The 144,179-nt window shown below is 40.5% G+C and overlaps 5 protein-coding genes across 10 annotated transcripts; 3 read left to right on the top strand and 2 right to left on the bottom strand.

Moving 5' to 3' along the window:
* Window positions 1-76,784: 76,784 nt before the first annotated feature.
* slc7a11 (solute carrier family 7 member 11) lies at window positions 76,785-103,544 on the bottom strand. 3 transcript variants are annotated; one of them, XM_054792694.1, is made up of 12 exons: window positions 103,066-103,532; window positions 99,428-99,554; window positions 98,061-98,176; window positions 95,843-95,968; window positions 95,384-95,483; window positions 94,186-94,230; window positions 90,681-90,804; window positions 87,452-87,555; window positions 85,414-85,510; window positions 85,032-85,181; window positions 81,187-81,364; window positions 76,785-78,590 (listed from the first exon to the last, which is right to left on the bottom strand). In XM_054792694.1, the coding sequence occupies exons 1-12, from the start codon at window positions 103,316-103,318 to the stop codon at window positions 78,535-78,537; spliced, it is 1,476 nt and encodes a 491-aa protein (XP_054648669.1). In that variant the 5' UTR covers window positions 103,319-103,532; the 3' UTR covers window positions 76,785-78,534. The 3 variants fall into 3 exon arrangements, with proteins under 3 accessions (XP_054648669.1, XP_054648671.1, XP_054648670.1); XM_054792696.1 differs by lacking the exon at window positions 95,843-95,968 and having other exon boundaries at window positions 103,066-103,535; XM_054792695.1 differs by lacking the exons at window positions 76,785-78,590; window positions 81,187-81,364 and adding an exon at window positions 84,593-84,961 and having other exon boundaries at window positions 103,066-103,544.
* An 8,576-nt stretch (window positions 103,545-112,120) lies between these two features.
* On the top strand, window positions 112,121-116,807 carry setd7 (SET domain containing 7, histone lysine methyltransferase). 2 transcript variants are annotated; one of them, XM_054792549.1, is made up of 8 exons: window positions 112,121-112,436; window positions 113,060-113,189; window positions 114,477-114,678; window positions 114,774-114,963; window positions 115,315-115,396; window positions 115,465-115,582; window positions 115,664-115,821; window positions 115,892-116,807. In XM_054792549.1, exons 1-8 carry the CDS (start codon window positions 112,397-112,399, stop codon window positions 116,094-116,096), a joined length of 1,125 nt encoding a protein of 374 aa, XP_054648524.1. In that variant the 5' UTR covers window positions 112,121-112,396; the 3' UTR covers window positions 116,097-116,807. The 2 variants fall into 2 exon arrangements, 1 of the variants encoding a protein (XP_054648524.1); XR_008572938.1 differs by lacking the exon at window positions 115,892-116,807 and having other exon boundaries at window positions 115,445-115,582; window positions 115,664-115,703.
* Window positions 116,808-117,299: 492 nt separating this feature from the next.
* On the top strand, window positions 117,300-123,960 carry zgc:113425 (uncharacterized protein LOC541425 homolog). 2 transcript variants are annotated; one of them, XM_054792552.1, is made up of 6 exons: window positions 117,300-117,767; window positions 119,545-119,604; window positions 123,207-123,338; window positions 123,404-123,550; window positions 123,661-123,718; window positions 123,790-123,960. In XM_054792552.1, the coding sequence occupies exons 1-6, from the start codon at window positions 117,603-117,605 to the stop codon at window positions 123,900-123,902; spliced, it is 675 nt and encodes a 224-aa protein (XP_054648527.1). In that variant the 5' UTR covers window positions 117,300-117,602; the 3' UTR covers window positions 123,903-123,960. The 2 variants fall into 2 exon arrangements, with proteins under 2 accessions (XP_054648527.1, XP_054648528.1); XM_054792553.1 differs by lacking the exon at window positions 123,207-123,338 and having other exon boundaries at window positions 117,319-117,767.
* Window positions 123,961-126,028: 2,068 nt separating this feature from the next.
* On the bottom strand, window positions 126,029-128,550 carry rab33ba (RAB33B, member RAS oncogene family a). 2 transcript variants are annotated; one of them, XM_054792551.1, is made up of 2 exons: window positions 128,053-128,550; window positions 126,029-126,951 (listed from the first exon to the last, which is right to left on the bottom strand). In XM_054792551.1, exons 1-2 carry the CDS (start codon window positions 128,281-128,283, stop codon window positions 126,463-126,465), a joined length of 720 nt encoding a protein of 239 aa, XP_054648526.1. In that variant the 5' UTR covers window positions 128,284-128,550; the 3' UTR covers window positions 126,029-126,462. The 2 variants fall into 2 exon arrangements, with proteins under 2 accessions (XP_054648526.1, XP_054648525.1); XM_054792550.1 differs by having other exon boundaries at window positions 126,029-126,957; window positions 128,053-128,549.
* A 473-nt stretch (window positions 128,551-129,023) lies between these two features.
* hspa9 (heat shock protein 9) lies at window positions 129,024-143,554 on the top strand. The gene is made up of 16 exons (XM_054791329.1): window positions 129,024-129,329; window positions 129,997-130,055; window positions 131,039-131,126; window positions 131,254-131,435; window positions 131,509-131,633; window positions 131,706-131,779; window positions 133,505-133,611; window positions 135,922-136,084; window positions 136,168-136,260; window positions 136,458-136,667; window positions 137,921-138,148; window positions 138,231-138,453; window positions 138,637-138,731; window positions 139,919-140,011; window positions 140,174-140,314; window positions 141,464-143,554. Exons 1-16 carry the CDS (start codon window positions 129,249-129,251, stop codon window positions 141,536-141,538), a joined length of 2,037 nt encoding a protein of 678 aa, XP_054647304.1. The 5' UTR covers window positions 129,024-129,248; the 3' UTR covers window positions 141,539-143,554.
* The last annotated feature ends 625 nt before the right edge of the window (window positions 143,555-144,179 follow it).

Raw genomic sequence — 144,179 nt, 5'->3', positions numbered from 1 at the left:
TTCTCTTCATTTTTTCTGTATTGTGTTTGTTTTTTCAAATTTGCCGTTGTTTTTCCCCTCCCCTTCTCTCTTCACTTGCCATTGCTCACTCTCGACACGATCCAGGTATAAACCCTAAATATGCTTCACACACTTATTAAACACTTTTAAAGTATTAAATGTATGGCTACTGACGACTAATGAATGGCACTGGAAGACGATCACGATAGACTCACTCATATTTTAACATTCACTTTAAGAAAACTACAAAGACAAAATATGAAACACTTCCCGTTCTTCACTTTTAATGCACGCCCCTGCTTACTAAATAGTCAACACAGATCTCTTAAACAGATGCAGTGCGTTATGAACCGGTGATCGCCGGTAGCCTATTTTTGGAGAAAACAGTTTTCTAAGAAAGTGATGACATTTTTTTTTTACATTAGGGCACTCTGCTGCATGTAACGTAACCCCTGAGTAGTTGGGTGGCTTTTTTTAATTAGTGTTGCCAAAAAGCCAAAGAAAAAACGAAATATGCACAGAGTTAATCTCCTGCTTGCAAAGTCGAAGTCTTGTAAAATTGGGAATGTCATGCACAATGGCCAAGTTCTGCCAAGTTCTTGCGACTTTACTGGGCACATTTTTCCTCGAAAAACCGGACGAAGTGTCTTGGTTTTTGCCGATCAAAATATGGTCACCCTCATGCAGGCAAACTTGCCGGCTCGTTAGCTTAATGTTCCCTCTCTGTACATAGTATTCCTTCACCAGGGAGTATGGTGGTCTTTCAACGACAAGGGGAATTTTCGCAAAGGACACTGTAAAAGTTGCATGAGTGCATTAGCGAGAGCTCCGAAATAAGATGTGTTTACCCTGTCTCATTGCACGGTGCATACACGGTGAAGGTCCTTCCGTGCCATTAAATGATCAGCCTTCACATTTCTGCGCTGCCAGTTTCAATCACAGTCATTTTATGCTACTCATGTTTGATGTGTTCAACTGCTGGCATTCGTGCGGTGACCCAATTTAGTCACAGGTTAAACATTTGATGGCCAGATATGATGTGAGTGCTGATTGAAAAAAAAAACTGAGACCTGGTGTACTTTTCCAAATACTAAATCTCAAAAAGAGATGGAAAACACTAATACTGTTTCCCGAAAGCTAGTGAACATAGTTCTTTAGGGCAGCCTTCCTTACACAAACCTAAAATAGGTCCCAAGTCCGTTATTATTTGGCCGGCAATTGTCAGAAATATATAATGTATATATATATATATAATGTATATATATATATACACACACACATTCACACCTACGACCCTTCTTTCTTTTGAAAACCACTGCTATCCACAGTAAGATTGAATGCCAAGCATTGCCTTGGCAAAGTACTTTCTGGTTCATGTTTCTTGTAATCAATTGATGTCTGTTGCGTTCATTCATTTATACAGTATGTGCAGTACAGGTTGTCTTCGTTTTACCACGTTCTGCGTTCCGACATTTTGTGGTTATGAACGCACTCCCATAACTTATTAACACTGTACAAAAAGAAAAAGAGACCTAGTTACGCGCATGCGAGGATAATACAACACTCGTGCGTCTGGTTACATGAACATGTGTGTGTAGTAATCCCTTGTTTATCGTGGTTAATTGGTTCCAGACTTGAACCTGATAAATAGGATTCCTTATTTCTACATGGAATATTTTTGCAGTTAGAGCATAGCAAAGCTGTTTATGACCTTCTTAATACAGTTTTTAACATTATTAGAGCCCTCTAGACATGTTATTATTATTACTTTTCCTTTTCCACAAATGAGTTATGGAGTTTTGGGAAATTGTGATTCACTGTAAGTAATACACACATTGTTTTCATAATACTACTATTACTAATAATAACAATAATATTAAAGATAATAATATAAATAATCATTCTAATTTCTAAAAAATTAATCCATTAATACTGTATGATATCGTGTACAGTGTTCCCTCGTTTATCGCGGGGGACAGGTTCCCAAAATAGCCACGAAGTAGCTAACTATATTTTTGTACAATTATTGCCTTTCAACCGCATTCACACTATAATGATATATGTTTTAAGGCTGTAAAACCCCTCACCACACGCGTCATACACTTTTCTCAGAAAGGCATGAGCATTTTAGCACATCTCACTCTTGGTTAAACACTCTCAAAGCTCAAATTTCGTTTGAATTTTAATGATCTACTTACAAGATTGGCCACAAAAAATTAAGTGACTCACTCCTCTGATCATGGCTTGTCCTGGCGCCGTTAGGCTGTAGTGTTTTTGTATCCTTGTTGAAACATATTCGTCCTCCTCCTCGTCCCCCATGAACCGAAGACTCATTTACAGTATTCCAGGCACCCTACAGCCACGTAACTTCTGCCTTCTTTCAGCATGTATGATCACTAGCAGCTAACGATCATACAACAGTAAACAGGCAGTCCTTTGCGAAGGATTGATTGACAATCAAAAACAGCCAATCACAACACAGATCACAATGGGCGGGTTCTCCATTAGCCAATCAGGACTGTTGTGGCTCTATACATAAATTGATGAAGTGGACATGTCTAGACATATCGTCAACTCTCACATGAGTATACAACACCCTCTACCGGTAGCATTAGTAAATACAATAACAGACACATGCAACAGAGCACCGACAGATGATTCTAATACACCACGACAATGCAGAACACAATGCATGTTCACACGCTGTAAAAAAAAAAGTGCAAAATTGCACTTTTAAAAAATCAGCGAAAGAGTGAATCTGCAAAAGGTGAACCGCGATGTAGCTAGGGAACACTGTAATATAAAATGTAATTTTGGGACTAGTACCAAAGGTACCGAAGGCCTATGTGCATAATTATGAACCATGGCACTGCCGGAGGACCAAGCCAAGGGCTGAATACGCCTCAAGAGACGCTTTCGAGACCATGTAGACCTCTTGGCCCACGATGATCACTGGCTAATGATTCAGATTCCCACGGGCTATCATCTTGGAAATGTGTGCCGAGTTCGGTCCGGCCTTAGAAAGCCCAACGCACCGGAACCACGCTTGCCCGGTCCACATACAAGTGTTAACAACACTGGGGTTGCTGGCTACGGGACCCTACCAGCGAAAGATGGCTGACAGGTGAGCGTTAATCTCTCGACTTCAAGCTAATTGAGTACTTGCATTCCTAATGTGTGTAAAAACATTTTTTGTAGAGTAAGAATTGCGCAACAATCACGGAGTGCCATATTTCCTGCTGTCCTAGAGGCTATAATAAAAATGGGTAGTCGTTATATCAGGTTTCCGTACACTGTTAATGGACAGGCCGACATTAAAAGGCAATTTGCAGCAATGTCCGATTTTCCTAACGTAATCACCACTATTGACTGCACCCATGTTGCAATAAGGGCACCACATCACAATGAATATGTGTATGTGAATCGCAAACAAGTGCATAGCGTAAATGTGCAAGTAATTTGCAATGCACAAATGATGTGGACAAATGGTGTAGCACGCCGGCCTGGCTGCACACACGATTCTTTTATTCTGATGCACTGCAGTGTAGGGAGAAGACTGCAGGCAAGTCCAGTGCATGATGGATGGCTTGTAGGTAAGTAAAACATGTCATTTAGTACATCCCAACGTACAAATTGTAGCTAATAACTTATGTTTCTCAGGTGACAGCGGCTACCCGCTGCGGCGCTGGCTCCTCACTCCTTTCCTTAACCCAAACACAACCCCCAGAGGAACAGCGCTTCAATGAGGTCCATGCCCATGTCCGCTCTGTGGTGGAGCACGACATAAGACTGTTGAACTGCCGGTGGCACGCTTTGGATGCACCTGGGGGTACACTTTTGTACAGGCCAGAGAAGGTGTGCAAAATTATTCGAGCATGTCCTGTTTTGCACAATGTGACCATACACCGTCAAATCCCCCTGCCAACTGACCTCCCCCCTCATGTAGCTATGGACCCTGAGAGACCCCCCCCCCCGGCACGGCACGAAAGCCACTAAGAAGGCTTAAGAGTTTGTGAGCATGTGAAGGGAATGTTCATTGCTTTACAAAGTAATTTAATATTTCCGCCATTTTAGCCAACACGTGATGTCTCTTAACTGTGCAACGATGTCATTGATTGCCTGTATTGTGTCTCTTTGCAGCTGCACAACAGTCTCTGTGACCACCCGACCACTCGCAGGTGTTCCACGGGGTGAAGGCACACTTGGGGGAGGCAAATCTGGCACAGTGGATTTCCCTGACCGGGATCATCCTCTGCTTCCGGACTCTCGACTTGCATGGTTGCTGACCCTGTGGAAGATTTTTTTTTTCTGCCATATATTTTTGTTATGTTTGTCTGTTAAATTACACTTTTCACTCACCTCTGTCCTCGGTGTTGTCTGTGTCTCCATCTGCTTCCGACACAATACCACACACGCTGGCTTTTCCAACAATGGAGGCTATTTTGGCGTCACTGGGCATAAGGTAACACGCACAGGGCCTGTTTCTGCTACGCTCTGACAGTGGAAGAACAGCCGCCTCGTGGCATCCACCTTTTCAGTTAAACTTGTTTTACTACGCCGTTTTAAATCTGAAATGTGGCATCAATTACATAATAAAAACATGCTTGCTATAAATGAAAATATGTACCTTTATATCCGACCACTTTTTGTGTTCGGCCATGGTGGTCCCTTTTCCACTGATGCTGTTGACAGCAGATGCTACTTGCTGCCAATCACTCATCTTCCTCTTGTTTGTAATGCCACTCCTGTGTCCTATATAAAAATATGCTCTCCAACTACAATTTCCACCTCAGTCTCAGTGAAGTGCCACTTCGTCTTCGGCTTCTCGGCAACCATGATTCAGAATAACCGAGCAAAATGCAATAAAGGGTTGTTTTTTTTCCTTGCTGTTGACTGGAAAGAACATACATGGCAAGAGCTCTGCTGACGATACTAGAAGTTGGAACTATTTTTGGTGCTTTGCTGACTACACGTCATGAACACAAGATCAGAACTGCTTGCTGACTCCTTCAACTTTAACTCGGATAGTTTATTGAAATAAAGTAGTTACAAGTGCTGATAGCTGATAGCAAGTCAAGCCAGCTGGCTAACTGCTGAAGTTCAAAGCGGTTACCTAGCAACAGTGCCAAACACAAAGCGAAATGATATTGTCCCTGGAAATACAGATTCAAAATCAGATATAGAGCCAGTCTGACTGTCGGATGAGGAGGACAACGCCTCGAACGAAAAAGAGTTTCAGAATTTGGAAATAATCTGGAGAGCAAAAATTGTATATTATTACACGCTTTGAAGGAGATGAATGAGACACAAAAGAGTACTGCAACACAAACAGAGCAGGAATTTAGGTGTCTGCAATCGCAAACAGAGCAAGATTTTTTCCAAAACAAAGCATGTTATATGTCTGCAATCACAGATTCAGTGTGTAAAATGGCAGAACAACTGCCTCATCGATATGATCACGGGGGTCCATGGTGATGTCACAAATCTTATGGACACCAAGGCACTAAGAGAAGAAATCGAGGAGTTGCAAGATGAAAACGCCGCCTTGTGTGATGCTCTTAAGGAGATTAAAAACCCTATGGAAGAAAATACAGCATTATGTAATGATAAAGGTTCTGCAGGACGATAAAGGCATTATTGGAAGACAATGGTGCCTTGCGCACTGCTCTTAAGGAAGGTAACAACCCTACAAAGGAAAATAGAGCATGATGCAAGGATGTTAGGGCTCTGCAGGATGAGATCAAGACATTATTGGAAGATAATGCTGCCTTGCGCGCTGTTCTTAAGGAGGCTAAAAACCCTATCCAAGAAAATAGAGCATTGTGCAATGATTAAGTTCTGCAGGACGATATCAAGGCATTATTGGAAGACAATGCTGTCTTGCACGCTGCTGTTAAGGAGGCTATAAATCCTATCAAAGAAAAAAAAGAGTATTATGCAATGATATCAACATTTTACAGGATGATATCAAGGCAGGTGCGACTCTAAATTGTCCATAGGTATGAATGTGAGTGTGAATGGTTGTTTGTCTATATGTGCCCTGCGATTGGCTGGCGACCAGTCCAGGGTGTACCCCGCCTCTCGCCCGAAGTCAGCTGGGATAGGCTCCAGCATGCCCCCGCGACCCTAGAGGATAAGCAGCACAGAAAATGGATGGATGGATGGATGGATGGATATCAAGGCACTATGGGAGGATAATGCTGCCTTGCACACCACTCTTGAGGAAGGAGAAAAATCTCTGAAGAAAATAGAGAGTTTAATTCTAATTGATACCACATTCGACCAATCCAGGGTGTACACCGCCTCTCACCCAAAGTCAGCTGGTATAGGCTCCAGCATACCCCCGCGACCCTCATGAGGATAAGCGGCATAGAAAAAGGATGTATGGATGGATGGATGGATATCAAGGCACTATGGGAGGATAATGCTGCCTTGCACACCACTCTTGAGGAAGAGAAAGAAGCAAGGCAAATATCACTGAGGAAATGAAAAATATAATTGATGAGATGGATTAGAATGCACAAATGAATGAAGTGATCCTCACAGGGCTCCGAATTACACCCAGGTCAAAAGATTGGACAATGAAATGAAATGGATGTTCCTTCAACAAAGCAGCAGATTGCCAACTTCCTTCAATCAAAGGAGGTTGATGTAGATAACATCATCAACACTTGCATCCCACTCACTATATGGGAAAAACAACACCACACTTGTCACCATTGTTAAGTTCACCAACAGGGAATTCAAAACTGCACTGCTGAAACAGGGAAAGAAGCTGAAAGGCACATCAGGGGTCTTCAATTAAAATTGAGTAATATCTGTTCATGCTATTTTTTTCACAGCGAAGGTCCAAACCTTATTTTGCCTTAAATTGCATCAGACTAGCTTATATGAATATTGAAATGTAATGAAACCCTGCACATCACCCTGTTGTTTCAGTACAACACAATTATCTGAAAAACATGGCCAAATTACAAAGAAATAATAAAAGGTTTCACTGTACAAACAATGAATAAACACAAGAGGCTTACTTTTAAGTTAAATAAAATTGCACCAGTTTCTCTGAAAAAATATTAAATAATTTCTTAAGTGTCTCTTTAACAAAAAAAAAAGCTGCAACTACATCCTCTTAAAGAGATTTGAGATTTTCTTGTTATTATTGCTGACGTTGAGATTTACCTGAATTAGTCACACAGTTCCTCTTTTTGTTTACCTTTGAATAAGGTCTCTGCAGCAGAAGCACTCTTTCACAACTCTCCTGTCAGTGAAAGATTTTTTGTTTTGCTCCAATATTCATACAATCCTTAGCGAACACTCATTTGCACGTTGCTGTCCTGTAAATGAATGTGTTACGACTCTCGTAGATTTTTCATACTAGGCTCGATGCGACGTTACTTTCCGCGCTCTCACATCAGACTTCGGTGCATAGTTACCCTCGAAACGATGTGTGTTTTATCAGGTAATGTCGTGTCACATTTGCACTTTTGAGCAGCACTACAGTTGAGAACCATATGAGACACAGCGGTTTTTCACTGGATTATGGAAGAATTTAATATAATTGGTCCGTCCATTGACCTTTAAATATTCGCCAGCAGCCTTCAGTAATGGGTGCTGTGCTTGTAAAGTATACTGCTCAAAAAAATTAGAGGAACACTTCGAAAACACAGCAGATCTAAACTGGGGGAAAAATGATCTTGAATATCTTTCCTGATAATAAGTGGGTGATGTATTAGTAACAAAATGATGCCACATAATTTGATAGAAATGAAAATGATCACCCTATAGAGGGGGGAAATTAAAGACACCCCAAAAATGAAAGTGAAAAAATGATGCAGCAGACTGGTCCATTTTGCCAAAATGTCATTGTAGCAACTCAAAATGATTCTCAGTAGTTTGTGTGGCCCCCACGTGCTTGTACGCATGCCTGACAACGTCGGGGCATGTTCCTAATGAGACTACGGATGGTGTCCTGGGGGATCTCCTCCCAGATCTGGACCAGGGCATCCATGAGCTCCTGGACAGTCTGAGGAGCAACCTGGCAGTGCCGGATGGACCTAAACATAATGTCCCAGAGGTGCTCTATTGGGTTTAGGTCAGGTGAACGTGGGGGCCAGTCAATGGTATCAATTCCTTCATCCTCCAGGAACTACCTGCATACACTAGCCACATGAGGTCGGGCATTGTCATGGACCAGGAGGAACCCAGGTCCCACTGCACCAACGTAGGTTCTGACAATGTGTCCAAGGATTTCATCCCGATACCTAATAGCAGTCAGGGTGCCATTATCTAACCTGTAGAGGTCTGTGCGTCCTTCCAGGGATAGGCCTCCCCAGACCATCACTGACCCACCACCAAACCGGTCATGCTGAATGATGTTGCAGGCAGCATAACGTTCTCCACGGCATCTCCAGACCCTTTCACGTCTGTCGCATGTGCTCAGGTTGAACTTGCTCTCATCAGGGAAGAGCACAGGGCACCAGTGGTGTAGTTGCCAATTCTGGTGGTCTATGGCAAATGCCAATCGAGCTCTACGGTGCCGGGCAGTGAGCACAGGGCCCACTACAGGACGTCGGGCCCTCAGGCCGCCCTCATGGAGCCTGTTTCTGATTGTTTGGTCAGAAACATTCACACCACTGGCCTGCTGGCGGTCATTTTGTAGGGCTCTGGCAGTGCTCATCCTGTCCCTCCTTGCACAAAGGAGCAGATACCGATCCTGCTGAGGGTTGAAGGACCTTCTATGGCCCTGTCCAGCTCTCCTGGAGTAACTACCTGTCTGCTGGAATCTCCTCCATGCGTCCAGGTACCGCGGTGATGCCCTGGTCCAGATCTGGGAGGAGATCCCCCAGGACACCATCCGTGGTCTCATTAGGAGCATGCCCCGACGTTGTCAGGCATGCATACAAGCACGCGGGGGCCACACAAACTACTGAGAATACTACTCTAATTTTTTTGAGCAGTGGATTTAAAAATATTTTTAAAAGCATTTTTACCTTTTATCTAAATTCGGTGTTGAATTGAAAATGTTTGTGTGGAAGGAGATGGATCATACCACACACAATGATTTTTAATGAATGGAATGCATTTCTTCTATCTCAGTGCAAGTCAAACATCTGAGTCACTGGTTCACATTCCTGATGCACAGTCGAAGTGCATTTTTAGGCTCAGCTACTGCTTCTTAAATGTAATGGACAGATCCACCAACAGGCAGTTTTTGGGAGTCTCACAGTACAGCCAATATTTTGGTCCAATAAATCAACTTGTCCTTCAACAGCGATGTGTGCCAAAACAGGCAGGCCTCTCCGCTCAGAGTGCTCAGAGTGTTATTGAGTGTGTGTGCACGCCGCAACCCTGATGGGACTCAATTGCCAGCAGCTGTTCCACTGAGACGGAGCTGGAACGAGGCCAGAATGGTACATTACATTAGCCTGACATAAGGAGAGAGACATTTTTAGAGACATGAGTGGGAGGGGAGTGGAAGATAAAAGTATGCAAGGCTCATGCAGGAGTTGGTGTTTGATGTTGGGAGGAAAGGGAACAAGCACTGCTCATTGTTTCTCTGCAGACTTTGGTGATTTAACTTTGCACAAAACTTGGACTGGAAGTGACTGACAGCTTCCTAATATAATATGACCGTCATCTTCAGGGGTCTTATTGTAAAAAATAATCATCCATAGAATTTGAATATTGTCCTCGCCTTTAGTCTACAGCAGTGGACCTCAATAGGCGGCGATTGGGACACAGTTTTTTGAATGTTAATACAGGTTGCTCATAAATAACGAAAGAAGAGAATAATTCACTTTCGTTAAAAAAATGTTTTCAATTTATAAAGTTCTTTATTAACTGAAAAACATTGGTGGTCTTACTTTTTATCTGTATAGGAAGTACATGCACCCTGTCCTCCTTGTGAGTTTGGGTGTGTAATCCTCCATCTTGGCACTCAAATTCATTCATTCATTCATTCAGCACCACATAAATATATCTTTAATGCATTTGACTTGCTGCTCTCCAGCTGGTGCTGCTGTTGTCAAGGATGACATAGAAGGACGGCAGTGACAAACACCTTCCAACTCAAGCACACCCCGCCCCCTCAGGATGAGAAGAGTACTGCGTATTTTATTGTCTATCGGTGGCATGCTGACAAACAAACTGGCAGGTTGATCCAACTCAGTATTTGATCAGGAAATGTGCAAAATTTATAAATTTTTACTTGAAGTGTTAAAAGCAATTCTCCTCTCCTCTCTGAGCTACAACTTCATTGCGGTAGTCTGCGTGTCTTGATGATCCTAGGAGCTAAGTTGTCGAGGACTGGTAGGGTCACCCATGATAAACAAGGCCTAGGGGAGGGACCAGCCAAAGAGTGGCTCAACAGAACCCTATGAAGAGAAAAAACATTGGACTGAGTTTTCCCTCACCTGGACGCAGGTCACCGAAGTCAGGCCTGGAGGTGGTGCATGATGGCAAGCACATGGGGACCAGCCAGGTACAACGCGAAGAGACAACATGGGTCCCCCCTCCAGTGAGCTCATCACTCATGGGAGGGGTCACCTCTCTGGTGGGGAAGGAACCTAAGCTGGTGTCCGAGGTGGAGTTCCAGCTAGATATAGTCGGACTCAGTTTGACGCACAGCAAGGGCTCTGGAAACAGTCTGGACTTTGTTCCACTCTGGCGTTGCCGGCAGTGACAGGCGACGAGCAGGCAATTCTTGTTGTGCCCCGCTCCTGGCCTGTACATTAGAGTTGAACCCGGTGAACGAGAGGGTAGTTTCCCTCCGTCTTCGGGTGGGGGGACGGGTGCACAAAACAGCAATTCCAAATACCCGCCCTTTCAAAGCAGTGCCTGGTGACTCCATGGTGGGCTCGCCTATCTGGGGCTGAGTTTGCCGTGGTGGTCAAAAAGCTCTTCGGTGGCGGGAGCCCTGAGTTCCTTAAGGCCATGGATGCTGCGGGGGTTTCTTGGTTGACACGACTTTGCAGCGTCACGTGGACATCAGTGGCAATGACTCTGCTATCATGGGATCACACTCCTCAGCCTTCCTGGTAAGGTCTATTCAGGCGTCTTTCACGAGTGAGGGAAGGATGGAACGCGAGATCGACAGGCGAATTGGTGCGGCATCCGCAGTGCTGCAGACTCGAGGGAGCTGAGCATAAAGGAAAAGCTCTCAATTTACCGGTCGAGGTACGATCCTACCCTCATCTATGATCATGAGCTTTGGGTAATGACCAAAAGGATAAGATCGTGGGTACAAGTGGACGACATGAGTTTTCTCCATAGGGTGGCTAGGCTCTGCCTTAGACATAAGGTGAAAAGCACTGTCATCCGGGAGAAACTCAGAGTAGAATCGCTGCTCCTCCGCATCGAGAGAGCCACATGAGGTGGCTCGGGCATCTGATAAGGATGCCTCCCGGACACCTCCCTGGGGAGGTGTTCAGGGTACGTCGTGGAGGCTTCGGGGAAGACCCAGTACACGTTGGAGAGACTATGTCTTTCAACTGGCCTGGGAACGCCTGGGGATCCGCCGGGAGAAGCTGGACGAAGTGGCCGGGGAGAGGGATGTCTGGCCTTCACTGCTTAAGGTGCTGCCCCCATGACTCGACTTCTGATAACCGGTAAAATCTTGAGGGAATTCACGCTGTGTCAACAGCCACATTAATGTGGTTGAAATTATGAACTGCAATTGCAATTACAATTGTAATTTCATAGTAACGATGTTTAAACTGCATTCTATGACTATGTTAAAATGATACTGGTCATGGCAATATCCCTTTTCTTCATCAGGCATGTTTTGTAGACTGTTGCTGGGGGACAAACGCTATGCCTATGAGCCTTTTTTGATGACACTGCATCCTGATCCTGATGTTGGGCCACACAGCAGTTTTAATGTGGCCCTAGCCAAAACCAGTGTCAGGGCCAGACTTTCTTGTTTGCATGGTTTAAGGGTGTCCTCAGAGAAAGCAAGCAAGCATTTTTAACTGTCACGTCGCCCTGCAGCCACCAAACATCGAGGACCCAATTACGTTGGATCACCCCTCTGGTCGTGCTGTCAGACAACAGACAACAGCACCATTTTTTTCTTAAAAAGAACAGACCTTTTTATTTTCCAAGCTGTTCCTGCGGGAAAAACAGTGACATTAAGCTCAGTTTAACCAGCGACTTTCATATTCAATTTTTTCTACTTCAAGTCTCGCCTTTTTTACAATGGCCAGAGTTTTTAATTGGATGTCCAGCTTTTTATGCAGAACCCTCACGTTGTCTTCCCTTAACCTGAAACAAAGAATAAAATAAAATTGTATTTTACTCTTTAGGCATTGTATAAAGGCAGGTACAATTGTAACAGTGACAGTTTACGGTGACTCAATTACCAGTGACCTCCTCGACCGAGATCAGTGGTCGGCAACCTGCGGCTCCAGAGCTGCATGTGGCCATTCAGCCTCTTTGTAGCGGCTTCCTTTGCCGAGCTCAGTGGGGTTTTTTTTACACTGAAGTGGAGGATATATGCATTTTTTTAAAGAGTTTGAAAATTCAGATTCACCGCAAGTCTTTGAATGCATCCAGACTGCATTCTGACTGCTGATTGGATGAGCAAGCGAAGAGGGGGGGGACCAGTGTGTGCAGTGAGACAGGAAAAAGCTGTCTTGCTGAGTGTGCTACCCCTCTGTCCATAAGCTGTCCATAATCATGGAATACGTCCCAAAAAGAAAAATCTCTGAAGAAAATAGAGAGTTTAATTCTAATTGATACCACATTCGACCAATCCAGGGTGTACACCGCCTCTCAGTCAGCTGGGATAGGCTCCAGCATACCTAGTGAGGAAAAGCAGCATAGAAAATGGATGGATGGATGATACCACATTTTAGATGAATATAAGCTTAGCAAAATCTGTTTCATTCAAAGGTGGCCGCAAAGACTCAAAACAGGGATGAAGTTATGTCGAAAATGAATTGCTGTAGTTCCAGATGGATATATTTTTAACATAATGACATTAACACCATCAAAATATTAGGTGTGTTATAATTATTTTATGAGGAACTAAAGTTGCGTGTTAGTGCAAAGCGCAACAAAAGAAAACCCCATCATTTGTGGAGAAGGAAAGAGTATAAGCACACGGCCCTGACACTATCACACAAATAAAGGTAAATCAATTTTAATAATGTTAATAATGGTAAATAAATGTTGCTATTGATGACATACTTGACATATGCAATATTCAATGTCTTATTTTTTGATAAATTGTCCAAAGAAAAGGGAGAAAAGGAGCACTGAGGACATGTTAGCTTTGCGTCTTGTAAACGTAAATCCTATAGAATTATTTAATTGACAACTTGATGTTTGTTATAATAAATATTAATCGAACACATAATATTTTCATGATGATAAAATAAAATGATGAAATATTCAAGCACTGTGTTGTGTTTTTCATGCATCTTTTAGTCCGGATATTACACTGGTATGTATTGGTGTTTATGATAAATGACAAATGATATCCATCACTGTCATGCAAAATAACAACACTTTCCACAAATGTTTTTAAGATGATGTTTTCATGGAATGATGGCAAAATCTTTGTTGGCTTCCGTTGCATGTTTATTTCTAACATATGATTTCACTTCACCACAATGTGCGTTACCCTTTTGCCATGTCTCCAAAAAGTGCACTCACCAGCTGCAAAGGTGCCATAATAGTGTATTTTGAGAGATTGCATACTTTGCGTGGAAAATGGCGTGCACAACTTTTTGGCCCTGTTTTGTGCGTACGCAAGCCTTATAGATGAAACCCCTGCTCACAAGGCGTCAGTAATGTTACATTGATGAGACATGATGTTAGATTACATTACCTTCACACTGCATGTAGTCAGCCATGGCATGACGAGTGAAAAAAAGGTTCTCATTCCATGTGGAAGTGGTCTTTTTGTCACGATACGTTGAAGCTGTCGGCAGGTTGACCCCCAGGGTGCAGAGAGAAGGCGGAAACGTGCAAAAATAAAAGTCATTTTATTGCACAGGACAGGAACAAACTAAAAGTGACAGAGGAAAAACTCTGTGGGAAAAATAATACCAACTATACACAGGTAGGTGACAGCACGGAAAAATCAACGATGGAAATGACAACAACAATGAACCAGCGCGGCGCATACGACGGCGCTGGTCTTTTAACTGTCAGTGATTAGAATTGACCGCAGCTGTGCGGCCACCAGGCGTGGAGTGGCAGTTCCTTCCACCACCCCGGAAGCATCGCTTGCCAGAATAATGGCGCAGGACAGGAAGTACACGCTCCTGTCCTGCGAAGCGTGACACTTTTTTGGCTTCTTACATTGTTATTCTTCCACACATCGTTTGAAACACTTTAAGTTTAGAATAAGTAAATTGGAGAGGCTAACTAGTTAGCGCAGTAGCTTGCTATGCTCGTGGCAGCTGTCTCTTATGTCCCTGCAGTGATCCTATAGCCTGTGCAATGCGGTGTAAACAAAGAATAATAGGAGTGTAAAGATGACTATGGGGTGTTCTTTCATGTCTGCAGGGCACTAATAATGTTAAAAAACGTATGTAGAATGTCATAAACACATTCTATATTCTAACTACAAAAATGTTCCCTTTATTAAGATTGTATCTTTGCGAAAATTTGCTTCTGGAAACCAATTAACCATGATAAATGAGGACCGACTGTTTTCCTTTGCCTTCACTGCCAATGACGTTGGCTTACCCATGTGCTTGATAAGTGGCAAGAAATGATCAAACAACAAAAAATATAACGTTGAAAGGCGTTTTCAAAACAAGCACTCAGCTTGAAGCAGATGGGCGTTGGAGAGCGATTTCAGAACGCTTATGGAAGGTTGAGCAGAGCAAACATATTTTCAAGAAGTGGATGAATGCTCCAAACTCAACTACAGCTGCTAGTGTTGTGGCTGTACATGTGATCATAAGGAGGGAGAAGCCGTTCACAGATGGGGAACACATGAAGGAATCATTCATATTCATAGTCATATTCTCCAAATTCAAAAATAAACTGTAAATTATTCAGAAAATTAAAGAAATACTCTGCCTCTCTCTGCAAAGACAGTCAAGGACAGGCCCGATAGAATGGCAACAAACATCACTAATGGGCAAATTGGTGACATTAATTCAGCGCAAGCATAATCGGTTGCCTGTGATGAGCCAAGTGATGTAAATGACGTTGAGCAGACAGCAACGATATACAGATGCGTCTTGTGTTCATTTTACACAAATACGGGAATGACTCAAAAAGCCTCCATTGTTCACTGTTTAAATTATTTCAAAGTAGGCCTACACATGCACTCTGCACTTCTGTTAGTTGAATTCTATTGTTGTAACAGGTACAATTAAAAAAAGATTAAAACTAAACGCTTATAAGCTGTGACACGTGTTGGGGCTCCCGACTATTTTTCTTTACTCGAAGAGGAGGCAAAATGGCTCTTTTGATGGTAAAGGTTGCTGACCCCTCACCTAGATGTAGACGCCCCAGGTTCAGGGAGAGGAACAAAGTAAGAACTAATGGAGAAAAGTGATGCTTTTTATGAGTGAGTGTGACTGTTGCGTGAATTAACTGCTGAGTCTTTTATTTTCTTTGTAGTCGAAGATCATCTTCAATATTAGTCCAGTTCCTTGAGGTCTTTCTTTGTGCAGTGGAACCTTGGTTAGCATCATGAATTCCTTCCGGAAGGTCAGACTCTAACCGAAACGGATGCTAAAACAATCAAATTTTCCCATAAGAAATATCGTAAATCCAATTCATCCATTCCAAACATCCCAAAATGTTAACAAGCATGTTTTTATAGTTTTACAATCATAGTTTTACATGCAGAAAAAAATGCATATAAAACTATAATTGCATTAAATACATATAAATGATGAATGAAAGGGATACGTGAACATTTGAGGTTACTTTTACCTTCATTGAAGGTGTGATTGTAGACAAAGACACGATGTGGCAGCAAGATCAACACCAACACCACCTTTGTGTTTTGCTACGAGCTATTTCTTGAATTCCTATCGAAGTGAGATTCAGAATCTGAATTCAATAGTATTTCTCACCTTCTTTATCGAAGTGCTGGCATTTGGCTCCACTGTGGGTTATTTGGGGGTCCGAATAAACCACGTCAATCGTACCTGTCGGACGTACCTGAGTTTCTGCTTCGGGCAGAGCCGTCGCTTCCCAGGAAACGTAGAGGCTGGGGGCACGAGGTGGAAGACTGGTGAAGCTCAAAGCTTGGCTTGCACTTTCTCCCGAGGCGATAAGTTTCCACGTAATGTTCCGAGGGACTTTGAGGACTACTTTCGCCGCTTCATCTCTCTGCGTTTTCCCAACTCTGTTGGGGCCTGGCTGGTGCCCGTCGTTGGGCGGCACGACGAACGTTGTGTGCTGCGCCCTCGCCGCCCTCCTGTAGCTTCTGGCGGTGTCAACCCCGGCAACTTCCGGCCGCTGAACCGGGCAGCTCCGGCGGCTCTTAAGGTTTCAACAAAGTGTGCACTGGTGAATGCGAGGTCAGTTTCAAATAAGACTTTTATCCTCCAGGACCTTTTTAAAGCGCATTCTTTGGATTTATTATTCGTCACTGAGACCTGGATTAATGCCGGTGAGTCCGCTTCCTTCTCTGAACTGTTGCCTCCCGATTGTACCTTCATTAACACGCCAAAAACTACTGGCCGTGGAGGAGGCATCGCTACTATTTTAAAAACGTCCTTACACCATAAGCCATTGTCCATGGTGTCTTTCTCCTCATTTGAGCTGAGCTGCTTCGAACTGCGACAAATTGAGCCGCTGTTGTGCGAGTTCATTTTCAGACCACCCAAATACAACAATGATTTTATTCGGGATTTCTCTGACTTTATCGCTGCATTGTTGGTAAAGTTTGACAGAATGTTAATTGTGGGTGATTTTAATATTCATGTCTGCTGCCCTTCTACGCCTGTGGCGAAAGAATTCCTAGAGTTGGTGGAGGCTTTTAATTTAGTACAAAATATTTCAGGAGCTACACAAATATAGGGACACACTTTAGACCTTGTATTGTCCCATGGACTGGCTGTTGATAATGTCTTTGTAGGGGATGCAGTGTTCTCTGACCACAGTCCGGTCATGTTTGACTTTGATTGGCACTGCAGTGCCAGCCTGCCTGCTCCTGCTCGCCTTGGCCGTTTCATCAAGCCTGACACGGCCTCTGCCTTCGCCTCTCTGTTCGCCAATGCATCTCGGGTTGCAATGGCTCCAGACGCTGCTCTTTACGCTGAGCAGCTGATGGACCGCTTTATTTCTACTTGTACTGATGTACTGGACAGTCTAGCCCCGCGTAAAGCCATGCGCCCTAAAACCAAGCAGGAAGTGTGGCTCAACGATGTCACACGTGAAGCACGCCGCGAATGCCGAAAAGCCGAGCAGAAAGATTAAGGAAGAAAGGAAGAAAGATGGTTTGCAAGGTTCCTTCGAAACCCTCAGCCTCTTGGAGGCGTTATCAAAACGTAGTGAAGGCTGAAAAAACAAAATACCTCTCAGATGTGATATCAAAAAATATGAACAACCCATGTGTTCTTTTTAAAACTATTGATTCTGTTTTAAACCCCAGCCCATCCACGACACTGGAAGCTTCTGCTGACACTTGTGAACATTTCCTGCACTTTTTTAATACTAAGGTTGCGTCTATACGAGCCAATATTTCACCCCCCTCTTTTAATTTGTCTACAGTAACACAGTGCTCTAAAGTTTTTAATCAGTTTGAACCTGTGTCGCTGGCTTTTATTACCAAGGTAGTTGATGGTCTTAAGCCTTCTTCCTCTCCCATTGATCCTGTTGAGGTGTGGGCAACTATTGGCCCCTATGTTTGTGATATCATCAACAGCAGCCTGTCCTCTGGTATTGTCCCTTCCTTTTGTAAAAAGGCTGCTGTTGAACCTTTGCTTAAAAAAACAGGTCTGGATCCTTCAATTTTATCAAATTATCGGCCCATTTCTAAACTACCTTTTATCTCAAAGATTTTAGAAAGAAGTGTTCTTGTACAGATGCAGCCTTTTTTAGATGAAAATGGGATTTTAGACACCTTCCAGTCAGGTTACAGGGCCTTTCAGAGCACCGAGTCTGCACTTTTAAAGGTTTTTAATGACCTGTTTTTAATGACTGATACTGGTGATTCAGCCATTTTAGTGCTTTTAGACCTGACTGCTGCCTTCGACACAGTGGACCATACTATTCTTTTATCTCGCTTGGAAAACTGTGTGGGTGTCAGGGGGGCTGCCCTTGAGTGGTTCAGGTCTTATTTGTCAGGGAGATGCCTCACTGTGGGACTTGGTGACTCCACCTCGTCAACCGCCCCCGTGGACTGTGGAGTCCCCCAGGGATCAATCCTGGGGCCCATCCTATTTGTTCTCTACCTTAGCCCACTTAGTACAATTTTTAGAAAGCATGGCATCTCCTATCACTTTTATGCAGATGACTGCCAGATCTATCTACTAATTACAAGAAATGACCATGCCCCCCTGACACCCCTTCTTGAGTGCTTAAGCGACGTCAAGGTCTGGTTGGCTCAAAATTTTTTAAAGCTTAATGAGGGGAAAATGGAAGTCATCGTCCTTAATAATAATGCCCCCCTCTTGGACTTGGGCCACGTCAAGAATCAAGTCAGTTCCACAGCCACCAGCCTTGGCGTCATAATCGACAGTGATTTTAAACTTAACAAATCAACGCCGTTGTAAAATCTTGTTTTCAACCTGTGGGTACCCGCGGTGGGCTTTTAACAAATGTCAAAAGAAGAGAGTAGGGAAAGAAACCCAAAAGCCCACAGAAGCAAAAAGGAGAGGAGTGGTAGTCCCTTATGTAGCGGGGGTCTCCTAAAAACTCCAGAGGATCTTATGGCAACACAAAATTCCTACTTATTTCAAACCAGGAAATACCCTGAGACAAAAATTAGTGCATCCTAAAGACAAGGCTCCAAACCAAAAACAGAGCAATGTGGTCTATTCCATCCACTGTAAAGATGAGGAATGCAAAGAGCACTACATTGGGGAAACTAAGCAAATGCTCCAAAAAAGGCTTTATCAACACCGCAGGGACAATTTTAGTGGTCCTCAATCAGCATCATCTACACCTTAAAGCAACCAATCACTCTTTTGAGGACAGCGAGGTAAAGATTTTGGCCAAAGAAAACAGATGGTTTGAAAGAGGAGTAAAGGAAGCTAATTTTGTCAAACAACAGAACCCATCATTGAATCGGAATGGTGGTTTGAGGTTTAATTTGGACCCTGTGTTCAGCAGGTTACTGAGACCAAAACCCACAGCTCTTAGTCTTGCAAATGAGGTGGAGCCAGGGCCGAGCCAGAACAATAGATGCTAACGAGCCAGTATCAGAGTCGTTCATACCCAACTCAGGGAGCGACACTTCCCTTTTATTGGAGGTGCTAATGGCAGGAGAGGATTAGACCACTACTCTGCCCAGGCTTAGTGTAAGGAACCAATAGAAGGAGGGTGTTGGCACACCAATTCCGCCCACTCTTACTGTATTTAAGGCCTAGGCTACCAGCACTTATTAGTTCGCTGACGAAGCTCTTCGGATGAGGAGCGAAACATCCGACACCTTCTTCACAGAAGTACAGATGACGTCTCAAGAAGCCTTTCCCTCGATGGACAACTCCTGTACGACTGAGAGCCTACACAGTTGTTTTCATCATCTTAGGCTTCTATCTAAAGTCAAATCATTTTTATCATCGCAACATTTTGAACAAGCCATGCACGCTTTTATTTCGTCACGTCTGGACGACTGTAATTGCCCTTTACTCTGGAGTAAGTCATAAATTACCCTCTCGCTTACAGTTAGTCCAGAACTCTGCCGCACGGCTTTTAACAGGAACCAAAAAGAGGGAGCATATTACCCCAACTTTAGCCTCCCTGCACTGGTTGCCTGTGCGTTTTAGGATTGATTTTAAGATTTTATTGTTTGTTTTTAAGGCTTTGAATGGGCTGGCCCCTCAGTACATCTCAGACCTCATCCAAATCTACACTCCAGCGCGCACATTGAGGTACGAAGGCCAGCTCCAACTGATGGTGCCTAAGACCAGACTTAAGACCAGGGGAGACCAGGCCTTTTCTGTAGTTGGTCCAAAGCTGTGGAAAACTCTCCCCCCTTGTGTAAAAACAGCCCCCACAATTGAAAGCTTTGAGTCTCGTCTTTAAACCCACTTTTATTCTCTGGCTTTTAACTCGGCGTGAGTTGTGTGGTCCTCTGTGTCTTTTATTATTTATTTTAGTTTTAATTGTTTTATTTATTTTAGTTTTTAAATATAATTTACTTATTTATTTTTTACCTACTTGTTGAAATTTTTTGCTTTTATTGTTTCTACTTCCTGTTTAAATATTTTACTGTTGTACGTTTCTTTGTTTTTATTTATTGAATTTTTTAGTTTTTACTGTAGTGATTTTTATTTATTATTTACATTGACATTTACATTCCCTTATTTACTTATTATTTGTGGTTTTGCTAGTCTGTGCAGCACTTTGGAAAGAGTGTTTATAAAATGTGCTTTATAAATAAAATGGATTGGATTGGATTGGATTTTGAAGCTGTGATCCAAAGAAAAAGAGAGACCTGTGGCGCAATTGTGTTGGTTCCCTCGCTTGGAATATATACAGCGTATGAAATGGGACGTTATGTTGCGGGTCCATAAGATGGATTGTCCCATGCAGGGTGGACCCAACAGCCAGCGGGTTTACTGATGATTTTTTATTTTTGTTTTGCTGCACTTGTTAGCCCTTTTTTTGGTACTTTTGTACTCCTGTGCCTTCCTTATGGGCAATAAAGTGTTCTGGACTTTCACACACGATTTGTCCATTTTGTTTTTTTCTTTAATAATTACTGTATTACACACCCCATCATTCATCATCTGGCTTGTTTTTTTTTTCTTTTCTCTCTCTTTGCCCTCTTCTGTTTTTCTTTTTCCATCTATCCTATTTTCCATTTCACTTTCATCATTTGTCAATTTCAGTTAATGGTACAAAGCAGAATGTGGGGCTTATTTACATAATTGAATATTTGGAACTGCATAATTGATTTGGGGTTTCTGGTTTGCCAGAGTGATTCTGCCAGAATGAGATAATGTGATTATTTGAAGAAAGAAATGACATTAAGTAAACCCGTATGTCATGTTCATGGATTCATTCCTCAACAGGTCTACTTCAAAGTATGGGATGGGAGATATTGAAATGTAAGCTTTACAGTATATTTTAAATAGAGTTTAAGATCATGGTTTAATGCCACGCTTTTGAATTGAAATAGCCAAATATGCATATAATACTGTATTTCCTTGTTCACTGAGAGGCAGTCTTATGTCATGAGTTACAGGAGAACTGGAATCGTGAAAGGCAAGCATTTTTCATCCATTTTGGACGTCGTCAGCCAAGCATCCGAATGACCTATGACTCAACACAGAGTCATGTGACACACACACATGACAACGACCAAGGCTGCATCACACCAAGTTCAAATGTAGGACGATTGAAGATACTATTTAACATAAATATCACATTTCCTTCTTGAGATTAGTAATGTAACCTAATTTAAAATACTGACAGCGTGGTGTTATGATACACATTTTTGGTCACTAGCACAGGGGCAGAGTAACAACCGGTTTCCTGTCATCGTTGGTGGCATTCAATGAAGATGACAAATCTTGTCAGTGTGCCGTCGTGTTTCACGCTTGCTGTATGCATTGCGCTCCGTTCCTGTTGGTCTCGTTACTCCACAGCATTACCGTCGCTGATCCTGGGCCAAGTTATAATAATAACTAGCAGAATTTCAGTAGAAATCTTGACTGAGCCTGCCTTGCAGTTACTCCTGGTATGGCGTTGTATCCTTGCTTGTATCCCGCTCGTTATAATTGGCTGGGCGCATTTTCCAAGCACCGGCGATCACTGCTTCTTAAAACACACCTCATACGTAGAAGAGATCCGTGTTGACAATTTAGCAACATGGTCGATATATTGAGCGAGCAGGGGTGCGCATTAAAAGTGAATGTCAGGAAGTGTTTCTTGCTTGAAGCACCTCCGATTGTACATAAATATCGCCGTGCAATGCTGGTCTGATGGCTGAAAGCTGCATAAACCCCTCCATAATGCTGTTCAATAGAGCCAAGAAGACAGAGCTAGGACACACTCCTTTGTCGCCTGGCAACACTTCCAAGACAGCCTGGCTCACCGAATACGCATGGGTGGCCAAAGTGTGGCGCAGGGGCCATCTATGGAACATAGCTCATTGCAGAAATAAAATAAAAACCCAGCAAAAGTGGAAAAATAGAGCAAAAAGCCATGATGTAACTAGAAAAAGCTCAAACGTTGATCCAAGTAACTAATATGACAGACTGTGAGAAAATACATGTCAAAAACGCCAATTTTACAGAGTGAAAGACATTGAAGGAAATAGTCCATTATTATGATATATTATTATGGTATGATTATTATATATTATAACGGTTTATTTGGTCTAGAACAATGGCAATAATATCATTTAGCGGCACTTTGTGGGACAATATACATTTAAAAACACACCTGCATTGTTTTGTGACTTGGTTCAATAAAAAAGGTTTTGTCTAGTCATATTTTTTCATTGTACTTTTCTTAAAATTGATGTTAAAATTTCATCTCGTCTCGTTCTCGTGAACCCAGTCTTGTGAATCTTCTCGTCTTGTGATTTGGGTGTATCGTGACACCGCTAATTATAAAACATTTGAGTATAATGAATTCAATATAAGATTACAGATGAACTAAAAATAAGTATTGTGACAACGTGATATTAAGAAACTCGTGACATTAATTTTAGGTTGGTTCAAATCAAAAGTCAGTCACTTTGCTTGCTGTAAAATGTATTTGAGCTAACAACAACAACAACAACAACAATCTAACAACAACAAAGGGTCCAAGATATGTACGAACATAATACTGGCTTTGTTAATTCAACTCAAAAAGATCCATGCAAAGGCTTACCGTCATTATATTATTTTGAGCCAGTGACATTTTTTTGGAGTGTGCTAGTATTTTCAATAATACAGCTATTTCACTAAGCTACTGCCCTATATTATCATCAACTGTTGAGGGTCCCCAAACCGTTTTCACCCCCGCCTCCCTGAAGTGCTTACACAGCTTCCCAGACTTGGCAACATAAGATACAATCTCAGCCAACTGCCTTAGCTGTGCCACAACACATTTTAAAGACATCTGGAACTGAACACATTTGGATTTACCCTACGACCACTACAATTTAAAATAACGGGGTCTCGCTGGTTCGAACATCATGAAGAGGGCAGATAAGCAAGATCCCCCCCCCCACCAACGGTGACAGTGCAACCATAGCTAATGGGATTCCCTGCTGTGACTCACAGACGAGGTATATAAATACCAGCATAGGCCCTGTCACTGGCACGCTAACACTTTCCGGCTTTGTATAAACCCATGAGACTGAGAGAGGCAGAAGTTCACCATTCCCCTTGAACTATGAACTTTTTTTATCCTTGAACGTAAATAGCATTCCATAAAAATAAAAAAGCGTTTGAGATGGATACGAAGCTGTGCAGAGAGACAGAAATGTAGACGCTTAATGATGCCAGATTCCTTCGTATAGTCCTCAAGGTTTTCATAGTGAGTCCACACCTGCAGCTGTTACTGCTTTGGGCGTCCTGTTGCAGGAAATAGTGGCTAATGTTAAGCTCGTGTTACCCATCCTGGCAGCTGCCATGCAAAAAAAATCCTAGGGTATACAGTATTGAAAAAGCTTTTGGATGTAAATTAGGATTGGAGGCTGGCACTCCTGCTGTTTTATGTTGTTTTTTTGTGTTAGTTTATTTTAATAACTGCATTAGTGCAGTTCGGCCGCCTCGCATTCCGCCCTGGGCTCAAACCAAGTTCCGCGGAATGAGAGCCGAGAGCCCTAGCCGTCAAGCTAAGAACCCAAATTTGCAAGTTGATTCTTAACTCGACAGTAATATAAGACTGGTGGCTCTGATACTCATAACGTGTAAGATTCTGATTTCACTCTGTCACTGTTGGGGAACCAAGGTGGGATCAGAAGTTGCTCACAAGATGAGGCACAGGCTTCTACTGCCTGCCATCGTGCTGTCAAATGTCAGACGACTGAACAATAAACTGACACATCTCTCTGCGCTCATCTGAAATGACTTGGTTTACCGACAAACTACAGTAGTTTCTTCCACTTTACAGAGTTAATATTATACACCATGATCAGGATAAAGTGGCAGCACGGAAGTCAATTGCCTTTTAGACGGCATTAATTGCCACGGAAAATCTCGCAAATAACAGTGATATTGGCATACAATATGTCCCTGATTACAAGCTGGCAGCAGATCATAATGCGAGTCCTATCACAGACCGGTGAACAGCCTTTGTTTGTTAGTAGACTTCAGTCGATATGTTACCACAGTGTCGCCAAATCTGGACCTGTACGTGAAAACCCCAGGACACTAGATCTATGTATGCTATGGAATACAAGGGACATACATTTCTCAGGTCTTCCTTCTTCAGACCACAATAGCAGCTTTCAAATATCCTGCCAGAATAACACCAGAAGCCCGAAGGTGAAACTTGCTGAGGGTCATTCAACCAAATATTAGTGGTGGTACCTGTATATACAGTAATCCCTCGTTTATCACAGTTAATTGGTTCCAGACCCGACTGTGATAAGTCAGTTTCCGCAAAGTAGGATTTATAGATGAATATTTTTGTAGTTAGAGCATAGAAAATCTGTTTGTAACCTTCTAAATAAGGTTTTTAACATTAGAGCCCTCTCGACATCCTATACATCTTGCAATCCTATAGTCACCTTTACACTCGTACTACCCAATATAGTAGACATAAGAGAAAATGAGACATATAAAACGTAAATAAGACTCAGTCCCAACAGTAGCCGTGTTGGGGATTATTGTGCCTGTTGTGAGATCATTCAAACCTGCCTGTTGTTGCGCAATCGAGTATGGTAATTTTGTCTCACCAAACATTACTGACACCTAGTGACCAGTGTAGAGTACTACATATCACCCCAACATCTTAAGTCTTCTTTAGTTCATTTATACATTTTTATGATTGAAAATGCTTAATTTAGGCAAAAATGCGCTTTGAAAATGTGCTTAAGTAGGCATTTTGATAACAATCTCCTTCTCAATACAGATAAGACTAAAGAGATGATCATCGACCCAAGAACAAGGGAAAAGGAGCCGCATAGACCCCTGTTTATTGATGACACTGAGGTGGAGAGGGTGAAAACCTTCAAGTTCCTTGGCACACACATCAGCGAGGACCTCACCTGGTCTCACAACACCCAACAAATTCTGAAGAAGTCCCAAAGGAGACTGTACTTCCTGAGAAGACTGAGAAAATTTGGCATGTCCACCACAATCCTGAGTTGCTTCTACAGATGCACTATGGAAAGTGTCCTTACCGCCTCCATCACTGTTTGGTACGGTAACTGTACAACACGTGATAGGAAGGCACTCCAGCGGGTGATCAAGATCTCACAGAACATTGTTGGGGCAGCCCTCCCCTCACTGCAAGACATTTATAAATCTTGAGTCCTACGCAGAACACACAACCTCATCAAGGACAGCACACATCCACAACACTCATTATTCACACTCCTACCGTCAGGCAGACGCTACAGGAGTTTGAAGTCCAGGACCACAAGGCTGGCAAACAGCTTTTACCCACAGGCCATCAGGCTTCTCAACGAAGCACTCACACACGCCACACGCAACACACGCACACACTCATAGCACTTTTATTTATTTATTTGTATTATTTACTTGTATTAATGTCTCTTCTGTTGTTGTTGCTTAATTTATTGGTATATATGTTTATGTGTTTATGTTTCTTATGTTCTTATTCTTTCTTGTGTTTTCTTTCTTTTCTTGGGAGAATGAACAGAATAAGATTTTCATTGCATGGTATAACTGCTGTTTTACTATGCACATGACAATAAAACTCTCTTGAATCTTGAATCTTGAATTTTTAAAAACAAATAAGCCGTCCAGGAAATAGCATGATTTATTAATTCATCTATTTTTGAAAAAACGTGATAAAATGAAGTCACAAAATTTGAAGCACAAAGTGGCGAGGGATTACTGTACTGCATTTTAGCCTGTATGTATAATTTTACTGTGATTGGCTGGCGACCAGTCCAGGGTCTACCCTTCCCCTCACCCAAAGTCAGCTGGGATAGGCTCCAGCATACACCCGCGACCCTAGTGAGGACAAGCGCCATAGAAAATGAATGGACGAATTGACGTATAATTTTAACCCCGCATAATTATGGATCAAATCTGCAATGCAGTTTTTATTATTTTGCTCCAAAAGGCTAGACAAAAAAACTGTTAAGATTTGGCGGGCAGCCAGTGGTTGGACCCCAAAGCAGAGACGACAATGGTGGTATAGAGGAAAATGGTCTAATAATAAAAAGCGCACTCAAACCGAGTGTAAAAGTACAAAAACAGAAAAAATGCTAAGCGGAACTCGCAAAGGTACTCACAAAAATGCAACAGGTAGTAAATGGCCAAAGAGCAAGAAGCGTGCAGGGTAGCACAACACGAGGAGATGGTTGGGCAGGAAGTGAACGTAGACGTGGCAACAATTTGGCAGCATGTCAGTGTCCAAGCATGGCTTATGAAGGGCCTGATTACAATTGCTCCCAGGTGTGCGCAGGTGGCTCCGCCCCGGCAGGACACAGAGCAGACAGGCGGCAGCTGAGCAGCTCCAGCAGAACATGACATATAGAACGTAATAATAGTTTTGCATGCTGAAAACAATACAAATTCAAAATAATTATAAATGATGAATCAAATGGACAAATGAACATTTAACATAACTTTCATATTTATTGAAGACTCTTGTTGGTGGAGATCGGCCTTTGCAATGGTTTCTTTCTTGAAGTCAATAGTTTTTCTAACCTTCCTTATCAAATTGCTGACTGATTGCTTGACGTAATCACACTCTAGTCTTCCGTCTTATCCAAAACAGCAGTGTTCAGGGGTACATTTTAATGGCATTTTTGAAGAGTCATCTGTCTGGAAGCATGTCTATGAACGTCGAGTGCCCTGCGCTGATCGTTCTCACATTTAACTTTTGGATTTGCAAGGTCAAAACTGGCGGAATAGTGTTTGTACACACTCTCCCTTGCTGGATTAACTCTGGTTTGATACACTGCTCTTTTAGGTTTCCAAGAGATTAGGGATAATTCTTACCAGGGGACCAACACAGTTAGCAGGAATTATTATACTAAGCTGTGGATGTGAGCAATATTTACCTCCCCCGATCTGTTAGTAGTTATTTGAAATGTATTTAAATGGAAAACACCTATTATATATAAACATTATCAGAAAATACACAGCCAAAATAGAAATGATTAAATTATTCTGTACATACTTTAAGTGTCATATAAAATTCGACACCATTTTTCATTTATTTACTCCTCAACTTCATCTTATTCCATCTCATTTTTTGTCCGCTAACTACTCCCACATTTCTCAACCGATTCAAACCGACGCAGCATCAAAATGTTCAGCTCATTCAGGACATGTTGCCTATTTACCATATTTTTTTTCAAAAATTCCCACATTTACTGTAACGTCGTATTTTCTGTGACAATTTTCCCATTGAAAATGAATGGGTGACGTGGCGCAGGTGGTAGATTGGTCGTCTCCCAATCCGACGGTTGCTGGTTTGATCTTCAGTCCTCGTGTAATAGTTCAGCATATTCATATATTTCAACAGTCATTCTCCATTTTTACATTGCGCCGTTTTTTTGTTTGTCAACTACTTCCCACATTTCCCAATCGCCTCAAACCATTTCACCATCAAAATGTTCAGCTCATCCGTTCTAGGCTATCTTTTCTAAAGATTTGCACATTTTCAATAATTCAAAATTATGTGTGACATTTTTCCCGTTGAAAATAAATGGACAGATTCCACGTCACACCCTATTGGTGGCAATTAATTTTACATTTAAAGGGACGGTTCCGATTTTTCTACATTAAGTTTAATGACATCCCCATCAGGATCGTAGTCCCCTAACAGACACTTTCTGTGCTTCTCGAAACAATATGCGCTCAAAAGATTAATACATTTGCGTCATAAAAATACCTTCTCAAAAAAATCAGACGTCACAAAACGCTCAGCGTTATATTTGCCTCCCGTCGTATTCCTGCTCACTGTTGCCTGTGCATTCTTGTGTATGTGACAAAGACGCTTGCATCTACGTCCGCGACGGACATCTTGTTTAAGTATGTTTGTTATCCTATTTTTTCTATTTATTTATTTTTTACAACTTTATTTGTTTTGTTTGTTACTTTCCTTCATCATATTACAACGTAAGCCAGCCCGGCGTTCAACGCTGGGCTCAAACCAAAGTATGCCGAATGAAAGTCGACTGCGCTAGCTCTTGACCTAAAAGGTTTTAGTCTTTTTCAGTTTTGATGTTACTATTTCAAAAGGTTGTAGCTTGAAAATGGTTAGCGACAACGGCATACGGTCAGGCATCATCAGTATGACCCAAAGTTTGTGATGGGAGTAAATTTACTCATCTAATGTGCATATTAGGATGTCACCAGGCTCAGAATTTGTCAGCTCCCTGTCTCCACAATACCGGCTCATCAACAGGCTCATCAAAATGTCTGATTCCCTTTGTGATACTCTTCTTCATCTCTCAAGCAATCCCAGCCATCATCATTGTCGTTCACAGCGGGCTCTTGAACACCACTGCTGCCTGCACTGCCATTATTACTGCTATTGTTACATAGGTAGATATAAAGTATCTAGTTATCTGTGAATAGTCTCATTCATCCAGGTCATTGTATTCTCAGGACATATCAATTTATTACCAGTGTATTTTTTGCTGAGGAGTCTCCCGCGTATGCCACTATTTCCACGTTTTTTTACATTCCCGCTACCCCACACACCATTAGTGGTGTTCTGACAACCCACCACGTCCCCTCCTGCTACCTCGAACATGGTTTAGCAAAGCATCGGCTCAAGTATGCTGCGTGTGGACTCTCATGGCGAGCGGATGCTCTGCGGCACGCACAAGGGGCTTCAAAGTCTATAAACTTACAAACTTTGCATAGAAACACCCACAAATGTTGTTCAGATTGAAGTTACAGATGTCAGCCATTTCCTGGTGTAAAGTATTAACTACACGAGGCACCATATTGTTAAAGTCAGCAATGTTGCTTGTCGCAATTTTGTGACTTTGGCGCTTTAAGGGCTATGGTTCAGGGAGTGAGCACACTGGCTGGCATGGGTTACATAATCATATGAACATCAATCCCATTCAATGATTCAAGGCACATAATTGTAGGCGAGTTAAGTCGATGCCAAAGTGCTCCATTTTGGTCTAATGTGACCAATATTAAATTCTCACTCACTCACATGCTCATTGTCTGTCTGGTTCCCTGGAGGTTCTCACACCTTGCCAATGCACAAGACGCTCCTCATTCTATTAGGAACCTGCAGTATGACTAGATGCCCCATCCATCCATCTACAGTACGTGACGTTTTGCTCCAGTACATTCAAATACTACTAGTGAGTAATGCTACAGGGACAGCACACAGTAGATCAAGGAGTATTTAGGGCTGCCTGCCTGTTTTTGCTTGTCAGTCTCTCGTACCCACTCTCAGATCATAAACTCATGAATATTCAAGCTTGCAGTCATCATAGCAGCTCTAATCCAGGAAGTGAGTGGGATGATAAAAATCCCCCTACCCCTTGAGCCAAACGTCACGTGCTCAAGCACTTCGCCTCCAATGTTGAAATGAAAAAATAATAAAAGAATGTGAAATAATGTGTATATGCTAGAGATATTTGTACTCTTTACTGACAATACCGCAAGCCAAAGAGGAAAGGTGTTTGAAAGAGCAGGGAAATGAATATGACCCTCTTGACAAGGAGTAGCAGAAGAGCTTCTTTCTTGTAATTGCATCATCATGCTTGGTTAACACTAATGTCACGAAACAGCGGCCGATGAAAGCCATGCAGCCACAGCTCTATGTATGCTCTCCGCTTTCCTCGTAAAGGTGAGTTCTCTGCAGACCACAGCACTGTATCCCTGGGGACATCTCACGGAACAAGATGTTAATTAATGAAAACCTCTTGGCGACTTCTTTTCCTGCAAACACAATTCTGCCTTTCTGCAAAAATATGCTTTTGGTGACAGAGAAATGTGGCATTTTAATTAATTTCATCTAGTAAAAAAATACACAGCGGATCCCCATGCATTCGCAAATCAGCGTCCTCAGCCTGGCAAATTTGCAGATTTTTGGTAGAAAAACATTTTTTTGTTTTTATTTCATATTTATCTAAATATACATATTTATTTAAAATAGGCAATTTTTTTCTGCAGAAAAGACATATAATTTTAAAAAGCATACAGTTTTTACATTTTTGCTAATTCCAGCCGTTCATCGATCATCTTACATTATCATTCATTAGTGGTGAGTACCTATACATTTTTTTGGGAGAGTCACAATACACAATACTGGGTTCACGAGAACACGACGAGACAATACAAAATATAGGACTGGACAAACATCTTCTATTCCACTTTTGATTACATTACATTATGCCTTTCTGCCCTATTTTTCCACTTTTGATAGGTTTTTGTTTATTTTATTTCTGCAATGAGCCACGTTCCACAGATGGTCCTTGCTCCACACTTTGGACATGCATGTTTTGCCAGGAAGGCAAGGGCTGGGTTGCATTATGGAGGGTTTTTTACCGCTTTCAGACGTGCATTGCATGGCGGTACGGAGATCACTCATGGAGTTCAATCCCACTCGCCTGCTTGGTGCCTTGTATTTAATTGAACACTTAAATTTGCACCTTTTCACAAAACGTATATGTATAAGGCGTGTTATGAAACGGAACCGTGATCGCGGGTGCTTGAAAGTTGCCGCTCAGCTGAATGCAATGAGCGTCAATAGAACCGCTCGGTGATTAAAGGTGCAGACAATACCGAACATCTACGTGGGTTGATCTGACAAATCTTAAGTAAAATTTGATCAAATGTACAATTACTACAGCTTCTGCTTGAACATCAAAAGTAGCAAGCAGCTGTTTAAAACTCTGATGGAAACATCCACACATCACTCGCTGACGCTGGGAACTCCAAGGCAGGTTGAATTGCAAGGTGTGCCTAAAGCACTTTCCAAAAATGCCTTGCACACTGCCTCTTCTATATTACTGTATTATCATTCAGAGTAGTGATGCCATAGTTCACAGTCCTGATTTGCTTCTGGCTGCCCTGTTCTCTCAATACAACTTTTCTTCAAATGAGAAATCGTGTCATGTTGAAACACACACCGCATTACACACACCACACCCTTAGCTACTACTAATCATTATGTTGATGTGTAGTTATGTAAACACACATGTAAAATCGATTGAAGATGCCTGGTTTTCTGTTTAAGCATCATGGGAATTGTAGTTCTTTTAGCATAAAGTACCAGGAAGTAGTGCAATTAGCTTGTATCATGTTTTGATAGAAGTCTTATGCAGTGATCGGATTTTGATCTGACAAATCTTGAGTAACTTCAATCAAATGTACAATTACTACAGCTTCTGCTTGGATATTAACCTCAGCAGCTGTTGAACTCCGATGGACAAAACAGACACGCGTTGCGAGTGAGTGACCCTGGGAACATAGAGGTACTGTAGGTGGGCCTGCAAGGTTTCCAATCCTGCCTCGCACACTGTCACTTCTATATTTCATGTATTGTCATTCACAATAGCGATGCCATAGTTCACAGTCTGACAGACTTCTGGCTGCCCCGTTTCCACAATACAGCTTTTTTCTAAACAAGAATTATTGTCATGTGACTCCCCTACATTTTATACTTTGTTTTTTACACGTTTGTGAGGCATATCAAAGAGCTGAATCAAAGCTAATATAGTGGACCTTTGGCCAGTGTACGCCCCAGTTAGCATGTTTTTTGGTTAACGTCCTTTGTTTGCGTACATTTTCAGGTTAGTGTACAATGTGCTTGTGTTCAAAATAACTTGAAAAGTTTTGAATGGATGTTGGAAATAGAATATGGAATTTTGGTGATGGTCCGAATTACCGTCTGAATCCAGGAATTTCTTAAGGGATTCTTTAACATTGCGAGATAGGACCATTTTTGGCAGTTGTGCATATAATTCCACAAAAAATGGTTAGAGCACTTGGAAAGTGCATGAGTGCTTCTCTAGTTAATACACTGTGTATTAATAATTGGATAATCGATTCATTGATTAACTTGTGCAGCTGTGGTGGATATTGTATGGTGCAAAATTCTGCTAAACTCTTCCCATTTTCATTCATGACAATGCAACCTGCCCTGTCAAAACCATCAAGGAGAACAAAGAAATATCGGATGACTGGTCAGAAGGAATTATCAAAATACCAAATATGGACAACTTCAGAGATTGTAACAACTGGTGCGGAGTCACACTCCTATCGATACCAAGCGAAATCATGGAAAAAATTAGTGTGCAGCGTCTTACAGAGGCAGTAGATGAGAAAGTCAGGAATGAACAAGCAGGATTCCGAAAAGGGAGGGGGTCCATTCACCAGATATTCACACTACATAATATTACAGAACAATGCAAAGAATGGATGCATGGAATTCCATGATGCGCCATACAACAGAAGACAAAATAAGAGGTATAAGATGGGCCCTCCTCTCAGCAATTTTAAGATTTTGATTTTGCTGATGACCTAGCTTTGGTCTCACACACTCACCAAAACATGCAAGAGAAAACATCCCGTCTCAGAAATACATTCAGAATGACAAACAACATAGGGAAGTTTCAGCAATATAGAACCAAGACAAAACTCAAATTATATCGAGCTGCGTTCTATCCATCCTCCTGTATGGCGCAGAATGCTGGAGAATGACAGCAAGTGACATATGTCAACTGTCAGATTTCCACACAAAGTATCTCAGAAGAATCTGACAGATATTTTGGCCTTAAAAAATTTCAAATAAAGATCTGTTGGCAAGATGTCAGCAGAACTGGGCATGTTTTGAGAAGAGGGCAAGACATCATCCTAAGAGTAGCCCTTCACTGGACACCTGAGGGTAAAAGAAAGAGAGAATGACACAAGAACACCTGGCATCACACAGAAGAGGAAGAAATGAAATCTATGAACCTGACGTGGGAAGGTGTCCAGAAAATAGCCTAGAATTGAGTGGATAACCTTCGTTGTTGCCCTATTTACCAGGAGGCAAAATGGGCAGTAAGTAAGTCTATTAATGCTTACTTTCTTCAAATATAATTTAATAAGCTCGGTGCTCTTTATTTGTGTTTGTAATGACTCAGTCTGCTGAGATGGAGTTTATTTCCTGCCATTAGAGTTTTCACCACATATTCATTAAGACAATTCAATTCTGCGACTGCAAGGCCTTCAATTGTTGTTTAACCCGGTGTCACCCACATCTTCGTGGAAAACACTACACTTGCATACAGCATACATGCAGTTCACCTTTCCCGAAATCGCCGTTTTGCTGATTTTTTAAAGTGCAATTTTGCATGCTTTGTGTTCTGCCTCCGTGTGGTGTATTAGCGCGATCTATACAGATGCTCTGTTGTATGTGTCTGTTATTGTATTTACTACTGCTACCAGTAAAGGGTGTTGTAAGCACATTTGAGAGTTGAAGACGTGTGCAGCTCCACCCTGTCTCAGTATGTGTTTATGTGCCTGTACGAGCAAAGTAGGAACCCACAGTAGACAATAGTCGGCTAAATATAGAGCTACAACAGTCCTTATTGGCTAAAGGAGAACCAGTCCATTGTGTTTTGCGTCCTGACTGGCTGTAGACCAGGGGTCTCAAACTCAATTTCACTGGGGGCCAGTGGAGGTAGAGTCTGGGTGAGGCTGGGCCGCATCAAGTATTGGGAGTAGGGCTGGGAATCTCAGGGTACCTCACGATACGATACAATTTACAATACGTCCATGTGATAACACCACTGTTAGTTCAGTGTGGGTGTTTACTTGTCCCTGTAAGTATGTAAGTAACACTGAGCTTGCCCGGATGTTGCGGGCTGCAGTTACACTACTCTTTCATGTCCAGTCGCGGGCCGCGAGATACGATTTGGTGGGCCGCAAATGGCCACTGCTGTAGACCATGGTCAATCAATCTCCTTCATGCGATTTCCTGTTGTGATGAATGGTGGCTAGAAACTAGCTAACTGTGTGAGCTGCTGGCTAACCGCCAATAAACAATTGAAGAAGAAGAAGCTAACCCCGTACGGAATAAATTAATCTTCGGTTCAAGGAATAGGATGAGGAGGATGAAAATACAATGGCAGCAGCAATATGTTTGAACAAAGATACAAAAACCCTACAGCCCAACGGCGCCAGGACGAGGCACGGTTGAGAAGTGAATACACGTGTGTCACTTTCTTACGTTTGGCCAATGCCAAAAATACTGGATCCCAATTTCAGACGCGAGACAGTCTGTGTAACAAAAGTTATTAATAAAAAGTGTCCACAAGGTAGAAAAAGACAAGAAACAGAACACAACCCGGACCTACTCTCGGGGAAGGAAAAACTATAACGAAAAGCGCTACTTTGCACGGGTGAACTAGCAGGTACAAAACTGATGAACCAAAAGAGCTGGGGGTAGCCTGGAAGGGAGACAACAGGTACCTGAAAAAAAAGCAGGAAAAATTGACCAGAAGGTAGCAAAACACAGAGGACTACATTGCTGGGAGGAGCAGGTCGCAGGTGAAGAGCTGGGAACAATCTGGCACTGATGCGTCCACAGTACAGCTTAAGAAGGCTAGATAAATAATTGCAATCAGGTGTGTCAGGTGGCTCCTCCCAAGTGGCTCAGCAGTGTGCTGCAACAGACAGCAGATCGGCGGCAGGAGACAGCACACAGGTCATGACACACTTAATCATTTATTGTGTCCAACCTAGTAGATTGATCATTAAAATTCAAACGAACTTTGAACTTTGAGAGTGTTTAAACAAGAGAGAAATGTGAGAAAATGTAAATGCTGGGGGTGAGCCGTAACAGATATTGCATTTTTGCCGAAATAAATCCATACAAAGGGAATCAAACTAGAGTAAGCATTTTCGCACATCTTTATATAAGTCTACAAGTCTCCTACAACCCCGTGTGTGTGCATCGCTGTGGAAGCCTGCATCCAGGCTTTGTGTATAGCGGGGGTCATTTAGTGATAGTGCTACGAAAACACAGCATGGACACACTCATTTTTTAACGCTCCCCCCACCATGTGGAATATGTAAACCAGGGATGTCCAAATTGCGGCCCACGGGCCATTTGTGGTCCACATTTATTTATAGGCCTGTGAATGGCACATTGTAGAAACAAAATATAAAATAAAACTGGAAAAAAATAAAACAAAAACCGCATAAAGCAACTAAGAAAAAACTGAAAGTTGTACAAGAGTTGATACTAAAAGCTAATAAGTCTTACAGTCACTTACACACATACACAGTACACATATAGCTGAACAATAAACAATAAATATACAAACTTCTGGTTAATCCATGTCAATTTCAGACTTAAAATAATGTACCGATTGAAGCCCCACCCATTTCCGATTAAACCACGCCCATTCTGAGTACAGCTACACAGCTAATTTCGATGGGTGAACAGATACCGATACAGAGAGTGGTGTGCTTGCTCATCCTTAGTTATTGCCTGTCTCAGAAAAGCGTATAAAGTGTATCGTGAGGAGTTTTACATCCTTAAAACATACAGTATATAATAATTGTAAACAAATAAAGTTGGCTACTTCATGGATTTCGCTTATCGTGGGTTATTTTGGGAACCTGTCCCTGCGATAAACGAGGGAACACTGTACTATTTTCTACTAATATATAACACACATACTTCCCCATCACTAAGTTACCGCACATTGTATATTATTGATATTCTTGAATCATTTGAATCCTAGATCAACGTGCAGGGCATGGCTGACTACACTCACCAGGGACACTCATTGACTCATGGTCATGTTTCAGCGGGAAATAAACGAGGGTAGCAGAGACAAAAGGACAGGACAGTCGCCTGCACATTTGACCTAATTAGAATGCAAACATATGAAGACGAGTATGGTGGTATGGTCAGAGGCTGTTTGTGATTCAAGACAGGAAAAGAGACGACTCGAATGGTCCTCCTGCTCCTCATTCAATGTCTGTTCACTGCTGCTGTCTTTTGTGTGCAGAAGGATGCCAATCCTTTGACCTAAATTTGCTCCCAGACATCTTTGTTTTGGACGGGTGGAGGACAAGAACAGTTGGGTTGGGCCAGCATCACTTTCTTTCTTCATGACAACAGTTGGCAAAAGACCTTTCTGTGGTTGTTTGGATTTAGTACATTGTCTTAGACAATGATGCATTGAACTCAATGCTCAGATGATCCCCAGACTCTTAAAAACAATGAACAGAATATCTCATTTTACTTGTAGGAGACAGACAAAGCTGCAGCAATGATGATGTAAATCTGGGAACAAAAGGTTTGGCATTTGGTAAGAAAGGTACACGGAGCCCCCCCATTGTTTTATCACGTTGCACACCCCAGACACTTCTCTCATCTCCTCTGCCTTGTATCATGAAGACATCTCAGCTAATTGTCTGTGATGATTACACTCTCAAGGATTAGACACGAGTAGGAGTGAGGCTGCAGATGAAGGTCAGACAGGACAGCGGCATGGCAGAGGAGTTGAAGTAAAATGTGAGTGAGAAAAGGGCAACTGGAATGTGAATAGTGTGCTGGTGGAGACAAAAGCTGAAGAGTCAAATAATCTTAGAATAAAATAAAAACCCTGTGACATACTTCACTCCTAACCAGTGACGTGCTGTCAGGGGAGGCAGGTCATCATGACAAAAAAAAAAAAAATCATGATAACGTCAAATAAATCAAAATAATTGTCCCTTGAACTGTATTATAAATATATATGATATATATAAATAGTTGTAGTTGTAGTGTTTTTGCCCATGACTGTCTCCGGGTAATTTTCTCTTATACTTTCCTTGGTTGTACTTTTGGCTCCCTTGTTTTCATTTTTGCATTTTTGTATAATAAAACTTGTTTTACCATCCAGCGGCTCTCGCATCTTGGGCTTCTATTTCCGGCCCTGGGCCAACACCTGACATTGATGTCAATAAAAACCTAAACAGCAGTACGAAAGAAACCTTTTTCTTCTTTATTTTACTTTTTCCTTCCTTAATGTGTTACCACAAGCAACATCCAATATAAATACAAATAAATAAATGCATTTGTAAATTATAAATTATTAACATTTTCTTACGTGCATCTGCTGCATGATGGAAAAATAACAAAGCTGTTTTTTTGAGCCATCTATTCGAGCAGTTGATCGCTGAGCAGTGTGTCGAGGACATCTTTCTGGATTCTGCTTACTAACATGGCAGCCAAAACTTCCCATGCTGTACTACCGAAATGGTAGTCAAGTAATCAGCAGCACCAGCTGGAGAGCAGCAAGTTAAATGCATTAAAGATCATTATGCTCTGCTGAATGAATTTGACTGCCAAGATGGAGGATTATATATCCAGGCTCACCAGAAGGTGATCAGATTTTTACAACAAAGTATCAGAACTTTGTGGCGTTGCCACAACAAACAGAAGTGTGGTTGTCGCACTAGCCTGACAACCAAGCTAAAGCCTTGAATGCCTTAAATGTGTTTAATTAATGTGTGAGGCATATTCAGAGCTTAAACCTGGATTCTACTTCTGTGCATTTAGCAAGTGGACAATAGCAATTGTAGAGAAACGGGGAGGGTTATAGGATCTGAAGCTAATCAAATAATGCTCGATGCTCAATCTGTGCCATAATTTTATTCCACATACGAAGATGGGAAACATTTTTAATGTCGTGGGAGCGAATTTTTCCAGCGGACATACTGTATCTCTCCTAAAAACAAAACCATACCATGACAACGCTGTAGAAAAAACAGTTAAAGGAAAACAAAATAAAATCATTGCAGTAATACCGTTTCAGTACCACAGTTACAGGAAAATAGATATAGAATAGAATAGGTGTGGTTTTGGTAGTGACACACCCCAGCGGGGCTGCTCTGAATTGAGTTTTGTCCCAGAGGCGCAAATCAAGTCAGTCTGTTCCCCAAACCGAAGACGTAGGGAAAACTCCAATGTGTAGGCACCGAGCCCGGGGACTATCCATAAGAACACACTTGTTTGATGGTTTTCCCCAGCAGCATCTCTTTCCTACAATAAAGTCCCCCCCTCATGACGAGTCTGGTTCCGGAACCTAAACTGCGGGTCGGGGTGAGTGGGAAGATTGAATTGAAGCAACTGGTCTCTTCTTGTTTGTTGAAGATGTTTCACCTTTAACCCGAAAGGCTTCCCCAGCTGTAAATTTCAGGTGTGGAGTCTCCCTATTTATGTCTCTGGTGGGTGTGCCTCCTGGGCGTGGCCACTCTTCTTGTTGAATGAGACAATCTTTACAAACACATGACAAAAAACTGTGCTGGCGGCATGCTCAGGGGTCCAGCTATGGGTCCAGCTATGTCCTTCTTCTTCTTGAGTGTGAGACAGCTAAGCGATCTGCTCTCGATGTTGCACCCAGCTCACTATGTCAGGATTAGGGAAGGCCAGGTCAAGGACAATAAGGGGCACTCACGCAACACATGTTGTGCAATCTGGTCAGTCAGGCCTCAGCGCTTCATGTTGTGTTCCAAACATCAGTTCTGATCCAGTTCAGGGTGACCCAAGCCCTGCATGGAAGATCCCCTCCTGGTGGTGGCATGGTGTTCAGGTGGACTGGGGTGATGTCCTGCCAGTAGATTCTCCAGGAGTTTCAAGTGTTGTAATTGGAGTCACGTGATTAGCTGCATGACGTGAGAAGGGACGAAGGGCATTGATGGGTGAGCCTCGAGTTTTGGACAATATTGTGAAGAGTGGGTGTGGAAGAGAGTGTCTGACAGGGCGTTGTTTACAAGTTTGGAGGTATGGTGCTCTCTCAGAAGGGCTTCAGGTGCGATCCAAAGCAGAAAGTCAGTGGGGTTTGGACGCAGGCATGCCGTGATGAGTCTTAGGGTGTCATTTAGTGCTACATTTCGCCTTTCCAAGTTGTCGCCCTCCCCATGGTGAGACCTGGAAACTGATAACTGACTCGACAGACATCAAATCAACCAACTTCAGTTATGTTTTAAGGTAAAATGAATAGATTTGCAGCTCTTACAGTGAGGGTGTACGTAAATCGAGCCTGGAGTGAGGAGAAAATGCCCTAAAATACGTTGCATTTGTGGAACTTGTCCTGTAGATGCTCACTGAGCTGAAGTCTCATGAGATATACCGATGTCTCACATGATGTCATGCATGCATGATTTACTCAGTGATGGTGTGAGCTGGAAAAAACAAGTAACTAGAGGGAGGGGGAGCAAAAAACAAAGAAACGAGAGTAAAGACAGATTGAGAGCGTCTGCTCCGGGTGTTTCTAGTCACTCTGAATTATATATAAACGCTCTCTCTCACTTTCCGAGCCAAAACACACAGCCACAACATCATACCCATGATGCATTTCCACTGGCAGGCCACTCTGGTGTCCTACGGGTTTGCTCGTTTCTATAATCTGTCCTCTGCTCTCATTCTCCTCCAGCCATCTATCCCCATCGTTTCAATCCCCGGGGTGGAGGATTTTGCGAACTTTGCCCGCCTTTGGTCTTTCCATCATTCTGTAGCGAGTGATTGTACTGTGTCACACTTAGCTGCAATCGCTTCAAACCAGCCCAGTCCCCTTTCTCCATCTCCCACTCGCATTCTGAATAGAAATATTCCATCCACCACCTTTCAACTCTTTCAGTGCTCAGCTGCCCCACTTTCGTTTTGCATCGAGCTTTTCACACGTTGTTCTATTTCACATTATACTTGTGCTTCCGTCCTGCCTATCTGTTCCCCTCATTTGCTATTCCCTTACCAGTGACTGACCTTACATGACCGTCCAAGCTGATCAGCGTCACTTATTTTTGCGGCCGCTGATCACAAGATGCAAAAGGAATGAAGAATCTGTCCTCATCAAAAAAGCAAGCATGATGCATAAATTAATTCCGCCGAGATGCACTGTATTTGTTTGCAGTTTCACTTCCTTTCCCTCACTAAATGTATTTAGTGTGAGAACTCCGTACTGTTGTCCCTCGCCACTTTGCAGTTCAAATTCCGTAGCTTCACTCTATCAAGGTTTTTCAAAATAAATTAATTAATTTTATTTTCGGGGTTGACTACAGCCTATTATTAGTTAAAAATATGCGTATTTAAGCAAATGTTATGTATTCATGGCCTAAATTAAGCATTTTCAAGCATAAAATGGCTAAAAGAACAGAAGTACAAATGTAAGGCTTTCAGAAGACGCATTCAAAGACATGGTATGTAGTATTCTACACTGGTCACTAGGTGTCAGTAATGTTACATTGATGAGCCAATAGCCCACACAGGAAGTACGCTGTCCACAAAAAACAACATGAAACTCTCCCAATGTGAATTTGTGACTCTATGTTATGTAGGGCTGTCTTCGACTAAGGAATTTCATAATCAAATCTGATTCGTTAGATTTTGTCCATATAGTCGACTAATAGTTTTTTTTGTTTTAAAGACAAAGTAAACTCACCTTCTCTCAACACATTAAAGCAATCACTAAAACACCTTTTAACCACCTCAGAAACATTGCCCGCCTTAGCCTTCCTCTCTCTTTCCCTGCAGCTGAAACCCTCATTCATGCATTAATCACGTCACACATTGACTACTGTAACAGCATTCTTTATGGCACAGCCACCAATCTCCTTAACTAACTCCAATACATTCAAAAATTCTGCCACCCGCCTCCTCACCTGTACCCGTTCACGAGACCACATCACCCCTGTCCTTCGGAACCTCCACTGGCTCCCTATCTCTTACCGTATCCTATTCAAAATCCTCTTACTCACCCATAAAGCACTTCACAATCAGGCCCCTCTTACCTTAAGGACTTGCTCAATCCCTATACCCCTTCCCGTACCCTCCACTCCTCAGATACAAATCTCCTGACTGTCCCTAGGACCAAGCGCTGAACCTATAATAAAATGTATTATTATTATTATAAGAGCTAACGGTGATCCCGACAAATAAACAGATCTCATTTGCGGCTTTTTCCACCTGAAAATACACGCCAAAATACTCAGATCCATAAATAAGCATGGTAGTGTGCAACAACAGTGCAACTTTAATATATTAGTGACACAGAAAGCAAGACGAACTAGACCCAAACACAGTCGCTGTCGGCACACATTATCAAAGTGCACGTAGAATAGGAACAGCATGGCTTGAAAAACAACAACTTGCCAAAACTCTCAGTTCGAAGCCTCATTTCTTGCATTAAAATTCACTGTCAGGATACAAAATGAAGTTGGCGAAACAACCTCACCTGTTTTAAATGTTACGCTGTTGGTTGTTGTGGCTTGTTATGGAAGAAGCCGCTGACACAAGTTGCATTTCACTTTTTAGAGTCGTCTTTAACCTTTTCAGAATACTTCCACACTTTGGATGGTTTTTCAGGAGCCATTATGAGCCAATAAATCCTTAGATGTTGATGGTCTTGCTTTGGATTGTGCCACTTGAAGCGGGTAAGTATTGTCGTCTGTTAAACACACAGATCATTTTTAATTCTTTCTTAGCACACATTAGGCTGTTTTTGAACCAAAATAGGCTATTTATAACAAAGACATTCTTTGTAGAAATGTGTGCTCAGCAGCAGCCGTGGCAACCCTCCATGTAGGCAGTGGTACAATCTTGGTCACATGACATTTTTATATTTTTTATATGATTTGAGAGCCAGATTGATAGTCAAATTAGACTCCTCTGAATTCAATCGTTGAATAGTCGACTACACCCCCAATGTTGTCTTATTTATGTTTAATATGTCTTATTTTCTGTCATTATGTCTACTGTATTGTGTAATATGAGTGTAAAGGTGGCTATAGGGGTGTAATTTCATGTCTAAAGGGCTGTAATAATGTTAAAACCCTTATTTAGAAGGTTGTAAACAGGTTGTCTGGAACCAATTAATTGCGATAAACAAGAGATTTTGGTACACCTCTGTACCATACCAAATGTTCTGAACTAAAAAGTCTGATTATATGGTAGAATGACCCCAGTACAGTCAAACCTCGGTTTTGTACGCTCCAGTTTTTGTACGATTTGTTTTTTGTTGAAAATTTGGGCTACATTTTTGTACACCTTGTAAAAGCTATTTCTTAGCCCTTTTTCCTGGTTCTTTGGACTGAATTGCTATCAGATCACACAATTTAAAAGGTTTTCAGATTGTATTAAAAAATAAGAGTAATATATTTGGTTACAGCATTGGAATCTGCCATCAATGAGGAAGATCAAGGAAAGAGCCCAGAATGAAAGTACGCTATATATACGTCTATATATCAGTTGCTGTGCACCTCTAGAAAGTGAAAGTTAAGTTTGTGTAGAAGTGACAGTTAAATTTGTGTGAGTGAGAACAATGCATCTATAGTGCATCTTCCAGTATTTTTCAATCAGTCATGTGTACGTGTATGCAACTCAATTGTGCTACGTGAGTGTGTGCGGCACAAAGCCCTTCTATAAAAAGCTATTAGACTGAATCTAAAGGTGTAATAATAACATCTAAAACTGTTTTGTTTTTTCGTAAAATATTGCATGTAAAAAAGACTTTATTTCCCTGTGCTGTATCATTCCACGAAATCAAGTGCCCAAACAAAGCACCCTACGTGTTCCTGACTCAATGTCCGTCCATTTTCTATTGAGTGCGACTGCTAAATAACCTGCCATTGGGCCAAAGAAAGTTTCAAGTGATAGAAATTTGATAAAGAAGGTGAGAAACATTATTGAATTAAATCTCGCCAGGATGTACGGGAAGTCCCCATCAACAATAAGTTCCAGCCATTTCTCATTCATTTTTCTCATTATTTTGTATTATTTTCTTTATGTTAAAATATAATTATTCTCTGTAAAATGTATTTTTTGTGAATTGCTGGTTTGCAACCATGTGACCTAGAGGTGTTGGCGCGCACAGCCAGTATGGCCAAATACACACTCAGTATCTCTGTACAATGTTTGGCATACTAACGTGAATAACGGTGCATGTCATTGAAATGAATTGCTCCATTTGTGTGGTGTGTTGCCTATAGACATCAAGTCGTTGAAAACAAGGCAATCAAACAGCATTTATAATTATTTTTGCAGTCGTGTCTGCATGTGAAACTATAATAATTCTCTGTAAAATGTGTTTGTTGATATTTTTGGTTGTCTGGAACGGATTACAGCAATCTTTCGTTTTTTGCAGTTAATTGGTTCTAGACCCGACCGTGATAACTACATTTCCGCAAAGTAGGATTCCTTGTTTATAAATGGAATATTTTCATAGTTAGAGAACAGAAAACCCGTTTATGACCTTCCCTTCGAAATTCATTTTTTTTAACATTAGTTTTTTAGTCACTTTTTAACATTATTAGAGCCTTCTAGACATGAAATAACACCCCTATAGTCAGCTTTAAACTTGTATTACCCAATATAGTAGATATAATAAGAGAAAATAAAACATAATATAGACTCACACATGTTAGCATTGGAAGAGTTCCTCGTTTGTTGTTCTTTTTTTTTTGGTTATGGTTTCTGTACAGTACTTCCTGTGGCGGCTATTGTCTCATCAATGTAACATTACTGACATTCTGACACATTAGTGACCAGTGTAGAATACTACATATCATCACAACATCTTTGAAAGTGTCTTTTAGTTTATTTAGCCATTGTTATGTTAGTAATGGTTTAATTTATTTTCAACATGCATACAAGTTATAATTGGAATACATCACAAAACACAATTCCACATGTCCAAGAAGGAATAGGAACAAGCAAAGCTTATTTCATCCTACCCCCCATGCATTTCACATCAATTGCAATACATTTGTTCACTTTCTGTGTTTTAAATGTACTCTTTGCCAATTTTAATGACATAGGAAAATGATAAGGCTGTATAACAATGTGGGAGTCGAGGTTTGTAGTCACTGTAAATAAATGATGTAACAGTCATCATAAATAATAATAAATATATCATAATAATGACTGAAGAAAAGGTAAAGTTTAATGTTTCCCTGAGGTCATATTTTTCCTCTCTTGTTGAGAAGAATTGTACAGTATAACGTTTTTGGGTAGCAGGTTATTGTTTTCTTTAGGCAGAATTTGAGCTGTTTGAAAACTTACCGTAAAGCACCGTGTATTAACCGCACTTTTTTTCCACTGGTAAGAAGCAAAAAATCGGGGTGTGACCAAACGCAGAAATTGACGAGAAGCCCATTTTAGAATAGCCGTCTGTGGGTCAGACAGTTGCTTTGACTTTAGCGCCCTCTGCTGTACAGTTGCTGAAAATGCTTGTGTATGCAACTAACTTATCTGAAGGCTGTCTGTATTTTCACACAGTGAAACGATCCCTATATACACTGAAGCTAACCTAAGCTTCCAATGTAAAATACAATACAACGTTGGAGTTTATTCAAATTCACACTGAAGCAATGCAATAAAATAATAATAGAGAAAAAGAGAAGCAGTGAAAGATATCAAAACATCTCTGAAAATTGCAAATTTCTTTATATAAATTTTTATTATTATTACTATTATTAATCTGTACTTAGCCATAATATTAAAGATCTAGATGCCAAAGTTCAGATTTCTCCTTTATCCTTCTTTTTAAAATTGCTTAGTACCTTTACGCATGTTGATTTGAGATTAAAGAGTTGGCAAGCATTTATGAACAAAAATTTTTTTTTCCCCGCCATGAGCCTAAAAATGGGGGTGTGGTTAATACACGGTGCTTTACGGTACTAAATTGTTATGCTGGAAAATGCTTAATTTAGGGCAAAAAAGCTTAAATTTTGTACTAATAATAGGCTGTAACAGCGATGATTTATTAAGTTATATATTTTCTAAAAAGAGTGAAGTCTAAAAATTTGAAACGTGAAGTGGTGAATTATCCAAGCTGCACACTGACCACTTTATATTGTATCAAAGTGCCGTTCAAAGAAAAGATAACATCAGATATTTGCATAAATGTGAGGGGTGTACTCACTTTTGTAAGGTACTGTATGCTGGTAAACAAGAGCTAGCAGAATGTGCACTGATGCTCAACTCTAGAGTACTCCCCATGAATGTTTATTTGCGTGCACAAAAAAAAGCACATTTTGTTGACACATAAAATCCCCAATCCTCATGCAATCGATGTCTGGAGTAATGAAACATGCCTTTAGTGGTTGAAAATGGGTTGACCCTATTTAGCATGCAAACGAGTTATTTAAGTGACCAGTCAGTTAACTTTGCCAGCAGCGACCCCTCCTTTGGGGCCGAATGACTCAGATATTTCACGGCTCATCTCATCTCCCCATTTGGCCAAGTCTCTGGCCGTTTAGCTGCAAAGTTAATGAAATCAGAAGGAATAGTCTTCATGCTTGAATGAATGGAGGAAGGCAAAAGACTCATGCATATTATAAACTTCTGCAACCTTTGAGAGTGAGCCCGTACCCACTGGTCACTGTCCATACATGGTTGCCTCTCCTCGAGGCATTGACTACTGGAAATACCGCATATCATTTTTTGCAAACACACTACACAGTCTACATCGTCCACCACTCTTGTTAGCCCATAAAAGATCACATAGAAGAAATTGGTGGTGTTTTTCTGAAATAATACTGATAGCAGATAGATAGATAGATAGATAGATAGACAGACAGACAGACAGACAGACAGACAGACAGACAGACAGACAGACTGTGACAAATACCTTCCTGATCAAAATTTTAAGACCAGGTGAATGAAATGTTTATTTTGCACCGTTGTTTGTTGCAAACAACCATTGAAGTGAAATAGGTTGTTCATCAGCTGATCAAAATTGTAAGACCATAGCACGAAAAAGAACGAAACCTCCCTAAAATAGAAAGGCAAGGCAAGGCAAGCTAATTTGTAGAGCACAATTCATACTCAAGGTCATTCAAAGTGCTTTACAGAAAAGAAGAGTGCAATCACTTCATAAAATCATTCCATAAAAACATAAAATCATTCTAAAGTCATTACCTAAAGTTCCATAAATCCATCCATTTTCTATACCGCTTCTCCTCATTAGGGTCGCAGGGGCCTGCTGGAGCCTATCCCAACTGACTTCGGGCGAGAGGCGGGGTACACCCTGGACTGGTTGCCAGCCAATCGCAGGGCACATATAGACAAACAACCATTCACACTCACATTCATACCTATGGACAATTTAGAGTCGCCAATTAAAATAACATGCATGTTTTTGGACTGTGGGAGGAAAGTGGACAGGAAGTGGACCTCCAGATTTACTGAAACACTCACAAGCACCAGTCATATTTATGTCTTAAAGGGTTTATTTTCTGTAATTATATCTACTATCTTGGGTAATATGAGTGTAAAGGTGACTGTAGGGGTGTTATTGTATATCTAGAGGGCTCTAATAATATTGGAATGCAGAAGGTTGTAAACAGGTATTCTATGAACTAGCTATGAAAATATTGGATTATAAATAAGGAATCTCACTTGACAATTAATTTATCGCGGTTGGGTCTGGAACCAATTAACCGCGATAAACGAGTGATTGCTGAATCGAGAGGATTTAAGGACATTAAAAGTGTTGGCGCTTTGTGGGTTAAACACGGGAGACAAGAGGATCAAATTGCGGTTTCAGTACAAACAGCTTTTTTTGCTGTGTCCAAATATTTCTTATTGAACATCTGACAAGATTTCATCTGTTGCCAATTTTCAAAGAGGAACTATTTCTTCCATTCAGTTATCGTTCTTGCTATCCTTGCTGCAGGCTGGCTTTATAAAGTCACACACTCACCCACAACTTTCATTTCTTTCCCATTTTGCAGCAATAATAACAAGTCTGGCAGAATATACTATGGTTTTTATGAAATGATATTTACATAATGTTAAAACTGAGCTCTCCTTGCAGTGCACAGCCCCTGAGACTGTCTCGCATTTGCATTCTTGGCATTAAACGGCACTCTGGTGTTGAGGAATAATTCCAGCTTGAAGTCTTTTGCTGATATGAGTTCATCAGAGCATCTCTTCCCTCATTCTTCAGGGTGAAGTGCTCCATGAAAGACTTCATGATGAGCCATGAACCAGTTTTTATGAAGTTTTGAAGATCTTTCAGAGCATTGTATAATTTAGCAAACTGAAATGGGACACTTTGCATAATATTTTGTATTCCACCCACTAAACAGACCACAGACATTAAACCAAAAATAGGATTTTTTTGTAAATATTGTAAATATGAATAATTATTGTAGATATTTCCTAAAAATATGAAATAAAAACATCTGAGTCGTTCAATGCAGAAAGTGATAAATACAAAATGCATGCGTGTGTCACATAATGTGTTACATAATGCAAACCGATTTTAAAAAAAGGTGGAATGCTTTTTGAAAAACAAATCAAAACATGACATTAACTTTGGAAAAAAGTACTATTTCTTCTTTTCTTGTGTGATTACTAGGAGTGCAACGGTTTGGTTTGTACCTCGGCACAGTGAGGGAACAGTACAAAACATAAAAGTGCTTAGCTTTTGTGTTTAATCATTTTTAAAATGGAGAATGAAAATGCAATTGCAATCAACTGGCAGGTCATTCTCCAATAAACAAATTTCTCAAGTAAAAATATAACAAAATGCAGTTTTTTAAAGGAAACTTTTATTATTAAGGGAGAAACAAATCCAAACCTACGTGGCACTGTGTGAAAAAGTGACATAAAGCCATTTCTTAAGCTTTGGGACTCCAGCAAACCACAGTGAGAGCCATGATCCACAAATGGTGAAAACATATAACAGCGGTGAACCTTCCCAGCAGTGGCCGACCAACCGAAATTACCCTGAGAGCGCAGCGACGACTCATCCAAGAGGTCACAAAAGACCCCACAACAACATCCAAAGAACTGCAGGCCTCACTTGGCTCATTGTTCATGACTCCACCATAAGACACTGGGCAAAAACGGCCTGCATGGCAGAGTTCCAAAACGAAAACCACTGCTGAACAAAAAGAACATTAAGGCTCATCTCAGTTTTGTCAGAAAACATTTTGATGATTTTGCTTAGGCTGCTAGCCCCAAACCAGACCCTGGATAAGTGGAAGAAGATGCTCTGTAACTAGACAGTGGTTATGTTGCTGTTGTGGTTTCACGCTGTTTAGCGATAATGCTAAAGTTAACAATATTACACAGACCGATGTTTCTTTGGCTCTCACATTTCATGTCAACAAAAGCATTCGGCCGTGTATGTCAACTTAAGCGGGCACTTTTTCATAATAAGAAGAACATTGTGGACCGGGCCTTGATGAGTTTGTCGACATAGAGGGGCTGTCAACGTACGCAGGACCAACTTAAGCAGGTTCCACTGTACAGTGCAGTTTTACAACACCACAATAACAATCATATTCTTAAATAATGTTCTATTCTGACAGCATGAATCATCTCTGAGCAGAAAATATCTTTGTAAAGGCAAGTGGTCATGTTGTGGCTAGTCAGTTTACGCTGTGTATTATGTTGCCTCCATGTGCACTGTTGATTAAAACCAGAGGTAACGATGTCGGATTGCAGACGTATCATGCAGACCTCGGGTCTGAGCAGCAAACCTGAAGGGGAGATGTCAAAAAGTGTCTGCATTGATGCTGCACTGCGTGTAGACTTAGCAGTGCCTACGCTTCCATTCAAATGTCAGAGGGAGCATAAAACCCCAGGGCTACTTAAGAGAACAAACATTGTCAGAGTCAGAGAGGCATCACCTAACCTCGGAATGTGTTTGTTTCACGGTGCAAAGGATGCTGGGAGCCAGCTTGCATTAGTGTCGTCTTATCTTGGTGACAACAGCCTCAAGGCAGTGGGATGGGACATCACGCATAAAGCTTTATCACTCAAATCTGTTTGTCTATTCTTTTGCACATGTTACCATATGCTCTGAGGGCAGTATAATGTTTTCAAATAAATATTGTAAGATGGAATGCAATACTACTCTGAATTGTCTTCCACATTAGTAGTTGGCTCCATAAATATGCCTGCAGTAGAGAGAGGTTGGCAATCCCGGAGGTTATATTCAGTGGAGATTATTAGACTTTACGTGGCATGCAGGGTCTATTTGTGCCTCTCTTCAAGCATTCTCATATCCTTCTTATTTTGTCATGACTGTTATAAGAATAGAGCGCGAAAGTAAATTAGGCTGAGAAGCTGCTCTATTTTCGCTGCAGACTACTGATGTCCAAAAACTCCAAAACTAGGTGTCTTAGAAATGTGCATTTAAAAGAAAATAGACATTATAGACATTATAAAGCCATTTAAAACAATGAAACTCGTCTACGCTTTTCTTTTGATCACGGCTGCAAAAGAACTCAAAATGGAGCCAAAGAAAGCTGCAATGCAAAGGGTTAGAAACACTATTGAATTCAAGAAATAACTCACAGCAAAACACAAAGGTGGTGTCTGTGTTGATGTCGCTGCCACATCGTGTCTTTGTCAGCGATCACGTCTTCAATGAAGGCAAAACTAACCTTCAGTGTTAGTCCATCCCTTCCATTCATCATTTCCATACATTTTATATACATTTATATACGTTTTATGCAGATGAAACTATCATTGTAAAACTATAAAAACGTGTTTTGTGTTAAAGTTCTTGAGACTTGTGGCGTAACTGTGTTGGTTAAAAAACAACGGCACAGACATCATAGCAGACTTCCACTTCCTGTTTCAATGTATTAGCAAGCTAATTGGATGCTAACAAGGACGTTTTGTGATAAAAATGTCATGCTCTGTACTGCCGCTCTGCTGCCGCCTGTCTGCCACTTTGTTGCACTGCATCCCTTGCTGCACAGGCGGAGCCAGGAGTTCCACACCTGTTGCCAATTAGACTTTGGACTACTTATACTGCTGGCAAACCATACCTCGTTGCCAGATTGTCTCCCTTGCTCACCTGCTCACCGACCCCGGTTTAGCTTAGTTCCTTGTACCCTGCTTTCTGGTCTCACCTTGTAAGTACTGTAGGTTTTTCCACAGCAGTGGACACCTTTTGTTGTTGGGCTATAGTTCTACTTGCTTCCTGCCCGGTTCTCGGCAGCGCATTTACTTCTTAGTATTTTCTATTTTCCTGCTAGTTTTTCTGCAGTGTCTTTAGTTGCTTTTTTTGGCTTCTGACGTATTTTGGTTTTGGTTTCTAGTTTATCTTTTGTATCCCTTTTTCCCTCCTCTGGAGAGATTTTTTTGTAATAAATAATTTGTTGTACTTTTCCTTATGCCGTTCATGACAAAAACCTTTATTAAGAACACAGTTGGACTCACGCAGTGTATTAATAACATGGTAAGACATGCGCCACATTGTTCCCAAACCCAGGCAAATTTTTTGTGCAACTTTTCAACAATAACCAAAAAACGATAACCAGGGCGTACGCTAACTGAGGTTCCGCTTAATAAGTTTCTGCTATTAGAAATGTCTTTGAATGTGCAGTACTGACAAGATACTGCTGTTGGCCTGGAAAGCAATGTTTCATTTTAGTCACGTCATGCGTGCTCTTACGCTGAAAGCGTTTATCCGAAATTTGTTCACTTGCTAAACTGCAAAGAGCTTGCTCCGGTCAAAGTTCTCGATGGCGTGTCGCATGAGTTACCTTGGTATTGAATAGCATCACCTGATTTTTCTTTTCCTGTACGTGGACCAGAAATGCAAAGAAACACAAATTAGGGCTGTCAAAAACAGAGCATTAACAGCGGTAACTAATTTATTTCATTAATTACATCAAAAGTGTAAGCGTGTCAAGCGACTTGACACGAGACATGTAGCGTCCCCACAGAGGCACACAGAGACTGGCGTTCTTTTATAACTTAATTCTGACCTGAACACATCACCAGCAGCCCAATTCCAACACCGTATTTGTATCTCCAACTCAGAAACACATCTCTAGTCCCTTCCTTACCGGATTGTCACTGGGCTACCGCCAGATGCATTCACAGACATTCCGAACATCACAACAATGTCTCTATTATGTGTGTACATGTGGTCTAAATCAACAAAAATACAAAGAAAAACAATAAGTGGATATTCTTGTCACTCACTATGTAACTTTTAATGCGGAAGTACAATTTGTTGCATTTAAGTATGCTCTAAATTCCAGAAAATACACTCAAAACGTGAATGCAATTTAAATGACGTGTTTTTGAAGGCAACCCCTCATAATAACAAAGTGTAATTAAAGTGTGATTCAAATGTTCTGCAAACCATTCAAGAGACTATTGTTAGGAAAATACATTTTTAGGCGTGTGTCTTTTAGATTGATTTAAATTTTCAATTCATTTGGAGCTGTTAATACATACAAATATATATATATATATATATATACAGTATATATATATATATATATATATATATATATATATATATAATTATGTCTTCTCATTTATCTTTCTTTCAATAAAATACAGTAAAAATGGGCATATTTCACACAAAGTTGCAAATTGTGATTAATCATGGTTAATTTATTTGAAAACTGTGATTAATATGATTAAACTATTTAATCATTTGACAGTTCTAAAGAAAACAACAAAAAATTGTTTGTGTATAAATGTAGAATCTGAGCAAGGGTGCTGGTGGCGGTCAAAAACTTATCAGCAAAAAAAGGAAACCACGATATACAAAAATATTTGTTGTGGGTCTGTCGGTGAACAAAGCCCCATTCTTCATAATAACGGCTACACACAGTATGTGTAACCCGTCCGGTCCACTTCTGCGCACCCCCGGGGCTCGAACCGCAGTCCACCGAATGAACATTGTTTCTGTGTGAATATGACTCGTTCAGAACAGTAAAAATGACAGTTGGAACGCATCTATTATTTCCAGCTGCAATAACACTCCCCTTCTCTCTTTAACTACCATTGTTCACTCACTACCAAAGAACATAGCAAGCTAATTAGTCAACGAGAATTGCTCACAAAGTTGACATCACATCACATGCTCAACCGTGACGAAGAGCTCTAAAAGCAGGGACGTCCAAAGAACGGCCCAGGGGCCATTTGCAACCTCTTTGTTATTGGCCTGCAGCACAAAACTGCAAAAATTGGAAATATGCATGATGAAAAGGCATGATGAATAAAAAGCTGAATTGTTGATCTTAATAACCAAGTAACACAGAGGCGTACTCGTAAAATTTCTTCAAAGTTGGAAGGTCTTTACTTAATACTTAATGTTTTGTCATAGTTTTTTGTCCTTGAAAATTGAGCTTTTGGAACTCTTCAGCCAGGGTTAAGCCTTTTCCAAACTCTGGCTTCAGCATTATGCACGGATAAAACTGCGCTTCATAATAAACATTCATTTCTCCATTTCTGTACATCTCAGTGATCTTTCATCACCGCAGGAGACTCATCTGGAGGTACTGATGGTTGGAAAAAAGATTCCAAGATGTGAATTTTTCAATTAACCAACTTTTGATTGTTTTTTTTTTTTAGTTCTCTTTCTTCTGTGCGTGGGAGGAGATGAAGGTTAGCTGTTTCTTTTCCAATTTGGTGCGTAGTTATCTGGGATCATCATGCGCACACTCCCCCACACTGCGTTTGAACGGAGACAGCAGATTCTTTTCCAGCGCCAACCTGCACGGCCGATTAAGACCAAAGCAAACTCCAGGATGTTGCCTACTAATGTGTTCCCTTTCGCACGCTGTTCTCCTTCCCTGCTTTATTTCGACATGAGGCCATTCAAGGGGAGCGGATGAGTTCCGATTTGTGATTTGTTTTTTTAGAAATTGAGGCGGTGACTATTACAGTCATCAGCTTTTGCACGGCCAACTTTGTAACCCCGAAACATCGATTTGTGTTGCGTTGTCATTTGATGTGGATTATTAACCAAACTCGTCAGCTTGTAATTTACGCAAACAAGAAGACTGACTCAATGCAAAATGATTACAGTCATGCCAGTGCGATACCTCATCATCAATACCTGATTTAAAGAGATGCCATGGATATGAGTGAGATCAATACGACGTCCATTAGTCCTTCAAGCAGAAGATGGGCGTAACCAGAGCCAGCTCTTTGACCATCAGGCTTAGTAGACTAAGAATGAACAGACAATTACATAAGTTCTGATCAACTTTAGAACCATTAAGATCGACTGAGGGGAAGATGGAACAACTTTTGCCGCTCATAAAGCAGCTTTAAAATGTATTTAAAAGGATAGAAGAAATGTAGGAGTCATTCGATGCCACCCACAAATAAGACAATGTTGGGTCATACTGGATGCCTGGTAGTGTAATGGTACAGTAATGCCTCGTTTATTGTGGTTAATTGGTTCCAGACCCATGACCTGTAAAGTACATTTCTGCAAAATTGGATTCCTTTTTTATAAATAGAATATTTTCGTATTTAGAGCATAGAAAACCTGTCTACGACCTTCTAAATATAGTTTTTAACATTATTAGAGCTCTCGAGCCATAAAATAACACCCCTATAGTTACCTTAACACTCACATTTCACAATATAGTAGCTATAATAAGAGAAAATAAGACATATAAAACTTATATACATATAAAACGTGCTCATGTGTTGCTGTAAATGTGTTCTGGTGCTGGGGCAGCTGAGTCTGGAGCGGACGGGAAGTGACGTCGGGGGTTTAGAGTTGAGTGTGGGTTACAGCCGCAAAAATAACCCCTGTTTTTATAAGGGATTTTTAATAGGTGTTATTGTGTAATCTGTTGTAGATCATTCAAACTTGCAATAAAAGCCTGTTTCAGCGATCAGGCCTCGTACTTGTGTGTCTGACCTAACATTAGAGTAACATCACTGTCATCTAGTGACCAGTGTAGAATACTACATATCATCACAACCTCTTTGAATGCGTCTCCTGCCTTATACACGAGGTCCCCAACTTACGAACATCCGACTTGCGAACATTCGGAGATATGAACGCAAGCTGACTGGTCTATATTTTCATGTATTTTGCCTTGTAGTAACTCCATATTTATACTGCTACATGCTTGACCAGTAGAGGGCACTGTAACACTGCTGGGACCAACAGGTAGAGGAAGAAGGTGGGGCGAGGAGAAAGGAGAAATGCAAAGCTAAATTGTAGCTGTATGATACAACCCGGACAGAGCGTGTGATTAAAGTTTATGAAGAGTTAATAGGCCTGCTTAATTCTACACCACCCACAGAACACTACCTCTTTTAGAAGAGTCTAACAATGACGACCATTTGTCCTTTTTTTCCAATATCTCCTCCTCCTCCACCACAACGACGTATGCGTGACCACTCCTCTTCAAAGGTAAATAACATTTATCATTACGTATTATTATATCACTTTTATTATTGTTTTTTCATTAATTATCCTCGTTTAATATTACTACTACAGCCAAACTCATATTTACATACATACGCATATACTGTATACAGTATGTATACACGTACATGTAGTACCTATATCATTGGTAATATTACCTTTTGTTGGACTTACGAACAAATCGACTTGCGAAGGGTCGTCTGGAACCAATTGTGTTTGTTAGTTGGGGACCTAGTGTATTTGTATTTTACTTCATGTAGCCATTTTTATGCTTTAAAATGCTTACTTTGGGCAAAAATGTGTAATTTCTTTCAAATATGCATGTTTTTTTTAACTAATAATAGGTCACATTCAACCACAAAACATTTATGAATTGATATTTTTTTGAAAACCGTGATAGAGTGAAGCTGTAAAATTTAAAATGCAAAATGGCGGGGGATTCCTGTATACAAGTCTGCCTTTCATGGCCGACGCCATGGGTTCAATTCCCAACCAGGGTGGTGTGAGAAAAGGCATCCGGCATAAAAAGTAATCCAAACGCATTCATGCGATTGACTCGCTGTGGCAACCCCTGAGAAGCTTGTGTGCTTTCGGAGTCCAAAACGAGTCCCTGCTTGTGGTAGTAGTACTTTCTAAGTACCCAGAAACCTTTAGGCAGGATTTGCTGAGCTGAACAAATCTGATTGGACTTTGTGCATTTTATGTGACACTCTATAACAACTCAAGGAGCCAAGAATACAAAAGTAGCTTCAGGTAGTTAGTGAGGCAAAGAGAATCATCCAAATATACATTGAGCAGCCATGGAATGGGTACGTAGAAAGCATGATCCAAACACCCCAGCAAAGGAAGTGAAACCGCATAACTTAAAATTAGAGGTAATTACAAGTGGCGGGTAAATGTGGCTCATCACACCGCCCAGCACTAGAAGGGGAGGAATCTGGGTGGGAGAAAGAACAACCACTAACAGGAACTAAACGAAATAAAAGACAAACTCCAAAATAAATAAAATAACAAAACAGGATGGAATGTCACAATACTCCCTCTCAACAGCAAATGACCACTTGGCTTTGGTGAAGTTTGGGTATCTGGAATGGATTAATTGGATTTACGTTGTTTTCTATGGAAAGAATAGTTTCGGTTTTCATACGATTCGTTTTTTAATGGACCCTTTGGAACAGATTAAAGGGATAGTTCGGATTTTTTTTACATGAAGTTGTATGACATCCCCATCAGCATTGTAGTCCAATAACAGCGACTTCCCCCCCACTTGGTCTCCTAAATCCAGTTCTGGTCAGATTTCTGTGATGAAGAACGTAGTTCCGCTTAGTTGCTGGGGACAATTAAATAAAGAGTTTGGCTTCTCAAAACAATATGCCTTCAAAAGATGAACACATTTGCATCACAAAAATGCCTTCTCAAACAAATCAAACCTCACGAAACGCTTGGCGTTATATATTATGTACACAAAGATGCTCCCATCTACTTCCGCGACGGAGCTCCGCGGCCATCTTGTTTACGTATGTGCTCCACAGCGCATAAAGGTGCGAGTGTCTTCGTCACATTCACATGAACGCACGGGCGACAGTGCGCAGGGATACGGCGGGAGACAGATATAACGCTGAGAGTTTTTTGAGGTTTGAGTTTTTGAGAAGGCATTTTTGTGACGCAAATGTTTTCATCTTTTGAATTGTTTTTAGAAGCCAAACACTTTGCTTAATTGTCTCCAGCGCCTAAGCAGAACTATGTTCTTCATCACAGAAATCTGACCAGAACTGGACTTAGGAGACCAAGTGGGGGGTAAGTCTCTGTTATTGGACTACAATGCTGATGGCGATGTCATACAACTTCATGTCAAAAAACCCAAACTATCCCTTTAATAATGAAAATGATGAACCTCCAAGTTCGAGGCTGCATCACTTTTTTGTGACTTATGAAGACAGTGATCTACGATCAATCTACATTGCTCCACTAGCCTATGGTCATGAGCGTTGGGTAGTGACTGAAATGAGTTTCCTCCATAGCGTGCCTGGGCTCTCCCTTTAGACACTGGGTGAGAAGCATTTTCAACTCAGAGCCGCTGCTTTTCTGCATTGAAAAATGAAGTGGCTGGGCATCTGGTCAGGATGCCTCCCGGACGCCTCTCTGTGGAGGTGTTCATGGCACATCCGGGGTGGACTCAGGACATGCAGGAGAGACTATCTCTCCTAACTGGCCTGGGAACGCCTCAGGATCCACTAGGAGGAGCTGAACGAAGCAGCCAGGGAAAAGGAAGTCTGGCCTAGTCCCTCGCGACCCGACCTCGGGTAAGCAGAAGAAGATGGATGGATGGATGAACTGGGGTACCACAGTATAACTAATTGCTACTCATGTTACATTTTAAGTTTGTGAATAATAATAATTTTCATGTCAGCATACACCAACGCTCTGGTCCTAACCCTAACCTCTAACCATAAAATTGCGTACATTTGTAAAAGCACTTTTAGTAGCTTTAATGTTAAAAGCGTGCTGTATGGACGAAATCAGTCTTGCATTTAATGTTTTAATTGCAGGGTTTTTGCCTGTGAGACACTTTCTTTATAATCTTTAGGTTTACAATCTGTAGGTTCCTCCTACCACTCGACCTCATTCTTCCTCAGCACTCTGACCCGTCAAGAAGACTCGGTGACAGCCAATTAGGAGAGCAGGTGACACCGCTCCCCTCAGGCATAGGAAAAGTTCGTCAATATTTTCTCTGAAAGATATAAAAAGGCTCACTCACAAACACTGCATCGCGAGTGTCACACTTTCCTAATTAGTTGTCTTGTTTGACGTTGAAAAGGAAAGTTCTCCTTCGAGTGGATGAAACAAACAATAGAGCATGAATAAAAGATTCATCTCGATTTATTCATGTCAGACATAAACAAATGGCTGCCTTTTCAAAATATGTCATCTGTGTCTTCCTGCCGCCACGCCGTGTGTGGCCCAGAGAGCGCTTGAAAGGGATCACGGAGGGGAAGATGATCATTTGGGTGCTTCAGCGTTTTGTAACACATAAATGGGGCCAATGCTTTACAGAAGTGGCTTTAATCTTCTCACCGCCAGAGCCGCTATCTTGTTCACCCACCTTCGACTCCTCTCATCTTCCCTCTCCATCCTCTCAGCTCACCTTTACAGCCTTCCCGCCCTTCTCATCTTGATCCCTTCTGCCACCTCCTTTCATCTCCTCACCCATTCTCTCCTTTTTAACCGTTCTGTGACTGACAGACACGCCTTTCAACTTTTTGTCCAATATGCCCCCGGAAATGGGTTATTCAGATTAGGTTCATTTTTTTTCCACATGTGTATATTTTAAAAAATGAGGACAATGTCTAAGGCTGCGTTCGCATGAGCACTATTTTCTCTGTTTTAATTTAACTCTGTTTCCTTTTCCCCCTTGGTGCAATTTTATTTCGTCAGGTGTGAACACAGCAAACAAATCAAAGGCTGTCCAGAACCTGGGGCCCATGGACACTGGAAGGTATTATTACTACACCTTTTGATTCGGCCTATTAGCGCCATGCATTTTCAATCTAATAGCCTCTCATAGAAGGCCTTCTTTACACACCACTCACATAGTACAATCACAGTTGTGCAACACTTACGTATGATGGAAAAATACTGGAAGAGGCAGATACACAAAAGATGGATTGATCTCACTCACACAAGCTTAACTGGCGCTTCTACACAAGCTTAACTTTCACTTTCTAGAGGGCCACGGCTACTGCTATATGAGTCAGTCACCTGAAAGGGTACCAAAAGCATGACATAGCATACAAAATAGAAAGTTATTTTCCAACCAATCTGCATATAAAAATGAAGTATCACTTTAATATATATCACTATATCGTTATATCTATTAATGGTTTAAACTTACCTTAAATTGGCACAAACAAGCTCCAAAATGACGACGTATCTATCGAGGAGGTAGTGGATGGAAGCCGCTTTAAGCTCTGTGAGACTAAACACTGTTTCATCAAAGAACTGACGTTAACATTGCAGCAACACACTTGACCTTCCGCGGAAAAATGATTAAAAAACAGTTCCCCCAAAAATACATCAGTAGAAATCCTGAAAATATTCTGGACATTACGCCATATTTCTGATTTTGAGTCAGTGTCACTTTCGTTATTGTCTAAATTTTGATGAAAAAAGAACACACAAATACTCTGAAGTTCAAATTCCGTGTCAAATTCCGCGATTTAATTTGAACTATATTGTGTGTGGACTGCACTGGCTACATTTGCGTCGCATACACATCTGGCAGAGTTTGGTGAACGTACATGTTTTGGATGCAGCAAAATGCAGTTGGTGCACAATCAGGTGTTATACTTAGGAAATCACAGCAACTGAAACACAAGTTCCACTGTTTTATCATTTTATTTCATCGCCTTTGTCATACGCTGCTGCATGTCACAAAATGGCAATGCGCAAACGGGCTGAAATTGACATGAGATCATGTTTTATACACAAAGAACAGACACAAACAGACACAAAGAAAGTATTCAACACTGTTTCCCCCGTTTATTCAATGTGTTTGCATTTTTATTTGGTTATAGCTGCAAATCACTATAGTCTATGTATCATGCCCCTCAGAGTGACAGCGCCCTCGCACCCTCTGTGTACCTTCTTTGTCAAAATGCTGGCACTTGCAACTTTCTTCGGCTCTGTTATGGATTATTGAGGTGGGAAACACTATTGAATTCAAGAAATAACTCATGGCAATAACTCGGTTGTCTTAGAAAATGTTTCGCCTCTCATCACAGGCATATATTTCTAAACATTTTGAGTTTGGTGCGGGAATATGAAAGCATGACTCGGAAAGTTGCGGATTACCGAAACCATCTCAGGTTTAACCTGAGATGTAGACAAAACCGTCTCATACCCACAAGCCTACGCCTATGTTCCATCATGAAAGGCTACAGGACAGACAAAATCCTGTAAAAGGCACAAAAACAACTTTTGAATGACAGAGTAGGGGAAGTCAATTTTACCATTGAAAGCCTCAAGGTAAAATTAGAGAAAATACTCAAATTACAAACAATTTTACCTGTGGAGGTCTGTGAAAATGTGACTAATTTCACCAACGAAGACCAACTTGTTCAACACAACAAAATCAAAGCAAGACAAAAAAGAAAGTGGCAGAAATTATAGCTGAGACACAACGGTCCTGCATCACAATTGCTCACCTGGCAGCGAAAAACTGGGAATTCAACCAATGACAAACTACACAGTACATTGGTAAAGAACTTGTCAGACAGAAATCATACCCAACCAGAGAAGGAGGTTTTGGCTAAAGGGTTGAATTTTGCCATGACACCACAGCAAGTTCCAGTAGTTGATTTGATCACTGTGACAGAATGAGCTATTAGGAAAAATAACTGAAACCGAAGAGGAACAAATTAGGTTAAAAGTGTTGGCAGCTCTTTTTAATACCAAGCCTCCCCCTTCTAACCTCACCCTTGAGGAAAGAAAAGCTGTGACATCGCTGAGCAAAGTAAAACATCACAATCCTGCCAGCAGACAACGGGAGATGCACAACAATTCTTGACACAACTGACTACCATTACAAGCTACTTAGACTTCGCAATGATGCCAAGACATATGAAAGACTAAAAAGAGACACAACCTGTGGGTATAAAAGAAAATCATAGAGCATATGTAAACATTACAGAAGTCAGAAACCATTAGCCGTGCACTTTATTACAGATTATATGCACAAGAGACCATCCCTGGCATTTATGGCCTCCCAAAAATACACAAAGAAAGGGCTCCATTTTCAGCAGCATTTCAGCACTGTAATTTATAGGGATGATTCAAACGAGTATCCATATGGATAATGCATTCTTGCAGAGTACGAGCATGAAACGAGTACAGTTCTTCATTATCCGTAATTGTGATGAAGGAAAATCCTCATTGGGTAAGTACTTATGTATTCACTCTTCACGCTTTGTGATTGGCCAGTCACACGCAGCGCCCGCCCCTCCCAGGACAGACTCGCTACAGCAGGAGAGAGGAGCCACTATGGCGTCACACACACAGACACAATGCAGACAGTGACTCTCTGCTTGCTTGGCTCGACTCCAGCTCACGTTCTCTATTTTGTTGTATTTCGTTTTGTATTATATTTAAAGTTAGTTGGTAGACTTGTTTGGTTACGTACGCGGTGCATTTGACAAGACAGATTTGAAACCTGCTAGTGCCGCGTTGGTGACTGCTGGTGTTTTTTGTTTTTTTCTTTCTGCTTGCTTCTAATTTGGCTGGTGATATGGAAGACAGTTGGAAAACTTTGCTCGTTGCGGTGCTTTTGAGAAAACTACGATGAACAAGGCTGACAGGTTAGTTACCTGATTGCCATCGCTGGATGTTTGCATGAATCACCAACTTCACACAGATCATTAAAAAATCATTAAATAATCTTACAGATAAGTCTTACGAATCACTTCCACACATACACAGTACACATATAGCCGAATAATAAACAATAAATATAGCGACTTCTGATCAACCCAAGTCAATTTCAGACTTAAAATAATCTACTGATTTAAGCAGCACCCGTTTCCGGTTAAACCACGCCCACTTTGGGTGGTTGCCCCGCCCACTCTGACTACAGATACTCTGACTACAGAAATTAGGTGGGTGAACAGATACAGATACAGATATGGGTGTTTAAGTATGTGGCCAACAACTTAGCACCCCTGGTGGGCAAAACACCGCATCACGTCCAAAACTCAATGAACTTTGTCAAGAAAATCAGACACTTAAAAATGACCTGATGTATGCTGATGATCTAGTTTTTTGTCCATACAATGCTGGTCTACAGCATTTGTTACGTGTTTGCTCACAGTATGGCTTGGACTTTGATATTAAATACAATTCAAAAAAGAGCAACATCATGATTGTCGGGAGAGAAGAGGACATTAAACTAACTTTCTCTGGCTTCTCTCTGGCGGACAACATCCTCAAAGTGTGTGATGAGGTGAATTACTAAGGCTGCTACATATCCACTGACCTGTCAGATGATAGAGACATTTACAGACAGTGCTGCATGCAATATGCACAAGCTAACATGCTTGTTCGTACGTGTCTGTTAAAACCGCACATTTTAAAGCATATCGTACCCTTATGTACAGTGGTGTGTAAAAGTGTTTGCCCCCCTTCCAGGTTTATTATTTATTTTGCATGTTTGTCACACTTAAATGTTTCAAACAAATTTAAATATTAGTCAATCATAAGACAACTCAACGCAAAATGCAGTTTTAAATGACATTTCTTATTATTAAGGGAGAAAAAAATCCAAACCTACAATGGCCCTGTGTGAAAAAGTGATTGCCCACTGAACCTGTGATTCCATTCAATGACTTGCAATGAGTCTCTTACAGCGCTGTGAACTAATCTTTGCAGAATAGTTGTAATTCAGCCACATTGTAAGGGTTTTCCAGCATCAACTGCCTTTTTAATGTCATGGCACAGCATCTCAATAAAATTCAGGTCAGGACTTTGACTATGCAACTCCTTCATTTTGTTTTTCTTCAGCCATTCAGAGGTGGACTTGCTGGTGTGTTTTGGACCATTGTCCTGCTGCAGAACCCAAGTTTGTTTCAGCTTGAGGTCACGAACAGATAGCCGAACATTCTTCTTTAGGATTTTTTGGTACACAGCAGAATTCATGGTTCCATTTATCACAGCAAGTCCTGAAGTAGCAAAACAACCCCAGGCCATCACACTACCACCACCATTTTTTACTGTTGGTATGATGTTTGTTTTCTGAAATGTGGCATTACTTTTATGCGAGATGTAATGGGACACACACTTTACAAAAAGTTCAGCTTTTGTCTCGGCATGAGGATGCTGCTTAAGATGCCCTGCTGGACTACTGCCAGTCAAATCTTTGTTCAGGCTGCTGGACCAACCTGTGCTGCCGTGCTACAAAGCCTCATGTATAGATATATGTGCAGGCTAACATGCTCTGTAAATACCATCATATGTAATTGGGCATGCCCTGTACAAAGCTTAGTCAGGTTCTTTTCTAGTTTGTGGAAACACTGGCACCTTAACTTATGTAGCAAGGGATAGCCATCTTTTGCTGTGTCCTGTTGGTGATGTCTGTTTGTTTTTAATGTTCTATAGACCATGTATGTGTCTGAAATAAAGTTGATGATGATGGACAAAAATGAAACTATGGTTTCATTTGACGTCACCTTCCTGTTCACCTGTAGTCCAACCCAGGATGCAGTGGAAACTGTGAAGCAGCGTTTACACCTTGACCACCTTGATCCGCACTCAACCCAGAACAAATATGTAATTTGCTGGAACTTTTCCTCAATACCACATATTATCAATTCATGGGAACCGTTTACAGACAAAAGCAAGGTTGTGCTATGGAGTCAACAGTATCCAGTATGGAAAGGAGGACTCTGAACTCCTTTAAGGGAACAGCAACAAGTCCCTGATACAGATATGTGTGATGACACATGGGTCAACATTAGAAGCCAAGAAGTGCTAGTCTTCACCGAGCAGATTAACTGGGTGGACAAAAACACACATCGACCAATACCTACTTTTTGATTCACACCACCCACCGGAACACAAACTGGGTGTTATCAGAACCCTACAACACAGCGATGATAATGTTCCCAACAGCCCACAGGCCAAAGAGAAAAAGCATAAGTACCTGAGGGATGCCCTCAAAACCTGTGGTTACCCCAGCTGGTCATTTGTGAAAAGTGCATCTCGATCCAGAAAGAACAAAAGCAAGGCGGACGAGGAAGAAAAGAGTCGCAATGCAATAACATTGTCATCCCGTATGTCTCAGGTCTGTCTGAGAAACCCAGAAGGATTTTCAACAAACACAACATAACAGACCTCAACATAACCCCAAAGAGAAAGAGCACTCTTTTGAGGACAAAAATGTACACATTCTGGACAGAGAAGGATGACTTGAAAGGAGAGTGAGGGAAGCCATCTATGTTAAGGTTGAGAAGCCACCTCTAAACAGTCTACGACGCCTTTCTAACACATACAATGCTGTCCTTTCATCGCTTCCTAAAAGACTTTAAACAAATAAACAAGGCAAAACCATTTTGGTTTCAGATAGGTGCATGACCATCATTACATCTGAATGGGATGCTAACATAGGCGATACCACCCAAACGACCATTTTTGGCAGGCAAAGGCCCCACTCCATTGTATCCTAACGATCGTCATTTGACACCACTAAAGAGCCAACCATTCATGTCTGGACCTGCCTCCTCCTTTAGAAGATAAACAGATTGGATCTCTCAGACTAGGGCTGTCCTATCTAGTCTGACTGGTGTGTGTCCCACCTAGTCTTTGAGCTTGAACTGATTAAGCCTGCTCGGATGAGAGGTGAAATGTTTTCTAAGACAACCTGAACAGTCCAGTTGCGATCAATTGAATGCCCTGAGAATGATGGTGGTTGATCTCGCTGCCAAATCGTGTCTATGGGAACAGTCGTTCACGTCTCACGTCTTCAGTGAAGGCAAAACCTTAAATGTTCATTTATCCCTTTTAGTCATTATTTCTATGGATTTATATATATTTTCAATTGCTTTCTGGATGTAAAACTATAATTGTAAAACCATGTGTTAACATTTTTGGCTTTCTGGGCGGAGTTAATTTGATTTACATTATTTTTTATGGGAAACATTGATTTGGTTAACATCCGTTTTGATTAAAGTCTGATCTTCTGGAACTAATTAATGACGTAAACCGATGTATGCATTAAAGAGACAAACTAGACATTTTTTAATAATATTTATTCTTAAACCATCCGTTAGGGGTGCTCTGTTTTAAGCCACATCCCACCATGCGTGTTTCCAGTCCGCCTGGCCGTGAGAGGTTGCATGCATTGTACGTTGCACACGTGATAAGTGAGTTGTACGTGTTTACGACGTGCTTGCAATGTACGATCTTCGTGCAATTTCAGTGTTATTGTACAGAGGTCGTACTTACACGTGCTCCTCACGTACGGTGTCCTTACTCACTCGCATGCTGCCGACCTCCTCTTCTGTGTCCTTGGCATCCCAGAGCCGGCACTCGTCCATCAGCTTGGCCTCACTGCAGAAATCAGTGCGCACAACGAGCGTTGTAAGCGCGGAGCACTCACTCGGCGCGGTCCACACGAGCTCTGCGTGTTCATTGGACAGCCGAACTGGGGAAGTGCAGAGACGGGACCGCCACCTGCGTGCTCACACCATCTGCTGTCTGCTATTACAGTGCAGTTCACCCTATTTTCTACTCACATACAACCTGAAAAGAAGATATAGTCATGGATAATTACGCTGTGGTTTTACTCAAACTTTGTCTATGTCTTGCGTATGAGACAATACAATCTTTCTTTATAAAGCACAAATAAACATTGAAAGTTGTGTTTATGGGAATATTTCTGGTGTTGGAGATTACATTCTCCACAACCTACAAAGGACCACTTCAGAAAAGTAATTAAGCCAATTTCACCTCCCCCTTGTGTGTTCATTAATCTCCAGTTATGAGAAGGAAAGAAGACACGCACACCAGATTAAGTTGAAGAATTATATTGAGGATAAATCAGAGTAGGTTAAAAGCTCCGGAGCTCCGTTCCCCGTCTCATCCACCGGTCCCCTGGTCCTCCATGCCAGCTGAATGAGAAAGGGTCCCGAACTCTCCTCTCTTCCGCCATTTTATAATTGTTATCCTCAGAACATTGGCGCCAGTCTTTCCAAAGATAACATTGTCCCGGATTCTTTAACGAAGTTGTGTGACGCCAGCAGGTGATAGTCGCTGAGTTGTTGGCACTGATGTAGCATATAATAATATAATATAATATAACAATTATATTTTTTAGTTAGAGCACAGAAAACCTGTTTACGACCTTCTAAATACAGTTTTTAACATTATTAGAGTCCTCTAGACATGAAATAACACCCCTATAGTCACATTTACACACCCATTACCGAATATAGTAGTAGTAGTAGTAGTAGTAGTAGTATTAATTTATTACTTTATTAATCCCACAGCAGGGAAATTCACCTGTTACAGCAGCAAGCAAGATACACAAGTAAAGAATGCATAGTGACATAGTGAATACAAAATGGTTCAGGTGTAGTAGACATAATAAAAGAAAATAAGACATAAATAAGACTTGTGCTGTAAATGTGTTCCGGTGCAAGGGGAGCGGAGTGAGGGGGCCGACATCGGCGGAAGTGACATCGTAGGATCAGAGTTGAGTTGGTGTCGGTTACGACCGCAACGGTAGCCCGTGTTTGAGATTATTGTGCCTGTTGTGAGATCATTCAAACCTGCAGTAAAGTGGTCAATTCTGGTGCTAGTGTGTGTCACCGAACATTACAGTAACAGTAGACATGACTTCTCGACATGAAATAACACCCCTTTAGCCACCTTTACACTCGTATTACCCAATATCGTAGACATAATTAGAGAATATAGACACACATGTTAGTACTGGGACGGTTCCTTATTGTTCATAGTGTGAAGGAAGACGGCGTACTCCCCCCTTGCAATCATTTATAACCATTGCAAATTGCATATTTACAACCCAAAAGCAAAAATTTGAACTAATTCCAGACTGTGAACAACCTGAGCGAGCGAGCTTGTTGCTGTCTGGTGCATGATGTCATCACTTGTGCACTTGCACATTATCGGCAATAAAACCGATACCAATTTGAACCAGTATCTAATTTTTATGCCAATATCAACTGATACTGTTGGTCAGATAAGTTGCATCTCAAGATGCACTGCACGAGTCATCATGGAGCACAATGATGACAAAAGTGGGAACTTGCAGCATTTGTTTAGTAAAAAGTTGCATGTTTAGAGTTAACGTTGTTGATGTTTATTATTCCCCTTAGCTGTGGTAGTTGCCCTGTGTGTTTGTTTACCTTTTATATGTTATCAATTTTATGTTGGCACTGTGATTGTAGTAAGTGTTCTGTCTCGTGACCACCCCCTGTTTATTTCACTATATAGAAGCTCACTGACAGTTGAGACAAACAGAAGTAAGTCGCTGCCCGGTCACCGGTAAGTCCTTAACACCTGAGATTTTCTGCTCTTCAAGCTGTTCCGATGTTTCTTGCATTTCATCTGTAATATGTTCTTATTTCCTGTTTTCCCGGAACATTGGACCATGTTAACGGATTAGTCGACTTCCTCCTGGCAGTCTCCTAAAGCTTCTTTTTCCATCACCACCCCTCGTCATATTTTTTTCGCTCTCTCCTCGGGCATTTGAATTTTGTGTTGAATATTTATTGCTACAGAATTAGCATCACAAACACTCTCCCCAGGCTTTTTGTTATGCTTCAGGGGGAGGGAGAGTGAGGAAAAGTAGATTACACTGTGCATTTCTCCGAGGCACACTCAAAGAAGGCTTTCTAGGGTTCCTCGTGCCTTGGAGCAGTGCTCGGGCCTTATCCAGGCACTTTCCATCGACTTGAGGTAAAGATAACTTCAAATATTGTTATGCTGGCAAATATATAGCTTTTTTCCTCAAAAATACACTTTATAATGGAAAGAAAGTGAGCACACATTCTGAATTCAGCTACAGTGGAACCTTGGTTCGTGTCATTACTCCGTTCCAGAAGGTCTGACTTGTTACGTATGGACGTTACATACGTACTCGTATGAGAAACGTACTTGAACCAAATAAATTTTTCTCATAAGAAATGAATATGTTCCAAAAAGACAAAACTGTCAACACAAAACAAAACCTTTTTATAGTTTTATAATTATAGTTTTACATGCAGAAAACAATTCAAAATGTATATAAACGATGAATCCATCCATTTTCTATGCCGCTTCTCCTCATTAGGGTCGCGGGGGCATGCCGGAGCCTATCCCAGCTTACTTTGGGCGAGAGGCGGGGTACACCCTGGACTGGTCGCCAGCCAATCACAGGGCACATATAGACAAACAACCATTCACACTCACATTCATACCTATGGACAATTTAGTCACCAATTAACCTAACATGCATGTTTTTTGAATGTGGGAGGAAACCGGAGTACCCGGAGAAAACCCACGCACTCACGGGGAGAACATGCAGAAATCCCCAACGGAGATTCGAATCCAGGTCTTCCCGATCTCCTGACTGTGACTGTGTGGCCAACATGCTAACCACTAGACCACCGTCCGGCATAAATGATGAATGAAAGGGATCAAATAACATATAAGGTTACTTTTACCTTTGTTGAAGGTGATGTGGCAGCGAGATCAACACGGACACTACCTTCCTGTTTTGCCATGAGTTATTTTTTGAATTCATTAGTGTTACTTACGAAAAGTCTCAGCTTTTCTTTTGATCGTGGCTGCGAAATAACCTAAAATGGAGCCAATAAAGAAAGTTGCAAGCACCAGCATTTTGATGAAGAAAGTAAGAAATAAAACCTTTGTTTTTATTAGGCAAACTTGTAAATTAGACAGTTTAAATTGCAGCTGTAACTGTCTGAAGTCTCAAAAGTGCAATTTTGAAGTGACAAAGGAATTGCAAGTGAAAGCAGTGTTTCCCCACGGGATGGCCATCAATTTGTGGTGGTGGCTTGTACGATTGGCCGTGATGCATCTGCATGTAGTTTTTTAAAAAGGCAAAAAAAAGCAAAGAAAGCGTTATTCATATGAGACAGTCCACAAGTTGATGAGAGGAACAGCAACTCCACACGATGCATCACACGCAGTCAAGTGGATTATAGATCTCGTCTAATTGCAGTGAGCGTGAGTGTCGCGGGTTAATCATCTTGCAGTCCCAACAGCACTGATATATTTACCTGACAAAATAAATTCCATTTTACAAAACAAAAAGTGTTTCAGTTGATTACGATCGAATGATGTATTGTTTGACTCATGTTTTTTTTTAATTCACAACAGTTTATTTAAATGTTATTTTCACATTTCATCATTTGCTTCACATGTGTACTGACCTTCACCCAATGAAATTTGTAATCCCTTTTACAAAGCAAAATGGAGAAAAAAAACACATTTAAAACTTTTCTGACATGATGTCCCTGAATGCATCTCAAGTAGCCAACATGGCTGCGGTAATGAATGAGCCTGTCACTGTGCAATCCGTCCCGGAAATGCAATCGGTTCTACCCATGTGCAAAAGCCGTCTACATAAAGTCAGCCTATTTTTCGGCAGTCACATGGTAGTCTTGTGTAATGTACACCATCCGTCAATCTATTTTATGGCAGAAATAAACGTCAACCCCCCCACACGCACCCAAAAACGTTATTAAGATTTGCCCTATTACAACATAATCAGCCTGATATCGTATCCATGGTGCAAGTGGATAATTCTTAAGCCTTCTTTTCCTGGTTTTATATTAGGGGGTTTTTCCGCTACTGAAAAATTACACACAAAAGCATTTGCTCAGAAAATATGTTTGGATGGATGATATTTCTCCGTTTAGGAAAAAACTCTAGCTGAATCTGCTACATTAACCATCATTGCACTCTGCTTGTGGTTGTTTACATTAAAATTAATACTGAATTGTATGTCTTTTATTATGTTTATTTATGTTGTTGTTAACATGTTATGTTTATGGTTTACCTAACCGGATATGACGTTTACGTCTGCACTTCGTGCATCGCGTAACTTTTTACATAACTCCGTCTTGGTGGATGTCATCAGATGATAGAAACATAAGAATGCTAACTAACTCTTTTAATAATGATCACTAATAAAACAATCCCCCAATATATTTCATATATGAAGTATGGTTCTTGGCCATTCATGTTCATACATAAAAATAAAAAAAACTACCACAGCACGTGACGTCTGTTGTAAAAAGCTGCTAAAGGAGGAAGTGACGTAGGTCTCGTGCATGCGTAGAACCAATTGCGTTTCAGGGACGGACTGCGCAGTGACAGAGCCAGCTCGTATTAGCAGCGGAGTGTGATACCCACTGAAGTGTGATCACAATTGTGTGCAGCTTTGTAGAATGTAATCAATGTGTTTCCACCATGTTTGCATAAAGAACCGTTTTATTATGCACATAACGGTGGTAGTAACGGGCACTCGCCAGCAGAGGGCAGTGTGGCGGCTCGCCTGGCTCCAGGTGCATTGTCAATTGGTCCGCTTGGCGAACTTCCTCTTTCTGCTTAGCAAGACGATGGACAGACGTGAAGTTGGCTGTGTCTCATTAATATATCCTGTTTTCAGGTGGGTGGAACACAAATTTGAGCCGTGTGGGACTAAACTGAACTATGTAAATATGTTATGAAAGTTTGGATGCACAATGATGAGACTTTTATTAATATACAAGGAATTATATGTTTGTAAAGGGACCATTCTTCACAGAACGCGTGAATTCTTTGTCAGGGCAGTGTTTGGACATACGATAACCAACAACCATTTGGAATGTCCTGAATAAGAAGGAAACCACTCGTGTACTAAGTAATAGACGTGGAACAGGTAAACCAAGGAAAACAGTAACAGGTAATGATAGAAACATTGTGAGAGCTGTAAAGAAAGAACCTAAAACAACAGTTAGTGACATCAGCAACAACCTGCAGAGGGCAGGAGTGAAGGTATCGCTACTGTATATACTCCTCATAGAAGACTTCATGAAAAAAATACAATGGCTACCAGCACTCATTGGCAAGAAGAATAGGAAGGCCAGACTGGAATTTGCCAAAAAGTACAGAGATGAGCCAAGTGTGCTCGTGAAAATATACTCCCCAAGGAGCATGTCACAAAATGATAGTGTTTATTTCACATATGGAAAAGATAAGGACAACAAATATGGGCTTTGCCGTAAGTTGCCAGTTGAGTTAGAGCAGGGGTGTCCAAACTTTTTCCACCAAGGTCCACATAGTGAAGAATGAAAGGATTTTGATATTTTGAAAAGCAACACATGTACACAGTATGCTAAGAAGTTAAATATATTTTTAAAAAAAAGCACGTCTCAGCTTTGTGATATAGGTGAAAAAGTATATTATTAGTATAAACTTCGATCTCTGCTCTCTTTTTCAGATTTTGCTGTTTTGTTTTTAAAATTTTCCTAATGTTTAAACTTTTGTCTGAAATAATCTTTGTAAATGTTTTTCTCGCAATACTATGACTTTGTTCACATAATAATTTTTACTTTATTCGCATAATATAACTTTTTTCCCCAACCTAATTTTCCAAAATATTACATTTGTTTTTCATAATATTATGACTTGGAAACATAAGATCTTTTTTCTTTTATATTTCATGTATTTGCTACTAAAATGACATTATTTTTCCTCATATTATTTGTTTATTTTTTTTTAATTACAACTGTTTCCTCATTAGAATTTTTTCTCTTAATACTTGACTTTATTCTTGTGAAATTCCAGCTTTTTTTCCCCCAACTATTTCAACTTTCTTCTCATAAATTTTCTTGTAATTATGACTTTATGCCCATATTTTGACATTGATCTCGTAACATAACTTTTTCATTACTGCAACTTCTATTCATTGTTTTATTTCTAATAATATTACGACTTACGTAATAATAAAACATCACATTTTTTCTTTAATATTTCAACTTTATGCTACTACATTGATGTTATTTTCCTCATCATATTTCTGTTATTCTCGTAAAATTATGACTTTCTCATTAGATTGCAACTTTTTTCTCTTAATATTTTGACTTTATTCTTGTCAAATGACTAATGATTTTTCCATTTTTTTGTCCTTTTTTTTTGTTTTGTTTTCTTGTAGAATTATATATTTTTTTAAAAACAGCCGTGGGCCACAAATGGGCCCCGAGCTGCACTTGTGACACCCTTCAAGTCGAGTCTTAAGGAGAGTCTTGCATGGCTTTACTTCACAGATCCAATACCACGCTACCTGTCAACAATCGCATTTGTGATTGTGATGATCGCAAGTGTAATCAATAACAGCCTCGCCTGTTAATAATCACACCCATTACCCACAAGGACACAAACAATTGGTCACTCGCAGCATGTGTCTGTCTGCAACACAAGAAGCAGGTGTTTGGTGTCCCCGAGTCGCATGAAACATTTCCAAGCGTTTCCTCGAGTGTCAGAGAAGTCACAACATCTGTTTGAGTTGATCATAGTGTTGTTTGAGGCTCCCTTGCATGTTTTATGTTACTCAGACTGCTCAGATGGGCTCGTTTACACAAACTCTAATGAGAATATGAGATTGTGTTTACATGCAAGATCAAAAAGTTGGGCTTTTATGAGAGCTCAGCTCCCAGTGCTGCTGCTGGGATTTCAGCACACAGAAGATGAGAGGCTTGTGAGTCTTCGATCACTCAAACGTTTTGACAGCATATGTGTAGTTGGGACAAGGTCTCATTTAGCCTGGCTCTGAAAAGCCCAGATTCGATTAAACAGAACTTTATTGATCCCCTGGGCGTGTGCCATCAGGGAACTTAAGATTCCGATGGCAGCAACACTGTATGCAGCGTACAAGACCATAGTGGCAATAGCAGCACAGCACATAGGCATAATGAAATAGAATAATAAAGTATGAATACAAAGTGTCCACATTCAGTTTCAGTGTCCCTGTCCCCGCCCCCCTCCCTCCTAGTAAGGAATTATGCAGTTTGATGGTACAGGGATGAAAGGAGTTCTTAAGTCTGTTGGTTTTGCTCCCGGGGAAGAGCAGCCTGTCGCTAACAGGCTTCTCTACACGCTGACGTCGATAGGAGCGGGTGGCTGGCATCATCCAGCAGTTTATCCAGAGATCTTCGCTCTGCAAACAGGGAGTCCAGCTTCATGTTAGTCGCAGTCCTAGACCTCCTTAACTGCAAATTATTCGCCACTTGCCAAGATTTCAAATCATATTTCTAGACATTTCTAGATAATTTCCCTAGTTTTAAGTTCGATTTACTCACTGACTTTATAGTATAACCTTAATCTTAGAATGAGGGATTACTTTTTGTCTCGTTTGGTTCAGAAATGTTAAAATTGAGCAAATAACTCTCAAAATAAGTTGGTTTTCCCAACAAATAAAATCTTGTTTAAAGATTCCAAAACCTCCACATTTAACAACTGCTAAACAACAATGTTTTAACATTAAGTATATTCAACAGAAAGGTAATGACGTACCGTAAACAATTTTTGATGACCAATACAGACGAATTACAATCAAATTAGCACTTCTGGTTGTGATTTTTAATAGCATGAGTTAAGATATATATTCGTGGGACAAGTCGACTTTTTTTGTAAAGACTTTTTGGCCTACTTGTAAGATTAATTTGGGCTTAAGGCAAGATCAGCGAGTTTCAGGATGCAGTTTATTCATTTTGCACTAATTTCATTTTCACTTATTTTAATAATATTTCACTTTTTATTGGTTGTATAAAGTTTTTATTCTGAAAATAAGTATTTTCAGCTTAAAGGTCCTGTTTATTTGTAGGGACAGAAATCGGAATGAATAAAAATAACTAGCTGCATACACAGATTAGTTTGAAGTATTTTGTCCTCATATCTAGTCTGTTTATCTTACATTTGGCAAGCCTGTTTTTGCATTTAAAATGGATTTTCCAGATGTGTCAACTAGTTTCAGGATACAGCATTATCAGTCTACACTAGTATGATGTATTAGGTCGGGGCATTAAGTTGGAGGGGGGGCCATGTTGAGTTGAGCTATGGTCTCACTTTTCATCGGTTCTAATAAGGTAAAAGAAAAGAAAGAAAGTATTTAACACTAAAAATAAGTATTTCCACCTTAAAGGTACTGCTTATTTTTTCCTGCTTAATTAATGTAGGATCTCTTACCAAGTAAAATGTACTTGCTGCATGGACAGATAATTGCGTCCCCAGCAGACCACAGGGTAGAACAGCACACTGGCACCATCAGTCTGCTGGAACATCTGCAGGTGTTTCATTAGCTCACCGTGGAAGGTGAAACACACATAATGAGAGAATAAGACCTGGCAACACGAAATCAGCACCTGGAGATGCACTGGGGTGCATGTGAACACTCAGGCAACAATAAGAAAGCTGATACTGATACCGAACTGAAATGTAGAATGACTGAGGATCGAACAAGCAACCATCAGGTTCGATCACTGTGCAACTTGAATTAGCTGAACATTTTAATGTTGGAATGGTTTAAAGCGGTTGAGAAATGTGGGGGTGGTTGCCAAACAAAAAAACAACAGAATGTGAAATGTTGGAATGTAAAAATGGAGAATGATTGTTGAAATACTACACAAAGACTGAGGATCGAACCAGCAACCATCAGGTTGGTAGATGATCAATCTACCAGCTTAGCCCTGTCACCCCGTAGAATAAGTGGCATGTTACAGTAATGGAAAATGATTGGTCACCAGTAGTAGGAACCATTTAATTTGTTTATTCATTTTTAGTAGACTAAAAATGGCAAAATTTGAAATGTTGGAAAGTAAAACTGCAGACTGAATGTGTAAAATAAGTTGAATGATTACAGCGCCCTCATTTGGGCTTTTCATCTCCAACAAAACCTAAATGTATGTTGCCAAAGTCTAACTTAGGCCAAATCTAACAACACAAAATTATGTGACATAAAAAGTGAAGAAGTCGTTTTGCACGTATTTCCATTTTTTGTGAGCACGTTTCTACAGTTTGTTCCGAATTGATGCCACATTTTAGATTAATTTAATTTGAGCAAAATCTGTTTAATTTAAAGGTGGATGCAAAGAGTTAAAACAGGAATGAAGTTACCTTGAAAATTAATTGTTGTAATTAAAAATATTTAATGTAATGGTGACAGTAACAGTATCAAAATATTAGGTATATTATAATTATTTTTTTGATGTACTAATGTATTAGTTCAAAGCACAACAAAACCACATCATTTGTGGAAAAGGAAACTCATAAAAGTAAATTTACTCACACACCCTGACACTATCTACACAAATGGCTGTGGAATGGAAAAAAATATTATTATTGATGACATACTTGACATATGCAACAAAGAACTATCTCATTTTTTGATAATTGTCCAACGAAAAGCGATCAGTGGAGCACTGAGGACATATTAGCTCCGTGTCTTGTAAACTTAAACCCTAAAGAATTATTTCATTGACAACTTCATGTTTGTTAAAATTCAAGTACATAATGTTCTCATGAGTCTATCATAAAATTATGAAATATTCAAGCGCTGCATTGTGTTTTTCCTCTATCTTTTCGTCCGGATACTACACTCGGAATGCGGAATGGTGTCTATGATATTTTAGGACTCCATATGTTGACCAGCGCGTACAGTATAGGATATTACATTTGATTGACGATATCCGTCAGTGTCATGTATAAAATGATGCTCTCTACAATTTTAAATCAGTAACGGCATGATGGTGTGTAGTGACTGATAAATAATTAGGGGTTAAAACGTGACGAGAATTCTCGTTTGGAGAAAAAGCTGCATCGTGAGAACAAAGCAGCCACAACACTGTGAACCATGGCATCGATACTATGAATGATACTACAGTAATATGGAAGTGGCAGTGTGCCAGGCATTATTGGACACACGCATTAAGTACTTCAGGCACACCTTGCAATCCAACCTACCTTGGGGCTCACAGCGTCAGCATCAGCAAGTGACGTGTGGATGTTTTTTTCATCGGAGTTAAACAGCTGCTTGCTACTTGTTGATGTCCAAGCAGAAGCTATAGTAATCCTACATTTGATCAACTTTACTTCATGATTTGTCAGATCAACCCACGTAGGTGTTCGGACTTGACCGCACCCTTAATCACCGAGCAGTTCCATTGACACTCATTGCATTTGGCTAAGGGCCAGCTTTCAAGCATCCAGGATCACCGGTTCCGCTTCATAACACACCTCATACATAGTGTTGACAATTTAGCAACATGGTCGCTATACGGTCATGGAAGAAATGATTAGACCACACTGATTTCTTCATTTTATTGATCCATTTTAATGCCTGGTACGACTAAAGCTACATTTGTTTGGATAAATATAATGATGATAACAAATAAAGCTCATAAGAGTTTCATTTAAGAGCTGATATCTAGCAACTTCCATGGTTTTCTTGATGATAACCAAAAATCACTTAAGTTCTTACATGAATAGCTATAGCATTGTACTGACATTAAATGTAAGTCTTATGGGCTATTTTTGTTGTCATTGTTATATTTGTCTTAACAAAGGCACCTTTAGTTGTACCAGGCATTAAAATGAACAAGAAACTGAAGAAACAAAGATGGTCTAATCATTTTTTCCATGACTGTTTTAGCAAGTAAGTGCGCATTTAAGTGCTTCTTGCATTATGCATTTATTCAGTAATTAAATACAAGCCATCAACAAAGGTGAAGCATGTTCCGAGCATGCGGGAGTGAGCCCCACCTCCGTAACGCCGTGAAACGTCTGAAAGGTGTAAAAAAAAAAAAAAAAAAAAAAAAAAAAACCTCCAGAATGCAACCCACCCCTGACCAACATCGCCAAGAAGACAGAGCTTGGACACACTGGCAAAACACGCATGGGTGTCCAAAGTGTGGCTCAGGGGTATCTATGTAACGTAGCTCATTGTAGGAATAAAATCAACCACAACACATCAAAAGTGAAAAAATAGTGGAAAAAGTCATAATGTAACTAAAGAAAGTTAAAATTTTGACTCTGATAACTAATAAAAACACAAAGACTTGTCTTTAAATATATGTACACTTTTTATGATAAATTGTTTTTAATTATAACTATCAAAGGACAGCTGGACTACCCTGATGCGAATAGACAAAGACAAGCAGACAAGAGAAAAACTGTATTATTATTATTATTATTATATATTATTATACAGTATGTTATCATAACAGTGGTTTATCTGGTCTGAAAATTTGTTTTGACAGTAATATTTTTGAGCTTCTATTTGTGGGACAATAATTATTTCAAAACGCACCTGCATTGTTTTTTGACTCGGCATCAATAAAGTTGCAAAAAGTTTGTTTGTCCAGTCCTATTTTTGGCGGGCGGCTCTTCTCGCTGTACACTCTGGTTCTCCCGGTCACGATAGCCGTAGGTGCTGTAGGAAGCCAGTACGTCCATCCTGCAATCGAAGCGAGTGGGCGTCACGAGCCTCGTCCGACGCCCACACACACGGTACGTCCCCAGTGAGTGAAACGTACGACGGCCTTACGCGAAGCACACCTAGCACGCACGAGTCGCATGCCGCACTCACAATCTAAAAGCTACCAAGGGAGGGTAAGCGGCAAGCACGTGGGTGTCACGAATCACTTGCTCCATAAGTACGACACACTTGCAACCCCTCTGATACGCCAGGATGTAACAACAACAAATGAAACAGCAACAAATAATGTTTGAATGTTTCTTTCATGTTGATTTCCCGTGTTATGATTTTGGCTGACCTTTTTAACCAAAAAAATCCACGCGTCTAATTTTAAAAGCGTTTTAATAAGCAAACACAAGAACAAACAGTAGTAGATTAAAGTATATCATTTTTTCATAAAAACATTGTATAGGTGCAATACGTATACATGGTTCAGTAAAAGATAATGCATAATGAAGGCTGTTGCAAATAACAACATGGGATACGACTGATGCACAAAAACACACAAACTAATTGACTCGTAGTTGTACAAATCTCTCCTTTGAATCTTTTCCTTTTTACTGAATTTATATGACGATGTACGGTAGGGTCCAACTGATTAAACTGCCGCCCGATTGAATTGGGCAATCACAGCCATTAGAAAATAATCAGTAATTGACCAAAAGCAAGGACAAGCAGCATAGAAAATGAATGAATGACCAAAGCCGGCGCCAATGTTAACATTTATCTTTCACTAATAAAATGGAGGTACAGTAATCTCTCCCCGCTTCTCATCATTTTGCGGCTTCACTGTAACACCGTTTTTTTTTATATAATGAACCATTTATATTATTAGTACAAAAATATGCATATTTAACCACATTGTACACATACTTTGCCAAAATGAATGAATATCATTTTCAGTCATTAAAATGGCAAAATGAATTAAAATACAAATATAAGGCATTCAGAAGACGTATTCAGAGACGTGATATGTAGAATTCTACACTGGTCACTAGTTCTCAGTAATATTACTGTAATGTTTGGTGAGACACACAAGCACCAGACTTGATCTCCAGAACAAAAGGCTTGAATTTCTCTTGGAGATCAATAAAGTATCTAGATAGCTATCTATCTATCTCGCTATCTATCTAGCTATCTAGCTATATATCTATCTATCTGTCTATCTATCTTTTATTGCAGGTTTGAATTATCTCCCAACAGACACAATAATCCCTAACACGGGCCACTGTTGCGGTCGTAACACATGGCAAACTAAAACTCAGTTCTGAACCCCCAATATCACTTCTTGTTCGCCCTCCACTCAGCTCCCTGAGCACTGGAAAACATTTACAGAAACACACACAAGCACAAATATTTAGGTCTTAAATAGCTCAATTTCTCTTATAATGTCTACTATATTGGGTAATAGGAGTGTAATGGTCTCTATAGTGATGTTATTTTATACCTAAAGGGCTATAATAAGGTTAAAAACTATTTAGAATGTTGTAAACAGGTTTTCTATTGACTATGAAAATATTCCATTTATAAAACAGGAATCCTACTTCGCAGAAATTAAGTTATCACAGTGGGTCTGGAACCAATTAACTGCAATAAACGAGGGACTATTGTATATAGCGTTTTTCTTAGAAAGGAATAATAAGACCCACCGATTACATAATCGGTCCGCCTATTAAATCAGTTAATTTAATGGCCATTTTGGCCGAATATATCCATTATAGAATAGATATTTGCTAAATAAGTTGTACTTTTTGGCCTAGTGAGGGGCCATGTGAAAGTAAGTGGATTCTTTCATACAGCCTTTGAATGAATATTTTACGACCCTTTTACACATCATATTTTTGATTTATTATATGTCCAAATTGTTCATACGCTGCTTTTGCAACACAATTTCTGACAATAGAAGTATCTGAAAATAGTATCTATTTAAATCTTTGTAAGAAGGGTTCAAAGCCATTATTCAAGCTATTTCCTTATTTTTTTTAAATTGAAAACTGTAAAAATCGAATCGGCCGATATAACGTTTGTTGGAATTTTTTATTCCCGAATATCACATCAGCCCAAAACATCCATATCAATCGGGATCCTGATACAGTAGTTCCAGTATCTGAGTCTAAAGAGTTATTGTGGGATGGTCAAGCAGTTATTGGTCAGCAGGAACCACCTCCAGGAGAATCTGTATGGTTCTGTTGATCCAATCTACAAATGATGTAAAAAACAAAATGATGTCAATTCACAAACCTTGCAATATTCAAAGAATGGACAGACTTTGAGCTTCTATAAAGATGATCATATTGCTCATATTGATATTGAGAGAGTGACATTGCAGTGCGATTGGTTGAGCGTGTACCCCGCCCCTTGCCCAATGTCTCTTGCTAGTAAAACTAGTAAAACTGCCAATATGTCATGTTCTTTTCCTCGTCATACAACTTTAATCACCTAATCCACCAAAGATGCTGCCCGCTGATTGTGTCGGCTTCCCCCCTGACAAAGACATGAGCAGTACATCATTTTTATCGTAGGTTTATTTTCAGAGAGACAGAACATCAACAAAACAATATCAGAAAAAATACATTGAATAAAGGTTTTTTATTCATATGTATGCGAATGAGATCTCATCAAACTGCACCATACGCAACACAGCAACAAGCTTGCTGCAGCGCAGGATGTCTGCGATGTGGATTTAGTTTGGCTCCGGATTGTAAATGTGGAATTTTCAATGACTGTAAAGTGCTGGTTCTGCGAGGAAGTGTAAGGCATCTTGCCTCGATACTGCTAATCTAATATCACACCTCAGGAAGAATCACTCTGACGCATACTTCAGCATACGTATCATATCAAATACTCAAAAACGTCATCGATATTTTTTTGTTGTCTGGATTTGTTTGGTGGTACAGTGGAACCTTGGTTTTTCTTATTAATTTGTTTCAAAGTGTCCATCTAAAGCCGAATCGTACAAATCATTTTCTCCAGAGGAACCTCAGTTAGTGTACATTTTTCGAAACATTTATGACAAAGATTTATGACAAAATTTTGCCTCGGTTTGTGCATGTCTTGTCATGCTATTAATACACTGCATGAGTATAAATGTGTTCTTAATGTATTTTTATCATAAAATGTCCTTGTTAGCATCCTATTAGCTTGCTAATACATGGAGTATAAGTGAATTTCCACGAAGTAATCACAATATTAAGAAATGGAACATTTTCATAGTTCGAGCATAGAAAACCTGTTTATGACTTTCTACATACAATCTTTACCATTATTAGAGCCCTGTAGACATGAAATAACACCCCTATAGTCACCTTTGCACTTTAATTATTCTTTGTTTACACCGCATTGCTTAACTGTAATGTGCAGGCTACTGGATCACTGCAGGGACACAATAGACGGCCATGGCTTTAACCATTAGCAAGCTAGTTAGCCTCCAATTTATCGGCTGTGTTCTAAACTTAAGAAAGGGTTTAAAACGAAGTGGGGAAGAAGGACAAAGAAGCCAAAAACTTACCACTTCCACACAGAATGGTAGAAGAGCTTTTTTTTTCACCCTACCATGTCAGACATACCATGTCTGATTCCATGCAGTGTGGCGGTAATCTAATGTCATGTCTCACATGGCACATTACTGACGCCTAGTGGCCAGAATACTACATATACAGTACCTTTGTGTTTCAGTAGTTTTTAACTAATAATAAGCCCTAATCAACCACAAAACAGCAATCATTTATTAATTAATTTTTGAAAAAACACAATAGCGTGATGATCAAACGATATTGCGAGGGATGACTGTATATGCAATTCCAATTGTTTTAGGCATGTAAAACTATAATAACATACTTTGTGTTAACATTTTGGCTTTATGAAATGGATTAATTGGATTGACATTATTTCTTATGTGAAAAACTGATTTGGTTAGTGTGTGTTTCGGTCAGAGTCAGGAACAGAGTCAGGAACATCAGGTCATTCTGGAACAGATTAATGACGCTCACTAGGGTTCCACTGTAACATAAACCCAAACACTAACAAATATTAACACAAAACCAATTATATGGAGAATAGTTATAGTTTTACATGCAGAGAACAAAACATATAAATGAGGAATGAAAATGATAAATGAATATTCAACATCAATTTTACGGTTATTGAAGACTCTTGTTGGCAAAGACGCCAATGACGATCAGCAACGGAAGAGGGGTAGAGAGAGCCACATGAACACCACCTTTGTGTTTTGCCACGTATAGTAAGTACTGCCACATTTGGTGTTGGGTGTGTGATCCAAGATGGCTGAATAAACAATGCTGGGAGTATCGTCCCCATGTTTATTAATACCGCAGAATTCAACGTAGCAAAGGGTAAAATACAACAATTTGTTGTGTGCAATACTGTTCGAAAACCGAGGCAAGCATCTTTATAAATAATTCAAAAACTGGGGTGTTCGAAAACCGAGGTTCCACTGCATTCCATCTCATTCTGTTAAAAGAAACCTACCGTAAAAATACAGTATGGAGTGTTCATGTCTTTGTAAAAAAGGTAAACTGGAGATGAAATCATGTATACTATGCACCCTAACCATATATTAATATTCACTTGTTATCGGCAAGGAAGGAATGGAGGCAACTGGACTTCTTGTTCGATGAAAACTGAAGACTAAACTACAGAAGTCTTCAAGTACAAGAAGAGTCCAATCGCCTCCATTCAACCTTTGCAGATCACCATGATCTGGATGACTGACAATCTAACGATATGCCTATGAATCAAAAGATCAATGTTAAATCAATCACTCCTTCAGACTTACCTAAAGCCCTCTGCAACCACTTAGGCTTACAGTTGAAGCGAACGAATATGTAGTAGGCTGGGACCCCTGTCAGAGAAATGGCAAATCCAGTTCCAGTGTTGACTGGGTCCGAGTACAGAGAGAGGAAGACCATGAAGAAACAAGTAAGGCCAAACACCACTGGGACGAAGATCGGAACCTGGGGAGAAGTCAGGGGGAAAATAACGATGTTCAAGCTCCAACAATTGTTCACACTCACGCTACACCATCGGTTTTAGATATCCCACTTCAGTAATAAACAAACAAACAAACAAAGATGAAACTTTGTTTTTTATCACCGGCTGCAAATGGTAATTCTTGCTACCAGTCTAGAATCTGCTTGGCCTTTGTGCTGGTATCAACTTTGGGCTCATCTAAGAATGTAAAACGGTGTCCAAAGCTTCAGGGAAGGCTAGTCTGTCATTTCTTCCATACAGAGTTCTCATACCATGAACCCTTCATCCTCTGACAAACTGTTTTCCTTCAGAGAAATCACCCCTCCTCTTGTATTTTGCTTGATCATTGAATTGAAGTTCAGCAAAAACTCACATGCAAAGCTTCAAGTTTAGGACATACTGCCCTACTGATTTGTATCTCTGTATCTTGAATCACTGCTACACACAGATGATAAATCTAAACAAATTGGATCTATAACCATAATTAAGTGCCCAGCAAAAAGTAAAGAGTAATAACTTTTGAGAATGTATCCCTCCCGCTGCCCCGAACTAAGTTTCAAATATATTAGTGTATGTATTTCCCTGCTGTGGGATTAATAAAGTACTATACATGACAGGGCCACATATTGAAAAATGAAAGGATTCAAGTGCAACATTGATTTGTAAAGCAACACATATAGATATGCTAAGACGTTATAAAGTATCTGGGTCTTTCTCCTGAAAGAGGTACAAAAAGCGTGACATAGCAAGCGAAAATTAAAGTAAATGTAAAATTTTTTACATAAAAATGCTGTCATTTATTTACTTATTGATAAATGCTTGATTTGCACTTTGTATGGGTAAATAAATGAATTTTAAGTAAAAGGTTTTGGAAAAAACAATTTTTACATTGTTCATGTGCATCGCAAATTTTCAGTGTGATTAACGAATGCCTTGGTGTTTAGTTTTTCTGTGCATACACATAAATAGTAATGAAAAAATAGTCGTGCATGCTGTATATTACAATTTATGATGGTGAGGCTTTTTCTGTGAAGTTTGTTTTTCCACATCTGACCATTTTCGGTGTTGTTGGGGTAACCAGGATGTGACATAATGGCGATGTTTCTTTCACGTAACACAGAGCTGGTGGATGGAACCTGCTTCATACTCCGTGCAAAACTCAACACTGTAGTCTTCAAAGCTCAGAGGAACACTAAACCTCCCGCTGAAACATGACGTAAAACAATAGTTCCCCTAGTGTACTGATTAGAAAAAATAGATCGGTAGAAAACCGGACTGTAACGAGTATCATGGAGTCTACGCTATATTTCTGATTTCTGATCAGTGTCACTGTAGTTAGTGTCTGAATTTTGACAAAACAACTTGAGAAAAATACGCAAATACTCTGAAGCTCACATCGTGTGTCAATGCAGACGTCAGCTCATTTGCATATAGACTTCCTTGATTCACTTTAGTTACATTATGTGCGGACAATGCTCTTTACATTTAACAAGGTGTAATGTTTGTCAGAGTTTGGTCAAAGTACATGTTTTAGATGCAGCAAATTGCGTTTGGTGTTTGTGAGGGAGCAATGTTCGAACAGCGATGTAGCAGGGACGACTATTACAAATAGCGGAGGATATTTTTCCATTCTATTTTGTATATATCTGAATCCTTTTAAGAATTATTCACTTCCTCAGCCTCCACATGTGGAGGTAGTTACACTTTTCACCAGAAGGTGGTGCTAGGAAGACCAGTAATAGCTCAGTAATAAACCAGCTTGAGCACTGTCGCCAAGACAGCAGCAGTAAATTGTCATCAGCAACACAATAGCACATTTATTTTTGTCGTATCCAATGTCATTGTCCCTCATGAGTGAATCTTCGGGGCAGCTGAGGAGGAAGAGTGGATTTTCTAATAAATGGAGGGATGGCAGTTTAAACTCTCTCCCCACATTCATCCCAGTTCCTCTGCTGTACTGTCCTTGGGCAAGACACTTGAATGAGTGTTTGGTGGTCAGGGAGGCTGTCGGCAGGAATTAGAGCCGTGTTTCTGTCAGTCTACCCAAGGGTAGCCTTGGCTACAGATGTAGTTTACCACCAGCAGTGTGTGATGAAGAACAGGCTCAATGTAAAGTGCATTGGGTATCTGTCATGAAGCACCATATAAATTAAATCCATTATTATTATTATTATTATTCCGGAAGTCAGCTGGGATAGGCTCCCCGTCACCCTAGTGAGGACAACACGTCATTCCTCATTTCTCTGCCTGGTGTTTCCTCCAATCAGCTCTGTCTCCAATAATGTCCCGTTATGTCTCGTCTCATTAATCTTATATAGGCTACATACTTATACATACAGTATGTTCCTCGTGCTCTTCGTGTTTCATGGGATTTATTTATTCTAATGAGAAGACACGTTCAAACGTTGTGATGATACAGTATGTAGTATTCTACACGGGTCACTAGGTGTCAGTAATGTCACTCTAATGTTTGGTGAGGAACAACAGGCTTTTATTGCTGTTTTGAATGATCTCACAACAGGCACAATAATCCCTAACGCGGGCTACTGTTGCAGCTGTAATCCATGCAAAGGTAAAATTCAACTCTAAACCCCGAACATCACTTTCTGTCCGCCCCTCCACTCAGCTCCCCAAGCACCGGAACACATTTACAGCAACACATGAGCATGAGTGTTATTTATGTCTTAAATGTCTTATTTTCTCTTATTATGTCTACTATAATGGGTAATACGAGTGCAAAGATGACTACACGGGTGTAATTTAATGCCTACAGGGTTCTAATCATTTTAAAAACGTGTTTAGAAGGTTATAAACCAGTTTAGTTTGCTCTAACTCCGAAAATATTCTGTTTATAAATAAGGAATCCTACTTTGCGGAAATTCACTTATCATGGTCGGGTCTGGAACCAATTAACCGTGATAAACAAAGGATTACTGTATTGGATTATATTGGCCTGCATCTAAAATCTCCAATATCAGCGCTCCGAGAGAAGCACTCCTATCAAGCATCCAGAACCCAGTGCTAACACACTGCTAACAAAAGAGCAGGATGATATCAGCCGTGTGAGAGCACCCCTCCAAAGTGCGAAAAAGTCATTGCAGCCAAGTGCATGGTGGCACAGAAAGGAAGTTCAACACGACCCACCCCAATGCGTATTCAAAGCCGCACCACGTAAAATAGCAAACAAACCAGCGCCCCCCCCCACCCAATAACCAACATCTGCAAAGCGTGACGAAGTGATCTATTTGAGTCATATTATTTGATCAAGACTTTTCTAACATTCGACACTACAAAATAAGTAATAAAATTTAATAGAATGCTGCTGTTGTTGTGATGTTCGGAGTTCAGACTGTCCGTGAATGAGGAAGTGTTGTCCCAAGGATGGATGAGTCAATTCAAACACAGAGGTGTGTTTGTGAGTTGAGCCAGAAGATTGTCACATAGAGACAGACTGGGGAAAATCCGAGCTCTGTCAGCTGCTGTAAAAAGTCTTGTCCTGCAATTCTTTGTGTCCATCTGTCTCTGAATTCCTCACCAATCATGACAAGTTGCATCGTGTCCCAACATAGGGATGGCAAAAGCTGATAAAAACATTGGACAAAAGAAATTTGACTTGCTTGGCTATAAAAGAGAAAGTGAGTCAATACTGACCTTAAAGGGACGTGGGAGGTCGGGTTGGGTGTATCGAAGGTAGACTAAACCGAACACGACCACACCAATCTTTAGCCACCGCAGGAAGCTCATGAAGTTCAACAGACTGTAGATGTCTCCCACAAACAGCTGGAGGATGGTCAGTGGATACTGCACACACATTTTTTAAAAGATCTGGTTTGTTTTGAGGCCTCTAAAGTGTTATTTCAGATGTGCTGGCATTTGCTCAACCCCAAGCACACAATAACAGATGCAGTTTCTGTTGCAAAAGACTGGAAATATCGCATTCTTTTAAGCAGCTGTAGTACTTGTTGTCATTGTTATTTTGTAATCATATATCGTGGAGCCAGATACTGTATGTCCTTGAATGCCCTACACTGACCAGTATGAGGACGGCAGCTATTGGGGTGTTTCTGCGGAGGTGAATCATGGAGTAAACCTGAGGTAGTTGTCCTTCACGTGACGCAACCAAAAACGTCCTGCAAAACACACACACAAATGCAATTAAAGTACAAGTTATTTGGTTTCACATCTACAATCAACTTGCTTTCACCAGTGTGGAATTCAAATACTGCAGTTGGAACAACAATTTTCTTAACCACAAAAAGCTGTAACACAAAGTGTCTTAACACCAAACGTTGTACCACAAAACATAACACGACACCGCGTAACTGTATTTGTTACATTTGACAACTACTATCTACTATCGTTTGAGTGTATTTGCAGTTATAGCATATTATAATCCTATGATGTTACTTTCTGTGATGTAAAAAATGAGAATGTTTTAAAATATTGAATGCAAAAGTACTTGAGCATTTTGCTCAAACATTTTGACATTTTATTGTAGGATTCAGTGGTGTAGTGGTGTAGGGCAGGAATAAAGTCAGACTGTCTCTAATCATATGACACATTTTTCTTCACCCTTTCGACTTTTCTTTGTTCGCAAGTCAATGGCATGAATGGTTTTAGCTGTTTTTTACGCCAGATGCCATAACTGACACAATCCTGAAACGAATCCATGCCCTTTGCCCTGAAAGGCAGAAGCATGTACATTTTATACATTTATCAAAATATTGTATACACTCCTAATAAAAATTTTTAAGACCAGTTGAAAAATTGCAAGAATTTCTATTTCGCACTGTTGGATCTTAAGGAGGTTGTGAGTAGAGCTTCAAAATGCAAAAAGAAGAAATGGAAGTGAGACAAAAAAAATTTGCATGACAATTTATTGCAAAGAACCATTAATCTGAACCGGCTGTTCATCGGCTGATCAGAAGTTTAAGACCATTGCTAAAAAAAACCAAACCAAAATCCCTTTAAAATAGTTCTAAGATTTTCAAACAAGGACTAATGAATAGCTGAGCCATTGTTGTTAATCTATCCATCCACCAATTTTCTATGCCACTTGTCCTCACTAGGGTCGTAGGTATGCTGGAGCCTATGCTAGCTGACTTTGGGCGAGAGGCAGGGCGAGACCCGGACTGCCAATTTTTGTTAATTCCCTCAAAAATTGGTTTGGGCATGCTTGATGCCGGTGTTTCCAGGAGGCGAGCCGCAATGTTGATGCCAGTGATGAAGATGGCTTCACGGAGGGCATCCACTGTCTGGAACTAATGTCCATTACTGTGAGCTTCCCTTGCCATCCATCCTCAAATGCCCAAATGTTTTCAATTGGATTTAGATCAGGGTAACATGCAGGATGGTCCAAAACAGTGAGGTTATTCCTCTCGAAGAAGTCCTTTATCAGGCGAGCATTGTGAACTGCAACGTTGTCCTCTTGAAAAATCCAGTCACCACCGCACAGACTAGGGCCTTCAATCATGAGGAATGCCCCCCGCTGTATCTTTTAAGAAGTTTCAACTGACTGTCTTACTGCATCCAACCTCAGCAACAATAGCGCACTTCGAGAGGCCTTACTTATGCAGCTCAACAATCCGACCGCATTCAAAGAGAGAAAGCTTTTTTGCCTTTGCCATCAAGAGATCATGACAGAAAATGACATTGAATCCAGAGTTTAGCGTTTAAGGGCTGTGGTCTTAAACATTTGAACAGCCTATTTCCCTTTAATGGTTGTTTGCAGTAAATTACTTACTAATGTTTTGTCTCACTCCCTTTTATTCTTTTTGCATTTTGAAGCTCTACTTACAACCTCCTCAGGATCCAACAGTGCAAAACGGAAATTCTTGCAATTTTTCAACTGGTCTTAAAATTTTGATCAGGAGTGTACATTATATACCTGTTGTAGACCATGACTTTTACTTTTGCTATTGAACCAAATTCATTCATTCAAACACATCAAATGGGGGATGGGGACCTCTGAAAGGAATGATCTTGGTAGAGTTTTTGACACAAAACATTGCATTTGACATTTGTAAACTTTCTCTTTACAAGGCACGAAAAGAATGGCGTTGAAAGTGTACCTTGACAGGGCCAAGAGGCAACCATTCATGGATCCGTAGCATGACATGGCCACAAATACTGGCACTGCTAACGAGAAATCCCCCATCAATTTATTTGCAAACGTCTGTGAACGAGGAAATGATGTTAAGCAGAGAGAGGCACTTTGTGGGAGCAATATGTTATTTATTACTGTGGGAATCAAAACTAGTTAGTAAATTGTCAATGGAGTCCATTGGCAACAGCCTGGCAACAACTTGCTACAGGCTAAACCAATCGATGCCAGCATGTCTGATGCCAGCATGTCTGATTTATCCTGAGTTATCCTCTTAGCTTCAAGTCTTCAGACTCCAAAATGGGACTTTTTAACACAGTGACATTTAGTCTTAAAAAGAGAAGCAATGGGAATAGTTTGGGGCGGACAAGGAAGCTACAAATAACTACGGTATGTACAAAAAATGCCTGTCATTCTCAAATGTCATTCACAAATCTATCTAAATCTGTGTCAGCGAGCATTCAATATTCATGATCCATTATCTATACACCTCACAGGTGTGACCTATCATATCAAGATGCTGATGAGAAAGCATGATTATTGCAAAGGCGTGCCTTCGTTGGCCTGCATTTTCCTCAAACGCCGTATACACCAATCCAGACCATCCCAAACATGTGCAATGGGTGACATGTCGGTTGTGTATGATGGCCATGCAAGTACTGGGATGTTTTCAGCTTCCATCCTTGCAACATGGGGCCAGCATTATCATGGTGCAATGTGAAGTGATGCTTGTGGATTAATGACACAACAATGGGCCACAGGGCCCATTGTTGTGTCATAAGTTTGGAAAACATAAGTTTGGAATGTAATTGCATTTTACAAAATTGCATTGCATTTTACAATAAGAGCGCAAAACTTGACCAGCCAGACCAACAGAGGTGAGCATGGTAACTTTTTTGTTTTGTAACATGTTTATTTCGAAATGTTGCACTTTTCTTACCTACCCGCAGTGTTGAAAACACTTTGCTCAGTGTGAAATGCTGCATGCTTACTATTGTTGACATTAAATTACATTTTGAGTATGTGATTGTTTACTTTTGCAAGCTAAGACAGCATTTTCATTGCACCAATGTGATAAATAGCTCTGTTTACTTATCTGTGCTTGGACACATTTTGCCACTTTTGAAGATGTGTGTCATTTAAGGGGCTTTGCAGTATTTATTTATGTTGCATTATTGATTGGACTGAAGGTTAAGACTTCTGTTTTTTCATTGTGATATTTTATATAAATAGATAGATGGATGTTTATTGTCATTGCACGCAGTATACAACGAAATTTAGTTTGGTGGCTCCACTTCCATTTCTAGCAACATTAAGATATTTTAAAACTTAAAGGGGACCTATTATACTAATTTTCGGGCCTTTGTATTGAGTTCTGGACTCCTATAGAGCAGCTACACACGATTCCTGCCTCCTGCACAAACGGTCTGTGTAATTTATTCCACACCCAGCCCTCCTCCAGGTACGCCTCCCGCCGAGCCCACTCCGGTGTGATTGGTCACACTCCCAATCCCGAGAACTTCCGAACAGCTGCCGAACCCCTTTTGTCCGATTACTTACACAAAATAAACACAGTTAGGACACTGAGAAATTGTTACTCACAGCTTGCTGTTCTAACTCTTCAACACGACCAAGTAACGTTGGAAAGGCATTAGACTTCAGCAACAGTTTGGCGGATAGTCCAGCTTCATATTGGCCCATGTTGACAATACAGTCCCGTGTGAAATGCCGTTGACAGATGAGCATATTTTTCTCTTGCTGGCCGGGAATGAGCAACTCCAACTACTTCTGCCTGATGCTTGCCTCTAGGCACACCCGTACAAACATTTCCTGGGAGCACGGTGAACAGAGCAGAGCGAAGTAAAGCGAGGAGAGGGCAGGCCTACAGTGTTTGCCTGGGAATGCCCATATAAGGAAGCCCAGGTTGCATTGACGTCAATGGAACTCATTGTTAAAAAAAACTCTGTAAAACACAGCGTGCAGAGCTGTCAAAACTGCTCTCAGGTCTCAATTCCAAATGCGCAAACCTCATTATCTGACGCGTTGGCATCCTTTAACACGAAAATACAACATTGTCACAAGGTCAGAAAAGAGGAAAAGCATAATAGGTCCACTTTAAATGTTCCAAATGTAACAGGTATAAAAATATAGATACAAAAATAGAAGGTAAAATAATGATCCAATCAATCAAGAAGATGTTCATTCAGCAAGTCTTGTTTTGGTCTGTGTCTAAACAATAAATGTCATGATGTGCTCTTATACACATTAGAAAATAATGTAAGAATGTCCCTTCATTCAATTGGCATCTTTATTTGATAATTAAGATTAATGTCTACATCAACAAACATTAACCATGGCATCGAATCCAATCGTATTGTTTGTACACTGCATTGAATCGTATCGAATCGTTCTGTTTTTAAAATGTATCGCTTTTTGAATCGCATCGTAACCTGTGTACTGTATCTAGATTCGAATCGAATCGTTGATCACAAAGAGATTTACATCCCTACTATTTACCTCCAGATTCGTTCAGATTTGGAATTACTTTTCGTGAAACGATTATCGGGGAATGTTTTTCCAACTAGAAAAAAACAGGTCCAGGGTCAAGCTCTTGCCATTACAAAGCCTTTTTAGTACATTTTACGCATGATTTTAACCTTTTAAAAGCACCACACCCCAGTACAGGGGGCAGATGAGTTGCATATGTGTTATAGTAATTTCGAGTGATCGGTAAACACTGAGTTAACATTAATCGCGGTCTAAAAATAATGCTGTTTTTCAGTAACGGTTAATCAAATGAATTACAATTTCAAACGTTTCAATGCCATTACTGACAGTGAAATGTGATGCGTTTCTATGGACTGATCTCTATATCAACCATCTGGATGTGGCTTCACTTGCCATTGTTAACTACTACACTGCCCCCCAAGCGTTTTGGTAGAGAATTGCAAAGCAAAGCTAAAAAGCAAAAACGACTTTCCCTGGTAACTAATTACATTTATAAAGGAGTAACCATTACTTATTCAATTGTTGCTTTGGGATCGTAACTATTAAGTATACTTACTTTTTAAAAAGTATTTTTCAAGCAAAATGGGCTAAGGAAGAACCCATTTAATTTTGGGGTGGATCCAGCAAAAGATACTGATCAATACGATGGAGTTTAGTGCCGTTGTAGTAGTGTGTAGTATTTTGTTTACCACAGCAACTGCCTCTGAGGCCAGGAGCTCGTCGGCTGACATCACGGTGTAGTACGCCACGTTAATCAGCACATAGAAGGTCGTCACAATCGCCATGGAGATACAGATGGCCAAGGGCACCGTCCTGAAAAAGAATAGCAGAATTAAGCTCTCATACGTATCTATAAAAAAAAGGTTTAATCTTTTACTACATTTACACGCACTAAAGAAATGAATTTTTGCATGAATTAAACCAGCTTTTTTAAAATGCACATAAATACCTCCTCAGTTTTCATACAACCCCATTTTCGTAGGCTTCGATTTGCCATGAAAATTATCGTCAAAAATACATCTCAGTTTTCGTACACTGTCCCAAACTATTCAGTATGCCTGTGTAACATTCCTCGGTATTGAGTGGCCAAACAAACAATCCCACGCATTCGTCTTTTATTCCACTCATCATTTATAATTATTTCACACTTTTAAATTTACAGTAAAACACACCAACCTCTTGATATGACACATCATGTACAACAGTACAGTAATCCCTCACCACTTTGCCCTTGGAATTTTGCTTCTTCACTCTTTGAGACCCGACCGTGATAAGTGAATTTCCACAAAGTAGGAGTATAGTTTCGTAGTCAGAGCATAAAAAAACCTGTTTACAACCTTTTAAATACGGGTTTTAACATTATTAGGGCCCTCTAGATATGAAATAACACCCCTATAGTCACCTTTACACTCGTATTACCCAATATCGTAGACATATTAAGAAAAAAATCAGATACAACATAAATTAAAGTTGTGCTCGTTTGTGTTGCTGTAAATGTGTTCCGGTGCCAGGGGACGGGAAGTGACGTCGGGGGTTCAGAGTTGCGTTTTGGTGTGGGTTACGCCTGCAACAGTAGCCTGTGTTAGGGATTATTGTGCCTGTTGTGAGATCATTCAAACCTGCAAAAAAAGCCTGTTGTTCCGGCAGTCAAGTCTGCCGCGTGTGTGCCTCACCCATTAACACTACTGACACCATATAAGAGAGAAAAACAGCTTTTTGTAAAGCATAACTTTCACTTTGACACAAATTATTTGCTTTTGTGACAGCTGAAATATCTAAACAACTATACTACCAACATAAACAATACAAAAAGGGTTGTTTTACATCAAAATAACAATTTATTTACAAATATAACACCACAAACTATTTAACATTTCACATTTGAACCTAAACTGTGTGTGTATGCACGTGCATGCGTTACAATTTCCCCAACAATGCATAACCTTGTGCACGCTACACTCCTCCATGGTCTTCCATGCAAAGAGCCATGCCGACTTCTTATCAGATGCACTTCTGCCACTTTGTGGCCGTTTTTATGGCTTAAAACTGCTTTAAAAGTAACATCTTTTACTGTGCAGTTGTGTCACCTGTTTTTGCCTCTTGTACAAACGTACAAATATGTCTTTGGGATCTGGGCGTTCGGGTTTATAAAAACGTATAAATACGTCTGAATGAGTTAATTTAAGAATAATAAAAAAAAAACCTCTACTTAGTTAAAGTGAAGCCGCAAAATTCTAATTGAAACGGTGAGGCATTACTGCATTATAGTAAATGCATATTTAAGCAAATTGTACATATTTTTTGCCTAAATTAAGCATTTTCAAGCATAAAAATGGCTAAATAAAGTAAAATATAAGTCATTCAGAAGACACATTCAGACGTTGTGATCATATGTAGTATTCTACACTTGTTGTTAGGGGTCAGTAATGTTACATTGATGAGACATTGGCCACCACAGTAAGTACTGTACAGAACAGGAACATGTGTGTCTATATCATGCCTTATTTATGTCTTATATGTCTTATTTTCTCTTATTATAGCTATTATATTGAATAATAGGGGTGTAAAAGTGACTATAGCATTGTTATTTCATGTGTAGAGGGCTCTAATAATGTTAAAAACCGTGTTTAGAAGGCCGTAAACAAGTTTTCTCTGCTCTAACTCGGAAAATATTCAATTTAAAAAATGTGCAGCTGTAGTAATACATAGCCGCGCATCACTAAACTGAGGAAGGACAGCGTCACTTTCATTCTTTCTCGTTAACTTTCTTCCCCTTATGATGCCTCCCAAGTGTGAGGCAGACTCTTCTACTCGCAGTGCATTAAAGAAAAGGAAAGTGAAAGTGACAAGTAAATGTGAAATGGTGAAATTAAACATCGCAAGATGCCGACCGACATTGGCCGCATGCCGGGTCCAAATGTACTGTAGCGACCGTCACGAAGGATAAATATGGTATTTATGAACATGTGAGAGTATCTGCTCTTATGAAAGTGACAGTGATAACTAAGCATTATAGTGCTCTCATTATTGACACTCCCTCCTACCAATAAGCCTGTCTCTCCTTCCCTTGCAACGGCCCTTCCAGTGTGACGAACACAGGGATAAAAGTACGGAGTTGTTCTGTCTTTTTTTCATTTCAAATTCTCGTATTTTTATCTTTTCAAGACTGTATTTTATATGTACAGTGTGAGTAACTTAATTCAGATATTATTGAGGTATAATTTACAACACTAAAACTTGACTTGCAACACTTTCATAGGAACAAAACTTGTAGGTAGTCTCAGGACTTCCTGTTTAAGTTGTAAAGTGGAGTATGTGGAATGGAGTGGATATAAGCACAGATATATGGAAAAGAATGTCCCCTCAGGGCACAATAAAGTCTAAGGGTGTCATTATGTCACAGCAGGGGCTTCCAAAGTGCGGCCCGGGTGTCATTTGCGGCCCGCGGCTGTTTTTTTATTGGCCCGCGGCACATTCTAAAAATGTAACTTAACAACAAAGGAAAACAAAACAAAAAAAACAGCAAAAATGGAAAAATCATGAAGAAAAAAGAGTTCTCATCTAACAAGATAAAGCTAGAATAATAAGAATAATGTTGTAGTATTATGAGGAAAAATAACACCATATTAGTAGCAAAGTTCAAATATGAAAGATGTTTTTTTTAAGTCGTATAACTATGAAAAACAAACAAATCAACGATTGTTGGAAATTAAAGTTATGGAAAAAAGTTATAATGTCATAAGAATAACGTCAAAATATAATGGGAATAACAGCAGAAATACAAAAAAAAAGGTCTGTAATTTTATTAAAATAAATATTAAGAGAAAAAAAGTCCTATTCCAACAAGAAAAAAAGTTGCAATTTAAAAAATTATGTAATTTTAGTAGCACGCAGCAGAAATATTTGAGAAAATGTTTTTTTTTATTTGTAATACGAGAAACAAAACATAATAAAGCTGTAATTTTTGGAAAAATAGGTTGGAGATAAATTATAATTTAATGGGAATAAAGTGAAAATATTATAAGAAAATAAATTACGGTGATTATTTAAGAGTGTTGCAACCATTAAGCTGAACCGAAAGTGTTGCAAACATGCATGTTGTTATATGGCTTCTTATGGGTTAAGGTTCTATCGCAGCCTTTAAGTCATAGTTATATAACGTCAGTATAACTTTAAAGGTATTATGAAACTCACCTCTCAGGATTATCAATTTCCTCTGTGACAAAATTGAGATAGAACCTGGAAAACAGATAAGCAAGGTATAAGATATATGACTAAGTAAAATAGTGACACATCCTTCATAATGTACCTGCATGCCTCAGCCCCCTGTGGCACAGATACAGAGCGGGACCTATTTACATTTCGAATACATTTCCAGGGATATTATTTACAAAAGCCAAAAATAGTGTACGCACAAAAATATTCAGACTTATGAAAATGTGCATACGCACACCATGTTTCTTTTTATAAAACTCAGGGTCTGCCTCATGTGCCCACCCTATAAACGCCCATGTTCAACCATAAGGCGTCATTGTAAAGCACCTCATGAATGAAAATGCATAACAAGGATCAGTGGAACTTCAGTGTGAATCTCTGCATTGAGCGAAAAAAAGACCAATAAGCATATTTAATTTAATTTAAGTGAGGTGCTTATGGGTGAGGGGGAGATTTACAAAGTACTTTTTTTGTGGTAGTCCCAACAGAGATTGTCTTTGGGCCCTTTCATTATTATACCACTTTTGGGCTGGTAAACTAAACCAGTTCATTTAATTAATCTGAAATGTCTTATTTATGTACAGTGGAACCTCAGTTTTGGTACGCCCCGGTTGTTGTAGGATTTGGTTTTTGATGAAAATCATTGCTTAAAAATATGACTCGTTTTTGTTACGCCCAAACAGTGCACCTAACGAACTTGTACGCGGAATCAAGTGCCCGAACAAAGCATCCACAACGTCTGTAAAGAATGAATAGTGGGTCTTTTAGAGCTGGGACACTACAGACAGATTCCAGCAAGGAAATCCTTTACAGAACTCTGTATCGTCGCTTTCCTTCCTCCTATTAAGCAGCGTGCAATGTGCACACTGAAATCAAATCGTCCACATACGAGTCTCCAGTTGTCACTCCCTCCAAAATGTGCGTACAAAATCTCTAGAGTTTGCGTGCAGGTACATGCATTCTCCCATCAAATTGTTGTTGACGCTGTTGTTTTTTTTAATAACCAAAGCATTGGCATAAAAAGTAGGGTAAACAACTGTCAGGCTGCGTTTTTTGCATATGCAACCTTCATCAATGAGCTCCAGATGGGTGTGTGTATACATATAGGCTCGTGTGTGTGTGTGTTTTGTGGCTATGTAAGTGAACATGAGTATACACAATGTTTTGTCATACCTACCACCCAGCGTATGCATACATCCCAGAGTAGAAGGCCAGAGGCAAAGAAGACAACTTCACATTGTGTAGATCAAAGGCATTCTCAAAGTTGTGGGTCTCCCCTGCACACATAGACACACACACACGAGGTTTAAGATGCGTAGTTCACAGGAGAGTGTTTATGGTAGTTTTAACAATTAGACCAACATGTTTCAGCTCCCTTACAGATCGTCTGTGGGAAAATGTTGTGCTTGCATTCTAGCCTCCTGTATTATAGCATCTTGACTTGGTTGGTCAACAGTTGCATCCTTGTCAGTCTGGTCCCTTGCTGTTTCTCCAGTTCTCTTCTGTTGTTGCAACCACTTATTGAGTTACTCTTCATTTACTTTTTTCATTTAGACTTACTGTCTGTGACTGGTGTTAGACAATTAAAAAATGAAGGAGTGTTAATAATGGTGGGGTCAAAATAAAGCTGTCCTACCTGTGAAGAAATGGTATAGCCCAGGAAAAATGATGATGCTGAGGGCCACCAGCTTGCAGACGGTAAGGAAGATTTGAATCCTAGCTGTCCATGTCACACTCATACTGTTAGTGTACATTACTGAAGCTACAGGGACAGAGAAAGTCATGTGAGATATTCAAAGTAGCTGTTTCTAATCACATCACGAGTACTGTGTAACATAAAATACACTCGTGATCAAAATGTTAAGACCAATTGAAAAATTGCAAGAATTTACATTTTGCACTGTTTGGATCTGAAGGAGGTTCTAAGAGAGCTTCAAAATGCAAAAAGAAGAAATGGGAGTGAGAGAAAAAAAAATGTTGAGGAAGCAATTTATTGCAAACAAGCATTGAAGTGAATCAGATGATGAAAAATTTAAGACCACAGCATTTAAAAGACAAACTCTTGGCAAAAATGTGGACTCAAGTTCATGTCAGGTATTCACACTGTCGTGATCTCTTGATCGCAAAGGCAAAATAGCTTTCTCTCTTTCTCGCAGCGCACCATTGCTGCTGACTATCCTCGATCCAAATGAAGGTGGTTGGCCTTGTCTCCTTCAACGCCACAAAACTGCCCGGTTGGAATTTGCACGACAGCACCAAACATGGACATTGAAAGTTTTAATAAAGTTTTAATGTAACCTTGACAGTCCAGATGGCTTCCAACGTTACTCGCATGACAAGGAGATCCCACCTGAGATGTTATTGACACGACACAGTGGAGGGGACGCTATCATCCATCCATCCGTTTTCCATGCCGCTAGGGTCGTGAGGGTGTGCTGGAGCCTATGCTGGAGCTGACTTTTGGCGACAGCCGGGGTACACCCTGGACTGGTCGCCAGCCAATGGCAGGGCACATATAGACAAACAACCATTCACTCTCACATTCATACCTATGGACAATTTAGAGTCGCCAGTTAACCTAACATGCATGTTTTTGGAATGTGGGAGGAAACCGGAGTACCCGGAGAAAACCCACGCACGCACGGGGAGAACATGCAAACTCCACTCAGAAATGGGGATGCTATCATGATGTGGGATTTTCCTTCAGTGGAACAATGGAGCTTCAGGTTATACAGGGGCATCAAATGGCAGCTGGATATGTGGCGATGTTGCCCTCATCTATGTGGTAATGACTGGGTTTTTCAACAGGACAACGCTGCAGTTCACAATGCCCGTCTGACAAAGGACTTCTTCCAGAGGAATTTACCTGACTCTTTTGGACCATCCTGCGTGTTCCCCTGAGCTAAATCCAATTGAGAACATTTGGGGATGGATGGCAAGGGAAGTTTACAGAAATGGACATCAGTTCCAGACAGTGGATGCCCTCCGTGAAGCCACCTTCACCACCTGGAGCAACATTCCCACTAGCCTCCTGGAAACACTGACATCAAGCATGAAAAAAACTATTTTTGAGGTGATTAACAACAACAGCGCACCTACTCATTATTGAGTCCTCATTATTTTCCCATTTTCACCTATGGTCAAAAACTTTTGATCAGCCGATGAACAATAAACTGCTTACTCAAAAAAATTGTCTCACTCCCATTTTTTCTTTTTGCATTTTGAAGCTCTACTTAGAACCTCCTTAAGATCCAACAGTGCAAAATGTCAATGCTTGCAATTTTGTAACTGGTGTTCAAATTTTAATCATGAGTGTGTAAATGTATCTGGAAAGGTATTATTTCCTTATAATTTTAATTCCATACAGAGGAGGCATACTTTAAATGTATTGAAATGAGAAGTGTCCTGGTGTTTGGTTGTTCCAAATCTTGTGTAACGGATGCCAGCCTGTGAGGCTGTGCAAGTGTACGTTGGTAAACCTCACTCCCTCTGCCTTGATGCTGAACATGCGGTCGACGGTCCGGGCTTTTGGCCGTGTGGTCAGCGCTCTCGTCTCCCATTGCAAAGGTCCTGTGTTCCAGCCCCGGAGCGGGCAGTGTGAACCAGGGCGGGTTACACTTGCTTCAAGTGGGCAAGTACTTAATAACTCCATATTAATTTAGCTGTTATGTTATAAATCAGCCATGAGTAGAGTGCAGCAAGTGTTTGCCCTCAGCATATTATGTAAACACTAAATCCACAGGTTGACATTAGCAGCAATGAATCATGTTTGTATATGTGTGTAATTGTGACCAATAATAAGCCAATAATGAATCGTTTCCACATGATGTTGTATTAGTGAATCAAGTGCTTACTGATTCCAATGGCTGTGGTCAGTTTGACAGCCATAGGTGGAACACCACAGGGCATGAACAAAGGCTCCAGGATGTACTGACCAAATGCCAGAGAAATGACTGCCATCCCTGCAGGCCTGGTGGGCATAGACACATAATAAGGTGTCACTGTTCTATATTAGAATACAATCAACGACAGTTTAACCTCAGTAAGCGTACACCCCGGTTAGTGTGTTTTTCGGTTAACATCGAAAATGTACGCCTCGTTTTGCACACATTTTCGGTTAACGTACAAGCGCGTCTTGTCGTGTTATTAATACACTTTGTGAGTCCAACTGTGTCCTTAATGTAATTTAATCACAAAATGTCCTTGTTAGCATGCTTGCAACGCATTCTAAGACGATGCGATGATATGTAGTATTGGTATTACACTGGTCACTAGGTGTCAGTAATGCTATTGTAATGTTTAGTGGCTTTTATTGCAGGTTTGAAAGAGCTCACACCAGGTACAGTAATCCCTAACCCAGGCTACTGTTGCAGCCGTAACCCACACCAAGCTAAAAGGGAACTCTGAAGAGAAGAAAAAGCCTTGACAATACACATGCATTATGGTCAGCATCTGAACCTATTAGCGTTTCCTTTTTTTAGTATCCCTCTTGTATTTCCATTTGGCTCATTTGGGAAAATTTTAAAGGCGTTCGTCAAAATGCAAACCAACCAATCAAAATGCAAATCAAATGGAAATGTCGAGGACCTTTTTTTGCATCCTGCCGTGATAAACATGTCCATCAAATTCCACCCATCCATCTATTTTCTATGCCGCTTATCCTCACTGGGGTCGCGGGTATGCTGGAGCTGACTTCGGACAAGAGGCGAGGTACACTCTGTCGCCAGTCAGTCGCAGGCCACATATAGACAAACAACCATTCCCACTCACATTCATACCTATAGTCGCCAATTAACCTTTTGGATTGTGGGTGGAAACCGGAGTACCCGGAGAAAACCCACGCACGCACCACAGATCTTCCCAATCTCCTGATTGTGTGGCCAACATGCTAACCACTAGGCCACCGTGCAGCCCATCAAATCAAAATGAAAACTTTACGGGGGGTGGTTTTTTTGGCGCCATGTTTGGGATGCGAAAAAAAAATACACTTTGTATTCATTCACACACATGCAGCCAAGGACAACACAAAGAGCTGATGCACCCTAGAGCAGCTCAGGGGTTTGGTGCCTTGCCCAAGACTCCATATTTTAGCCCCATATTTTAACATCAGCAACAGAATTTTAATGCTAAGTGCTTGCACACTGAGTACATTTTTTTGGTTGTTTGTTTTATGTAGCTTTAGGCCCAACATAAGATGTGGTCAAACTGAAATTAACATTACCTGATAGCTGTGAGATCAGCCCATAGACTAATGAAAGCCACATGTGGGCCAAAAGCCTCCAGTAAGTACGTGTAATGCCCACCAGATTTCTGAATGCTAGTTCCCAGCTCAGCGTAGGACAAGGCTCCTGGAAGACAGACAGGACATACAGGTATTAGCTGTACACTACCATCTCGGCATCATTTGTTTGTTGTACCATGCGTTTGTCATCCATTCACGTATCAAGGTGGCACAAAAAATTGCAATCTCAACGCATACAACTGGCTTATTCATCAGCTTGTGGGAGGAGCAGTCGCATTCAAGAATTGACTTGTCGTTATTGCAGGCATGAATGTGCAGCTATGTTTTTGACTTGATGGATTATTTTCAGTTTTTCTGTTAATTTCTATCATAAAGGCCCCCCATCTACTGTCCTTCCGGGACCTCCCATGAAGAACAACAGAAAGACCAGTGGAAGACAATTACAAATAGTAATGATCCTAATCATAAAAAACCTCATGTGGTGTCAAAAAAATTGTCTCACACAATCATGATGTCATTTCTAAGCAAGGTAATAGTGATTCGCATTCTTTGCATAATCGTGCAGCCCTGTCATAAATGTCATTACCAAAATCCAGACTGTAGAAACTGGTTATGGTCATACACACACACACAACTACTTATTCATATTGAAAATGTACCATAGGTGACTTTCATCTTTATTGTACTGTATTTTCACGGCCATAAGGCGCACCGTATTAAAAGGTGCAGTCTCTGTTACAGGTGCTATTTTTGTATTTAACACATACACAAGGCGCACCGTATTATTGGGCGCAGGTATGCACACTAAAACATACAGTGACGCTCAGAACTCCGTGAGGAAGCGACAATGCTTTATTTCTTTAGATAAATTAAGAGCAGAACTCTCATTCAGTTTATCAAACCCACTTGAAATCAGGATGGTCATCACTCAACACAACAGTCATGGTGCACAACTGAAAACATCACACAGCAACTGCTATTTTTGCAGAACAATAACTAACAACTATGTAGCTCAAACATGTAAGTTTAAGAACATTTGCACCAAAACACTACCGCAAAGCACGCTGGGGAACAGGAAGTGCTCCCAGTGATGCTACAGTACGCTAGCATGCATGCTATTGTATGTTTTTAAAAAGCCAGCGAGAGCAAAACTGAGTTTGGTTGTACTTTATTGAAGCATTGAATAATGCACTCACGTTATTTTTGATCAATCCTCATCCACAAATCCATCAAAGTCCTCATCTTTTGTATCCCAAATGAACAGCTGGGCAAGTTTTCCATCAAACACGCCAAGTTCCCTGTCGTCATTGCAGTGCGGCGCCTCAGAAATGATGCTGGCTTTTGTGAAAGCTCGAACAGTGCATCAGACACGTTAGCCCAAGCATCCACAATCCATTGGTGAAGCTGTGTTCGCTAGCTGTCATTCATCGCTCCGACGCCGCTCGCAACTTAACTTTAAACGCCGTGTTTACATCCATTCACAAATAGTGGCGAAACTCGCACGGCGCTTCCTCCCAGTCTTAGTGAAGCTGTGTTCTCTAGCTGTCATCTATCGCTCCCACGCCGCTCGCAACTTGACTTTAAACGCCGTGTTTACACCGATGTCCAGCAGTTGGAGTTTCCTTCATCAATAACGTTAAGCTCCAAGTTCATTTGCTGCACTTGTGATGCACTCGTAAACAGTAAAAGCCGACTTCTCGTGCCCCGTTGTGTGTGATGTGGAAAGTGAGCGGCACGTCCTCCATGTTGGTGATGTAGTTGTGTAGTAGTTGTCTGCAATGCTTTTACTGCAGCAAGAGCGGAAGATGGCCAACTACTGGAGCGTGCCTTTAGCGTCCTCAGTCACGTCCACGTCGCTTTCCTCTATACCAGCAGCGTGTCGGCAGGAGACGCTCACAGTCGAGCGGAGCGCTCATAAAAGTCACACAGCAACACTTACAGATTTTGGAACTCGGTACACACATACGGCGCTCGGCATCATAAGGTGCCCCGCCCATTTTGGACAAAATTTAAGACTTTTAAGTGCGCCTTATGGTCGTGAAAATCCGGTAATATTTTTTAATATCAGCGAGTGAATCAGTCAATTCAGTCACACTTTTCTAGCTGATGTATTATGAATATTGTGTGGTTGGAACTTAATTTTTTTTGCATCATCGATTCTGAATGGTGACACTCTTTTCTCTATTTTATATGTTACTTTTCCATCTTATTTTCTTGCAAGAGACCAGGGTTTGTAATCTAGGTGGAATATTTATCGGTGGGATGTTTATAATGCTTTGGCACTTATGTAGTTGGAGCATTGAAACAATGAAGCACGAAGCAATGAGAAAATGACAGGCAGTCAGCGTTAAGGACAGGTCGCTGAGTGCATATTTTGTAAATACTTAGCTTTTATGGTGAACAGTTATATTTACATTTCACATTTAAAAATAACATTTACATTTATCTTTTGATTTAATATTTAGATTTAGCATTCAGATGAAACATTTATATTTAGAGTTAACATTAAAAATAACATTTAGATTCTAATCATTATCTAATCATTAATCAAAAACCGGGCCTTAGGCCGTTCCAGGCATAGCAAACAGGAAGCAATATGTGGAGCTAGGAGAACATACATCTGCAAGTTTAAATATATCATGCGGCGTACCCCAGGGGTCAATACTGGGAGCAAATCTGTTCAACCTATACACTAATGACTTCTGTAAAGTCACACAAGACCTTAAGCTAGTATTATTTGCAGATGATACTACTGCATTTTGTTCCGGAGAAAGCAGACAAGAGCTGATAGAAAAAGTCACAGATGAAATGACTATACTAAAATGGTGGTTTGATAAAAAACAGACTATCCCTGAACTTAAGTGAAATTAAAATAATGCTATTTGGTAATAGCAGAAAGGATACTTATGTGCAAATACAAATTGATGGCGTAGACATTCAAAGGTTGAACGAAAATACATTTCTGGGGGTCATAATAGATGAAAATATGAGCTGGACATCTCACATTAAAAATATGCAACATAAAGGGGCAAGAAATACCTCAGTACTGACTGAAGCCAAATTTGTTCTGGGCCAAAAATCACTCCATACTCTCTATTGTTTGCCGGTATTACTATATCTTACTTATTGTGTGGGGATGGGGAAATAACTATAGAAGTACACTTCACTAGCTAAATCTAACTAAATGTATTGCAAAAAAGATCAGTTAGGATAATCCATAACGCTTCTTATAGATAAATAAATTAAACCATTACCATTACATAGATTTAACATTTAGATTTTGCATTTCAATTTATATTCAACATTGGCAAAGACACAACGTGGCAGCAAGATCAACACGGACACCACCTCAGTGTTTTGTGTGAGTTATTTATTCAATTCAATAGTGTTTCCCCAAGTGAACCCCAAGTTATGTGCGGTGCGAGGGCCCATACAGCACAGCTCGTAGCTCTAATTAAAACATGTGTTTTTGCCTCGCATTTAAATTATTATTTGTTTTTGATCGTTTTATAATGATCACCTACTCCTTCAAGAGTTCTTGTTGGTAATAATTAGGTTACTCTATGACAAGTTCACGATTGCTGCGACACAAGATGGAAAAGAGAAGTGAAACTCACCAAAGAGTGAAAGCACACCACAAGCGATCCACACGATGAGAGACATTCCAACACTGCCTGAGTGTTTGAGGATTCCCTTTGGGGAGATGAAGATCCCCGCTCCAATGATGACCCCGGCGATGACAGAAATCCCAGAGAGCAACGTCACTTTCTTCCCCAGTTCCACCTTCTTGTTTGTGGGGAAGCTTGGCGGACTTTGATGGGTTGCATGTCCGTCTGCATCCGCTTCAAGTTCAACCGACCTTCTGTTCATCTTTCCAAGGACACACACGCAGTTTGGAAGAGACGACGGGTATTTTATCAGCAATTGCTGTGACAAGCTGAGAGACACTCTGCCTTTTGCGAGCAGTTGCAAAACTTTGTAAATTCCATTGGGGGGGGAGAGGGTGCTTCCTCTAACTCTCTCTCTTTCTCTCCACCCTCCTTCTTTATTAAGCACCAAGCGATAGAGTGTAAAGGCCCGATTGAGACTGCAATGTTTATTTTTATTCTCCGCATTTCCTGGCACTTTTTGCTGGCCTTAAGATGCATGGAAATTTACTAAAGTTTGCAAGCATGTCAGGCCTAAGTGAAAAATGTTAGATTTCAGTGGTTCAGAACACAAACCTCCCAAAATTCACTCAGCAGTGCCCCAAATTGTACCTATTTTTGGCCTAAATTAAGCATTTTCAAGCATAAAAATGACTAAATATATAAAACACATTCAGAAAACACATTCAAACATGTGATAGATGTCAGTAATGTTACATTGATGAGACAACAGCCACCGCAGGAAGTAGGCTGTCCAGAAAAAAACATCAAAGAACTCCGTCAGTGCTTACGTGTGAGTATGTTTTGTCGTATTTATGTCTACCGTGTTCTTTTCTGTTATGTCTCCTATACCGACATGCATATTTTTGGAATATATATCACGCTTTTCGGTGACACAGGTCAGTCTCCGATTGTAGTTTGTGTTTTCTCCATTGATGTTTAATGTTGTTGCTCATTCCACCTCTGTTGGCTTCTTCAGATACTGACACCTCCTGAGGTGGGCGGAGCTACTGGACCCCTGCAGCTGTTCCTAATTAGTACCCTTTTTATTCACCTCACCTGCAGCCAGCTAGCTCTGGATTATTCTCCATGGTTGCACTTTCAGACCACGTGCTACACCTCTTGCTACCACTCACCTTTGTCCATCTGCTGCAGCTTGCCACGCCACTCCAACCTATTTGGCCGTCCTGCAGTCCAGTAATCCGTCCAGCTCACGTGGTAGCTCCAGTTATCTTTTTTTTGCCGAGTGCAGTCCTTGTTTTTTTTCCCACGGTGCCCTTCTTAGTTTTACCTTAGTTGCCCTGAGTTCCTGTTTTTGCCTCATCTATATTTTTTTCATAACATTTTGTTGAACTGTTGGACTTGTTCCTGTGTCTGCAACCTGGGACCCATTCGCACTGCTCCTCAGAGACTGAAAATGTGTGATGAAGCCGCGGTGCCTGGAGAAACCCGACGCACACCCGGGGAGAACGTGCAACATGCACCCACACAGATGATACCCAAACCAAGATTAAAAAGCCAGATCTTCCAGCTCTCCTGACTGTGTGACCAACATGCTAACCACTAAGTCACTGTACAGCCTGTTAGGTTATTTGGAGACTATCGTCCATAGGTATGAATGTGAGTGTAAATGGTTGTTTGTCTATACTGTATGTGCCCTGCGACTTACTGGCGACCAGTCCAGGGTGTACCCTGCCTCTCGCCCAATTTCAGTTAGGATAGGCTCCAGCATACCCTATAGAGGTGTTAGAGGTGTCAAGAGGGCTCTAGAGGACCCCTGACGGAACTTTCTGGCTGCCCGCCACTCAGCCTCCCTAGGGAAGACATTTGCTGCGACACACACATTTCTCTGACTAACTCTACTACAGTATATTTGGTAATACGAGTGTAAAGGCGACTATATGGGTCTTATTTCATGTCTAGAGGGCTCTTATAATGTTAAAAAAAACGTATTTAGTAGGTCCTAAACAGGTTGTCTACACTCTAACTATGAAAATATTCCATTTATAAATAACAAATCCTACTTTTCACTTAAATTCACTTATCACGGTTGGGTCTGGAACCAAAAAAAAAACAAACACCAAACCGTATTCGACCCTTCTCGCATCCCTAGCAAGCCACACACAGAGAGGCAAAGAGGCAGAACCCTAAATTAAGTAGTGCACTCCCACAAAAGACCAGCCAGTCGTCTGAAGTCCGATTTCGATCTGAGAGGATAAGACAGTTAAATGTAAGACAGCCAAAGCAAAATATTAGGGGACAATAAATGGGCAAGAGAGAAGCGAAGGACAAACTATGTCGCCTTGTGGGGGTCAAGCGCATGTCAGACTCACCTGTGGTGCCAAGAAGCGCTATCAAAGGGTTAGGTTGCAGGTCGAGTTTCACAATCAGGGTTGAAAGACTTTCCTCCAATACTTCTCCAAACTAGGACATGACCAAAACATGAATAAGTGTAGCCTGAACACGGATGGCACGGAACAGACAGTGGTGGCAGATACATGAGGAGGGCTATGTCCGACAGTGGATGATGGAGCCGTGACATGACATGACACATGACATGACATGACATTCCATGACATTCCTCTCACATTTGTCACACTGGGGATCCACCTCTGGGTATATACGGGCTAGTTTGGTTTGAGACATGTGAGTCCTGTGTACAACTTTAAATTGGAGCAGATTATGACGGGCACAAACAGAGGTTGAATTTATCATTTTCAAAATTGTATGCCACATGTCCCCCGTCAGAGATACAGTATATTCAAGTCTTGATGCTATACCATTATAATGTTAGTGAGAGAGGTCTGTCCTCTGCCCAGAAGTTTACTATACAGTAAATGGTAGAAATCAACCCCCTACATGATGGTTCTAGGTGGGACAAAGACCAGTCACACTCGATAGGACAGCTCTAGTCTGAGAGCTTGGTGCAAGATCCACTGTATTTATCCTCTAAAGGAGGAAGCAGGTCCACACATGAATGTTTGGCTCTTTAGTGGTGTCAAATGACGATCGGCAGGCAGAGGCCCCACTCCATTGTAACGATTGTTATTTGACACAACTAAAAATGTTACGAAAAAAAAGTTGTATCCTAAAGAGGGAAAAAAGTCTCAATTTTTTTATTTTACTTCGTAATATTATGAGGGAAAATAATAATAAATTTACTAAAATGGCATGACGTTACTAAAATGATTAATTATTATAGTTAAAATTAAGTTAAAATATTATAATATTACTATGAAAAACAAAAAAAACAAGTTGACATTTTTGAAAAATTTGGTTGGGAAAAAGTTATAATATTACAGGAATAAAGTCATCATTATAAGAACATTTTCAGGAAGACAGTTTAATTAGTTGAAAAACAGCCAAAATGTCAAAAATAGCTTAATATTTTTTAAGTTGTAATATTATGAGAACCAAACAAAACAAGTTGTAATTTTTAGAAAATTTGGTTGAGGGAAAGAAGTTTGAATTTGGTTGGTCATTTTATCCAACGTTTGCACTGTGGTCAATTTTGCATGTACACTCTATCGTTTAACAGGGCTTGAATGGTTGCATCTATTTTTTTACTAGTCTTTTATATTTGCATTGTTCTTTTTCATAATCCTTTTGCTGTTGTTTTAGGGCATAGTTGTCAAACACAAGGCCCAGGGGCCAGATGTGGCCCGCCACATCATTTTATGTGGCCCGCGAAACCCTGGGAATAATGCATGTCAATGTACTTCACCTTTGTCCTTCTGAATGTATTTCATCTGTCATTTTGACAGAAAAATTGTACTGCATGCAATCCTTCTAAATGTCAGTATTATCTAATCATGCAGCAAGACATTCCAAGCATTTTTCAAAAAGAAATACTTGAATTCTGCTTGTCACCATGACATTCTCACTTCACGTCTCATTTCAAAGCAAGTTATCCATCAATTTGTTAGTAAAAATATAAATAATGAAATGCACGGGCAATTGTGTAATAATATCATGAGGTTATATTCATATTTCTATTCATATATACTGACCGTTAAAAGTGGCTGCGATGTGGCCCTCAATAAAAATGAGTTTGACACCCCTGTTTTAGGGTGACAATTTTTTACATCTGTCCAGGGACAACACATGAAAAATAGCTTTTTGGCTAATTCTGGTGCATTTGCAGCAACGTATACTGCCCCAGTCAAGTAAACCAATAAAATAAATAAATATAATAGGATGGGGAAAAAAGCCAAAATATTAGAAAATGTACAAAGACTATGTAAAAAGAAAGTTGATATATTTGGAAAATTAAAAAAACAACAGCAAAAATGGGGGGAAAAAAGCAAAGACCCAAGCTGATACTGATAATACGCTATTTCACCTACATCACAAAGCTGAGATGCATTTTTTTTCTTGAAATATATAAATACATATAACTTCTTAGCATATCTACATTACACGTGTTGCTTTACAAAATAGCAAAGTGGCCCTTGCATCCTTCCATTTTTCAGTATGTGGCCTTCGGTGGGAAAGGTTTGGACACTCCTGGCGTAGAGTATCTATATTTCTGCAGCATGGAAAGCTGTGAACAAATGAGTCAGTAATGTTTGTAATGCATTTTATTGCGCCTACTCAGGCAAACGTCTCCTCCGGCACTACTAAGCCAAGCGTTTTCAAAGCATGCACCGTGAGACGCCCCTCAGTGAAAATAAAACAGCATGGGAATGCCATACTTTCCCCCAGGAGAGGCAAACCAAGCTTTGAAAAGCTTAAGCCTGAGGCCTCGTGTATGCTGGGGGTGGGGCTTAGTCCGTCATTGCGTACTCTGCCCAAGCAGGGCTGCCCGTTGCTGTTTTACGCTTGAATTGCTTCTCTGAAAGGGAGGGGCGCAGACAATGTAGTCTTGGGGGCCCTGGGCACCTTGATCCATCTTTGGCTGTCACCCATGGACTCGCTGTGTGCAGCTCAGGCACTTAGCAGCAGGTACAGCAGTGCAAACTCTGAACCTAAACATCAACCAGCTAGACCGCCACCCGATCCGGGTTTGATCCCTAAATATGTCTTACACACATATTAAACACATTTAAAGTAAAACATATTTCGCTACTCGCCACTAATAAATGATAAGGTAAGATGATCCATGAACACATGGAATCGAAGTCACAGCACACAACTATGGTGCGTTCAAGGACAGCCAAACAAAGTGCGAAATCTCAATGCTTGAGGAGTAACATTATCAGTGAAGCATAAAGACGTAAAAATGTTGGACATTTTTAAACACTGGTACGTGTACCAACTAGGGATGCTCCGATAGACTGGCCACAAATCAGTATCGGCCGACTTCAGTAAAAGAAATCGCGTGATCGGCATATGCCGATAAATGCCTTTCAATGCCGATCACACAAAACACAGAACGGCTTTTTGTTGTCTATGTTGTCTATGTGGTCTTTTCCAAAATGCGAAGGTTTAAGACTACAATGGATGAAGCAAGTACAGAGAACGAGACACTAATGCACGGCCACCCGGAGCTCTGTTATTTGCAATGTTCATTTCACAGAACACTGCTATGAAGGAACGCCTTTCCAAGAAGCATTTGGCTTGAAAGTATAATAGAAACACATTTTGGATGCTAGGACGCTATTCCTGATGCTACGTGGGAAAAAAGGACAAGAACAATGGCCTCATTCACGAACATCTTCTTAAAAGTCTTCTTAAGAAGTGTACTTAAGAAGGCGCGGGTTGGAAACTGCGCCACATTCACGACACGTTCTTAAGTAGGGATAATCGTTCGCTCCGGTGTTCTTAGGTTGATGAATGCCAACTGCGATGCCCGTGCATGTGAGGCCTAATTTGCATAGGTCACCGCCTATTATTTCCTATATAAGGTCAAAAATGTGCCGTGCGCAACAGGCAGCTTGAGGCGGAGATGGCAACGCGCAAGGGCAAGACTGAGCAGCAGCTGAACAACAAACGAAAGAAAAACTTCAATTTTACTGAAATAGAGGTGCTTTTACAAGGAGTGACCGAACACAAGACCACCTTATTTTCACGTGTATCCACCGGTCATCAGGCCATCCAAAAAGAGTCGGCCTGGAGCACCATTGCAGGAAACATAAATGCCGTTTCCACGGAGAAACGCGCCACCGCAGAGGTTAAAAAGAAGTGTTTTGACTTAAAATAGACTCAAAAAAAAAGATTAGACTGCACCGGAGGGATCTGGAGGAAACGGGAGGTGGGCCATCAATCAGAAACCAAACCATTTCAGAAACTCTAGAAAATATTTACATAATCATGATGGAAAAATAAAGTCAAAATACATAGTTTGTGTGTGACAATTTATTTTTTCTGTGGTTACATTTGATTAGACGCTGCCTAATTAATACAGCAGCCCCGTGCTCTGGCTCAAGACGTGGCTGGGGGCGCATGTCGTTATCTGGGGGTGCTACGTGCGCAATAGGCACACCACGTTTCATTGCGATGTTATTCTGATGATCCTGCACACCTGCAAGAACAGAGAGGGAAGCCTGAAGCCTGAAGCGGGACTTCAAATATTCGTCGCTTTCAGCAAATAAATCTAATGGTCCCTTTACATTCTCTCTCTGCGCAGCGCACATCCAGCCAGCTACTTTTTTTTTTTTGATGAATTGGGATTTGAATATATATTTATCCATGGAGTATATTTTAGTTGTTGTGATGGTAAATAATTGTTGGGATATTTTATTTGCACTACATTTTTTGGGATCAGGTTGCAAAATCCATCATGAGGGCGATTGCGCATTGAAAGTGCAAGCTTTGCTTGTGCGTAAGAGTCCTCCTGAGCGTTCGTAGAATTTGTTCTTAGATCTAAGAACTGTCAGTTAAGAACACGTTTCGTGAATGCCAAAAATCTTCGTAAGAAGGCTTTAAGAACACATTTGTGCGTAAGAACGTTTCGTGAATGAGGCCCATTGACGTCAAAGTTGTCAACAGAACAGAGTAAGTCAGTCTTATTTACAGATTGTAATCGAAACACAATGCCACCATAGCGACAAGCCTGCAAGCATTATACATGTTATATAAACATATTTTCACAGCGATATGTTGATGGTGGGGGGAATGGGTGGGCGACGGTGACAAAAAACACATAAAAAAAAAACTCTAAAGACCCCTTTTCGCTCATTAAGAAGCCGATTTAAAACAATAACTGAAGAATAAGCAAATCCAAAGTAATTTACACTAACCGTTCTGTGTTTTGAAGCCAACCAAGCGCCGTCTTCATGCCTTGGTCATTACCATCAGACACCTCCGCATCAGACACGCTAATTTCATCATCAGTTACTGAATGATACGGTTTGAATAAATAATAAGGCTTATTTCCCTGTTCTGCAAGTTCTTTATTTCAAGTCCAGGTGTTTCTTCCTCCTCGAAAACTATTGACAAATTGCTCAAATCTTCGCGATCGTCACTGTAAATATCCTCTGTCTCCGCCATGTTTGTTTACCTACACCGACGTCACTTCAGGAAAGGCCCCTTTTCTGTGACGAGTTCGTCATGGCTCTCTCCATGAACTAAAAATGTCTGCGAATTTTCCGTTCGCTTTCAAATAACAAACAACGTACAACATAATTACAAACAATATACAGTACAAGATATTTACGCAAAGTTGATAAATCGTTCTTAGTGACCCTTTAAATTATCTCACAACAGGCACAATAATAACATAATAATCATAATAATAATCAAAATACCACGGACTACTGTTGCGGCTGTTAACCACGCAAAGCTGAAACTCAACTCTAAACCACCGACGTCACTTACTGTCATCACTCAGTTCCCCTCGGGAACACATTTGCTGTGACACACACAAGCACAAAGTCTTATTTATGTTGCAAACATCTTATTTTCTCTGATTAAATCTACTATATTGAGTAATATGAGTTTAAAGGTGACTTTATGGGCATTATTTCATGTCTAGAAGCCTCTAATAATGATTAAAAAAAACATATTTAGAAGGTCGTTAACAGGTTTTCTCTGCTCTAACTATGCAAATATTCCATTTATGAATAAGGAATCCATTTTGCAGAAATTCACTTATCATGGTCAGGTCTGGAACCAATTAAGCGCAATAAACGAGGGATTACTATATACACTTTGCGCATGACAAGGATGTCAACACCCCACAAATGCACACTGCAAAGGATGACGACCCTGGATTGGGATACAGCAAATGTTTTATGTCTACGGACTGGAAGCAGCTGAAATTTCACTCAAGTCACACGCCTTTTATGAACACATTTTTTGTCCCCTACTGGTTGGGGCACATGTCAAGACGTGGTATGAAGAATGGTCAATTTATGCAGAGCTGTGCCAAGCCCTGCCATTAAGCCATATTTGGTGCTGAGTGAGCGAAAGCTGAAAAGGAAAAAGAGAAATAACTTGCAAATGTGCTCAAGAATAATCCTGCCATGCAAATACATAGTTAGCTAAGGATGGATATCAGTCCATACTTCGCACAATTACCTTTAAAGAAGCAGGTCATGTAGTATAACAATGACGGAGTAGCACGGGTACAAACCTAATTCGGCACCCACATCTCTGCTGACCTCTGCTGGCTGGCTGGATGTGACACAGCATTAGTCAATATTTAACAGCCAATCATGATTGGTCAGCATTAAAACAATGAGGACTTGTTTCTCTCTCGCACAACTTCAAAGGATTATGCCTCTCTTCCATTCGATATTTTTAATTCCTAGTTTTGTCAGTAGAAACTGACCAACTCCCGTCAATGAAGGCAAGTTGTTGCAAAGGTTTTAAGATGCAAACAAATGCTGCCCTCTGCTGGACGTTCCCAGTAGGCGACGTCACCGTGGATGAAAGCAACCAGATTTATTACTGACTGCATTCTTTGAATGCTAGAATTAAGATGAGTGAATAAGATATTATGTCAGATGAGAAACTGGCACATCACAGTTACGAACCATACTAAATACTCCCAAATACATGTTTTATTACACGCGTCCCTAAACTGCAAACATTTTAACATGTATGTGAACTCGCACATGCGCAACAAGCTCCAGCACTTCCCCCGGCTTGTCCCGAATATAATGATTGTCTGACATGTTACCTGTTTGCCGTTTTTAATATAGCTGGCGGTAGCAAAGGTGCGTAAAACAGGGAGTGAATGAGTCAAGGAGCCGTGTACCTGTGAGTCCCGATTCAGTTTTGCAAAAATCCCCGGTTTTGAACGACTCGTTCAATACTCGCACATCTCCACTCAGCTGTCAATCATACGATTTGTATGTCGTGGTGACCCTCCACGCGTGTTAGGAAAAGTGTGCAATCTTTGGACGCCTCCTTCGGGATGGACAGCGAGGATGAGGACGTGGAGGAGGTCGTGAAAGGTGAGTTTTAGCTGAACTATTGAAGTGTCTTGTTGCTCGCTAGTCGGCCTCCGCGGCAACACGGCGCCGGGGACTCGATTTCAGAAGGAACACCGCCTGACGTGCAGTGAGGACGGCCTAGCTTCTGGTACAACTTACGCTGCTGCTTCACTGCAGGAAGTCATTTTAACCGGCAAGCAACCAATACATTCTTCTAACAAATACAAGATGTGTTGTGTAGGGACACTACTAGTGAGTGAACACGTGATTACCGGCAAATCACGTCATATTGTAAACTATTCAACGGAAATGATTATGTTTGATGTCTTCTCAAGGGGCATTTACTATAGAACTTCAACTTGGATGTAATTTAGAGTAGTCGTGTAGCTTGTATAGCAGCACACCACAGAAAATGACTCAAAGTTTAGAGGCGCTGCAACTATACAGTAATAACATAGTTTCCCATAGGACTGCAATGTATCTGTGGCACTGGGTTGCAAGGGGCGAGGACATTAAATGAATATCGGTCTTTGCAATAGCAATTTTTACATTTTGAATTGATAATCAGACACTATAATAATGCAGTGAGTGAATATGAATATATTGCAAAAATCAATGGAGTCAAATAACTGGGCTGTGTTTAGGTCCACTGGATGATGACGGCCAACCTCATGGACTATGCACCGTGACCTACTCATCCAGTGATCGCTTTGAAGGACACTTTACACACGGAGAGAAGAACGGGAAGGGCAAATTCTTTTTCTTTGATGGAAGGTACTTGCGTATAATTGTCAAAATATATGTATATAAGCTAGCACTGTATGTGTTCATATTGAAAGCAATTATAAGTATCATAACCTCCCTATATTTAAAGGGGAAAAATGGCAGGTTTGAAAATAAGTTAGCCATCAAACGTTGACACTTTTGTGTAATGGTGTAATTCAAACGACAATGTCTACAAATAACGTGTCGTATTTTTCCTTTTTGCTGGATTACCTTAAATACATTATGGTTGTATTTTTCAGTGCTTCTACCTATGGACCTTTTGACAGTCTGACAACTTCATGCACAATATTAATATCAATAAGTCATTGTGCAATATTTAGCTTAGGTTTCTGAAGAACACTTCCATACATGTGCAATCTTCAACATGTGATACCAAGAAAAATGTTGTTAAATGGTAATTTTTACAAAAACTTAAATTGTATATAATATATTGTATTCTGTATTAGGGATGGGGACGGTATTGTATTGGGTTCTGATACCAGAGTAATCCACGTACTGAAAAGTTCCAATACCAAATGCGGAGATTTCCGATCCATGAGACATTGATATTCAGCTTGTGGCTAGAAGATTATCAACAAATGTAGCTACAATAGTAGCAAATTTAACTAGAAGAATGTCAGCGAATGTAGCTAAAAGAGTATCAGCAAATATAGCTAGAATAGTATCAGCAAACATAGCAAGGAGAGTATCAGCAAATATAACGAGGAGAGTTTCAGCAAATGTAGCTAGAAGAAAGTTAGAAAACATAGCTTGAACAATATCAGCAAACACAGCTAGAAGACTATCAGCAAACAGCTACGGGAGTATCAGCAAACGCAGCTAATAGACTATCAGCCAACGTAGCTAGTGGATTATCAACAAACATAGCTAGAAGACTATCAGCAAATGTAGTAGGAATAATATCAGCTAACCTGGCTAGAAGAGTATCAGCAGATGTCGTTAGGGGAGTATCAGCAAATGCAGCTAGAGGAATACCAGCAAACGCAGCTAGAAGATCGGCAAACATACTGTGGTTAGAAGAGCATCAACTAATGTAGATAGAAGAAAGTCAGGAAATGTAGCTAGAAGAGCATCAGCAAAAGTGTCAGCAAATGTAGATAGAAAAATATCAGCAAACGTCTCCACACATCGTGCCACATGCACACACACACACACACACACACACACACACACACACACACACACAAAAAAGTGCTCCATTTGACGCGTTCACAGTCACACCAAACAGTCTGCAATGACAAATTCTTAACACAACACAACCTATCTTCTTCTCAGTACCTTGGAGGGCTTCTACGTGGATGATGCTCTTCAGGGCCAGGGCGTGTATACATACGAAGATGGAGGGATCATGCATGGCACATATGTGGACGGTGAACTCAACGGGCCGGCTCAGGAGGTGGATGGAGAAGGTCGTCTGGTCTTCAAGGGCCAGTACAAAGACAACACTCGCTATGGGGAATGCTGGGTGTACTACCCTGTGAGTCACATCCATGCTTACTGCCTATTTGGAACATTGACAAATCATCTTTTCATTGTTGAATGAATGTGTTTTGTATATTGTGTTGCTTCCAGGATGGGGGCTGTATGTTCGGAAAGGTGAACGAAGACGGGGAGATGACCGGAGATTCATTAGCATACGTCTACCCTGATGGACGCACAGCCCTTTATGGAAGTTTTGTGGACGGAGAACTCATCCAAGCTCTGCTGGCCACCCTGACTGTTGGCGAGAGTGGAAGGCCATCTTTTGAGGTCACGCCCAGTAGTAAGCAAGAAGTCGTAATGCAGACACTTGATGCAATCTTTCACGTACTAGTACCTCACAAGAGTACATCGCTCACATTTCTGCAAACATTTCTAACATCTGCTATCCAAGCTGTACACTGACTACTTTAGTTTTGTCCGATGAAAAGATATAATCAAATATTTGCATAAATGTGAGGCCTGTACAGTAGTCCCTCGTTTCAGTAGGATTCCTTATTTATAAATTGTATGTTTAGAGCATAGAAAGAGCTTGTTCACGAGCTTCTAAATGTTTTTTTACATTAATAGAGCCCTCTAGACATGAAATAACACCCCTATAGTCACCTTTTTATTTTCCAATACTTTCTTCAAGGTGCAGTGTACACACATGACAAGTCCACGTCCACCTGTATCGCTACCCATGCTTTGCTTCCTGACCCTTATGAAAACCAGAGGTAGGTCAACGTTATCCAAGACTTTGAGGCAGACCTCTTCTGTCTAAGGTCTTCCTGTGTTTGTTGAGGGTTTTTGTGGCAGACTCCATGATCGAAGGTGCTGGACAGGGTCTGTTTGCCAAGACGGATGCTGAAAGAGCCACTGTGATGGCTTTTTACAATGGAGTAAGAATCACACACTCAGAGGTACAGTATGCGACACCGTATCAGCTGATGGGCTTTTCTTTGCCGCATCGTCTTGGTTCTGAAACCCATTTTCCTCCTCAGGTGGACAAGAGAGACTGGTCTTTGAACGGCAACACAATCTCACTGGACGAGGATACCGTGATCGATGTACCGCAGCCGTTTGACCAGACAGAGAGATACTGTGCCTCTCTGGGTCACAAGGCGAACCACTCCTTCACCCCCAACTGCAAATATGACGTGTGAGTACCAAAGCGCTGTCACAAAGTCTGACAGTTTGCTCGGGACTTCAAGCGGGTTTTGGTTTTGCAGGTGTGTTCACCCTCGTTTTGGGTCGATCAAGTGCATTCGAACATTAAGAGCTGTGCAGAAGGATGAGGAGCTGACGGTTGCCTATGGTTACGACCATGCAGTGACTGGAAAGAACGGCCCGGAGGCCCCCGACTGGTACAAGCAGGAGCTCTTTCTGTTCCAGCAGAGACAGTCTGAAGATGCAGTTAGTCATTTTGGACAGTAAAACTACTATCGGACTCACTTTATAGAAAAGGTCAGTATGATGTTTGGCGCTATCAGGCCTTTCAGTTGAAACAATACAAGATCTTAATGCAAGATTGAAATGCTGAATTTTGACCCACAAGTGCCAAATTATTCTCTCTGCTAACAATGGACAATCTAGGTAACCAATTTATTGTTTTTTTAGGACTTGTGAAGGCGAAAGAAATTATTTAACAAAGCTCTAGAACCAGTTTGTTCTGTGCCACAAAATAAAAAAAATTAAATCCTCATGCCATCAGTTCAAAATTGGGTTTTTGTCTTTGAGATACTTTAAATAAAGCAAACTATTCTCAGCATGCAATATAGGCATCTACCCGTGCATCTTTTTATTACCGAAAACCAGGATACTCGTCCGAGTGTCTTGTCCAGCCATGCAGCCCCATTTTATATATTAATGAAAATCTGTATTTTTTTATTTAATATACATGTTTACACTAAAACCTATTATACAATGACATTTAGGATTTGTTAGCTTCTGATATTCATGTGAACATGTCAAAAATGTACTGAAGTTATCCAACAGCTGCACAGCTTTTACTTTCTGGGGAAAAGAAAAAAAAAACAGGATATGTCCTGGGAAAACAGAACATTATGTCACCCTGACTTGTAAAGCAACATACAGCATGTACCGATGCTAAGACGTTATGTGTATTTCAAGAAAAAACTCTTTATCAGCTTTGTCTCTTGGCTCATTTTTCCCATTTTGCTATTTTTTTTTTATGTTCCAAATATATATAACATTCTTCTTAAATAGTCTTACATTTTCTTCTCGGAATATGATTTTATTCCCATAATATAACTTTTTTTCCTCATAATATTACAGAGTTGTTCTTGTAAAATTACTTTTTCATTTACAGAAAATTGCATGCTATATCCGCCTTTGTGCTTACAGGCTTGACTCGCCATTATCATGTTTTTGTAAATGAAATGATTGTTTTTTAAGTTATTTTTTGCCTATTACGAGCTAGGTAGTGGAGGAATTATTATTTTATATATAATTGATTTTTTAAACTAAAGTAAGCCTTTCCAAAAAATATGGAATCATTATCAGATATTTTAGGCTTGATATAGTGCTAGAACAGGCAGAGGAAGTTAAATTATACATATTCAACATAATAAATAGTCGAAAATGAAAAGTAGAAGGTTTCCTAAAACAAAATCAGGTCGTTGATTAGATGGTGCGGTACCTGTGGCGTGGAATCCTGGCAGTCTAAGATCAGGGCCCAATTTCGTTGTGACGTAGGTCAGAGCAGGTGAACGATTAACTTCCTACAGGCTGAAAGCAACTTTACTTTCTTTTAACTTTACGCCCTACTCTCTGCCGCCCAACTTTCCTACACTTATTGGAGTTAAAGTACAGTATACACATGTTCGAGTCATGTATTATTATATTTAGTATGGTTATTCATAAACGCTAATCGAAGTTTGGCTTGGCTCGACTGCGGCGTCGTTGGGCTGACTCCTGGAGATGGACCGATACCGATACTTCATCTTTAACCAGAAGACGGTGCTCGTCCTCGGTGTCCTCCAAGTGGCGTGTGCGGCTCTTTGCCTTGTCTGCGGCTTCATGGACGCTGTCTTCCGTAAAGACACCCCGCTGAGCACCACCAGGACTCCGGTGTGGGGCGGAATGGTGAGAGACTACAAGCTAAACCTCTCCTTGCTTTGTTAACAACATTCCGATTAATGTTATTAATAACGCATAACGTTTCAGGCTTAACAATACATGTTGTACAAGTATCCTGAACCCGTACAGGTGTTCTCATCCGGGTTCTTTCAAACTGGGGGCGATACTGCAAATGTTAGTATTGGTCTGATACCAAGTCAATACAAGGCCAATTTTACTCATATCATTTGCTTGACATTTTTCGAAGTCATTGAATGACTTTGATTTTGTCTTTAATTTGAAGAGAAACAAATAATATTGTTTTCAACAAACTTATTTGTGAACAATTTAACATCATAATCATATTTAACATTTGCATTACAAAACAGGGGAAATGTTCTATTAAAATAAGGGGGGGGATGAGGCAATTTCTGATCTTCCATAAGAATTTCCAGCAGAACATTTATCTGAAAATTGTGAATTTTACTGTTTAAGCTCCTTGTTAGAGAAACACCAAGTTATGCAAAGAGTACTAAAACATTTTTAGACAAGTTAAATTAATCTGTAAAAGTTATTTTAGGTACATCCAGGAATTTCCTCCGCTAGCTCAATATCCCAAACTTTTACTACAGTATAAGACAATGTAACAATATGCTAAAAAAAAAAAAGATTCTTTTGTGTCCTTTTATTACATAAAATAAATATAAAGTCAATACCTCGCCACTTTGCGCTTTGAATTTCATGGCTTCACGCTATCATGGTTTTTCAAAAATATGTTAATATATCATATTGTTTTGAATACGGCCTATAATTAGTCAAACATATGCCTATTTAAGCCAAGCTAACATATTTTTGGCCTAAATTAAGCATTTACAGGCATAAATTAGCTAAATGAAGTAAAATACAAATACAAGCCATTTAGAAAATCCATTCAAATACATTGTGATATGATGCAAGTGAAATTCAGTGGCAGTGTTGCCAGACATGCATAACAATATGATTCTATTCTAATGTATGCATGCTGGTAACTTCCTGTTGGGGAAGTGTGCGTGTGGGCTTCCTAGCATGCCTTGCGAGTTGTCAACGAGTATAAAATAGTATTGATGCCAAATGGCGAATAGATAGATCGATACTTTATTCATCTCCAAGAGAAATTACTCTATACACCAAATCAGACTGTATGTAAAGTTATTTCACGACTTTCTGTCCTGGCTGCTTCGCACAATCCAACGAATCTCCGCTTTTCTTCACCTGAGTTAGTTTCAAAGGCCACCAGTGAATGGCAAAAGTCCATGAGGAATTGATACGCCCATTAAAAAATGTCTATTTTTGACACATGGCTCACTCCTCCCCCTCCAGACCCTCCTGCTAGCTTGACGCTGACTTCACCTCCGATTCTGGATCAACATTTGAAAACATTTAAAGTATGAAATGTATAGGTACTCGCCACTAATGAATGCGAACGTAAGATGAGCCATGAACACATGGAATGGGAGTCAAAGCACACAATTATGGTGCCTTCACGGACTGCTAAACAAAGTACAACAACTTCAACACTTGAGGACAAAACTCACTGAAGCTCAAAGATGTAAACATATAAAAAAAAACATGGGGGGAGGGAGGATTAAACAGTGATACGTGCATGCTGTACATTTGAACTGTATTATTAAAACTTATTTCAAGTCTTTGTGATGACTTTTATTTTCGGTGGCTGTCGAGAGGAACCATCGCATTCATGAAATTGATTACGCACACGAATGTCGTCCGTTTGCCATCCAATTCCTGCTTTTGAACTTCCTTACAGGTCATGGCTTGTCCCGGTGTTTTGGCTCTGTTTGCATCTCAAAGAAAAAACTCCATACTGGTAAGTCGTGATTCGATATGTCCAGCCAAATGATTTGTAACTGCCGCTTTCAAGTGGGGAAACTTGAAAGTATGTACAGTACAACCACGGGAGTGTGCTTTACAGCATTTTTGGTATTCGATTAATTGGTTTTTTTTTTATTTAAAAATGTAAATATCCCCTGATAGGATTTTTAGTCATCCATGAAAGCAGACCTGGTAAAACAAGATACTCACACACGTCAACATATACCAACGTTGAGCTGCGCGCGCAATTGCGCACTGGTCGTTTTGTTCTCATGCACAGCAAATCCTTGTAGCGCAACAAAATAAAATCCTACATGAACTGTAAATAAAAAGACAATTTATTCTGTACCATTTTGTATTTTCAAAATCAATTAAACCATTACCATTTTGCAATGCAAGTCCGTGAGCGACAGGCGACAACAACACAATGAAGAACACTGTACAGCCAATGATGCGATCCTGTCGGTACGTATTACGCAGCCAATCAATTCATTAACAGTGCGTTGCGTAGTCCATGCCGCTGTTTTGCAGGTTAGTGTATAGCGGGCAGTGCCACATCCACTCACCAAGCTAAAGTTAAACGGTCTTTTAAGGTGGTCTGGAGTATGTGGGAACAGAAGAACAACAGTTGAAGATGGGTGAAATTTTGTTCTTTTTCGAATGAGAAATGGCTGCTCTGAGCAGTTTCCTGAATGAAAAGTGTGGACTAAATGAATGGCTTAACTGTGCATGTGGTACTGTTTCATCCTTTTATTTTGATGGCCGGACTTGCCGAATACAGGAAGTGTTATGCAGAGTTTGTGCGAGTGATGCCGAAGGGAATGGAAGGTGCTTGATTTTTTTTCGGGTGAGATTTTTTTTTTTTCTATAGACAAAAGTAAACACAGACAGCAAAAGTGGCATCACTTTCCAGAAATTAAATAGTGCCAGAACCGGCTGCTGCAAACCAGAAAGGAAATAAAAGTATACATAATTAACAAAATAAATGGTAAACAAGAAAAGAAATGAAAAATAAAATGCTAAACTAGGTTTTTCCTACAAGATTCTAATCATTAATTGGATGAGAGAGTTCCATGGCTTGTTTTGTCTGAGGTTGATAATAAAGAAAGCTACATTGTGAAATACTCAGGTCGTTTATGTGGGTTTGGATTGGGTTTTACTTTGGAAAACGGTGATGGACATTTTTGCCTCTTTTCTGATATGTTGCAGGCTAACTCTAAACCACTAACTCTTTGTGTTTGGTTCATGTTGGTGTCTTAACTTTTTCCATACAGTGGTGTGAAAGTTTTTGCCCCCCTCATGATTTCTTATTTTTTTGCATGTCTGTCACACTTAAATGTTTCAGGTAATCAAATAAATTTAAATATTAGTCATTGAAAACACAACTAAACACAAAATGCTGTTTTGAAATGAAACTTTTTATTATTAAGGGAGAAAAAAATCCAAACCTAATAACTGTTTGGGCCCCTCTTAGCAGCAACAACTGCAATCAGATGTTTGTGATAACTTGCAATGAGTCTCTTAGAGCACTGTGGAGGAATTTTGGCCCACTCTTTGCAGAATTGTTGTAATTCAGCCACATTGGAGGGTTTTCCAGCACGAACCACCTTTTTAAGGTCATGTCACAGCATCTCAGTAGGATTCAGGTCAGGACTTTGACTAGGCCACTCAAGTCTTCATTTTGTTTTTCTTCAGCCATTCAGTGGTGGACTTTCTGGTGTGTTTTTGATCATTGTCCTGCTGCAGAACCCAAGTTGGTTTAAGCTTGAGGTCACGAACAGATGGCCGGACATTCTTATTTTTTGGTAGACAGCAGAATTTATGGTTCCATTTATCACGGCAAGTCTTCCAGGTCCTGAAGAAGCCAAACAGCTCCAGACCATCACACTACCACCACCATATTTTACTGTTGGTATTTTCTGAAATGAGGCGCTACTTTTACACCAGATGTAATGGGACACACACCTTCCAAAAAGTTCAACTTTTGTCTTGTCAGACCACAGAGTACTGGTGATCATCTTGGGGATCATGAAGATGTTTTCTGGCAAAATTGAGACAAGCCTTAATGTTCTTTTTGTTAATGTTTTCAGGTTCAGGTTCAGGTTTTTGTCTTGGAATTCTGCAGGCCGTTTTTTGTCCAGTGCCTTTTATATGGTGGAGTCATGAACACTGACCTTAACTGAGGCAAGTGAGGCCTGCAGTTCTTTGGATGTTGTTGTGGGGTCTTTTGTGACCTCTTGGACGAGTCGTCGCTGCACTCTTGGGGTTTTTTGGTCAGGCGGCCACTCCTGGGAAGGATTACCACTGTTCCATGTTTTTGCCATTTGTGGATAATGGCTCTCACTGTGGTTCGTTGGAGCCCCAAAGCCTTAGAAATTGCTTTAAAACCTTTTCCAGGCTGACAAATCTCAATTAATCTCAGTTATGGTTTAACTGGGTAGTCACTTTTTCACACAGGGCCATGTAGGTTTGGATTTTTTTCCTCCCCTAATAATAAAAAGTTTCATTTAAAAACTGCATCTTGTGTTCGGTAGTGTTCCCTTTGACTAATATTGAAATTTATTTGATCTGAAACATTTAAGTGTGACAAACATGCAAAAAAAAAAAAAGCAAATCAGGAAGCGGGCAAACACTTTTTCACACCACTATACTGAAAAATGAAAGGATGCAAGGGCTACTGATGTTTTATAGCGCAATACATGTACAGTACATATGCTAAGAAGTTGTATATAATTCAAGAAAAAACTGCGTCTGAGCTTTGTGATAAGATGAAAAAGCGTATTACTATGTAGTATGAACTTCGCTCTGTGTGTTTTTTTTTCCCCCTTTTTTTCCCCAAATATACAGTATCAACTTTCTTCTCAAATAATCTTTGTAAAAAAAAATTATAAAAAATTGTTTCTCGTTAAAGTACAACTATTTCTTAATATTTTAACGTTAAAATTGCAGCATTTTTTTCATATCTGTTTTTTTTTCATTTTCCAACTATTTAAACTTCTTCTGATAAATTTTCTTCTAATATTTATGACTTTATTTCCATAATGTTTTGACTGTATTCTCATGTTAAAAATTTTTCATCAATCTACTGTAATTTTCCAAAAATTACAGCTTCATTTGTTTTTCATAATACTATGACTTTAATAAAATAACGTCTTTCTTTAGTATTTCAACTTTGTCACTAAAAGGACTGTTTTTTTTCCTCATAACATTACCATGTTCTTGTAAAATTATGACTTTTTGTTAGATTACAACTTTTTTTCTCTTGTTATTTTGAGTTTATTCTTGTAGAATTACTGCAGATTTGTCTATTTTTTGCTGGAGTTTTCTTATTAAATTATATTTTTTATAAAAAAAAAAATTTTAAAAACAACAACGGCCGCACTTTGTACATGCTTAGTCTTGGGCCTAACGGATATCTCGATTAATTGAGTTTCAGATTAATCAAAATAGTCAAACAATACTGAGTTGCAGCCGTACTGCGTGGGAATGCGTAGTTCGGTGGATACCGCCACCTAACGAACGGGTAGCGGTAAAAACATCCGTGGAAAATGTCCAAATTAATCGATGGTGGGCCGCTACAAATGATACTTCCTGTAGGTGAGCGTGATGGTGGTGGCGGCGTTGCTGTCTTGCGTGGGTGCTGTCTTTGTGTTGGGCTACGCTTGTCTAACGCTCACCTACGGAGAGGAGGACAAGGAGGTTTTCCACCATCACGACAGTCCTGAAGTGGTAAGCACACGAAACGAAACGTAAACATCACACAAACGACAAACGGGCTTGTTGTCCTCACACAGACATTTGTGCTACATCGAATGGTGAAGGGCGCCAACGCCACCATACTGCTGAGCTGCGTGGTCAGCCTGCTCATGTCGTCTCTCATCACCTATGTGGGCTGCTGCAGTCTCCCCCGCTGTGGATGCTACGACGCTAGAACTGGACTTGTAGGAACAAATATGTTTAAATGTCGTCACTGAATAACAACAACTGCAATAATGCCTCCTTCATGCTGCCATGTGTAATCCTACATGACCCTCACGTTTGTGTACTCCAGGAGACGCTGGTTCCACAGTGTGACCCAGGAGATGCTGAGATGGTGTGCACCTGGCAAGGTAAGGTGTCTGCCGCCATGTGTTAAACCTTGGATGTCCAGCATGGGTCTGTGATGATGTTCCGTGCACAGCCGGAGGTGACGACAGGCTCTTCAACGCTCCAGCTCAGGCTCCAGATTGTGGTGCCACGGAGGACGATGAGGAAGGTTCCTCCAAGCTGCCTTCATACAGCAGACTGGCCTGAGATTTTGTCAAATAACGTGGAATTGTGTTTTTATCGAGTAAATGTGTCACCAATAAATTCTGACTGAAATGTTTACAGTTTATGGAGTGGTTTTATGTAAAGAAGTTGTTAATTGCAAGGTTTACAGGCATACGGGTTTACAAAAACTCATTAGACAATGCAAAAGTTTTTTTATTCATAATGCAAATGTTGACAGCGATGCCCAATGAAACAAAATTGCCAGAAGAAAACTCACGCAAGAAAACTAAAGGAATGTTAAAGCAGGAGGGCACCGGGAAAGAAGACGAAAATAGAGTAGATTCCCGGTGAAAACGGGAGGGTTGACGGGTATGTCAGACATCAAGGAAGTGGACAAATATCAAAGTTCCTATCAGCTGGGTAAACGGAATACCCATTAACAAAACAACGGCATTCCACAACACCACAGTGCCGAAGATCGCTGATCAAGAGCATCTGAGGCTTTTCATCTTACTGACTGTAAACATCTAAATTCTGCAATATTAATAACTATAATAAAAATGAAACAGGTAGTTTACATGTCTGTTATTCGTTCATTCCCTATTTCAGTTATTTTTGATTCTATATTTACTAGGTATGCTCCCATCAGGGTTTTATGCTGCCGATTCAGATACCCATCATCCATGAGTGAAATTGGCCGATACCGATCACAAGGATTAACTACATTTATTTATGATGAGTGCTATTGGCCACTTCCAGTACAATTCTAACGGCCTCTGGCAAATAGGTAATTATTAAAAAATAAACGTTTGGGCAGCTTGTTTTTTTGCCTTTAGTTGCGTGAAATGATGTTTGTACTATTTGATGCATGTTTTGGAATAATATGAATACATGGGAAATAAACTGTTCAATAATTATTTTTTTTAGCTAAAGATAAAATTAACAGAATAAAATAATCAAAATAAATATCTTTATTATATACCTGTGAGTCAATGAAAATACAGTCTTTGCTGAGCACACAAGTCAGTGAAACTATTTGTCAAGTGCCCGTGAGCCAGGGAACTTCAAGTCATTGTTCAGCAACTGTGAGTCAGTGAAAGTGGAGTCCTCGGCGAGCACCCTTGAGCCAGTTAAACTCGATCTGTTCTTTCCTCTGCTATAGAGGAAAGAACAGAAAGAATGAACCCTCCTGTGGTCTCCTCCCTTCTTTGTCTGTGTACGTGGAGGCGCGGCTACCTTGGCTCACAGCAAATTAGCCTCGTGAGCCAGCATCCGCTAACATGAATGACAGTACAAAAGCGATCGTTTCTAAGGCGAATGCAACATTCCCAGTGTGGGAATATTTCAGTTTTAAACAGAACGAACAAGGTGAGCGCATGAACACCGACAAACTGACATGTCGCATTTGTGACGAGGAAGCAGGGGAATACGACCAATTTGTATGGACACCTAAAACGGAGGTGGAAAGCAGCCTTCGTCCCGACAGTCACTTTGTCGCTCGCTACATTGCAAAAGAAATGCAACATTTCTTGAACTGTATAACCAAGTGAAAGAAGACGTGTTAAAGGACATCGGAAACATTGCATTGTACTCTGCTACCACAGATACATGGGCCAGCTGTGTGTGTTTTTTATTGGAGTGTTTATTTTCTTAAGAGACCACCATGCCTTATAATTTAATTTTAAAAAATGGTCTCATAAAATGTTGTCAATGATATCGATTATCGACAATAATTTGTCTGACAATTATCGACCAGCAAAATTTGTTGACCTTGACAGGCCTAAACGCGAGTCTTGGTCGAGCAACCATGACTCAGTGAAACATGAGACCAGTCATTGAAATGGGTTTGTTGAGCAGTCATGAGTCAAGAAAACTCAAGTCTTCGTCAATCCGAGTCAGTGAACTTCGAGTATTCGTCAAGAGCACCCATGAGTCAGTGAAACTCCAGTCTTGTAAGTGAGCCTCGAGTCTGTCGAGCACGTGAGTCAGTAAAACTCCAGGCATTGTCCAGCACCTGTGAGTCAGGGAAATTTGAGTATTTGTCAAGCACCTGTTAGACGTTGAACCTCGACTCTTTGTCTAGCAACCGCTGAGCGAGTAAACGGTTGGTTTTGTGGAGTCTGTGATGCGAGAGTAGAAAGTGAAAAGAAAGGAGAGTTGATTTGAAGCAAGGTTTAGATGTGTTGCTTTTTCCACAGGGTTAATACATTTATATAAATACAGTTAGAGTAGAGTAATTGCACAACTAATGTCATGCTACCGGCTTTCCTTTTATTAATTTAGCTAACAGTAGCAGGGGTAAGTAAACAAGTTAACAGAGGTCCCAAATGAGTAAAAAACTTGCGAGGTTTGAATGACTGGTTCATGACTCACGCATTTAGAAAGCAGTGAATCGGACGAAAGCTCGTCAGTGGCCAAAGAGCAAAACCCACAGTTTGAATTGATTTATGATCACGTTGTTGCATCTCATTTCAGCACAATAACCAAGTCGTCATTCAACCCAAAGAACAATTGCCATAATGAATGCAAGCTCAAGCATGCTTTTATGGCTCTGAAGTTTTCATGTCCTCATGATCCTCCGCTTTAGTTGTGTCCTTTCAAATCAGCAGCTGCTGCAGGTCCATCCCCGCGACCCATCGGCTCCGTCCTCCCTCCTGCTGCTCAGGTTGATGCTGCCTCCAGATCCCACGGGAGGCTGGCTCAACACCAGAGGCTTCTGGGACTTCAGCTTGTGAGCCACAGTCATGAAAATGGCCTCCACATGGTCACTGTTGCCAGAGCTCATGCCCCCCAGGCTGCTGGGATTCTTAGCAGAAGTCTCAAACAAAGGCATGGAGTGAGAGTCCGCAAACTGCTGTGCCACATCTGTTCCCACTTGAACAAAGTCTTGGAGATCGCACTTGTTTCCAACCAGGATCCTGGGCACCTCGGTTCCCAAAGCGTGCTGCTTACACTCCTCGATCCATGCGGGCAGGCTGCGAAAGCTGGCCGCGTTGGTGATGTCATAGACAAAGACGACGGCGTGTACGTTGCGGTAGTAGTGCTGGACCATGGACTTCCTGAAACGCTCCTGGCCTGCTGTGTCCCACAGCTGTATCTATAGAAAAATAAAAGTTATGAAAAAATGTTTTGCCCCAGCAGAAAACACCTCATTCAACCTAAGTCAGTAATAACTTATAACTACGTGATAAAATAGGTACAATGTACAGCATACATAAAAAAAAACACATGTTCATGTCTTTATGCTTCACGGATAATGTTTTATCATCACTCACTGAGATGCCGCACTTTGTTTGGCGGTCCTTGAACGCACCATAGTTGCTGCGAGATGCAAAAATACAACTTACTTATAACTTCTACACCGTATTAAAACATATATAACATAACATATTGAAGGGAGAAGTGGAGGACTCTGGAGTTGTGTCTAATGTAATAATTACAACAGACACTTATTGCAAATGTAACCCCATGAAGAGCAGGGATCTACTGCATCAATCACATCCATACTATAGTGTGACGAGATGGATATTTTTCCATTCTCTTCTATGTTTATTTTCACAAATATGGTTTTTTTTTTCCTTGTGTTGAGTTTGTTATTTTGTTTATAAAAAGGATTAAGTCCTTGGACACAGGAGGGCTTTGGGTGCAAAAAGACAAATTATTTGAATGAGAGCCAATAGTACTTTTTGCTTTTGTTTACTTATTTTGAACTACTGATTTTATTTTACTCTCACAATTTTATGTAATAAAAGGGAATGAGAGTAATGAATTATTTTGTCGATATTGTTATTATCTGACATTGTTGGATTATATACTGAATTATTAAATTGTTCACATTTTTATTGATTACTCCTGTGTTTTATTCTAATATAAATTAAGTACAAAACCAAACAAAGATCTTTAAAAATGTGAAATAAAAACTATTGGTATTAATATCGGCAATAATGCACCTGTATGTGCTTGGTATCAAATCGATACCAAAATGTGCTGTATCGCCCCACACTAAAAACCATGGAAGCATGAATAAAGACCAGAATCTCATACCATTGACCTGACGTGTCTATATTGTGATATTGTTAATTTACTACATGTCACTAAACCTCTTTAAGTCAACATAACCTGGGATGGCGTGCAAAGAAATCAGATGCATGCAATAAAAGGTTAATAATTGACATTTATCAGAAGCGTCCACCTTGATTTTCTCGCCGTCAATCTCGACCAGCCTCTCCCTGAAATCCACCCCGATTGTGGCCTCGGTCTTCTCTGGAAACTTTCCGGCACAGAAGCGGTAGGTGAGGCAGGTCTTCCCGACCCCCGAGTCCCCGATAACGATGATTTTGAAGATACGAGTCCTTGGCGGGAGGAGAAGCACAGAGCTCGTCAGAGAGCTGGAGAATTCACCCGAAGAGACGCTCTCCGCCATGACAGGACTCGCTGACAGGCTGCTGGACGAGCAACAAACGCCCCTTTTACAGCTACTCTGCCAGGAGTCTAATAAGTCCAAACTAGTATTACAACACAACTATCCTTAAAATACACTTCTGTGTGGCAATATGTCATTAATTTGGACCTTCGTTGGCAGCCATTAACAACAGATATGTGTAAAATGTATATTTTATAATTGTATTTATTCCTGAACCACCGAGCCACGTACAATGTTACCGACGGGGATCACTTCTCGCGAGATGAAACGTACATGGAACGGAAACGGAAACGCCACCTACATAAGTAAAATGTTTTTTTTACTGAATAAGAAAATGAATAAACTTACTTAATATACTCAGTGAATCCGGACTTTTTAAATATGGGTAGGGTGATAGTGTATATACTTCGAGAGTAGTCTATGCACAAAAACGTATTGTCACTCTGCATCCCTGATGTAACACACGTGAAGCCATAACAGGTACCCTTACATCATGACCTTCACATGCCCACAAATGTAGGTGCCCAGTTCTAATCCTAATCATAAAAAACATAAAATAATACGAACTGTTTGTATTTTCCCCTTTCGAACATTTAAATACATTTTTTAAAGACCTATTCAGTGTCACACTAAATTTGTCTTTGTTTTAAAAACGTATTTTTTGTTCTAAACTGTCATGCACCATTCAGGCACTGTACGTGCAACCTATTTTAGGGGTCCTTCGGTGGTGCCTGGTGCAACATGTGTTGGATTTTTCTAGAAAGAGCGTCGCAGTCATTCTGCTGTCCGGCTGCCGGTAGTGTCACTGTACGTATTGGCGTATTAGTTTGAACCCAGAACTCGTTCTCTGGAAGACTCAAGGAAGGACTTATTCAACGGATTAATTCCTGTCTTTAAGATATTTTCTGCTTGTCAAACGACTCACTCAACTTGTTTTCTTACATTGAATTAGCCAAGTTGTCAAAATGTTGAGCTTTGCTAGCAGTTTTTCAAGGACTCTCTGGACAAACAGCGGTACACGAAATGCGTCTTCCGTGCTCACAAAGGTGAGTTTATCACGCATTCAAATGAGAACAAGTCATCGTCGTATTGATTCGTTGCACGTTTTGTGAGCCCACACGAGCTAGCGGTTAGCTTGTAGCTAACATACGCAGTCGTGACTTTTAAAACTCTTATTACTCTTCAACCCTCACGTGTTGCTTGGAATGAAAATATGATATTTTAAATAGTCGTTATGAATTATACGTCCACTAATGTGATATAATGTACTACGAATTTAATCTCAAGTGTTTTAGCTTTAGCATTTTAAATGCTAAAGCCTGCGTATGTCATTTCAGCCGTGGCGTCATCGTGCAATGAATGAGCTTGCGAGTATGCTGTTTGATTCTTGTTTAGAAATATGAAGTGTAATTCCATTTCATGACCACCTGATGAGGTTTACGTTCATAACAAGCGTGTGACTTTGTGACCTTCAATGTGATGTCCTTTCCCCAACGTGATGCAACACAACTGAAATGCTGGCTCGTGATCCTGCTGACAGCTTGTAGCTTTTATTTTCTTAACACTCGTTATATACAGTATATTCTTTGTGTCCCGAAGCATTAAATGCATGCTCTGCATATCACGCAAATGTATGTATGTCTTGCTTGAAATGTTAGATTGTTAGTAACTATTGTCATCACAGCAATTGCTAACATCACTGACTGTCCACAGGCTTGTTGGAGTGGCCTCCAGTCAGATGCTCTCACAGCCCTGTCCAGAAGACGCTATGCGTAAGGATCTTTAAATGAATGCATGGAAAGGTTAAATTTACGATACGTTTATGCTGTTCTTAGGGCTGTTGCTTTAAAAATGAAAGTGTGACAGATTTTAGAGCAGTAGGATACAATATTAATTTAGGCTGTCTTCGACTTTCATAGTCGAATCTGTGTCGTTGTATTTTGTTCATAGTCGACTAGCAGTCAAATGGTGTGTGTTTCTTAAAGAAATAGACTAAAACACTTAAACATGTTATGTGTGCAACAACAATACCATTATTTATTTGGTGACACAGAAAGCAAGATTAACAAACCTGAAACACGTCAAGTGGGCACATCATACCTGATAAACGTGCGCATAAAATTGGAACAACATGGCTTGGAAAACAACAACTTGCCAAAACTTTAAGTTAGCAGCCTTTAATGATGGAATATAAAATGAATTTGGTGTAAGCCTTGCCCATTTAAATGATATGGCACATCAGTTGTTGTGTGATATGTAAGAAGCTGCTGACACAAGTTAGACTTCACTTTCTGGAGGCATCTTTTACCTTTTCAGAAATACTTCCACGCTTTGGATGATTTTTTTAATAGCTATTATGAGACAATAAGTCCTCCGTCTTTCTCGCGTTCAAAGCTAGCACTCACCTCAGCGCCTTTGGATCATGCCAATGAAGCAGGTGATTTTATTAATGTGCGGTAAGTATAGATCTTCTGTTAAACACGTTTCAATTCTTTATTAACACAAACTAGGCTGTTTTTGTATCAGAATGGGTTATTTATAACAAAAACAAACACATTCTATGTAAAAATGCATGCTCAGCAGCAGCCGTGGGCACCCCCGTGTAGTTAGAATGGTCCATCTTGATCATATGACATTTTCATATGGTTAGACTGCAAGATTGATAGTCGAATCAGACTCCTCTGAAGTGAATTGTCAAGTAGTCAACTATTATAAGACAATCTTAATATTCACAATTAATATGTGCCATTTGCAGGTCAGAAGCCGTCAAGGGTGCCGTCATTGGAATTGACCTGGGAACCACGAACTCGTGTGTTGCCGTCATGGAGGGTAAACAAGCAAAGGTGATAAAAAACCTAATATGGCATTTCATATCCAGTTTTAACAATATACCAATATATAGTATATGTTTTCTGATTAAGTACAAGCTGGTAGTGTTATGCAAAGTAACCCATTTATTTGGCTTGGCAGGTGTTGGAGAATGCAGAGGGAGCCAGAACGACTCCTTCAGTTGTTGCCTTTGCTGCTGACGGTGAGCGTCTGGTCGGCATTCCTGCCAAACGCCAGGCTGTCATCAATCCTCAGAACACGCTGTACGCCACAAAGAGGCTGATCGGCCGTCGCTTTGACGACCCAGAAGTCCAGAAAGACTTGTGAGTGAGGGTGGGGGTCTAGTGTGCAAAAGGTGTGATGATGAATAGGATGAATAGTGGTTTTCATCAACAGGAAGAACGTTCCCTACAAGATTGTGCGTGCTTCCAATGGTGATGCCTGGGTGGAGGCTCATGGGAAAATGTACTCGCCCAGCCAAGCGGGAGCCTTCGTCTTGATAAAGATGAAGGAGGCCGCAGGTATGACTGTTGTGCGTGTTACACAGACCCACAAATGTTCATATGGTACTGATTTGCTGATTGTTCTTGCAGAGAACTACCTGGGAACTAAAGTGAAGAACGCTGTGATCACAGTACCGGCTTACTTCAATGATTCTCAGAGACAGGTATGGGACTTTTGTGGCATATCATTAAACCTAATCACATTCTAGCACAGACCTTGTCCAATCTCTGGGGCCCATATTCGCAAAGCCTGTCAAGAGTGCTCTCAGAAATTGAGCAACTGAGCTTCACAAATACCGGCAATACAGCAGTCTTATCAATTACTTACATTTACCCGAAGAAATGTAAGTTAATCCACTTAATTTTGCAATAACGAGTAGCAATAGACTAACAATAAAATATAAACACACCTCCTCTTTTATCCAGGCTTACTGAAGATCAAGAAACATTTGTGTTTTAGATCTTGCTGTGTAAAACAGGGGTAGCTCCACCCCCGCGACATCACGGCTCGGAAACTGACTGTACACTGCCGGCTTGTGAATGCCTCTGGGGGGGGAGGCGGACCTGTCAACAGCACCCGCTGTTTCTCAGCAAGAAAACAAAATACAGAAATATACGTGCTTTCGTTTCGAGTCCCCAAATACCAGAAAACTCGCAAACGGCGCTAGATTTGTCGCTAGTTGCTTATGAGAAAATATGTCGTCAAGGAGGGGTGGAATGTCACCAGATCTAGCAACAAAATCGCCAAGTTGGCAACACTGCTCCTAACTTAGCCTAAAAATTCCTAGCAATGAACCATAGCTTAAGAGTGATGAAGGAAATTATTCAGAGCAACTCTGAGCAAGTAGGGGACAGAAACTTTTATCTTAGGAGGTGGTGTGGTTGACACCGTTGCTAGGTATGACACAGTCTTCTAAGAGTTGTGTTTGGTCATTACAAAAAGGGGGAAAGACCAAAAAAGGAGAAAAAAAACGCGCTCTGTGCTCCTCATAATGAATGGATAGTAAAATCAACCAATCACTTATAACTTGGACTGGATTAAGAAATGTATAATCATGACATTAATTTCGTCATGATAATGAAACTCAGCAAAATTAAATTATTAATCTGCTTCAAAATGTTTGAACGTACCTCATTCACATGCCCATTATATTGATATGCTTATTGTTATGTTCACTGTCCATGCTGGTGATTTTACGACTTAATGTATTTGATATTAATGGTGGCCGCAGACTCAGCTGGCCGCCATTCCTGTGATTGCTGACTCCAGGCTTCTTAAAAGTCCTCCTCACCACTCCACATTTTGCCATGTAGGAGCTTTCCTAAGGCTTAAGATGCTTTGTGAATACGGGCCCAGATGTTGAACGTGCTCCTGGGGGGAAAAAGGCAGCTTTTAACAATTGCCAAGCATGTACAGCAGTTTGTATGACACACTTACAGCTAAAACACATCAATAAGATAAATGCAGATAGACTGTTGGAATTAGAGTGTGTGTGTGTGTGTGTGTGTGTGTCTACACATATATAAATAAATACAAAATATATATACAGTGCCTATCATAAGTATTCACCCCCTTTGATGGTTTACCCTTTTATTGCTTTCATAAATCAATCATGGTCAATACATTTTAGCTTTTTTAACAAAAAAATATTGGGGGGGAAAAAAACCTCTGTCAAAGAGTGACCATGATTGATTTATGAAAGCAACAAAAGGGTAAACCATCAAAGGGGGTGAATACTTATGATAGCCCGGCCTCCCAAATGTTTGAACCCAATGGGGCCCGTGAGTCCAAATAATTGCCCACTCCTGTTTTAGCAGTTAACATGTGTTTTAACGGTTGTGACTTGTTTTTGTATTGTTGATTTAACCTATCCCTCGAATGAATTCAGGCAACCAAAGATGCGGGTCAGATCGCTGGTTTGAATGTGCTACGTGTAATCAACGAGCCCACAGCAGCAGCTCTGGCCTATGGCCTGGACAAAACCCAGGACAAGATGTGAGTAAATGCATGTTTGTATTTGATGTCTTCTCCTTCCCTGGACTTGGAAGGGCAAAACCTCACTGATGCAGTCGCCACTATTGATGAAGCTATGCTAACTTCAACTCCTTTTATAATAATTCCCGCAGATATGTCTATATTAGGGATGTAGCAGTATGAAAATGTCATATCATGATTATTGTGACCAAAATTGTCACAGTTATCAGTATTATCACGGTATTTTGAATGTGCTCAAAATTTTAAAAAAGTACTGATACACACACACTGGAGTCTAACAAAGTAACAAAAAACAAACCTACACAATATATTTGCCTTGGCAAAGCCCAACATTGCAAACTACGCACATGCACCCTTTCTGAATGCTTGCCGCTTATCGGCTTAAAATGCGCAATGCATTGTGGGCCGGGGGCGCCATTTTTGAGAGCAAGCGCTTTTGTTGACATTAGAGTTGGTGCTTTGAGAGGGAGAGACCATTTATGTAATGGCTGCTTCTCCACGAAATGAGCAACGTCACTGGTCCATGAGTTTATCAACGTACGGTTATCAGTCACTGTGTTAAAGGGAAAATTCACTTTTTTTTTTTTTTTTTTTTTTTTTTTTTTTTTTTGTTATTTTGACGATCCGCAATCCCTATGTGAAACATGACCACAAGTCTTTCTCTCTTCTGCGTGTTCTAAAGAGAAAAACAGCGAGGCATGTAGGAGCCAACGTATGTAACGGGACACGCATACTGTAAAGCTCCTTTTTAAAAAATTTAAATTAAAAAACCCCAAAAACGCCAGCAATGTTCTATTTGCATAACTGACCTCTCTATAAACCAAGCTATAGCGATGTTCTTACTGTAGCAGCTAACACAAAGAACTATTTTTCTGGCATAGTTGTGCAGCGCCTCATGCCACTACCAAGGATGGTTGAGTGTGATAGGACCATCTTCAAAACAGTGCGACAGCACACCAATCAGTACTGACGAGAACTACAAATAGACAACCAAATTATCTGTAAAGTATTAGCCCACATTCCATGTTTTGTTCATATATGGCAGGATGGACCGTGTTGGAATATCATGTGCTATATACAGTATGTTTGTATGTATCACAATCAATATCATGGTGACTTACTCGAAGGACAGTTGTCCATCTGGTTCAGCTGGTCTGGGGCATCTTTTCAAGTTGATTTTGGGTAGGTGGGGAAAAAAGTTACGATCACTGTAGTATTTGTTAGCAATAACAATCCTTCGTTCATTGTGATGCAATGTCCACATCACCATACACGCGAAGCCTTTCCATCGATGGTAACACTGTATGTCGCACTCCATGCCAATCGGCATGGCTTGACAAGCGCCACAAACACCACCGAGTCATGCCAGTGTAGTGACTTGACCCCCATCTGGTACCTTCAAAGTTTCACTCGCTCTTATTGCGAGCTCAGCTTCTAAAACTTGCAGCTCATTCTCCGTATATTCAGGCTTAAAAAGATAAGGTTCTGGATCCTCATTTGTCAAAGAATAGTATGCGGCGGCTCTCACAAAGTTTGCCATGATTAGTCGTAACAGACTGACGTAGCATCAGTAGCACTAGATGTGAAATCGGTGTGCCCAGGAAGTCCCAGTTATGTTTAGTATTGCATGTTATCATCATCTTGATGTCATCCTATAATCATTTGCAGTAAAAGTGACTGTTGTAATTATTAGACTCCACTCCAGAACCCTCAACTTCTCTCTGCAATATGCCTGGCACACATATTAAACACATTTAAAGTATAAAATGTACAGGTACTCACTGCTAATGACTGATGATGTAAGATGACCCATGAACACATGGAATAGGAGTCAGTGTACAAGTTTAACTTTTGGTGTGTTGAAGGACCACCGAATAAAGTACGAAATCCCCATTATTGAGGAAAAATCAATGAATCGTGAAAACATTTTGTTCACAGCCCCATCATGACTTATTTTGGCCTTACTTAAGTTACAAAAGGTGATCCTTTGCTCTTTTTCTTTTACTGTGTAATACTGCCAGACTGATGACATGGCAGTGTTCCGAGTGACTGTTTACCCGTGCAGCAGACGTGCCTTTGCGGAAGTAGATAAGATTGGTGGATACGAACGGCATCATGTGAGGACTGGCTGATCGGTGATATCCCAAAAATAAGGAATCCACACCACTAAAACATTTTGTGTAGGGCTGTGAATACTGAATGACAAATGTGTGGGGATCCACTGCACTATAATAAGATGACGGAGCCTTAATGGCTCAAGCTAACCTGAAACTGAGCAAACCAATGTTTATCTCGGCTTGCATTTTCCAGCATTGCCGTGTATGATCTCGGTGGAGGCACATTTGACGTCTCCATCTTGGAGATACAGAAGGGAGTCTTTGAGGTGAAGTCCACCAACGGCGACACCTTCCTGGGAGGAGAGGACTTTGACCAACACCTCCTGAAATACCTTGTTAAGGAGTTTAAGCGAGAGGTAACCATCAGTCCATATCAGCACCCTCCCCTCATCGTTGTTTTTGCCAGGTGTTTATGTGTGCTCTGTGTTGCCTCCCCCAGTCTGGTGTGGATCTGATGAAAGACAACATGGCGCTTCAGAGAGTCAGGGAGGCTGCGGAGAAGGCCAAGTGTGAGCTTTCATCTTCATTGCAGGTATACACATACTGTCATCCTTGTTGATACACCTCTTGTTCACTGTCAGTTGTCCAGTTGGTGGTGTTGCACCCCAGTGCTGAAGGATGAGGTTTTCTGTTTCTTGTTTTACCGCAGCAGCCTTCATAGCATCAATAAGTCCTGTCATTGTTGTCACTCAGGTCAATTCCGTAATTGGGACGTTCTCTCTTTTCTAGACGGACATCAACCTTCCATACCTGACCATGGACGCCTCTGGTCCCAAGCATCTCAACATGAAACTCACTCGCGCTCAGTTTGAAGACATTGTGGCTGACTTGATCCGCCGCACCGTGGCTCCCTGTCAGAAGGCCATGCAAGATGCGGGGGTGTCCAAGGGAGACATTGGAGAGGTGCTGCTTGTTGGAGGAATGTCACGCATGCCCAAGGTACGGCCGTAGCGTAGCCGTGTGTTTTCCTGACCGCGGCTTTTCAAAGTGTGCACAGTGAACCTTCCCTTAGAGAAGATGATACCTACATATTTTGTAGTGTTCTGCTCACTCAAGATATTCAGACCTGCAAACTTGCACACATTTTTCCTACCCGGCATGCATTTTGACCCATGAATACATGTGTATGCGTTGCTGCTGTCCATGGGCACATTTTTTACGGGTGTTTGCGGCTGTGGCTTGTTCAGTGGACAGCAAAAAATGTGGAAAATGGAGCAAAAGCGATAGTGGAATGAGAAAAGGCTGGAACTGTTTTTTTTGTTTTTGTTTTTCCCCCCAATATACAAAATTTTAAGTTAAATATGATACATTTTTAAAACACATTTAAAATATATATACATTTTTTTGTTGGCATGGTAAAATTTCTAAAACATTGGCAGGTCTGGGGTCTCATTTATAAAAAATGTGCGTGGAATTCTTACTAAGTCGACATACAGGGAGTGCAGAATTATTAGGCAAGTTGTATTTTTGAGGATTAATTTTATTATAGAACACCAACCATGTTCTTAATGAACCCAAAAGACTCATTAATATCAAAGCTGAAAATTTTTGGAAGTTGGAGTGGGGCTTTTTTACTTTTAGCTATTTTAGAAGGATATCTGTGTGTGCAGGCGACTATTACTGTGCATAATTATTAGGCAACTTAACAAAAAACAAATATATACCCATTTCAATTATTTATTTTCACCAGGGAAACCAATATAACAGCTCAACATTCACAAATATACATTTCGGACATTCCAAAACAAAAACAAATCGGTGACCAATATAGCCACCTTTCTTTGCAAGGACACTCAAAAGCCTGCCATCCATGGATTCTGTCAGTGTTTTGATCTGTTCACGATCAACATTGCGTGCATAATATTGTCATGATTGTAAAATAAAGTATTTAAGCGGTGCATTGGTTTTAGTCCGGATACAACACTGGTGCGTAATGGTGTTTAATGGTGGTGTCAATCTATTTGCAGTCACCATATGTTGGATATTAAATTTGATTGACAAATAAGATCAGTCAGTTTCATGTAAAGTAGCAACGCTTTCCCGACATGTCTGAGTCAATAACGGCGTGATGTTTGATAAACCTTTATTGGCTTCCACTTAGTATGTGCTTCGCCTTGTTGCCATGTCTTCAAAAGGTGTTGTTGTCAGTAGATCCCCATCAGTGTAATGCTAAGCTAACATGGTCTCTGCAGGTCCAGCTGACAGTCCAGGACCTGTTTGGTCGTGCTCCTAGCAAGTCAGTTAACCCAGATGAGGCTGTCGCCATAGGAGCGGCCATCCAGGGTGGCGTCCTGGCTGGGGACGTCACCGATGTGCTGCTTTTGGACGTGACGCCTCTGTCGCTGGGAATTGAGACTCTGGGCGGGGTTTTCACCAAACTCATCAACAGGAACACCACTATCCCAACCAAGAAGAGCCAGGTACAGCATGTCTGTCCAAATAAGGCATGCTTTGTCATGTGTAATGAGAAAATTGAGCAAATGTATCTCATGGTCTCCTCAGGTCTTCTCCACAGCAGCAGACGGACAGACTCAAGTGGAGATCAAGGTGTGTCAGGGTGAGAGGGAGATGGCGGCAGACAACACTGTGCTGGGTCAGTTCTCCTTGGTGGGAATCCCCCCAGCCCCTCGAGGCGTTCCACAGATCGAGGTCACGTTTGACATTGATGCTAATGGCATTGTCCATGTGTCTGCCAGAGACAAAGGCACTGGCCGCGAACAGCAGAGTGAGTTTTTTTTGTATATAGAAGTCCCAAGTGGGTGCAAATGCTTCCCAATAGAAATGGAATGTGCATGTTCATGTCGGAGCTTTGTGTACTTACTACTTTTTTTTTAGTCCTTTGCACGCAATGCACTTAATATTTTGTATATGGAAATATGAAGTTTATAATTTGCACTCGTGTCTGCAGTTGTTATCCAGTCATCAGGAGGTCTCAGCAAGGATGACATTGAGAACATGATCAAGAATGCTGAGAAGTATGCAGAGGAGGACAGGAGGAGAAAGGTGAGAACTTGAAATACAGAGGGAGAGGGGGAAAAAAACATCTGGTGTCTTAACGTACTTGTCACTCAGCCATTTCCTCCTCGTCCATCCAGCCCTTTTGATTTTTCTTAACGATGACTCCGGCTGGAAACTTTTCTTTAGGCAGCGTCTTCCTCTTAAAAATCAAAAATTGTGTGTATCGCTACCGTGCTGGTCCCCTTCTTCTCTACAGTGTGGTTCACCGTGATGTCGAAAGTGAGCGGCACGTGGTCCGTGTTGGTGATGTGGTTGGGCTGGATGTGTTTGTCGGCAATTTTTACTGCAGTATAAGTTGCTGCGCCACGGTAGTCCTTGCCTGGATGGATAGATGGCGCCGTTTCGTTGACAGCTGCTCGATTCTTATGTTCCTTCGCATAACTGATAGCTTGCAGTTTAAACTGTGCTTCATATTCCTGTCTCTTTGTCGGTGGCATTTTTCGAGGGTCCTGAGCCAAACCGATTTTGTTTTGCACAATGAACATACTGGCACTATGTACTACCTACTGGGGGCGTGCCTTTAGCATCCTCTTTTACGCCCACCCTTCCCCCTTTAACGTCCACAGGCTGTCCTCAGTCACGTCCGTCTTTCGTCTATGTAAGAAGCATGTTGGCTGGAAAGTCACACATTAACAGATTTTAGAACTCTGTGCACACATAAGGTGCGTCGCATTATGAGGCCCCCCGCCCCGTCCATTTTGGAGAAAATTTAAGACTTTTAAGTGTGCCTTATGGTCGTGAAAATACGGTAATTTAAAAACAAAAAAAACAGCCCATTGCTAATAATGTGTATGTGTTATTTGGTTTGGTTTGGTTTAGTTTATTTGAACATGAAGGTTACAATGGAATACATCCCATGAATCATTCTTTCACAGTTCCACATGTCCAAAAGGAGTAGGAAGAAGCAAAGCTTATTTAATCCTACCCCCCATCCATTCCAATCTAGTGCAGTACATATTGTTCACTTCCTGCATTCCATCTCATATTTTATATAATAATTATAGTAATAATAATAATAACAGTAAGAAGTTATTTAGAATAGCACATAGACACGACAGCGTAGGTCAGATGGGTCAAAAAACATTTTAACTCCAAGAATTAGCTACTGAATTAGTCCAAAACAAGTTACTAATTTTGATGTATTGATGTGTGGCTATTTGGTTGTGCTTTAGGAACGTGTGGAGGCTGTAAATATGGCTGAGGGCATTGTCCATGACACAGAATCAAAGATGGAGGAATTCAAAGAGCAGCTTCCTGCTGATGAGGTATGGTATCGGCACCTTTTTTTGTTTTGCTTTGTCTTGCTGAAAGGTCCGAAATGTAGCTAATAGTTTCACATTTTACTTAATACACTGTGAACAATATAGTTTACTTCCAAGGGCACTGACTGAGTAGACTGCTTTAAAGTCTCCTCACTGTACTTCCAGTGTGCCAAGCTGAAGGAGGAAATCACCAAGGTGCGAGATCTTCTTGCCAACAAGGATTCGGAGACAGGAGAGAACATCAAGCAGGCAGCCACCAACCTGCAGCAGGCATCGCTTAAACTCTTTGAAATGGCTTACAAGAAGGTGCGTACAATGATGCCATCTCGGCAAACGCTGTATTTGTAACCTTACAGTACTGACAATTAGGGATATATTGGAGAAATTTGACAATTTCAGAAAATCATGACCAGTTTAAACACCTGAATAGCAATGTTGGGATTAAAAGCGTTGCTAACGCCATTGCTGTTAATTACTAAATACCGTTTCAACATGGTCAGCGTTATGTGAACTGTGATGCGTTCTTATGCACTGACAGCTAACAGCTGTTATCCGCTCACTCCCTCATAGAGATGTGATGTTGGTTCATGATTTTTTTTTTTTTTTTGACGGCTCTTTTTAAGTGAATGATTAGAACCCAATAAAATACTTTGCCATTTTGAGCTGAAAACCTTGTGTGGATAGCCCTAAGCTGTAAACCACCACAGTAAACAATGAAAGGACGACTTCATCCACGATTAGCAGAGACAGGATCCCTCAACGCCTTGGGTGCGCCTAGAACTCTTGTCCTTTTAAAGGAAAATTGCACTTCTTGGGGGAATTTTGCCCATCATCCAAAATCCTTATGAGTAGTGTTGGACATTGTTTGAATTTCAACGATTCCGGCTCAGATTCCTTGTTTCAATTCTGTTTCCTCACAATTCTCGATTCAGGTGCTTTTAAGAATAAGGGTCATGGTTTTAAATGAGAGCGCTAACCAGAATTCTTTTTGGATGAAATGTCCGAACTTCTCCATGAATTGTTTACGAACTTTTATTTAATAAACTTTACTATTACATTTATTATTACATCAAAGACAAGGTACTTCACACCATGAATCCGGGGGTGTTTAATCATGTTGAAGTTCCGGTAATGCTTAAAAGGACCAAAATACGGCAGCATGTACTATAAAAGCATAAAACCTTGTTGGTTTTTGGAGATGCCGTAATAGCAGCACCCCCCCCACAGGATACCATGAAGGGGTTGAGTGCCTTTTTCAAGCCACAAGTAAATTAATTACTTTTTCCAATCACTTGCCCAACATTGCATGTCTGAGTGAAACAAGTCAAGATTTATGCAAAGTTGATCAAAAAAACATATGAGCAACAGTTTTTGTCTCCAGATAAAGTAAGGGTAGTGGGAATGTTGTGTAAGTGTTTGTGTGCAAGATTTTATGTGTATCTTCACCTCCTGCAGATGGCAGCGGAACGTGACAGCAGCTCCAGCTCCAGCTCCAGCTCAGAGAGCGAGAAGAAAGAGGGCCAGCAGTAATTTTTTTTTTTGCTTGTCACAGTCTGTGACAACAGGACTGTTGAGGGGATAAGGATGGTTCAATGGTTGCAGTGACGTGCGGTCAGGGGAGGCAGCTGAGGCCAATGTTTGTCCATTGAACTGTTATAAATGTACTTTATGTACGACTGCAGTTGTAATCATCGCTGAATTTGCACATTACCTGATTGAATACAGCAGTGTTTTTCAACCTTTTTGTGCCAAGGCACATTTTTTCTTTAATTAAAAAACCACAAGGCACACCACCAGCCGAAAATGCTAACAAATGAACTCTGTAGCCTATATTGACAACATAAAGTTGTTCTCATCAGTGTCAGTGTAGGAATCAAACAAAAAGCATTTTAGAATCATTCACATTTCTACTCACTCGGTGTGAAACCTGGGCCTGTTTGGATGAACACAGCGCTAATATCCTGGCAGGAATTAAAAACAAAAAGACACGACGCTCTTCCTCAACAACTCTGTCTCTTTTGGAGATGGTGTTTAAGCTTACATATCTTTTCACCACACATCAAGCACAACGTAGTCGTTTCCTTGCATCCCCAGTGAACGTAAATCCAAATGCTGGTATTACCTCGCGCACGAGATATTGCTTCAGCTATGCGTCTTTGCTTTCTTTTGACCTCCACTCATACTTGGGCCTTCATCTGGGTCTGATTTTTTTTTTTTTTTTTTTTTTTTTTTTTTTCCCCCCAGGGTGCAGTTCAGAGTTAGCATCTTTCCTTTTCAAAAACTTGTCCATCACTGTGTTGCTTGCCACAATGCCACCGTCATCGCCATCTGACATCCATGCATTGGTTCTTTTGCCTGTACAAAGCAGTTAGCTACCTGCTGCCACCTACTGATATGGAAGTGTATTACATGGCTACTCTGCCGATCACTACTAGACAGCACAGACACTCGGCAATGGCACATTATTTGCGGATAATAATTAGGTGAAATTGGATACTTTCCCACGGCACAGTGGTTGAAAAACACTGGAATACAGGGTAAAGCTGATATAAGGCTGCTCCTCTCGAGTGCGCATCCGAACCTGAGTGCACTGAATAGTGGATGGCATGTGCCCATTTGTTTGTCAGCAACATTTATTCTACACCATGGTTTGCTACAGACTATATAATGTGAAATTATTCTTGATTTAAAAAAACAAACAACAAAATACAAAAATGTCATATGCGAAGGTACTGCAGTACTCTCCTCATCCTGAAGAGGTGGGGGCACGCGTGAGGTGGAAGGTGCTTGTCACTGCCACCCTTCCAAAGTGCGCAAAAGCCAGCTGTTTAGCAACAAGCAAAATACATTAAAGATAAGCCCTGCTGAATGAATAAATTAACTTAACTGTCAAAGTGGAGGATTACATATCCAATCTCAGCAGACGATGATCAGACTTTTACAACAAAGTATCAGAAGTGTCCTGGCGAAGGATTGGGTGCTTCTAATGAATTAAAAAATACAAATAAAAGGTGAGAACACAAATGTTTTTCCACTTAATAATAATAGGACTATTAACTTAATAAAAATATATTTAAAACCCTTCAAAGGAGTCAGTGCCTCACCAGCCATGAACCTCCCCGCACGTCACTGAATGGAATTACTTTTACTGTGTTTTGGCAGTAAAAATGCTCCAATGAAAAGTCTGTATATTCCAAGTTTTGTCTGTAATTGATCATGTATGTTCAGTTTTACAATCTTAGTGAAATTCTTTCGTCTCAGACATCATTACGTTTTCATCTTGCTGTTGCTTTTCTTCTGAAGCATTCGCTTGCGTTTGTTTATGAAGGAAAAACACATCCATCATCCTCACACAATCTAAAGTACAATTGGGAATATTCACGCAGGTCATCATGTCCCAAAATTAAGTAGCTGCCACAGATGCCCTTAGGTTGTGACTTTTGCTTAATAGTGTGTGTGAAAGAGCGAGAGAGATATCTGGACAGGAGAACTTGTGGGATGGCTATTTCTGTTGCTGTTTTTTGTAATAAAACATTTAAAACGAAAGTATTTGAACCAAGTGTGGTTGGACAGTTTCTAATTTGACATAAGTGTGTACATCCCTCACATTTCTGTGTGAAATTGTACCACTTTGATACAATGTCAAGTAGTCAGTTCCAGTGGAAAAGCGCTGTCCCCTTAATAACTCAACACACAACCATTAATGTCCAAACTGATGGCAACAAAAGTGAGTACAACCTTGTTAAACAAGGGGTAACCAAACTTTCCACCAAGGGCCACATGGAGAACAATGAGAGGATGCAAGGGCCACTTTGACGTTTTATATACTAAGAGGTTATTTGAAGAATAAAAATAACCTCAGCTTTGCTCGTTTTTTGCTTAAACTTTCTTTTTAAGTATTCATAGTCCTCTCAATATAACATTCCCATAATATGACTTTCCCCCAAAATTAATTTTCCAAAAATTACATTATTTTGTTTCCCATGATTTTACAACTTAAAAAAAACTCTAATATTTTAACTCTTTGCAACTATGACAAATGACATTTGTGTTTTATCTTGTACAATTGCAACTTTTTCTCACTGGAATACAACTTTTTCTTTTAATATTTTATTATTCTAAAATTTTCACTTCAATTTTTTTTCAGTTTTCTATTTCAAATTGCTAATTG

Source organism: Dunckerocampus dactyliophorus, chromosome 11 (genome assembly GCF_027744805.1).
Source record: "Dunckerocampus dactyliophorus isolate RoL2022-P2 chromosome 11, RoL_Ddac_1.1, whole genome shotgun sequence".
In the NCBI taxonomy this organism is placed as follows: Eukaryota; Metazoa; Chordata; class Actinopteri; order Syngnathiformes; family Syngnathidae; genus Dunckerocampus; species Dunckerocampus dactyliophorus.
Note: the sequence above shows the minus strand (reverse complement) of the source record. Positions and strands in the feature narration are given on the sequence as shown.

Excerpts from the sequence above, each read along its gene's own strand:
- slc7a11 (XM_054792694.1), bottom strand. The coding sequence starts at position 103,318 with ATGAACAGAAGGTCGGTTGAACTTGAAGCGGATGCAGACGGACATGCA. Across the intron at positions 99,555-103,065 it reads TGGTGTGCTTTCACTCTTTG|GAGCCTTGTCCTACGCTGAG; the intron begins GTGAGTTTCACT and ends TCTGTCTTCCAG. Across the intron at positions 85,182-85,413 it reads TAGCTGCCGTCCTCATACTG|TATCCACTGACCATCCTCCA; the intron begins GTCAGTGTAGGG and ends ATGTGTGTGCAG.
- setd7 (XM_054792549.1), top strand. The coding sequence starts at position 112,397 with ATGGACAGCGAGGATGAGGACGTGGAGGAGGTCGTGAAAG. Across the intron at positions 115,397-115,464 it reads GACCCTTATGAAAACCAGAG|GGTTTTTGTGGCAGACTCCA; the intron begins GTAGGTCAACGT and ends GTGTTTGTTGAG. Across the intron at positions 115,583-115,663 it reads TAAGAATCACACACTCAGAG|GTGGACAAGAGAGACTGGTC; the intron begins GTACAGTATGCG and ends TTTCCTCCTCAG.
- zgc:113425 (XM_054792552.1), top strand. The coding sequence starts at position 117,603 with ATGGACCGATACCGATACTTCATCTTTAACCAGAAGACGGTGCTCGTC. Across the intron at positions 123,339-123,403 it reads ATCACGACAGTCCTGAAGTG|ACATTTGTGCTACATCGAAT; the intron begins GTAAGCACACGA and ends GTCCTCACACAG. Across the intron at positions 123,551-123,660 it reads ACGACGCTAGAACTGGACTT|GAGACGCTGGTTCCACAGTG; the intron begins GTAGGAACAAAT and ends TGTGTACTCCAG.
- rab33ba (XM_054792550.1), bottom strand. The coding sequence starts at position 128,283 with ATGGCGGAGAGCGTCTCTTCGGGTGAATTCTCCAGCTCTCTGACGAGC. Across the intron at positions 126,958-128,052 it reads TTGACGGCGAGAAAATCAAG|ATACAGCTGTGGGACACAGC; the intron begins GTGGACGCTTCT and ends ATTTTTCTATAG.
- hspa9 (XM_054791329.1), top strand. The coding sequence starts at position 129,249 with ATGTTGAGCTTTGCTAGCAGTTTTTCAAGGACTCTCTGGACAAACAGC. Across the intron at positions 131,127-131,253 it reads TGGAGGGTAAACAAGCAAAG|GTGTTGGAGAATGCAGAGGG; the intron begins GTGATAAAAAAC and ends TTGGCTTGGCAG. Across the intron at positions 136,668-137,920 it reads GAATGTCACGCATGCCCAAG|GTCCAGCTGACAGTCCAGGA; the intron begins GTACGGCCGTAG and ends TGGTCTCTGCAG.